This window comes from Mustela erminea, chromosome 8, assembly GCF_009829155.1.
Source record: "Mustela erminea isolate mMusErm1 chromosome 8, mMusErm1.Pri, whole genome shotgun sequence".
NCBI lineage: Eukaryota > Metazoa > Chordata > Mammalia > Carnivora > Mustelidae > Mustela > Mustela erminea.
In genome coordinates this window covers 91,223,321-91,367,499 of record NC_045621.1, presented here as the reverse complement: position 1 = coordinate 91,367,499, position 144,179 = coordinate 91,223,321, and the positions used below count along the sequence as shown (strand labels likewise).

The 144,179-nt window shown below is 39.4% G+C and overlaps 1 protein-coding gene and 1 pseudogene across 1 annotated transcript; both read right to left on the bottom strand.

The window, feature by feature from the left end:
* Positions 1-435: 435 nt before the first annotated feature.
* On the bottom strand, positions 436-7,172 carry LOC116597091 (annotated as a pseudogene).
* Positions 7,173-27,162: 19,990 nt separating this feature from the next.
* On the bottom strand, positions 27,163-141,576 carry NXPH2 (neurexophilin 2). Its single transcript, XM_032356235.1, has 2 exons — positions 140,738-141,576; positions 27,163-28,567 (listed from the first exon to the last, which is right to left on the bottom strand). The coding sequence occupies exons 1-2, from the start codon at positions 140,786-140,788 to the stop codon at positions 27,824-27,826; spliced, it is 795 nt and encodes a 264-aa protein (XP_032212126.1). The 5' UTR covers positions 140,789-141,576; the 3' UTR covers positions 27,163-27,823.
* Between the last annotated feature and the right edge of the window lie 2,603 nt (positions 141,577-144,179).

Below are 144,179 nucleotides of genomic sequence, written 5' to 3'. Positions count from 1 at the left end.
TTTATTGTTGTTTAGTTTTCTTTTCATAATCATAAATTTAACTCTGCAATCCAGCTGGAAGACTTGGAAGGGAATAAGGACAATATAGAAGCCATAGAATGGTAGCAAGAGCACAAAGATTATAGGTTGTTTTTTTTTTTTTTTAAAGATTTTATTTATTTATTTGACAGAGAGAAATCACAAGTAGACAGAGAGGCAGGCAGAGAGAGAGAGAGAGAGGGAAGCAGGCTCCCTGATGAGCAGAGAGCCCGATGTGGGACTCGATCCCAGGACCCTGAGATCATGACCCGAGCCGAAGGCAGCGGCTTAACCCACTGAGTCACCCAGGCACCCCAAAGATTATAGGTTGTTTTGAGCAGATGGGGCTAAAGACGTGCTTTCCTGAGCCGCAGAAGGAATGGTTTTGTAGTTAAGATAAAACACAAGTCAAATTTGTTAGATTTGTCCATAGTCAGCAATGGTGACCTTCTTGCTGATCTTCTTGCTATTCCTGGACCCAAACTGCTCCATGGCTTTGGTAATATCCATGTTGTCTTTCACTTTGCCAAAGACTACATGCTTTCCATTCAGCCACCCAGTCTTAGCAGGGCAGATGAAAAACTGGGAACTGTCTGTGTGGGGTTCAACATTTGCCACAGACAAGATGCCAGGGCCCATGTGCTTCAGGATGAAATTCTAATCATCAAACTTCTCCCCACTGACGGACTTGCCACCAGTGCCATGATGGCCTATGAAATCCCCATCCTGGCACAGAAATCCCAAAATAATCTTGTGAAAGTAGGAACCATTAAAACCAAATTCTCTTCCCAGTGCTCAGAGCATGAAAGTTCTCTGCTGTCTCTGGAACTTTATCCCAAGGGCTCACTGTCCACAATGATGTTGAAGAACATGGTAGGTTGACCGTGGCTAGGAGGTGCAGGTGACTCTGGTATGATGGTGTTTGCAAGGTCTGGAATTAGATGTTTAAAATATTGATGATGAGTTTGCTTTCACTAGAGTTAAATTGTAATAAATTATCTTCAGAACAAATAAAATACTTATGCTTAAAATATTATTCTGAGTTTTAATACATATGCTTTTCAATTTTTTCAAGATTTTTTTCCAACTACTCTAATATTCTAGGAAAAAAATGGCCATTAAAGATATATATAGAGGCACTTAGGTGGCTCAGTCAGTTAAGCGTCTGCCTTCGGCTCAGGTCATGATCCCAGGGTTCTGGGGTCGTGTCCCACATTGGGCTCTTTGCTCAGCAGGGAGCCTACTTCTCCCTCTGCCTACCTCTCTCTCTCTGACAAATAAATAAATAAAATATTTAAAAAAATATAAATCAAGGGAGAACATTTTTCCTTTTACCTGAAGCTCCAATAGAGCTCAATATATTATCTTCATTTAAAATTTTGATATTTTGTCCTAAGTTATTTTAATTAATTTTTATTTTTAAAATGTAAATTCAAATTATAGTCTATCTTTATTTCTGAATCTTTTTGGCACATCCTCAAATTTTGCAAACTGGTGTAGCCACTGTGGAAAATGTCTGGAATTTCCTCAAAAACCTAAAAATAGAACTATCTTATGATCCAGTAATCACACTACTGGACATTTACCCAAAAGATACAAAACACTATTCAAAGGGATACATGCACCCCTATGTTTATTGCAGCATTATTTACAATAGCCAAATTATGAAAGCAGCCCAAGTGTCTGTCGATAAATGAATATATAAGAAGATATGAAAAAAAGAATAAAACCTTGTACCCCTGGGGCTAATAATACATTATATGTTAATAAAAAAATAAAACAAAATAAAAGAATGAAACCTTGCCATTGCAACAACACGGAGTGAGTTAAGAAATACGCTAAGTGAAATAAGTCAATTAGAGAAAGACAAATACCCTATGACTTCACTCACATACAGAATTTTAGAAACAAAACAAAATAAGCAAAGGGAAAAAAACAAGACAGAAAGAGCAAACTAAGAAATAGACTCTTAATTATAGAGAATCGACTGGTGGTTACCAGTGGGAAAGTGGGAGGGGGGATGAGAGAAATAGGTGATGGGGATTATGAGTACACTTACTGTGATGAGCACTGAGTAATGTATAAAAATTTTGAATCATATATTGTACACCTGAAATGAACAAAACACTATATGCTAGGAGATTAAAAGATTAATATAAATTAAATTAAAATAAATAAATAGGTGCTCCCTTCTTATGACCACTTCAAGAGAATCACCACATCTCTCCGATGGCATGATCTGTCCAGTGGTTGAACTTGCTGGTAATTTGGCCACATGGTTAGCCGCCCAGTACTCTGCTGATGGGGGCTGCTGTACCCTACCTGTAAGACGCTTGCTCATAGCCCCCTCCATACTATCCAGGCACTCACAACTTGAGTATATTTGGGAGCAGGGATCTCTTCAATTCAGGATGGTAGCTGAAGCAGTTCTCACTGAGCAGCTTATTTCAGCAAAAAGATTTCAACCTAGGGCTCCCTTCTCTTGAGTTGTAGAATTCTCTACATGAGGCCAGAATTTCTCAAATTGTTTCATCCCCTCAAGACCCCACTGCCCATCTTCTTCCTGTCTTTGAACTTAGTGCGTAACCCAGGGCTCCTCAGAAAACTCTACACTGGTTCTTTAAGAGGGATACTAACTGACACTTTGCATTAAGTTGATCTCTCCAGTGGAAGTAACCATCTCTTACCCATGGGATCACTTCTTACACATCCAGGGCCATCAGGCACCCCACTCTCCTGAGCACAGGAAGAAGACTATCAGTTACCTAGGGCTCTCCATAACAAGTCGTACTGACCATCTCCTTTCTCAAGGACTACTGCATTTCCTAGAATCTAACACCTTTTCAGAACTCTGTTTAGTTTTCTTAGACACATGGTGAGTGAGAATATTTGAAAAAAAAATTAATTGTATTTTTATATCCTAGTAGCCAACAGTCAAATTAAATTTAAGAAAATAATGCCATTTACAAAGAAGAATACGAAATCCTTAGGGATGACTCTGACAAAAGCTGGACAAGACCAATACCCTAAAATCTAAACATTACTGAGACAAAGTAAAGACCTAAAAGCATGGAGATGCAGAGCGCACTATGGATCAGAAGACTCACTGTTGAGGAGTCCATTCTCATATCTATAGATTCAACACAGTCCTTTTCAAAACTCCAACAGAGGTTTCTTTCAGAAATTTAAAAGCTAATTCTAGGGTATCTGGGTGGCTCAGTTGGTTAAGTGTCTACCTTCAGCTCAGGTCATGATCCCAGGGTCCTGGGATCAAGTCCTACATCAGGCTTTCTGCTCAGCTGGGAGTCTGCTTCTCCATTAGCCTTTCCCCCTGCTTGTTCTTGCTCTTACTCTCTCTCAAATAAATAAATAAAATCTAAAACAACAAAAAAGAAATTTAAAAGCCCATTCTAAAATTCTTACTGAAATGCAAATGACCTTAAATGGCCGAAAGAAACTTGCACAAGAGAACCAAGTTAGAGAACTCAAACTTTTTGACTGCGAGTTATTATAAAGCTGCAGTAATGGGCGCAGTGTGTGGCATTAGCTTCCTGATAGGCAAATTGATCAATAGAACAAAACAGAGGGTAAAGAAATAGACCTACACACAACAATCGATTGTTAGTGAAAGTGCAAAGACAATTCAGCAGAAAAATGATACTCTAACAAATGGTGCTGGGACAATTAGATATCCATATGCAAAAAAATAAAACACGAATTTCCATCCATGCTTCACACTGTAAGAATTAACTTAAAATGAATCATAGGCCAAAATGTAAGATCCAAAACTATAAAATTTATAGATCCATAAAGTGAAAAATAAGCTGGTCTTCATAAAAATTAAAAACATCTAGTCTTTGGAAGATATCATTAAAAGAATGAAAAGCCACACCTTTGTGGGAGAAAATATTTGCATTTGAAAGGCATACATCTAATAAAGGACTTGTATTTATATACATATATGAATTATTATATATAATACATTAAATATAATAACATGGATAAACCTCAACATACTATGAAAAGTAAAAGTAGTCAGATTAAAAAAGGTATATACTTTTGATTCCAGTTCTATACATTTCTAAAAAATGAATGCTGACATATATTATTGAAAGCAGAGCCATGGTTATCTGGGGTTGGGGGATGGGGTAGAGGGAAAGGAATGGGGGTCAGGAGGGAGGGATCAAAGTGGCATGAGGAAACTTTGGAGGTGATGGGGATGTTCATGTCAAAAGTTACTTTAAACTGGGCACTAAACATGTGCGGTTTAGGGGTGTTTGGATGGCTCAGTCAGATAAGCCGCCAACTCTTGATTTCAGCTCAGGTCATGATCTTAGGGTTATGAGACTGAGCCCCAGCTGGGGCTCCCCGCTCAGTGGGGATTCTGCTGGAAGATTATCTCTCTCCCTCTCCATCTTCCTTGTCTCCCACGTGTTCTCACTTTCTTGATCTGTCTGAAGTAAATAAATAAGACTTTAGAAGAAAATAAACATGGGGCACCTGGGTGGCTCAGTCGGTTAAGCATCTCATTTCAGCTCAGGTCATGATCTCAGGGTCCCGAGCAGGGAGCCTGCTTCTCCTTTGCCCTCTGCCCCACCCCACCCCCCTGCCAAACTTGCTCTCTCTGTCTCTCTTTCAAATAAATAAATGAAATCTTAAAAAAAAAAAATAGGTATGGGCAGTTGATTTTCTGCCAGTTTAACTACAACAAAACTGTTTAAAACAAAACACACACATAGCACCCATCTTAGGATATTATAAAGCAGACCCCTCTCTGCTTTTCCAAGGTTTTGATATAACATACGTACCATTAGCATCCCAGTTTTTCCAGTTAGTTTATTCCCCTTCTGTTTACAGCAGAACTCAATGTAAAGTAAGTGTGTTATTCTTGAACATGTCACCCAGGAAGGCTTAAGGGTGGCTGACTCAAGAACAGGGAAGACTGTTGTTTCTCACTTAAATCCTAAGAAAAGCCACAGTCTCCTCTCTATTTGTGTTCCTCCTCTCAGAAGTAGCCTCTTATAGTCTGAGTGCTTTTCACTTTTTCTTCCTATTGTTTTAAAACCTCTTTAATTCCTTAATTCTTCCTAAGAGGAGTCTAAAGCAGTATCCCTCAAGTACGGTCCACAAGTGATCACTGATCCACAACAGGTAAGTACACAGATTGAAGAATATAAGAATGATTATACAATTTCAAAGAATAACTATACATCTACTAGGCCTAATAATTAAAAATTGGGGCTTTATTTTATATGTCTTTTTATTGTTTTTTTCTATTCTTTTAAAAATTATAAGTTATTTTAATGAAGAATATATGACTTTCCATTTGCAAAATAATTGAACCAAATATTAGCATGGAAAAATATTTATAACTACAAAATAAAAAGAGCCTTTTTAAAAAAACACATTGACCAGGAGGCCTAGGTGGCTGAGTCGGTTAAGCATCTGCCTTCGGCTCAGGTCATGATCCTGGAGTCTTAGAACAGGGTCCCATGTCAGGCTCCCTGCCCAGAACAGTGTTGGGAATATAATATCTTCTGGTTTTGTTTTGTTTTGTTTTGTTTCGTTTTTTTAAGATTTTATTTATTTATTTGTCAGAGAGAAAGCGAGCGAGAGAGCACAAGCGGGGGGAGAGGCACGCAGAGGGAAAGGAACAAGCAGACTCCCAGCTGAGAAGGGAGCCCAGTGAGGGACCCCATCCCAGGATCCTGGGCTCATGACCTGAGCTAAAGGCAGACACTCAACAGACTGTGCCACCCAGCCCTCCCTTCTGTTCATTTTTTAAAAAATTGTATTTTAAGGATGTATCCATTCACAAGCACTTGAAAATTAGAAAAACAAAAAGTGTAAGACAAAAAACTGGACATTTACCACAGATAGTTTGAGGGACACTGACTTAATGGGTCTTGTTTATCATTTACACACATGTATTGACTGAGCCATAGGAAAGTTCAGGGACTTGCTCAAAAGCTAAGAAGTGGCTAGATCATAGGACTGGCAGATCCCTGGATGCCCTCCTTGTGTTCTCAGTCCCCTTCTGCTGTTCAATCTCTTGCTGTTAGCTTGATAATACATTGAGCTTAGGTCGTTCAAGTGTGTGAGGTGTTAAGTTCTGGCTCGCGGGGGACCAACAGCATGCCCTTACTCTGAATGTTTCCCCAGACCACTGTGACAGATGACACCCCAGAAGTTGTGCAGCGGGGTTCTCGCCCTGACTGGCTGGCAAGCAAGGCCTGGAGTTTCATTAGTACTGGATTCGCCTTGCTAAGTAAACATGCTTATTTGGTTTTAATATATTAGGCTTTGCTATTCGGAGCTAGATTAAACTGTCAATCATCTCCCCCATATTTCATATTGTTTCCTCTGGGCAGGGGCATGCGTGATGTTACACATGTCTCGCCAATAAAACAGCCCTCTGGATTGAAATCTGTTCGGGACTTAGAGCAAGATGTCAAATTAATTGTACCGAAATAATGAGTTAGCACCAAATGCTAATTAAATATTGATGAAAGTCATACTTTCAATTATCTTCATTATGGCCCCATGTTTTATGTAGGCATTAAATGCTTGCAGAACGGCTACGTCTGGTAATTAGCTCGGCACTATTAAAAAAAAAAAAGAAGAAGAAGAAGCCTGTGTTATTGCCCTCCATATTAAAAGCACTTAGAAACCACTTGGAAAATGGAAACTCAGAAAAGAGGCAGTACTTTTTTTCTGAAAATGTTTGAAATTCTATGAATTCTGTACTTCCTGTTCATAGTAATGGATACTCTCTCTCTCTCTTTTTCATTTTTTCAGCTGGGCGGATTAGAAGTCAGAAGGCCCCTCGAAGTCCCTGCTGAGCTCTGCTGAATCATGGCTTTTTCCACTCTGGTTAACTTCCGGCAGCCTCTCCTTTTAAACACCTACCTGGCCTTTTACCCTTTTCCTGCCTGGAGGTACAATGGCTGCTTATGGCAAATATAATTCCATTTATGGAATAGTGTTCAGATGTTCCTCAGAGCACAGTCCTGGCGCTATGGGCTTCAGAATCACCTGGGTTATTATTTACCGTGTAGACTCTCCAGCCCCCCACAGGTGACCCGGCATAGGAGGAGGAGGCCAGGCCTGTGGATGGTGCAGTCTGACAGCTGATCCGTCACGGCATTTTCCATCCTGGCTGCATAGTAGGACAGACCTGGGATTTTTTAATAGAGACTTCCCCGATCTTACTAAGGGCCACGGTAAACACGGGTATGTGTGAACATACAAGCACATGCACAAACACGTATTATGTGATTCTAATGTGTCATTAGGGCGGGGAACCAGTATAATGGGACCTTAAACAGTATGTATGCTTTGCCGTCCTTTCTGATTGGAAAGTTCTTCCCACTTCTATGCTTGAAGATTTCCCTTTCCATTCATTGTTAATGATGCACCTTCTTTGGAACTGTGAACATACTCTGTGCTGGTTGGTCATTTGTCTGTCTGTTTTCAGATCCACTCCTTTCAATATAAAACACCCTCAAGGGAAGAATTAAGTGCCACAGCCACATCTTATCACGGAGCCATGGAAGCAAGCCTTGGGCACATGTGGGGCATCCTGGCTCTACCATTTATTGTCTTTGTGACTTTACATAAGATATTTAACTTCTCTGAACCTCAGTTTCCTTATCTGGGAAAGGGAGGTAATAAAATCCACTTCCTTGGTTGACATGAACAGCAAATGAGATACTGTTAAAGCAGGTGAGCCCAGTGTTTGATCTCCAGGCGAAGGTGTAACACAGAGACTGCTATCTGAACTGCTTGACATGTGGGAAAGGACCTGGAAGAGATTCATAGTAAATACTCCATAAATGCCATTTTAAAAAAATTAATTGGATTCTACAGCTGCTCTCTATATTCATTCACTGAGTTGGGGTAGAAATGGGAAAAAGAAGAAGGAACATTAGGGAGAGCTGGTTCTGTTGATGAAGGTTCTTGCTTCGGGCACAGGCTAAAACATTCTGTCCTATAGAACGTGGCTCTTTTCATCCCCAGCTCACAATCCTCCAGTAGCTTCCATGTGAAAGTTGAAGTCTTTACCTTGTATGGTCCCGTCCTGGCCACTTGTTTAAATCAGCTCCACCAGGATCCCCTCGCTCACTGGTTTCAAGCCACACAGGTCTTTGTGCTACTCCTAGAACAAGCCAAGCAATGGCCTCTGAGGGTCTTCATGATTTCCGGCCCCTTCTGCTTGGACCCCATCCACCGTCATTGCACTCATGGCGTCCTCATTTCACTCCAGTCTATGCTTAACTGTCACTGCCCCAGAGAGACTTCCTTGGCATCTCTCCTCCTCACCCTGCCTTGGTCATCTTCGCAGCATTTCCCCAGAGTACTGTCTGCTTATATCATCATCAGTCTGTCTTTCTAGAAAGTAAGCCCCATAACAACAGGGACGTTATGGATCTGGAAGACTGCTTGACGGGGATAGAATGAATTAATGACCGAAGGCTGGAAGTGAGAAGGGAAAGAGAAATACTGTTGCTGAGCATTCGCAGGCTTTCTAGTCACTCTTCAGGAGAGTCATGTTCTCACTATGCCACACTCGGGCTCAATACTCACAGGCGGGAAGCGGCTGCCGCTGCAAAGTCACAACGTCCAAAATCACAATTATGATCTTTCCCCTCCGTAGGCCCCGCTCACTTCGAGTGGTGGACCTGCTGGCATTAGAACTTGGCTTTGAACCTAAGGCTGTCCAACTCTTAACTACAGCCATTTCCTTCAACCAAGGGGCCAGAGAGGAGTAGAGGATAGAGAGTTCAGCTGGAAGCAAGAACCGGGAAGCATCTCCTGCAGGGGCCTGTCTTGGCCCAAGTGCTTGGAGGATGCTGTGTTCCCGTTCGTCCCCGTAAGACTTCCAGACCCCTTAGATTCTTGCTCTTAGAGTTTACCTTTGTTCTTTTGCTTCTCTCAACTTTTAAAGCCATGACAGTATATCACCTTTCAGGAGGCACGCTGCCTCATTTAGAGCTGTTAAGATAAGGGAAGCGAAAGCTTAATTGTTGGAGAGTGAGGAGGTAGGTGCTGCTTTGGATCTGAAAATGAGGTGTGCGAGCCGAAATTGGATGTGTGGGCATAGTCGCAGCTGAAGCAGGGCCACGCTGCTAAAGGGCAGCTGAAATTCACTCATTCACTCACTCATTCATTCATTCATTCATTCTCTCTTTCAGGTAGTGATAGAGCAATAGAGCTCCTATTACATGTGAGGCACTGATCTAGCATGAAATATAGAACCACAAAAAAAAAAAAAAAAGAGAGAAAAAAGTGGCTGGCACTGTCCTCACATATCTGATATTGTAGAGTAAGAGGGACAACAAACATATAAAAATTAAATATCTAACAATATTAGGTGATGATAAGCATTTTGAAAAAAATTAGTTTAAGGTAAGGAGCTAATAGGGAAATGGGACTAGGTTAATTTATGTTTTGTTTGTTTGTTTGTTTGTTTTAGGTTAGTTTAAATGAGTAGTCAGAGAAGACCTTTTGGATGAGGTGACATTTAAACAAAGAGCTAATGAAATAGGCCACATGGATACAAAAAGAAATTTCCGAGCAAAGGAAGTAAGTAACACAGGAAGAAGTTTGGTTCACTGTTCAGTCAGCGGAAGCTAAATGTTTCAACAAACGTTGGAGGAGGTCACTGAGCATATATGAACACTAGGTAACCTTGGAACGGGACCCCAACAGTCAGAGACTCCTCACTCCCTTCCCTGTCCTTGAAATGTGCATTCTGTTTGCCCTCTCCAGTCCCAGAAACTGTCCAAGGACACAGCCTTAAGACAGCGATGTGGTGCTGCGACTACCTGGATGGTATACATGAGTAAACCCAGTTAAGACTGCTATCTCAACTTCCAAGATTTGATAAGTGGAGGCAGAGATCTACTTGCGATGTGGGCACCCACGACAAAACTCGTAAGTAAGTTCCCTTGCTTATTAAACCCACTACCTACCAATCTGGAGTGGCCTGCCTCTCTCTTTGGCCTCTCCCTGTCCTACATATGAGCTAGTTTTAGATTATAACAGGGAAGTTCCTGAGGTGACTGGGAACCCATACCCATTCCACTTGTGCTCATCATGGAAACTCAGTGGTTTCACATAAAAGATGCTTATACTTGCTCACTACAGAGGTCAGTGTGGGTCTAGTGGATGTGTTTTCCCATACTGTTTCCAGGACCCAGGACCCTTCCCCTGGTGGCTCTACCGCCCTCCAGCATCCTAGCTCTCTCTATCCTAATGGCAAGTGATGGGAATGTGTCATATGGGAAGTTTTTATTGGCCAGGTCTGAAAATGGCACATATCACTCATTTTCTTGTTTCGTCAGCAAGAATCCAGTCACATGCCCACCCTACCCGCACAGGAGGCTGGAAAATGCAACTTAGCTGTGTGTTTGGGAAGAAGAGAATCCAGGTTTGGGAAGCAGCTTAAAGAACATAGAGGAGGAGCCAGAGTGACTGTTCCTGAGGGAAGGTGACATTTGAGAGGTGAGCATGTGCCAGGGCAGGTAAGGCTTCAGGTCATAGAACAGACTTTGTGTTATTTTCCTGAGTATATTGGCATGTTACCAGAAGATTTTAAACAAGGGAATGATATGCTTGGATTTCAATTTTCAAAAAGAACTTGAAAGCTCTTTGGAGACTATAAAGTAGGGACAAGAAAGGCTATGATAATAATTCATGGGAGAGGTGATGAGAGCAGGGACTAAGTCGTGGCTATGGTAAAGTGCTGAAAAGTGGTCTGACTGAACACAGTTTTGAAGGAAAAGCAAAGAGGAGTTACTGTTACAATGGATGTGGAGCTTGACAGAAAGAGAGTAATCAATGATATTTGCTCAATGTTTTGTCTGAGAAACTAGGTAAATGGTTTTGCCCTTTACTGAGATGGCAGAGACCAGAGAGGGGCAATGGGTTAGAAATGGAGACTTCTCTTCCAGACATTGTGTTTATAATGCATGTTGAACAGTCAAGTGAAGCTATCAACCAGGCAATTGTAGATAGGAAGCTCATGGTGGGAGGGAAGGAAGGAGGGATAGGGACTGGAGGTATAAAATTTGGGGTTATCAGGGAGTTGGTATATGAAATCAGGAGATTTTCAGGAAGTCACTGATGTCAGTAAAGAAGAAAGAATTTTTAGGACCACGCTCAGGAGCATTTAAATATCTAAAGTTCTAATCACAGACGCATGGACTAAGAAATAGAAAAGCTGTAAGAAGTTATTAGGTCAAACCTCTCATTTTTCAGGGAAGACACTAAGCTTGAATGATTCCATTGTTTACCTAAGATCACATCATTTGTGTTCACTGAATTCAGCTACAATCCAGATGCTAAAGGTGATTCACCCACAACTTCCTCGTCTATCTTATAATCAAAATACTAATTCCTGTGGTGAAAGATAAGAGAAGGGACTCAGTGAGAATCAAGAAAAAAGGAGGGAAATAACCTGCGCTGGAGAATATGTTTGCCACCCCCCCATCCTGCTCTTCGTTGTTCTCATCACTGCAGAACACATTCTATGAAAGGGATAAAGTATTAGGTCACTTTCATATTCTTTCAATTCTGAAGAGACTGAACAGTAGCCAATCCTGAAACACATTTCAGATGAAAGGGGGAAAAATATGATGAACTACTGGTAGGAAAAAAAAAAGCGGGGGGAACTGCTTCCATTATCTTTTTATCAGTAAGCAGAAGTTAATCAGTTTTGTCTTTTTTCTGGGAGCTCTGGATTTGGGCTGTGGCTGGGGATTTGGGCTGAAGGAAGGGAAAGGAGGCCAGACACATGGTGGAAGTAATGGGGGAGCCCAAAGGAGTAGCACAGTCTCAAGGGGCAGGCCCCATTCAACCATACTGGGAAGGAGTCAAATTGGGGGACTGAAAAATAATACAATGGTGAAAGTATAGATGGTCTGAGAAGACGATATCCAGAATGATAAAGAAACTACATATAGTGAAGAAAAAGATGAACCTTGCCAAGAGAGTGTCCCTTTACCTTAGTGGTTGAAACACACGATGTTGAATGGTGGTTTTCTGACTCCATCATCTCTTTAGACTTACTAATTGGCAATCTACTGTAAGGTAAACTTTCCCTTCTTCCTTTGTTTATTCATTTTTATCAGCATATACTCATGGCCTTCTATTTTACTTAAGGGGTTGCAGTATGTTAAAATGATTATTTTAATATTCAAACTGTCCTGAGTTATGCCAATGGGAGCCCCTTTAAACTGATTTGGGTGGCCTTCTGATATCTCCTCTCCATCATTCTTGAGTGTTTCAGTACTTTCTGGCACAAAAAAAAATTTAGCTTTATTTTGTGTTTTTCTTGTCTTAGTCCTGGAGAAAGCCACTTCTTCAAGAACCCTGATTCCTTTTAATGGAGAATGATAATAAGAAATCAAGATCTAGCCTTCAGAGTGTTCTTGCCTCTAGAGCCTCTCATAGGACCTCACGAGGAAATCTATGTACATATGTAGACATATACATTTGCTTCTCTTTATCTCTTTGTCTATCTGTCTATCACAAGATAGTTCAGTCCAGCACTATTAACATTTATTAGCATTCCCCTCTTCTTAATTGTAACTCCCCTATCTGGCAATAAAATACCTGGCTTCCATTATTCTTAATGTATTTATTTTTATGCTCAATTTCCTGACCATATCGGATGAAAATTTGACCCTGGACACATTGGTTCCTCCTATTATATCTCAAGCCCCACTGAGAACTCTAGCCCAAAACTTGGACTCAAAGAAGGGGAAGAAGGAAGTCCTCTGTGTCTTCCAGGAAAGGAGTCATTGAAGGGGTTTCTCAGATTTGTTGTCAGCTATAGTGACAACGAATAGTGAAATATGCCCTAGTTACCATCTGTGGTTCCTCCTCTATTGTTTACTTTTGTCGCCTACAGAGCCACTTGCCAAGGCCTCACTGTATACAGTGACCACAAGGTGCATAAGAGCTTGTCTGTCAGCAGCCAGTGTTGCTCAGTGAGCCCCCTGCAGCCAGGGGCACAATGCCCACCAGCACTTCTCTGCCTTTGTCCACCACTTAACCCCAAGGCCACTCAGCTTAAGCTCAGAGGTGCAGGGTTCCCTCAGTTTCTGGTTATCACCAATGCCCTGATGATTTTTCAAAACTCTCATTAAATAACAAACACTAACAAAGACAGTTCTGTCTTTCCTGCCATTACATTTTTATCATAGAGATGTAAGTATAGTTTATTGGCTAAATGGGGAATGATGTCTTTCTGCTCCTTGTTTTCTGACTTCCCCCTCAGGTTTCCCCATCTACTCCCCACTTTTATAACGTTCAAAGTCTCCTGTTTTTCTGAATAACAAGATATGTGCCAACTGTATTGACGAATGTGAACAGGTCCTGAAAGAAAGAGGTTGGAATGACATCAGGTCTAGAGCTCGATCAATCCCCACACAGTTCCCCATCTCCTTAATCTGATGATCTCTTTTACCACTTTTTTTAAAAGATTTTATTTATTTATTTGTCAGAAAGAGAGAGAGAGAAAGGGCACAAGCAGGGGTTGCTGCAAGCAGAGGGAGAACCAGGCTCCTCGCTGAGCAGGGAGCCCAATTCAAGACTCAATCCCAGGATCATGACCTGAGCCAAAGGCAGACGCTTAACTGACTGAGCCACCCAGATGTCCTTGATCTCGTTTACTTGTAATACTCAAAGAACAGGCTAACAACAGCTTCTAAAGAATGGGCTGGGCAGCTTCTTATAACTGGCTGGGCTCTGAGGAACTCTCAAGAGAAATGTTTTTCTCCAGAGCTGTGCCAGCCATATGGGATTCATACTAGAACCAGGCTAAGTGGTACAATAGCAAGTGTGGGGATTGACAGATCATCCTTGGATTATACAACAGTGGTGGTCAGCTTCCATATCTTTTTGATTTAAAGCATAGCTCTGTGTATGTCCTACATTTCAGATAGTGCTAAGTAGTGAGGTTACAGAGTTGAATACTTTTACTACCACTATTAATAAATCATCCTTTTCCTCAATAATAATTCACTGCCTAGTTTAAGAGACAAGGAAGTGAACAAATGATTGCAATGCATTATGCTTGGTCAGGTGCCAGGAGAATGATAGAAATGTAGAACAAATAGGAACTGGCAGAGATGGGTGAGGAAGACGAGGTCATGAGTATTAGGAGGACAGCAGAGTTAGCCAGCATACAAAAGAAATAAATAGAATGCATAAATACAATATAATAGAATATAAAGAATACAATAGAATATTATAATATAAAGAATATAAAGGAAAAGAATATAAAGAATATAATAGAAATAAAGTCATTGAGGTGATAGAGAACTTAACACCTGGAGGCGGGGGTGTTAATTAGCAAGAATGTCAAGAAATAGCACCGTCATACACCAAGGTTCTGTTGTACAGTATAAATTGGTACACTTTTCCTGGAGGGCTAGTCATATTTCAACACCCTTGGCCTGTGACCCATCAATTCTACCATTATGAATATATCCTAGGAAAATAATCAGAGAGGTAAAAAAAATATGCACAAGATGTTTATCTCATTATTATTTTCAATAACTATTTATAATAGATAAATAAAGTGCATAAATTGAAGAGAGTTGTTGGGGTATTTCTTTCCCTGTTTCCTTCTGCTCCAGGCTAAGTCTCTCGTGTGTCTTCATCCCAGTAGGGCTCCAGCTCTTATTCAACATCTCTTCTTCTGTAGTTCCAACTCACTGGGTTTGCGTGACACTGTTCCCTTTCCTTCCCCTTCAGGATGAGAAATGGTAGGAATTTCCCTGGGTGCCTCAATATGCCTTGGTAGCTCCTCTGTCCTTGCAACACCTCCCAAAACAGCCCGCTTATTAAATTTTCTTCAAAATACCTCTTTAGGGTATCTTCTGTTTCCTGCTAGAATACTGACTAATAGATACATCTCTTTAGCTCTTAAAGAGCCATTTGAAAGCTAGAGTTTTAATAGTTCTACAACTATGGCCCTAAATGGATGGCAGTTGACTATAACACAAGTAAGTGAGCACACCAGGGTTTGGGAGCTTTGCTAAGTGATAGGGAAGAGCAATGAACAAGAGCAACTAAGAAGAGGTCCGTTGTCCAAACAAGCTGACAGTCTAGTCACAAGGACAGTGCTTTCCTTATACAAATTATTTATCTCTTCTTTATCATTGCATCCATATTGTACCCTGGCCAGATATCATGTAACTACGGTTGCATCTCAAGACAACATCTATTAACAAGCACATGGTCTCTAGACACAGCTATTGTGCTATAGACTATTATATTCATTATCACCTCATAGAAAATCAAGTAAAAATAATATTTGATGATTTGTAGTTTCATGGGCCTATCCTTGGACTAAGGTGCTCATATTCAGCATAGGGTTTTCTATGTTGATATTCAGACAGGATCTATGTATGAGTCAGTTGAGAAGGTCTGGGGATGAGAGAGTTAAAAATTTTCTGTTGGATAACACCAGGATGTTTTGAAGTGTTTTCTCCTTCACTTGTTTATTAAACACATATTACTTGTGAGTGAGTTAATTGCATTTTGCCTGTTTTCTCCCCAACTCTCACTGCAATGAACAGAAAGGTGACCATTCTTTTTTTTTTTTTTTTTAAGATTTCTTTATTTGAGAGAGTGGGGGGAGGGGGAGAAAATCCTATTGTATAGATGTGCCTCATTTTTCTTAACCAGTCTCCTATCTGAAAATCTCAGTTGTTTTAGTATTTCATATTAGTAATGACGCTTCAGTGAATATCCTTGTTGCTCAGTGTTCACTCTTATCTGTGACTTGCTCCTAAGCAGTCCACTAGCAGGGCCAAAGAATAAGCAAAACAATAAAGCTTTGAAGACATTGTCAAATTGCCTTCAAGAAGGGCAGACTATGCATACTTTTCTTTCTTGTATACCTTTTAATTTGAATATCAAAATATTTTTTAAATTTCCAATTTGCTTTGTGAAAAAATAACTTAGTTTGTATTAACTTGATTGATGATGAGAAAGTTAACTGTTTCACATAGTTACATGTCATTTTTCTTCCTGAGCTTCCTCCTGCCATCCCCCTTGAACTAAGTTTTGTGTTTTTTTTTCCTCCTTCTTCCATCCATCACTTCCTTCCCTCCTATAATTTGCTGGTCCTCGTTGGCAAGGTTACATCATGATGCTTCCATAGTAGCCCCAGATCACTTACCTTTACATTTGTAAATGTAAATGTACATGAGAAAAATAAAACCTCTATTTCCTTAAGCTATTATAAGTTGGGTTTTCCATTAGGTATAGGTGATAATATTCTCTGTCCATATTTAATTGTAAAGACCATAAATTGGTTATTGATTTAGAAGAGGTCTTTAGACTTAAAAGGTATGAATGCCTGTTTACTAAGTATTGTCAATCAATGATACTATAATAGAGCTGTAATGGGACAGATGGTGCCCCTGTTTGTGGTGAACATAGCATGATGTATAAACTTGTCAAGTCACTAAGGTGTGTACACTTGAAACTAAGGTAACATTGTGTGTCAACTACACTCACATTTAAAAAAAGGTATTGTCAAATATTTTCCAGTTTCTAACTTACTTTTATCTTTTATTTTGGGTGGTCTGTTTCAATATTATATTATCAATATTAGCAGTCTTTTTTTTAATGGTTTCTGTCTTGGGATCTTTAGCACCTGATCATTTATTTACATTTTCATTTGAAGCTTGACTTCATTTTTCTGCATTAAAAAAACTAGAATGGCATATCCATATTTTCCCCTCCCACACTCATGGCAGAAATTGCTAACTGAATGTGCCACTCATTCTTTATTAGCCATTTTATTAGCCATTAGATCCATCTGGGCCTCTTCTATCAAACAATAAAGTTTCACGTAGCATAAAACTCATTTGTTATTCTTGATTTAAAGTAGTTTATATTTTAAAAAAAATCCATTCCTATAAGCCACCTTACATAGTGTCTTGGACAAAATGGCGCATTAGTAAATTGAGAGATAGACTGATCTATTAGTATATTAACAACACTGGTCAGGCACCGCAAAGAGCAGATGATTGCTGTGAATATTACATAGACCAGAAAAGAAATTGAAAGGAACACTTTTCCCCCCTTGGGTAGCTTCCAGTTTAATAGGAAAGTCAGTACAATTCAAATGACAATATCCCTGAAATGACAAAATCACCCTTCCATCTAAAGGAATCGAAAGCAATTATTTAGACAGATAATATTTTCTTTTGGCTTCTTGCTTCTACTAGCCTACTACTATACGTTAGTATTTGGGTATTCTAAGTGTTTGTGGAGGAGTCTGAACACCTGGGTATTCAGAACTATGCCAAACTCACGGGAGGCTCTAAAGGGGAGATGAGTCTCTCTACATTATAGTTCAGAAAGAGGAAGCAGTGATTCATGAATCTGTACAGTAAGTATAAATCTTCAGGAAGCAAAATGTTCTTCAGCAGAATTTGAGAAATTAATGTAAAGGGAACGTGGTCCATGGACCCTAGAAGTAAATTATCAGGATTATGGCCTTTGTGAGTTACAGAGGTTTTTCTTCGACCTTCAGTCTTGATCATTCTCTTTCTTCCTCTTGTAACCTACCAGCCTCCTGTGTAACATACAATATGCTGATGATGCCTATTACGATCTTCCTTCTTACTTTTCTTAGAATGGCAAACAAAGAGGCAAGGCAGATGTAGACAGACATAAAATGTAAAGGAAGTACTTTTTAAAAATATACATTCTGTAGTTATTTTTAAGATTTAATTTATATTATTGGGCCCTGAAAGGCAATGCCTAGACAACCGCTGAAAGCTTCTCTCTAGCTAGTATCTGCCACTGTGCTGCTCCCCAAAGATGAGTGGCTGGCTGCGCTGATGTTATCGATGGTGATACCACAGCATAAAGTAGGAAGAAATAAATGGGACGGGGCCTCATTGGTTTAACCTCTAGAAGAATCATGGAGCTAAGAAGAAAGGTTGTGGGAGGGGATCAATAGTTGACAAATGGAAAGAGTCTCGGTCAGTTGGAAAGGACATTTATTTTCCCATGACGTAGCGGAATAAATCACTAGTAGAATTCCACATCTCAGGATTGTCTTTTGCAAAAGAACGCTCTCTGTTTTTCTTTACCTAAAATCTTTGAGTACTACTGTACAAAGTTTTTTCTGGGTTGAGTAATCGGGGAAAATAGAAAGACACCTCCTGAACTGATGCTGGAAGAGAAGCACATCTGTCATCGAAGTCATTGTCCTGATCAAGTACTTACGTAACATATAGAGTAAGTGGAGCAATGGTAGCTATCATGGAATCTGCTTAATACAATGTGATTATGTTCCCATCAAGTTGCTTTCCCCCCATAAGGTAGCTGACAGCTCAGTAGGAACCTGTGGCCTCTATGTTCTTTTTTATTGAGAGATTTATCTGAAATCATTGTTTCTCTCCCTCTTTTCTCTCACTTACTCTTTATCTTTCACGTTAAGAAGGCTCTTGGTTGCATATAGAATAATCTATTTGAGCTATTTCTTGATTTATTCTACACTTGCCATTCCCACTCACTCAATCCAAAATCATTTTGGTTAGTGGCTGTTGTCTGCTACTGTGTTGCTCTATGCTCTGGGATGCTGAGCCCTGGGGACTCATTCTCTTGGACTATCTTGTCGATTGACTTCTGGTTGGGTTTGGCAATGGGAGGCACTGTCAGATATGAATGAGGGCAAGAAGAGAGTGAGAGCTGGCTGTCCATTTATTCACTCTGTTTTTGAGTGGTGGCTGCATTCTTTTGACCACTGCTCCCACCAGGCTACACAGCCCTTTCTTTACTATTCCAGCTTCCCCTGGCTGTCAGCATACTCTTCCTTTCCTTATTTCTTTAGCCTAATGATGGTGATGGCTTCTAGCTGTTGGGCATCTATGGGTGCATCACATTCTTTGTCAGCTTAATGTGGCAACAGACAGCTGCAAAATCTCAGCAGCTTAATAGACTTCTGCTTTTTGCTCATGTAACATGAGGGCTCTAGGTCAGCTGTGGCTTAGATGCTGGGTATTTTTGCATTCTAAATCCTTGGCTTGAAAGAATATGATCTTTTCATGATAGAGGGGAGAAACTCAAGGAAAAGCCCAACCCAAACTCCAGAATTACATGTAAAGCTTCTGCTTGGATAGGGCAAATGTCAAGTCCATTCACATCTGAGTGGTCAAAGCATATAACTTGACCATGCCTAAAATCAAACAAGTCACACTTTTCCCACAGGATTCTTGCACTGAGTGATTTCTGTTTTCTGCTGGGACTGACTAATACAGTTATCTCTAGTGGGGGGAAAAAAAAGACATTTATTACAATGATATATAGAGTAGACTTACTGAACCCAAAGGCAGAGATTGCAGCCTTCCCTGGTAATAAACCAGAATGAGACCTAAATATTCTCAGGACTTGCCTTTTCTCTTCTCTGTTCCCTTGTGTTTGCTTTTCTCTTTCTCTTTCTGTAGGATAGTTTCATTTGCTTCTTTCCTGTATGTTGGAAAACGTCATGGCCAACAGTCTTTAAACGTAGTATTACACAATGAACTGTCCCTTTGTCCTAATTCTAAACGCCTAGAGGAGTTTTCTGAATGGCCCAATGTGCAAGAGATGCTCATTCCCAGTGCTACTGAAACAATCCAATGGGCAAGGTCATATTGTACAAAATAGTTGCTGAGATCCAGTGATGTCACTAGGTAGATTATGCCAAAATAAGATTATTAGGAAAAGAAGGTATTGGTAAGATCACCCACCAGGTGCCCACAACATCTGGACATCATTTCAGTTAACATTTTTCTTTTGTGATGATAATTTTGTTAAATAGCTTTTATTCCTTAAGTAAAATTACTTCTGTTAAGGGCAATATCGATTCCCTACTTAAAAGAAATCTGGGCTTTATATTATGAATATTGTGAAGACAATTATCTCCAGTTCTTAAAATCTTTGGTTTTCTTTATGCAAGACACTATGTCCACATTTAATTTTTTTGCTCAGATACAGAAAGAAAGAATACACCTTTAGTAGACATTGCTCTGAAGACACCTGAGAAGTACAGCTACCAGTCTACCTGCATATACAGTTTCAAGCCTCAAAGTAAGGAGGTTCTCACTGATATGCCAGGTAAGTTTGCAAATAGATCTTGAAAAAAAAAAAGAGAACAGTGAAGTTTAATTATTTGCACTGACTTTGATATATCCACAATGTATAAAAGTATTGTTAGCAAATAAAAAAAATCATAAAAAGTGTTGTTCTTTCTTGTCATCCCTTACTGTTCACAATCTACGAGATATTTACATTCACCTCAACACCACTATGAGCCAGGCATGTAACTTCATTTTGCATATAAAAACCCCGAAGCTCAGAGAGGTAGAGTAATTGGTTCAATTTACACAGCCATGTGTGAATTTGCTAGTGGCAAATTCAAGTCATAAATCCAGGTTACACTAACTCAAAACTCTGTGCTTATTTGTAAATTATGTCAGATGGTACTGGACCCATAGTAGACATTGGTGGACGTTAACTCTAGTTCTCCGTAAAGACTCTTTCACTTCCTTAATACTATGATTTGCAGGGTTCTTTCAGAAAGGGAGTGGGGTGGAACTATGCTAATAATAGGCTCCACTTGCCACATTAGATGCCACAGGGGCTCTGAGAGTGAGTTGGCTTCCTAGATTCTACTGTGAGTGGGATCCTCTTAATTAAGTTTTGTAATATAATCTTTGACATAGCAAGTTCTACAAAACTGTTCTATGGTTCAGGGACTAGAATCATTCTATGCTCTATTTGTCATAGGGTAGATGACAAAAAGAGAGAAGGTGGAGGGCATCCCTTTACTCACATAGTCCCAGGGTATCCTATTTTTGAGTTCATATCAAGCCATATGCTAAATCCTAGATGGTTTGCTCAGGAAATGTTCTAGGTGTCTTTTTATTCCAGCCAAGAGTTATGATTATACATAAGATATAATGCTTTATTTATTGGTTAATATGGTAGACATAATTACAACTACATAAAAGCTATTCTTATATATACACACATACTCATATATGTGGATAAAGATGAGAAGGAAAATAGAAGAATAAATAGATATATCAGTGATGGAATTATGGATAGCATTTTTAATTTTAAAAATTTGGGTATTTGAAAGTGAGTTATTAAATTAAAAGAGGAAACAATAACAAAGAAATGTATCATAATGCTTTAGCTAATCAAAATACACACCAAAGGGAGCATCATGAAAAATTGAAGAAAACATTTGTAATCTCTTAAAACACTCTAACACATATTAATATATCTCTGCCAGGATACACGAGAAGATTATATTATGATTTTCCTTTTGAGATGGGAAAGCCTGGGTATAGAAAAGGGGTAGGAGAGAGATCCTGCTCTGTCTACTGTGTCGGTAGATTAGGAATTATAAATTCATGTAAGTGGATTACTAACAAAAAAATAAAATAGAAAAGAATACCGATAGACTTCTTCCGTGTCTTGGTAGGTTAAATAGAATTAGCATGACTCTTAAATTGTTGTTTCATTCTATTTTAAGACTTTTCCATCACTATTTTATATGGGTCATTCTTAAAACCAATTTTTCAAGTAAATAACTTCCTATGTTATCTTCGAATGCAACTTATCGTGTGTATACCATTTAAAAGGCAATGGCTTTATCTGGGCATTGTGGGACATTCAAATTAAGTATAAAATGTAATCTCTGGCTTTCCCAGAAACATTTTCTTTCTAGGACACATGAAGAAGTATAAATAATAAGACACTCTAAAAATGTATGTATGGAATTATTACTGAAATGCCTAGCATAGACTAAAGACACAATTTAAACAGACGGAGATCAGAGTGGGCTCAAATCCACAGAGAAGATTTTATGCAACATTTGTATTCGTTAGGTCAAGCAATAGTAAATCATTAATCATTCAGTAATCACTAAGAATTCAGTTACTTCAAGAGGGATATATTGGTTTCTTTCTTTTTTTTCTTTGAATATTTTATTTATTTATTTATTTGAGAGAGGGAGAACGTGTGAGAGAGAGAGCGAGTGAGCACACAAGAGGGAGAGAGGGGCAGAGGGAGAGGAAGAAGCAGGTTTCCCGCTGAGCAGGGAGCTGACATAGGGCCGGATGCCAGGGCCCTGGGGTCATGCCTTGAGCCTAAGACAGGCACTTAACTGACTGAGCCACCTAGGCACCCTTATGTTGGTTTATTTCTTATGTAGCCCTCCAGGGTGGGCTTTCTGTGGGCAGGGTGGCTCTGCTCTGTGGTCGGAAAGGCACTCAGACTGGCAGGTGCTTTGTCTCCTTCATTGTCCAGTATCTCAGCACCCTCAGGTCGTCTCTCTGAGACAGCCAAGGGGCAGAGAACACAGAGATGCCCGAGTGCACTTTTATTTGCGTCTACTCCTGGAATGAACACATTCCTTCCTCCCTTCCTCCCGTATTTCATTAACCGTAGCTCACTGCATGAGAGGCAGGGTCATGCAATCTAGTTGGCCAGCCACTTATTGATCTTCTAGTGCAATGGGAGAGGAAGAAGGTCCATTCTGGTGGGCAGCTGACAGTCTCTGTAACAGACGTGGGTAGCATCAACGATTGGGAAGAATAAAAGAGAATGAATGCCTTTGCCCAGGCAGGAAGGACAATAACACCCATGTTGTTAAACTTCATCAGGCCTCCATTTCTTTATCTAAGAAACAAAACTTATTCCAGATGATTTCTAAAATTGTTTCTAGCTTTTATGTTTCTGTGGTTCTGGGAGCTAGCATTCAGTGGGCTGGAGCAATGTGTTCATGTTGGAAATGGTGCATGATAACTCTTGGGTTATGTCGGTAGAGTGGGTCTAGACAAATCCTTGGATTGTGCTTGAAATTTGTTAAAAAATCAAATGACAGATATTGATCAAGTAACCCCTCCATTCCAGACACTTTGAGCCGGGTACTGTGGGGTACACAAAGGAGTTGATTCATTCTTTTTGAGAATAGATTACATCCTATTATGAAGGAGCTGAGCTAGATGAAGAAAGGGGAAGATTAAAAATGAAGTGGAAGAGGTTACATGCCTAGGATTCCAGACCTCACAGTATGGAGTAGGAGATGAAGGCAAATATGAAATGACCCTTTATCTTCTATAATATTTTTGTGAAGAAAAACATCTCCAGTGACACTTTGTTTCCCTAGATTTGTCTCTGACAATCGGACGCATTACATTTCCATTCACTGAAAGTTTTGATTAATTAAGCTGGGGTTAACTATAGCTTTACTGCAAGTAAAAATGCATGACTTCATTCTCTATTTTATAGACCAATTAATTTAAGATTCTTTGTAAGGTAAAATTGGACCTCCAGGCAATTAAAGTATTTCACACAATTTACCTAGTTCTATGAAAATATATTTTCAGGTGTTATAATCACTGGAAAATTCTGCCAAATGTGGTGTTTTACCGCTGTTAATTCTTAGTCCGTCATACCTCTAATATATCCCAGGGCTCTTATCTTTGGATATAATGACTCTATCTTGATTTTATTTTTCTATAGTGGTTAGTTTTTAAAAATTTTATGTTCGTAGGGAAATTATAACCTCGAAGGTTTTGGAGGGAGAGCATTTCATGTTTAGTTTGCCTTCTGCATCATGTCTTGTTATACAACCACTGCAGTTTTTTTTTTTTTTTTAAGATTTTATTTATTTATTTGACAGACAGAGATCACAAGTAAGCAGAGAGGCAGGCAGAGAGAGAGGAAGGGAAGCAGGCTCCCTGCTGAGCAGAGAGTCTGATGCTAGGCTCCCAGGACCCTGGGATCATTACCTGAGCCAAAGGCAGAGGCTTTAACCCACTGAGCCACCCAGGCGCCCTGACTGCAGTTATTTTTGTTTCGTCTTGAAAATCTGTCCCGATTTACTTTTCTTATGTAACACAAAGCCTGAGATTAGGAATCAGGTGACATGCATTTCAGTTGGGTCTGCCGCTTGCTACTGGGCATATTCTTTTCTATGATGGTGCCTTGGTCTCCTTGTCTGTCCAATGAGGGAGCTGAACTAGAAGATAGGTTGCACTCTCTTTGAAGTTCTACTACTCTTCTATATCTTAATATTAGGCTATCACTTTTTATTTGATTATCAACCTATTACTTTAATTTTTGTTATTAAAAGGGCCTGTTCCTTTATTTATTTATTTATTTGTTTTGGAAAGTATTTTCAGAAGCTTACTTGAACCAGCATAACCTAGGATGCTTATTAAGATGTAGATTCGTCTAGTCAATGATACCGTAATAACATTGTACGATGACAGATGGTAGCTACAGTCATAGTGAGCATAACATAATGCATAGAGAAGTTGAATCACTATGTTGTACATCTGAAACTAATTTAGCACTGTGTGGCAACTATACTTAAATTAAAAAAAATTAAAGGTTAACAAAATGTAAATTTCCTATAAAAAGTATATGATCCCTGTAGCACATTCACTAAATCGGGCTTCCTAGGTAAATAGTTCTCTTAGTCGTTAAATGTGTATACGGGCCACATGGGGATCTTGTTAAAAAGGAAAACACAGTGCGTCTGGGGGTAGGACGTGGGATTCTGTATTTCTAACAAACTTAGAGGTAACACTGCTGATCTGTCCACCACACTCTGAAAGGCAGGGCTCTCAGAGCTGGGGCTGCCCCTCCAAACTGGCAGAACCATGTCTTCAGAGAAGACAGAATTAGCCAGATTGTGGAATATTTAAAATGTAGCACTCATGCCTAAAATGTAGCATGTAGCATCCAAGTCATATAAAGTAAAGAAGAAAGGTGTTGCGAATAAAGATGAAAGACTATAATGCAATATGCATCAGGTGCTCTTATGGGCGGTCATATCAGAGAACTATACCCTTTGTTGCTGTTATTGTAATCATGAGAATGCACTGAAATTCCAAGTACCCAGCACTAAGAAGGAAATTGTTCCCGTTTTACTGATTGCGGCTTTGCTGGATGCTGTCCATAGGCTCTTTCTCTCATTGCCCTTCCACAGAGCTTACAGAGTCTGTGGCTGATGTGATCACATTGTTCTTAGTCATGGAAATACGGTTTCTTTCCTGATTCAGTGTGATGAGTAAAAAGATTGGTCATGCTGAGGGGGAAAAGGTCTTCAAACTACTTTGCTTTCTAGTAAGCAGCAAGCCTGCAGAGCCCCTGGAAAGACGCCTAACATCTCCCTGAAGATTAAATTTCTGCTAAGTTTTTTTTTTTTTTTAACTTAAAACATGTTTATTGAATTATAATTGACATATAACATTATAGTAGTTTCAGGTATACAATGATTACATTTTCGTTTTTAAAAGTGTCTATTCTTTAACTTTTGAAGAATTTGTAATTGTGTGTAAAGTTAGCTTACATGAATGTCCTTTCCCTCAACTGCAATATTCAAAGGCAAAAATGGTTTTGTAGAAATGTATGCATTTGCATGTTTAAATGGGATCTGATTTATATTGTGCCAAGTACCATTACTGGCAATTATGTAGTCTTTGAAATGAAATTATGACTTAAAAATGTATGTGGCATATGTTCTACTCCAATTAAAAAAATATGCCTAGGGAAACTTTCTTTCCTTTTTTTTTTTTTTTAATTCCACAAACCCTGCTAAAATCTAAGAATTGTGTAAACCGATCTCCATTTTTACCCTTTGCATAGATATGTTTATATTACTCAACATTTGAACATCAGAGAGTTCTTAACCATATTTCATGTTGTAATAATAATAATGATAATAATAATTAATATCAATCATAATAGAACCTCACACTCGTAGAGGTCTCATCAGGTTTCAGGCTACATGCCAAGTGCTTTATATGAATTATCCTTTTATTCTACATTAATGTCTTCATAGTCAAGGTGCTTTGTTTAATATATACATAAGGAAAATCATAAGGCTCACTTGGGGATCTGCGCGCGTGCGCAGGCACACACACACACACACACACACACACAAAACCCTTGTGAGAACAAAACCAAGAAGAGTCTTAAAAAAAAATAACCCTGAAGTCATGTGACAGATTTAACAAATTCTTTTTATTTACATAGAAATGTGTACACATACTTTCTCTGTACACAGAAAATTCTAAGTATATATACATATATGGTTCCCACGTATTTTACAATAAATAGTATTTTAATCCTGTCTATAGATGAAAATAAAAGGATGCCTCAAAATATTTCACACCAACCACAAAATTACGAAAGCACCTGATGAACTCAGAGCAAAAATTTCAAGCCTGTACTACCACACACTAAGCCTAGTACATTTTTTTTTTTTTTACAAAAGACAAAATCAAACACTGTACAGAGATCACCAGTAAACAGAAAGGAATGGAGATGCAAAATAGAGAACAGAGCTGTTGGCTCTTCAAACAATGTAGAAAGAGCATTTTTGTTGGTTAGACTTGTCTTCTTTAAGTTTAATGTTTTACTTCAACTGGTATTTTACAGATAAGGGGGCAAAAGTGAACACCTACTGTAAAAAGAGTAACCTTTCCATGAGTCTTAAGAGTTCTAGAAACCTTATTGCTGGCCAGCCAGACCCTCTTTCTGTGTTGATGCAAAGATCATTCACATCTATGTTGCAGGACACCTGTCCACACCCCCCGCCCCGCTCCCCCCCAGAGAAGATGGCAATGACTCCAACTGTGAAGCCGCTTTAATTTGGAAGTGATTTCAAAAGCCTGGTGAGTCAGGTTGTTGACACTTAATAATAATCAGTCATGTTTCAATATACTCTTTATCTCCAGGTAGTGTTTGATCCCCCACTCAAATAATTAATGAAACGCAAAGAGGACTTAATCTGGGAGGCTAGAAATAATGAATCCATAATCCTGGAATTTTGTCAATCCACTTCCAATTATTTTCTCTGTTCTTGCCTAGGGAACAAAATCGCTTTCTCTCAGTTTCAGAGTTGTTCTATGTGTGTATATAAACTCACACTATCAAATGAATAGCATGACGTTATAGGTTATAGGGCAGATTTTATGGTACTTTTGGCAATCTCATGGCATTGAATTTGGCAAAAGAATCTAAAAACATCATGAGCTTCATGATTGTGGGACTGACTTAAAATATACTCGGGTTCGCTTTCCCAATGCCCCATATTACTACTCAGATGAGAATCCTAAAGATAGTGGCCAACCCAGGACTAAGTGTTTAAGTCTCATCCCAGCCTAGCTCAGATAATCATGTGTTTAGTTCCACTGTGGCACGGTAACCTCACACATGGGTTTTGAAACAAATTTTACCCCTTCATCTCTCATATCAATAACAGCACTGATGTGGGGGAAGGACAGAGATAAAAAAAGAATTCAATGTCAGAAATGTGATTCATCTATCAAATGCTATCTTTTCAGTTACTTTACTGAATCTGCTAATTTTAAGGTAACCTTCCAAAACAAATTTCAAAGGCAGGCTCATTTCAAGAGCAATGTGTATCACATGCATAATTCGGTTCTTTTTCGTTACATGTTTCTACCATTGATGTTGATTTTAGAGAAACAACAATATTTCTAGGACTTAGCCATCCTACATGAAAGCGATGGCTTCATACACAGTTTGACTTTTCAGATTAAGGTACGAGCGAAACAAACACATGTCACATTTAAAGAAGTTTCTTTTTCTTTTTTTTAATTTGAAAACCTAATAGGGAACTAAGGTTCACTGCCAGAAACAAAAGGGATCCTTTACCACGAAGAGTTGGCCTTGGTTCTTGGTCATTCTAATGAAATATGTATTCACCCCTCATTTATATCACTGTTGGAAAGATTCAGCCAGAAGATAAATATGGAGTCTCACTATGGTAATTGTAGTCAGGACAGACTTTTTGCACAAGTTTATAATCAACACTGTAAAAGGCAATGTAAATGCAAATGACCTTGAAGGGTTTGGAACACAACCAAGACACATGGCTCTGAGTCTGCTCCTGGTAGCAGATCTTCGATGGGTCAAAGTTGCACAGGGCAGTCTTCTTTGCCCGGTCTGTTTTTTCATATTCAATGCGACAATTGAAAGATTTGGATTCCTTGGTCTCCAAGGTAGACTGCGGGGAAACTTCAAATTCCACCACTTTGGAGGGGGGTACCAAACTCACTGAAACATTGCCTAAGCCTGTGGAATTATGTCGGAAATAAACACTGAAGGTTCCATTTCCATGGTCAACAATTTTTCCTGTGATGAGGAGATTGAGTTTAACAGTTTTAATGTTGGAATGGAAGTCGCCCCACCCAAACATCTTCTTAAATTTTCCCGTCTTTACTATTGGCCTCCGTTTAGTTCTTGCCAGTGGCTCCTGAACCTCCGTGACATTGGCCAGCCAATCCCAAAAGTTTTCCATGCTGTCCGCATACGCCAAGTGTCCAGGCTTTGGGACAGGAGACTGTTTAACAAACAGGCGCAGAGGATTGATGATCCTTGAGTGCACCACGTTTCCAACCAAGGTCCCGGGAGCATCTTTGTCTTCCCAGTCCAGCCCCTCTGTGGCATGCACCGCCTTCTCACTGTCACAGAATAGCTGTTTGAAAAGAAGAAAGAGAAATAAACTTGAGGTTAGGCTTTGAGCACACACACTAAAGCCAAAGCAAAGGGGAAGTACTTGCAGTATTATTTCAATTCTTGACAAATAGCATTTCACTCACACAGCTGGGCTCAACAGTGTAACAAGATGAGCATCTATTCAAGCAATGTAAAATCGTGAGCACAAAATTCAAATTAGGAAGAAAGTATTTCATTTTAATGGGTTAATGTGGTTTTCGTCCCTGCTTCCTCATATTTATAATACTATCTTTTGAGATTGGAGGAAGTAATATATTTTGGCATCTCATTTCATAAAAACATTCCATTTGTGTGGTCTTCTCTTTCAGGTAGAAGACGACTCCCCAATGCTGAAGGCTACCAAGAAGGTAGAAGCCATCTGAATGCAAAATATTGTATTCTTTTAAGTCTTTTAAGTATACTTAAGTCTTTTTTAAAAGTATACTTAAGTATACTTAAGTCTTTTAAGTATATTTGGAAATATTAAGGATATTATTACATTCAAAGGCTTATGTCAAATAATTTCATAGCTTTTGATATAATTCCATCTCAACCTCTGTAATAAGAAAAAAAGGAGTATGAATAGTAAGAGAAAGTACTACAAAAGTTTTAGTTGAAAAAAAATTTCAAATTTTGTGGTCCCAGCAGAAACAGAAACAAATTGGAAATGTCTATTTTGAATTAATAACAGACCATAGATTATCCAATAAATTTTATTATAACTGAATTCTATACCCTGAAAGGATTGCTAAGAAAGAATGCAAATTAGTTTTATGGATTCCATAGAATGTGGTTCCGATCACACCCACTGAAACATAGTACTTTATCTGGATCTGATGTTTCTTCTTATTCTTTTTGTAGTGCAAGAGTCCCCATAATTTCTAAAAATCAATTAGTTAAGCCAATATTGATTTTGAGGGATGGAGTCATAATATATGAAACTGTTGCCTGGAGTGAATATTTATGGATGAGTTATAAAGTCCGGAAAATAGAGGTTTCTAGTGGAAACACAGATAGCCTCTTATCTCTAATGGCACAAACCACTCTGGTAATGATTCTCCAGAAAACTGTCAGCATGATGAAAAGGATGAGAGAGAAGTGAAGCTGTATTTATGAACTGTTTCCCCAACCCTTTCAAACTTGGCAAAGCACCTGGTAAAAGTAGTCTCAGATTATTACAGAAATTATTGCTTTCAATCCAATTTTTGAGAAAAAAAAAAAAAAAGAAGACGACACAGCTTGGATTATAAATATTGTACTCCACCATATGGTAGAACTTAATAATAACATGAGGTTATCTTCTATAGATTCATGAGAGCTTAGAAGTTTAAGTTCTAATAGAGTTTTGTGAAAAGTGTTTTCAGCTATACCCCAACCCCCTAAGATCACGTTAGAGTCTGAAAGCAAGGACTTCAATGCATGGGTTTTTTCTTTTTGTGTACTTTGGGTGAGGAGGTGGGGTAGGGTGCATAATATATTTGCCTCTGATTAATTTCCTGATGGCTTTTCTTCTTTATGTCTAGTATTTTTAAAAATTCTTTTCCCTTAAATTACTAAGGTTTGGCAGAAGGGCAAACTGAAACAATGCACAGTCTTACTATTTTGAGAACCTAAATCTGTGCAACCTTCTTAGGGGTTTATGTATCCTGAGTTGATACTTCTTTCCTCTGCTGATGTTGAAAGGTGAGTATATTCACCAGGAAAAGAAGAATCCTTACTCTGGATTTCTGGCTCAAAATATTCTGGGTATCTCTGACAGTGAGACTAGCTTTCTGATTTTGAATATATATATATATATTTTTTATGTTTTTATTTTTTATTTTTTTTAAAAGATTTTATTTATTTTGACACAGAGAGATACAGTGAGAGAAGGAACACAAGCAGGGGGAGTGGGAGAGGGAGAAGCAGGCCTCCCACAGAGCAGGGAGTCTGATGAGGGGCTTGATCCCTAGACCTTGGAATCATGACCTGAGCTGAAGGAAGACACTTACAACTGAGCCACCCACGTCCCTTATTTATTTATTTGAGAGAGAGAGAGAGAGAGAGCAGGCGTAGAGGAGGGGGAGGATAGAAGGAGAAGGAGAAGCAGACTCCCTGATGAGGTGGGGCTCAATCCCAGGACCCTGGGATTATGACCTAAACCGAAGACAGAGGCTTAACCAATTGAGCCACCCAGGTACCCCCTATTCTGAATACTCTTACTACGATGTGTAAATCTCATTCAGATCCTTTGGTACTTGCCCATGGGGTTCAGTGGAGGCTTCAGTTATGACTTAAGTTCCCTGAGAGCTGACTGAAGAAGCCTGGTCCAACTGACATGCCACCCTCTCCCCAGCAAGACGTCCAAGGACACATGGGCAGGTAAGAAACCCCTTCCTGATCAAGGTCCAGTTTCTCTTTTCTGTGGTTGTGATTCTTGTTGCCCAGAGTCTACTATCTGTTTTTCATCCATTTCCAGTATTTCATGAGATGTGCTTTGCTTGGTCCATGCTGACAGACCAAGACATACATTTCACTTACTGAGAATCTTGTCTGTAAGAGCTTTACTTCCTGATCTCTACTCTCAGACTTGGTACAATTTACAAACTTCTTTTCTCACTCCTGCCTTCCTTCCTCTCTTTGATAGAGTAAATCCTTTCCAACATTTTCCCCTTCTAAATTTTTTTTTTTTTTTAAACTCAGATCTTACCTTTATACACCATGCTGTCAATCAATGTTTTATTAGCAGGACTAAGGCTGATTTTCCATTCAAAATTTTTTTTTGCTCATAAGTATGAGAACATTCTTTGCTCCCAGGGGCAACATGATCGTTTTTTAGCTCCCTAAGAATGTTTGTTTTACATTATACATTTTCCTGAATTTTCTACCTGGATCATTTTTTCTCACTTACTGCTTGGCCTGATTTTCTCCTTACTTTTCCATTATTGAAAACTTATAAACATAAATGATGAAAACCTCATTCAATGACAAGTAAGTTTGCAAGTTGACTGGTATTGGCCTTTTACTCATCATAGATGCCATTATGAGACAGATGTTAAGAAATCCTCTTACCTCTAGGACTTCTGCTGTGCTGTTTCTGAGATTATTCAATGGTAATAAGAAAAACAATAATAATAATACTAAAAATTCATTTACTGAGTGTCAAAAAAATATGAAAACTTTCTTTTTAGTAATTTATGTTATACAATTGACCCAAACATATGTGACTAACCCTAAGAAATTAAAGTGTAAAAACAAAAACAAAAACTAAGTTTATCAAACAGATAACTTATACGCAATTATTTGGTTTTAGAAAGGCTCTTCAACCCTTCAGAAAATATTTTTCCTATAAGAATTTAAAATGTAATTTGACTTTAAAAAAGTATATTCTAACACAATACTCTACAGATTCAAACCCATTCAAGGAGCTCATGATTTTAAGGTAGGCTTATATAAAAACATAATAAAATTTAACTAATAGCACAGGCCTGTAATTGGTCCCTGCTCTTGGGAAAATACTAACAGTATTTTAGATAAAAGACATTTTTATATAAAAAGTAGATATACATATATTTTAATTTTTTTGCTTTGTCCTAGACCATCACTTTACTTTGACAACAACGTTAAACAAGTTGAGAAAAGCTGTGTATAACTTCATTTCTTTATTACTTAATTTTTTTTAAAGATTTCATTTATTTATTTAAGAGAGAGAGACAAAGAGTATAAGTAGGGGAGGAGGCAGAAGAACAAGCAGGCTCACCATTGAGCAAGAAGCTCAATGCTGGGCTCCATCCCAGGACCCTGAGATCATGACCTGAACCAAAGTCAGACACTTAACCAAGTGAGCTGCCCAGGCAGCCATTTTTTACTTCAAAATACATGACAGTTATCAAAAATACTGATTTCCAAATCTAAATCCAAATCTCAAAAAGTTATCAAATAATGAGAACAGTGTAATTAAATGGGTAAATATATTGCTAATTGTCCTACAAAGCTGACAACTGTACCTCCTCTCCCAACTTACTGTCCCATGTTCAGCATTCCCCCTGGAATATTTTGTTAAGATGAATGCATCACTGCTGAGAGGGTACCCCCTTCTAGACCAGGTCTGCAAAGATAGGTTGTATGATCTAAGTCTCCAAGGCTCATGCTTAACATCAAAGATCTAAAGAAGGATGACTAGGGGTTGGATGAACTATAACCCTGCCCCACACTCATTCATACACTCCCAGTATGGAAGCAGAACGGTGGAAAAGGCACAGGCATCCGGTGCCTGATGACCTCACACCCCTTACTTGAGTGTTTGATGTGAGCCCATTTCCTCACCTATCTCTCTCTTGCTGATTGATTGTAAGGACCAAATTTTAAAAATGGATGGAAATTACCGAGCCCAATTTCTGGCAAAAGGCATTCAATGACTGATGGCTCTTGCACGGTCCAATGGATAGTACCATGTTTCCTATTCAAGAACTGTCTTCAAAGGGTTGTATGAATTCTTGGGCCTTCAGGAAGCTGATTAATGGTTAATCAAGCAACTTGTTCAGTGCCATATAATAAATTAGTGACTGAGTAGAAAACACCTTTCTCAACCCCAGAACATCAATCATTTCCTCATGTTTCCACTCTCACTGGCATCTGAGTCACAGCCAGATCATAGGCACAGGTGAGCTCTCTTTGCCAACAGAACCTGTTTGTGGATCTTTGATTCCAACCTACCGAATGAGTCAGCGAAAGGACATGCTGGGAGAGTCTGGAGGTGGTTCTGAATCTGTTGGCTAACACTCTGTCCAAGTCAATGTTGTTAGATGTTATCTGCAAAACACATGGCTGTATCCCTTTGCTTACTTTTCTATTTGCTGTGGCTTTCTATGGCTATCACTGCTTCCTTTGGTCCCATCGTATTACAGTAATAATGCAAAAACATTTAAGCGCAAGCAAGCCCAAAATGGAGTTTCAAAAAGGGAGAAAAAAAGAGGAATTGCTGTGCTTTATCTGTTTGAACATTCCCTGATTTCCACACATTTATCAAAGTTTAAGTAATTTATGTCTTGGCAGGGTGTATCAATTTCACAAAGCACACACATTAGCGAGATACAATGATATCATATTAGCTTTTTCTGCATCTTACAGAGGAGCTCAGAAAGATTAATAAAAGCTCAAACCTTCATCAATTAAATGAAGCAGGTGGAAGGGAGGGAGTAGAGAAAGAAGACTGTATTTCATCTCAGTTCTTTGTTTTTGGGGGGGGGAAGGCTGACAGGTTCAAATCATTCATCATAACAAGCAGGAGTTGAATTTCGCTGATAATTAAATGCATTTTTTCCCAAGAGACAAAGAAGCTGCAATGAATTTTATAGTAGCAGATGTGAGAACTGTCACGAATTATGGAAATAATTTATAAACTAAAAAAGCATTTTCCTCTGCAAATACTGTATCAGAAGATCCTTTTAAAAACTATATCTGTCATATACTTTTCAATAAATGGTTTATTTTATAGTAATTTTAGGTTTTTTTTTTATTTATTTTTATTTTTTTATTTCCAGCATAACAGTATTCATTATTTTTGCACCACACCCCATGCTCCATGCAATCCGTGCCCTCTATAATACCCACCACCTGGTACCCCAACCTCCCACCCCCCGTCCCTTCAAAATCCTCAGATTGTTTTTCAGAGTCCATAGTCTCTTACATTATAGTGTGCTTGTAACAACTAATGAACCAACACTGACACATGATTATGAAATGAAGTCTATACTTGACTCAGATTTCCTTTGTTTTTCCTTAGTGTCCTTTATCTACTCGAGGATCCTGTCTAGAACCCTGCATTATGGCCATCATGAATCCTTAGGTTTGTCTTGGCTGTGACAGCTTCTTAGTCTTTCCTTTTTTTTTTTTTTTTTTTAAAGATTTATTTATTTATTTGAGAGATAGCAGAGGGAAGGGAGGGACAAAGAACCTCAAGCAGACTCCAGACTGAGCATGTAGCCTGACACAGGGCCACATCCCATGACCCTGAGATCAGGACTTAAGCTGAAACCAAGAGTCAGACACAACTGACTGAGCCACCCAGGCACCCCAGTCTTTTCTTGTTTTTGATGAAATGGTATGTTTTGAAGAGTACCGGTTAGGCATTTTGTAGAATGTTCTTCAATTTGAGTTTGTCTGATTTTTGTTCCATGATTACACTGGGGTTATAGGTGGGGGAGGAAGTGCCATTTTCATCACTTTATCTCAGGGGCACATGTTAGCAACATACTTCATTACTGTTGAAGTTATTCTTTGTATTCTGGGAGAAAAGTTCCTTTTTTCAAAGTTTTCCTTTCAGAATTTTCGTAAAACTTGTTCATATTTGTTATCATAAACTTAGTTTAATTCACATCTAATTCAGTGGCACTTGGTTTAAGATTATTATTATTTTTTAAACCAGGTATTCTCAAGCCTTTCAATTTATAACTATTGAATCACTGAATTAAATAAATAACCTCAGAGTTGTTTAGGAAGTCATATGCTCCTTATAAAGTATTTCAGCAATACTGCATGCTATACATTTGCCTGTCCTCATGATTAGTTATTTTGTTTTTATTTAATATTAATTTCTTGAAAACTTGGGTCCATTTCAGTAACTGAGAGCTCAGTCAGAAGAGCTTATTCTATCAATATCTTTCATAGAATTAGATGTTGACTGTAACAGGGTCAACTGTCCCTTCTCTCAAGTTTGGAGCCGGCCCACCATACTTGTCTCTAGACACCCCCAGTGAGTCTTATCAACTCTGAGATGAGGCTCTCTTGGTGCCTGTTTATCAAGGGGGCATGGAGCTAATGAAAGAAAGCCTCACAAAAGAGCATTCTATATTCATAGTACTCCGGGTGCTAAAGGATCATGAATGCTGTGTGCTCTCACTTGGGATCTGGGGATAGTGAGACCTTTGGCATAATTATGAGATAACCCTTTTCTCTACATCTATCATTGTGACAGCTTTGCTTTTTCTCTGTAGCTGACGCTATAGGGCTGAGGAGAGGAGATTTCTTTTTTTTTTTTTTTTAAAGATTTTATTTATTTATTTGTCAGAGAGAGAGAGAGCGAGAGCGAGCACAGGCAGACAGAGTGGAAGGCAGAGTCAGAGGGAGAAGCAGGCTCCCCGCGGAGCAAGGAGCCCGATGTGGGACTCGATCCCAGGACGCTGGGATCATGACCTGAGCCGAAGGCAGCTGCTTAACCAACTGAGCCACCCAGGCGTCCCGAGAGGAGATTTCTTTACACACAGTGCATAACAGAAAGGAAGTGAAGGGCATTTAAAGCTTTGAGCTTCTCGGGTTCAAATTCCATTCAATCTATACCATGCCACTATCTGTCCAGGTAGTTCTATCTTACAGCACTTTGAACAGATGGTGTTTTCATTTGAAGAAATGCCAGCAGAAGAGATCTCTCCACCAGCCCTGCGGTCCTGGTCCAGTGTTTAACGGTTACAGCTGACACATTTATTTTGTTCCCACTAACTCTTCACTGACATGACACCAGGGGAGTAGGAAAGGCTTGAATTTCTTAAGTAACTGAAGCTTAGCACTTGAAGCTCGCTGCTTCTATATATAGTTCTCCTGACTTAGCAAGGCCAGACTGGATGACATTAACATACCTTTCTTAAGAAAGTAGGAAGCCTGAAACAGCTTGGAAATGTTTCCACAAAAATTATTTTACTTTTGGAGGAGTAAATTAATTGCCTCACTGGCTTTTGCCTATACCTGCAGCCAGATGAATGCGACTGGACTCCTTCCCACATTGCATTTACAAATGACTGGACTGGGAGACAAAATGGAAAGTCCCAAACAAGTCCGTCTATTGTCGAGAAGAATCTGTCGGCATATCCTCCAGCAGCTGAATTTGCCCAAACAGAAAAACTGTCCCAAGAGTGATGGAATGAATGAAAGAAGCAGACACAAGGAATTCGATCAGAATATGTTTAACACTACAGCAGGGAAGAATGAGGCATGGAAATAGCAGTGCTTTGATTTGCTGGAAGGAGTTGGGGTCAGAGCACTGGGTTGGTAATCTGGCATCATCACTTATGATCCCATCATCCTGGGCCAGTCATGACTGTTTTTTCAATGGTAAAAGAGTAGAGGCAGGGAGGGTTGGAGTTGAACTTTTGAGAGAAGGAGGTCCTGAGGGTAGCAAGTGAATCAGGGTGAGGCCGCTCTGTGGGCAGGACACTTATAATGACGTGAGTTCTATAGTCCAGAGGATTGAGGAGACACAGAACCGTGGCCAGAGATGTAAGCGTTCATGTTTAATCACTGACTGAACACCTATTTATGGAGTGCCTTCCAGATGTAGCATTTATGCTCTAGGTATTGAGAGAACGTTGCTCAAGGGGCAGATAAAGTTTCTGCCTTCATAGGATTTGTAGAAGAGCAGGAAAAAGAAGAATAAATCATACATAAATCTCACTTATTTATGCTTGTCATAAGGGCCAGGAAATTTATCTGTATATCTATACCTGTATCTATATCTACATATATCAGCACAGCAGGAAGTCAAGAGCCCTAGTCCTCAACAGGGAGAGAAACAGCACAGGGAGTAAATAGAACCGTGTAATTAGTACCTTTATTCTGATGAGAGAAATGAAATCCAAGATTTACCAGTTGATGATTGATAATGAATGAATCAGTGACAAGGAAACATATTGATCTTGGTATTTATACTCCTTTTTTCCTACTCTAAATTATGTATTGATTTGTTTATAATTACTAATGAGAGTATGATAACATTATAAGACAATAGTTATATTTCTTCTAGTGAAAGGTTAATTTTTTTTCTTTTTCTTTTTCTTCTGCCCCCCCAACTTTATTGAGGTATAAATGATGAACAAAATTGTAATATGTTTAAAGCATTCCATGTGAGGATTTGATACATGTTGACAGTGTGAAAGGATCCCCAGCACCCAGTTAATTAACACATCCCTCACCCCAGAGTTACCTTTTTAGGGGGAAGGTGAGTGAACCCTTAAGAAAGGGTTCTTGGCAAATTTCAATTGTACAACACAGTACTATATATTACAGTCACCAAGCCGTACATTAGAACTAAAGAACTTACTTGTCTTATAACTAAAAGTACATGACCACCTCTGTTAACCATAAGTGGACTCCAACGTTCTCAGCACTGAATTCCTGATTAGGAAGTCTAGTAGCACTCTTAGGTAGCAACCCTAGCCAGCCTGGGCTTTCACCCTTAAACCTCCTACGAGAGCTGAAGGTTTATAATATCGTTGACCCTGGAACAACATGGGTTTGAACTCTGCAGGTCCATTTATATGCAGATATTTTTCAATAAATACCATAGGGTATAGTAAATTAACTTTCTCCTCCTTATGATTTTCTTAATAACATTTTATTTCCTCTAGCTTCCTTATTTTAAGAAAGTAGTACACAAGAATATATAACAGTATATAACATACAAAAATAGGTGTTAATCAATTGTTTAGATTATGGGTGGTAAGTCTTCCAGTCAATAGGTTACTAGTAGTTCAGTTTTAGGGGAGTTAAATGTTATATGTGGATTTTTGATTGTGTGGAGGTCAGCACCCCTAACTTACTGTGTTGTTCAAGGGTAACTGTATACATTCTTGGGTTCTGGGAGAGTCAGGCCTTTGCCATGATTATGTTATAGCTCTTTCCTATAATACTATATAACTAATACAATATATATTAATGCTGATTGATAATGAACTAAGTATGTTCTGGATAAGTATTCTGAAATAAGGTAGGTTTGTCTTTATGTTTCTAGGTGTGTGAAAAGATGCTAGTAGACAATAAATTTGAATGATATCTATGATTTTCACAAGAAATACTGATTGTTCTAAATAAAAGGAAGAACAAAACAAATATTTTTTTTCACAATCATAGCACTGAAAGACATCTATACCTCAAGAGGATGTTTTTAGTTTTCTGTGTTTACGCTGAATATATAGTATTTACAGCTCATACTGCTTTACCATGAAACACTTGCCATAATATATATAACACACAATGCACAGATTATATATATTACCTACCATTAACAAGGAATGCCATACCCTTAACTGTTTCATATTGCACTAAAAATATGTAGTCCTCTGGGGGCACCTGGGTGGCTCAGTGGGTTAAGCCTCTGCCTTCGGCTCGGGTCATGATCTCAGGGTCCTGGAATTGAGTCCCACGTCGGACTCTCTGCTCGGCAGGGAGCCTATTCCCCCCCCCCCCCCCCCCCCGCCTTCCTCTCTGCCTACTTGTGATCTCTCTCTGTCAAACAAATAAATAAAATCTTTAAAAAAAGAATGTACTCCTCTGTCCATTAAAAGAAAAAAAAAAATCCAAATTTCCAGGATGAGGCAGAGTGAACCAAATGCTCCAAACTTGTGGATTTGTACCAAGCTGGGAGAGTTGGCTTTTCCTTAATAACAGAAGTGGCATATGCTACAAGAGATAAATTGATACCAATCTGTACAAATATTTTTTAAAGGCAGCTGGCTTGCCCTCCCTTGGATATCCTGGAATCATTCATTAATGTTCTTTTCGAGTGACAATCACTGCTAAGTGCCAGTTTGGAAGGAGAACTGGTTTGTTTAATAGCTCTGTTTATAATGTTGTTCATGATGGAATCCATGTAGCTGGCCATTAATTATTTTACTGAGGGTATGAGTCTACGCCAAGAACCCCCAAAGTGACCCCTGCTATACAACCTACAAGTGGCCCACAGATGCCATTATAGAGCTGTATATTATAGATCCAATAATGAAGGTGGTCTAAAGCCTTATCTTTGTTGCATATATATAGCTTATATAATTGCACTGCTTTAACAATTCTGTCCTGTATCTTGTGGTTAAAACTAAAATGACAACCAGCTCAGCAGAAAGAAAAAAAAAAAAAAATCCCTGTCATGATCAAACTCAGCATCCCATTAAATTTTTTATTTGTAAAGGAATCTTGGAAAGCATTTTTTTCTGAGTAGAAATTTTACAGATTATCGTCATTGCCGACAAAATAGAAGCACGTACCTGATGGACAACACACAATGCTATATTGATGATTAGTAGTGTGGCTGGCCCTAAAGTCATATTTCTGGGGCTCTATTACTGAACTGTCACAGCAGATTAAAAGAAGAATGACATAAAGGGAATGAAGGATGGTAGAATCAAACCTGTATCAATATATTAATTGTGCCTATTAATTTTTTTTGGCAATAAAGTGACATTGTTTCAAAATTCATTTTGCATGTTGAAAAACAAATGTTTGCTTAGGAGAAGAAAGCTAAACAGTGGACATCCTTCCTTTCTGCTGAGTGTAGCAAATTCATTTTACCTTCCAGATATCTTTTAATAGCTACCCTTTACATTTTTCTAAATTGATACAGGAACTAACAGGAAACATAAATGTGAAGACAGAAATCTTAGCAATAAGAGCCAAAAAGCTAGATTGCAATGCTTGGCAGTAGTTTTATTGCTAAGGTTAAATATGGCAATTCCTATTTTATCCTGATGACAGTAATCTGGAAAATCAATGACATAACTTCTACAAAAAAAATGCACACACACACACACACACACACAGATACACAGAAATATCATGTGTATAAACACATGCGTACATGCACGTACCATAATTTCTGAAAACATTTAGGGGAAATGGTGTGAAAGGAAACTTAGATTTCATTTTGTATTAGCAAGCTAAATAAAAGGGGCTCTTAAACAAGCATGAACAGGTTAGAAACAAATGTTGAGGATGTCCTGTGGGAGGGGGCTAAGTGTCATGACAAGACCATGCTTCCAGAGTGAAATGGGGTCAGACTGTAGTCTCCATTACTGCAAGTTTTGCAAAGTCAAACAAGGTATTTATTTATTTTTATTTTTTTATAATCTAAGAGAAGAAAAATAGTCCATTTGCAGTTTAAGGAATCAATGCATCAGCACGTGAAGCGGTATTGTTTTCATCCATGTGTCTTTATGAACTGCACCCAAGTTTTTTTTTTTTTTTTTAAAGATTTTATTTATTTATTTGAGAGAGAGACAGTGAGAGAGAGCATGAGCGAGGAGGTCAGAGAGAGATGCAGACTCCCTGTGGAGCTGAGAGCCCGATGCGGGACTTGATCCCAGGACTCCGGGATCATGACCTGAGCCGAAGGCAGTCGTCCAACCAACTGAGCCACCCAGGCGTCCCCCCACCCAAGTTTTTAATGAGAGAGAAAAGCTTCACGTGATAGGAACACATAAATACTTCTCAAATATAATGCCTGGGAAACATGAATCTGTGTGTGTGTATGTGGGGGGGTGTTAAGATTTTATTTATTTATTTGACAGAGAGAGAGAATACAAGCAAGGGGAGCAGGGGGCAGAGGAAGAGGGAGAACAGGTTCCTCGCTGAGCAGGGAGCCGGATTTGGGACTCAATCCCAGGACTCTGGGATCATGACCTGAACCTAAGGCAGACAGTTAACCAACTGAGCCACCCAGATGCCCCGTGAATCTGTGTGTTCACCTGTAAATGTTGGCATTTGAAAGGGAAATTTACCACAAAGGGAAAAACAGTCAAAGGAGGAGTGGAAATGCCAGATATCGCTATTTCTATCCCTTTAGGCAGAGTTTAGATGAGGGATGAGGAAGCACATTGTGGGGGGTGGGTACAGAGAGAGACAGGAGATGGGGGTTAGAAGTGCACATGTGCAGGGCTGTGTACTTCACCATCAAATCCTTTTGGTATTTCAGTCTTGAGGTACAATTAGTCTGGCAATTAGCATGCACTGTCTATGATGGTTAGTTTTAAAATTTCTTCTTTTTTTTTTAAAGGAATCTTTACACCGGTGTGGGGCTCCGACTCACAGCCTCAAAATTAAGAGTCATATCCTCCACGGTCTGAGCCAGCCAGGCACCCAGTGATGGTTAGTTTTAAGTGTCAGCTCCGCGAGGTGACAGTGTTCAGTTATTCAAACACTAACCTAGGTGTTGCTGTGAAGGTATATTGTCAATGTGGTTGACATTCACAATTAGTTGACCTTCTCTTTTTCGTTCAAAATGTTCAGTGTTTATTGGTTTGTTCTTTCAACAAACACATGACATTTATTCATTTAAAATAAATCTTCAAATGCTTTTAGATATATAGTTTGGTATTTCACTTAAACGCAAACATTTGCAGTGTACTGGGGATTTTTACATGATCCTACATAAATGTGCTGCTTTATTATGACACAATATAAATGTTTTAGAAAATCAGTGATAGTTTCCATATGATAAAGTATCTATTTCACAAAGAACACAACTGCATTATTACTCATGTAAATGAAACTGATAACAGTGTTAAAATTATTTTTTGCAATAATCATTCCTAATATTTATACTGAGAATTATGGTCTTCATAAATAATCTCATTTGATTCTTATACCTACTTTGTGAGGTGTGGTGGGCAGAAGATAGCCTTGGAGAGTTTATGAGGGGTTGTCTAAGGTCCAAATGTTGAAAGGCAGCAATAAATACAGAAATCAGTTTTTTATCAAGTCACTGTTTTTTTCACACTAATACTCTAATGGGTCTGATACCAAAAAAACAACTTGATCAACATAATACAAATAATATGATATAATATAAACTATTTACCTTACAAATAAAAAATTTCTTTTCACTACAAAATGTTTATTCTAGAAAATAAAACTAAGAAAACTAAAAATTAAAGTCAGGTAAATGAATATTTTAGTATTTATATTTTCTTCCTATGTAATACAAATGATACATCAATATGGAGGCCGAGAAAAATTAAGGCCATCCCACCTCAGGTTTAGCCTTAGCATAAGTACAGCCATCTTAGCTCCAGAAGCCATCTCAGACCCCTGTGCCCAAGGGCTGAACTTTTCCCTACTTTACTTTAGTTCTAAGGACCCCCACCCTGCTTTAGTTCCAGAGACGCCCCCCACCCTGCTTCAGTAACAGGAAGCCCCACCCTGCTTTAGTAACAGGAAGCCCCACCCTGCTTTGGTTCCAGAGACCCCCACCCTGCTTTAGTAACAGGAATCCCCACCCTGCTTTAGTAACAGGAAAGCATAAATACCCTTGCCTTAACTAAGCTGGGGTCCAAGTTCTTACTCCTCTGTGTCAGGTATACTTGGGCCCAAGCTTAAGCTTGTCGAATAAACCCTCATGTGATTGCATCAGTGTTGGCTCCTTGATGGTCTCTTGGATGCGAAAACGGGTACAACAATCTTTTGTATAATATATTTAATTACTTTTAAGAAAATACATTGTATTCAGTTGCATACAGCTTAAATGCTTCAGAAGAAAAAAATCTCACTATTGCTAAGAGTAAAAATCTGGGCCCATTTTCTCTAGACCTCCTCCTTAAACCTTCCACACTTTGTTGTTCCATCATTTGTCATCCAAGTCCAAGTCAATTATTTGGATCATTTTGGGCAGAACTTGTTCTCTGGGATGGCTACATCCTTGAAGCCCAAGGAGGTCTTGTGGGCTCTAGTCTTTGTATCCATGGCTTTGCCTTCCTTCTTCATCTTGACCCTTCCCTCTAAAGTGCCTTAGTCCAAGCTGGTGACATTTCTGGTGCTATGAATTTCTTAAAAACACATCAGTTTCCTGTGTCATTCACTGGGGTCCAAACCATTAACAAGAATGTCCTCCACACATCTTTTCTGGATAACTGTATCTATTCCTGGTTTCTGCTGATGTAGTTGATTGGATCCATGAGTCATAGACCTAAAGTCTTTAGCAAAAGCACTCACACCTTTGGTGTTCTCCCCAGAGCCCATCATTTGACTCTAAGTAAAGGAGATTATTCTTCTTGTTGTGGGTGGGCACTATCCAATCAGTCGAAATGTCTTGAAAACAAAATTGTGGTTTGACTGAGGAAGAAGAAATTCTGCCTCAAAATTGCAGCATTAACTCTTACCTGAAAGTTTCTGGGGCCTGCCCTACAAATGTCAGACTTGGCACCCCCACAATTGCAAGAAGCAATCCCTTGAAAGGTGGCTTTTTAGGTTTCCATTTATCTACTCATCCACCTGTCTTTTCTTTATCATCTCTCTAGCCTGTAGATTCTGTATCTCTGGCTAACTCCAATACACTACCTTTTAATTTCAATAATTATGTTCACGTGTAAATATCTTATTTCATGACTCATTTATGCCTCTTGCTTTCTTATATTGTCCACAGAACCCAGCAGAGGGGATACTTGATCGTGATTTCATCACAAGTTCAGATTTAAAGTCAAGTGTCTCCATGGTCTCCCAAGAGTAACCTGTGCAAGTTCAAATCACTTCACCTGCCATGTTGTTTGTTATGATCATTATTATTTATTTTTTACTTGACTCTTCCTCTTGTAGACTCCTTGAAGGCAGCTGCTCTGTTTTGCTTGCCTTTATGTTTCCAGCGCTTATCTCAGTGTTTGATTCACAATAAGCGTCCAATGAAAGCTGAGTACATAAATCTGACCAGCAGTGTGTAACATCCTGGACCTTTCACTACTTTTTATTTCCTTAGGCTTTACTCTTAGGCCACTTTGGAAAATGTTCTAAATCCTAAATAAAATGGAGTCGATAAAGTAGTCAAGTAGAAAAAGTAGGGAAGACAGGGAAAGAAGAGTTACACGTTGGCAGAATGGAACTGAATAAGCAGAAATGATAATGTGGTAGAGGAAGAATGATAATTAAATACAAAAAATTCAAAATAATATTTGAAAGTTTTGGCAGGAATTAATGAAAAACTTAATTTAGAGAGTATTATTAAAAAAAAAAAAAAGACTGAATTCTATTACTCTCAAGGGGTACTTATTCCCGTGACTGTCTTCTCCCTAGAAGTTGAGATTTACTCACAAATCTCTACTGTTAGTCCCAACTTAACCTGGAGTTCAAGATTTATGGATCTAGCTTTCTAACAGACAGGTTCACTTTAAAGAAGCATAGTCAGGAGAAAAGCAGGCAGAGACAGGGGCCCTGTCCTAAAAGTAAAACTACCCTTAAAAGGAAAAAGATCGCATCCTGTTGTTCTAGGCTTTACTCAGTGCTACAGCCTTAAGTCTTCCTGCTAGGAGGCCTTACAACATGTATTTAAAATAGTGGAAGCGAATGGTTTTGGGTGTTTTTACCCAGGCCCAGGGGCCTGCTGAATAGCCAGTCTAATATTTAAACAAAGTGCTTGATTTGGTGGCCTGTGGCTGGAAGGTGCACCTTAGGGCAGTGGGGCCACCACCCCCTTGATCCCAGAGGCTACAGAAACACCACCTTGGAAGGAGCCCTCCACCTCTCTCACTTGAACAACCACCTGGTAAGAAGATGACAGGGACGTGGAGGGTTAATCAGATTAAAATAGCCCACATCAAAGAGCCCATAAAACATCCTAGATTTAAATATCAAATTGTCAATGTTTCAAGTCCCCTCCCTCTTCTGGAACTTTGTACTCTCAGTAAAGTCTGCTTTGCTCCCCACCATTCTCCCTCTGCTCTACCTCTTCGTTCTTCTAAAGGGCACAACCAAGAACCACGGGCACTAAAGGAAAAGAAATCTTGCAACAAGTTTAGCCATGGAAAGTACATACCAGTTTATAAAACTCTGTAAAACATAGTATGATTCCTTTGTGATAGTGTAAGTAGCAGTTAAAGATAATGCAGAGAGAAGGTTTTTTCAATGGGGGGCGGTCAAGGGAGCTCTTTGTTACAACTCAAATGATTGCAACATTGCTTCAGATAGTCTCTACTAGGCTGAAGTTGTGCTCACAGCGCCCTGAGGGCTTTCGTATAATTGCAAACAGACAACTTTCAGTCATCTGATACTGGCTAAGATCACTCATGCCTTCTTTCTTCTCTGTGTCTGAAATCCTTTGCAAATAAGATCAAATCAAAGTCTTTTCTGTCTCTCTGGAAAATGCTTGAGTAGACTTCCCTCTGTTCTCTCCACCTCCTTCTCCCAACATGTGGTTCAGAAGTCCTGGGGAAGGTCCAACAGGATTGTCCTGGGATCAGGAGCTGGTTCAGGCCCACAGACAGCGGCCCTGGCTCTCTCTTGAAACACTTTCGGTCAAGCCACACCCATCAAGTATCCAGTCTGGTGCATTTTCTAAGATCTACTAGGATTGGATTGTGAGCCTTTAAAAAGCTCCCTGTTACCTAAATTGATGCCTTCACAATTAAAAGCAGTGGAATGTGTTTTTGTTTTTGTTTTTGTTTTGCCTCAAAGTAAGCTTTGGTAGAATTTTAATACATACAAGAGACACCAGTGTTATTTACTAATGCAATTATATGTGAGTTCAAATGTGTAACAAGTCTTACAAACTTCATGAATGAGAGTAATAAGGACCTTACACATATTACTTGAAATCAGGGGAAGTAGAGGAGTACTACAGTCATATGAGCCTCAGAAGAGCTCATGGCAACATCTCCACCGTAGAGTGTCTTCGACAATCAGTGGACTTGGTCATTCCCCACCCCAATTAAGAATAAAAATTGAGAACTAAGTTATCTTCATTCTTTGTTGAGAGCCTTTTCTAGTATCCTTACAGACTATTAAGTGAAGACCCAGAAGTAGTGTGGAGATGGGACTTGGTGGGCCCACCATTCTACTCCTATAATAGTGCCTGAGTTGGTTGGTGTCCCTTCGTTAGGCTGAATTATCTTAAGATACAGACATTTTCTTATCCTTCATTCTATTCTCAAAGCCCCGCATTTATTTTATGTCTAAAGTGCACATGTAGTAAGCATACATTGCTGAAAAAGTGTAATCCTTCATATAAAGTGCCAATATAATTTCAATAGTAACAGAATGACTTCGTTAAGTTTTCCCAGGAGGCTTTGTATATTGTAAAATCATTCCTGGGCTGTACCCAAATAACCATATAACATTTTTAGATAATCGGGGATCAAATTCAAAAAGTTTAACTGTCTGTGGTTTTTGTAGGGAACCTGGAGAGAAAAGCCACACTTACAGAAGGAAGAGAATGGGATGCTACAAACAATGTTTGATGGGATCCTGGCCACTCTGGCCCTTGGAGACTCCAGCATAATCCCAGCCTCTGGGATCCAGCAGAAGACAAGCGTTGACAAGCGTTGTTAGGCTTAGCTGAGGAGCACTGTCAGATTAGGAAGGGATCTGGAAAGGGGATGTTGTGGCTTCCTCCATTTGATTAGGGAAAGGGAAAAAGACTTCTGTGAAGAGTGTCCTTTAGTGACAAGGGGAGAATTGGCGCAGCATCCACTGAATTGCTAAGGAGAGAGTATACTTTTCTAGAAGTGTGCCCGTCAAATAAAGGACTAGAGAAAAAGATACTTAGGTAAGTTACAGTGTTGTGGAGAGATCTGATTTTTTCAGACTAAAAGTGTTTTGGACCTGAACCACATAGATAAATGTTCCATTTCTCACTGTACTGCCCTTGGCTTTTGTAGACACCTTTAACAATCTATTAAGTAAGTCAGAATACTTAATAACCAGTGGACACCTTCCTGATGCGTTATTGGGAAAGAGGAACAACCAGTGATTCACTAGGTCTTTACATACAAGTATTAAGAACTAATCAACCTGTTAATTAAACTTGGTTCAGATTGGTGCTTATTGAACAACTATGATGTAAAGACCACTTGGGGAACATTCCCTCATTAAGAACTTGCAGTGAAATGGATGGGTAGCCTGAGGTGGTAGCAGAGGAAGTGGTTAGAAAGCAAATATCCAGAGACTGACAAACTTGAAATGTGAACCTATCCTCAACAGTGCCCATCCCTTATTCAATAACTGGATCGTTGTGCTCATTTCCTTTCTGAGTTCCTTCTTCAAACATATTCTCCTCCCTTTGCTGCCTTATCTTTCCCACCTGGTGCATCTCCCTCCCTCCAAAATTCAACCCAGATCCTTTTGTTATGCTTGAAGCCTTCCCCTGTCTTCACCTTTCTCCATCTAATTCATCACTAATTCCTGTATTCTGTTCTCAAATCTATTTTATTTTATTTTATTTTGAGAGAGAGAGAGACAGAGACAGAGAAAGCAAGTGCACAGTTGGGGAAGCAGAGAGAGAGAATCTCAAGCAGACTCCCCGCAGAGGGTGGAGCCTGACTCAGGGCTCGATTTCACAACCCTGAAATCATGACCTGAGCGACATCATGATTTGGGACATTTAACTAACAGAGCTACCCGGTGCCGCTCAAATCTATTTTAAATATGTATCCCTCCCTTCACTTCTGCTGTCTCCTCCATCAACAAGGTGATCTCTCTCCTGGACACCTTCAGAATCACCGGTGTCCAATCTTGACCTTTCACTCATTCTCTGCATAGTGACAATTATACAACCAGGCATGTTCCTCCACAGTACAAACTTGTCAGCATATTCCACTGCATTAAGAATAAAATTCAGACTTCTCAAATGGTGAGCAAAGTCCTCTGGTTATGGCTCCTTTTGCCTTTCCAGTGTACATTCCACTTTCTCCTGGGCAGACGTCTTCTGTCTACTCCTCTTGAAAACCAACAAAGAACTTTGCTCACGGTCCTTATCGTAAGACATATTAATATTCTGACTCATGTTGCCTTTTCTCACTAGACTGTAAGTTTACTTTGGGTTTCCTCTTACATGTATTCCACACACATTTCAGGAACATCTGCACTGCAGCCACTCGGTTGGGCAATGAGGTGTAGTGGTGAGTAAGACAGTCACAGCTCCTACTTTCCGGAGTGTGGTGTCCAGTGGGGGAAGACCGAGATGAAATTTGTAAGCAAATGCATTTACAAAATAAATGCAAGCTGGGAGGGGTGGCAGGCAGTGAAGAGAAGAAAACCAACAGAAGATGCATCAGAGAATAGGATTAAGTGTCTTTAGAGGGGGTGGCATTTAAGCTCACGTGGACAGAATTACAAGGACAGTGCAGAAGGAGTGCTGTGGGCAGAGGGTCCAGAGTCCAGCTTGTGAAAGGCCTTATGCCAAGATAAAGCTCAGAGAATTCCAGGAATTATATGGAGGCAGCTAGCGCCAGGAGAAAGGGCATGAGGTGATTTTGGAGAACCAGGCAAGAGAAGAGTCAAGTCATTTGGCATCAAGTTGAGCATCTTGCTTGTAGGAAGTGTTTAGTAAATATTTGTTGAGTTTTTGTGAAGTAACTATACACCAACTACAAAATTCTACAGGTTTAAGAAACTGAGATCCTTAAAATTAATAAAAAAATAGAGAACTAAGTTCTCTTCATTCTTTGTTAAGAGCCTTTTCTAGTATCCTTATAGACTATTACGTATAAATGAAGACCCAGAAATAGTGTGGAGATGGGACTACTTAGCATCTGCAGAGGACAATGCCAGCTTCTATCAGGCACACACTGAGTGACTGACATGCATGAATCAACAGTCTTTTTTCAGAATGTGTGACAGCTAGTGACAGTTTCCCAGAATCTATCCACACTCTTAACGCAAATGCTGTTCTCTGCCTGAAAGCTCCCTCGTCCCTTGATTCCTCTGGGCTCTTTATGCCCTGTGTTTTCTCTATCAGGGAAACCTTTCCCCACTATTGGGCCCAAATTATAACTCTCTAATATATGCACTCTTAGAACAGGCAGGTATCAAGTCGAACTACTCTATTTGAGAGACTGGGTGTAGACATTCTGAAATTACATGGTGAGGGCAAAGAGCCCATTGAGGCCAAACTTCCAAGGCCCTTTCATGTGAGTAAAGCGATCCTGAGCTCTTCAGAGCTGTTCAAGTGCTACGGGGTACCTCCAAGGGATCCCAGTAATTGCCACTCAAAGCAAAAGACTCCATCAACTAAGCCCTGTCCAAATCTTGGATCCATGATATCATGATATATAATAAAATGGCTGTTGCCTTAAGATTTCCACAAATTTTAAGGCTTTTTAAAAAAATTTAGTCATTTATTTGACAGAGATCACAAGTAGGCAGAGAGGCAGACATAGAGAGAGAGGGGGAAGCAGTCTCCCCGTTGAGCAGAGAGCCTGATGCGGGACTTGATCCCAGGACCCTGAGATCATGACCTGAGCTAAAGGCAGAGGCTTAACCCACTGAGCCATCCGGGAGCCCAGGATAGTTTTTTTAGTGCAGTTAATAAGGGAAACGTGGAGGGCATGTCTAAGTCTGTGAGCGGAAGGAGTAGGAGCCACAGGTGCAAGAGCTCAAAAGATAATCGGAGCTTTGTCCTGCAGATGAGGTTGTGTGTGTGTGTAGCAAACTGCAGCCTTAGCCTGGGTGATTCAGCCGGAATCAGTCTGATTTACGGATCCCACACTGAGCCTGAGGGCTTTCCTAAACTCTGCTTCCAGGATTTCACAGTCATCATTGGGACGGTTCCAGAAAAGTCCAGATTCAACCCGAAGCTCACCTAAATATGACCACCTGAGTCCAGAATGCTGGTATGACTTCTATAAGACATGTGCCTACCACCAAGGAACCAATGCCAGCTCCCGCCAGCCAGTACAGTTTTGGTCAATTTACTTATTTCAAGGATATTCAAGAAACATGTAAGACAAACTCCAATGTTAAGTAACCATCCCTCTGTTTTTTTGCTTATGAATTCCTAGGTAGCTTGGGTCTTAATCAGTCACCTTTTTGCCCTGAAGAGGATTCATAAAGGTTAATTCTGCATGGATATCTAAAAAGAAGAAAATGATCGAGTATATATTGCTAAGCCAGGTCAGCAGAAACCAGGTAAAATTCAGGATCGTTGGTTTTTATTTATTTAATATATACTAACAACAGACATCATTTTTTACAGGGCTTATTTGATCTTTAATAGATCTCACTCCTCATCTTGTTATGACCTAATTCTGAAGAGTGGGTGCTTCATTATATTTGGAGATTTGCAATATTTATAAAGGAATCATATTTATAGAGGGTGCTAGCAGAGGAAAAAACAATTGGAAGAGGACTGGTTTCTTAAGTCAGTTGTCAGAGTCCCAAGAAAGTCTTTTTCAAATAAGCTCAAGTTTTCCCCCTCTTAACAAAATGAATGTAGGTTGCATTTCCATTTCAGGTATTTCTTAAAAGGCGATTCAAGCAAGGAATTAATGATTAATAACATTTAAAAACCTTCCTGTTTCTTTTCCATTGTATCTCCTTTTTTACTATCTTTGCTTGATTTGGTTTCATGAATGTACTTATGCTTCTCATACTTTGTCTCTCAACATAGCTCACACATATACAGGTAGTTAACAGGTAGTTACCTGCTCTGTCACCATGGTCAGCAAAAAGGGGGCTAAAGAAAAATAGAAATCACCCACTTCTTCACCACCTAGGCATCTGAAGGAGAGCACTCACTATTACAAAAGTGTGAGTGGTTCTCTATTACTGGCTTTTGGTCAAGTTAAAAATTTAAGGTAAGGGCTACGCTTGCAAGTACACTGGGTCAAGAATGCTGAAGATTAATTCAGATGCTCAAAGAGCATGCAAATCAGCAGAATTTGAGATTATGCTCTGAGATACCTGGTGAGGATCAGGAAAAGCATATTCAAAACTTACAAGTCCTATGACCTAGCTTATTATGTGCACCTCTGAAGTTTCTTTTACCAACTAGTGAGAAGGTGTTTCCATATACTGTATACATTCTTGATTGTGGCCAATTCTCTCTCTCTCTCTCTCTCTTTTGCATCAAAGGTGTGACTATCTCTAAACAGTAAGCTATGTATGAGGTTTTGGTATATCTGAAGGGCTGTCCAACAGAAGCCAGGTGAGATTTATAGTGGTTTGCCCTAGGTCTATGTATGGAGACAAGAGGTAGGCAGATCATGGTTTGGTAAAAGGAAGGCATTTTTAACTAGAGGACTGCCCACCAATAGAACAGCTCCTATGAGAGTGTTATGGGTTGGACTGTGTCCATGGGTTATGGGTTATGGGTTCAGCATGTCCAGTCCATGCTTAAGTCCTAACTTCTGGTACCTGTGAATGGGATTTTATTGCAAATAGCGTCTTTGCCGATATAATCAAGTTAAAATGAGGTCATTAGGGTGCACCCTAACCCAGTAAGACTGGAGTCTTTATGAGAAAAGAAAAAACACACAGGTAAAACTTGGGCAGACAGAAACACACAGATGCAATCTCTCAAGCTGGAGGCAGAACTGGAGTTCGGATGCCACTGGCCAAGGAACACCTGAAGCTACCAGAAGCTGAAGCAGGCAAGGAAGCATCCTCCCCCAGAGGCTTCCAAGGTGTTGCTCTTGCCAACACCCTGATTTCAGACCTGGAGGCTGCAAAGCCCTACAGAGTCCATTTCTGTTGTTCTAAGCCACCCAGTTTGTAGCACTTTTTTAATGGCAGCCCTAGAAAACCAATGCAGACAGTGGATTCTTCTGTCCTCATCACTCCAGATATTAAAGCAGAATATCTGAGGTTGTAAGGGAAATCCGTAAATTAACTAAGCAAACAAACAAACGTTATGATCTTTCTAGTCTCCAATTACCTTCATTTTTAATATGCTTTCCTATGGTCTGTCAATGATACTGGAGGCTCTCAGATTATAAGGCTATATTACCGTTATTATTTAAAATGGTTGCCGAAGTTCTGACCAATTCAATAAGGGAGGTAACTGGAAAAAATCCTGGTAATGAAATGACTACATTATCACTAGTTGCTGAAAACAATAAGTTGCATAAGTAAGGGATCCAAGGGAATCAAATGAAAAGGATTCAAAACTGATACTAGTCCAACAAAGTAGCTAGATAAACGATTAATAACAAAAATAAATAATTTTCTATATTTTAGTATTAAAAGTACTAGAATGTAATTTGAAAAAGATGCTGATCATGGTAGCAACATCAAGTTTGACACATGTAGAAATGGCTTTAACAGGAAATATCTAGGACTTCTATGGGTAAATTTACAGAACTTTACCAAGAGAAACGAGTTCTCTTGTTTCTCTATGTGTCCAAACAAGTGGACACATAACATGTGCTTGACTGGGAAGAATGGATTGTGTGAGAACATCACTTCTGGCCAAGTAAATGTATACATTTTATGCCATTTGATCTACAAATCCTAATGAGATTTTTTGGAGAACATGAAAAAATGATTTTAAAGTCCACTCAGAAAAAAGTATTAAACACCTCTTGATTTGTATAAAAAGTACAGATTAATGAAGCTAAAATACAAACACAAACTAATAAATTGCTTTGAATAAATATGGTAGAAGAGAGATTCATATCTTACCATATGAAAAGATTTTAGATATCATTAAGAAAAGAGCTAAGAATTATGATGGAAACACAAAAGATACATAAATTTCACAAGAAAAGATATACAAGTAGCCAATGAATATTAGGATAAACAGGTAAATACCTACTTAAAAGTAATGACAATATTTTCCAAAAGTTAAGTTGGCATGGAGTTTTTAAGGTGACACAATCACCGAAGGTTGGGAACATGCCTGGAAAAATAAATAAGATGTCATCTTTCTAGAGAGAAATTTGGGCACATAAACTAATAGCCTTAAAACCTGTGATACCTTCAAGCCCACTATTTCATGTTTAGGAATTCAGTCCAAGGCAAAATAATGCCCAAAACAATGGGCCAAAATAGAGAGCTCTGAAATAAACCCATATATATATTTGATTTATAACAGAAGTGCCAGAGTAATCGAATCAGAAAAGAGTAGTCTTTTCAACAAAAGGTGCTGAAATACCTGGATATCCACATGGGGAAAATGAATCTCTTACACCAAACACAATAATTAGATAAATCCAATAATTATTGGATCTAATGGATCTTAGATGTAAATGTAAGAGTTAAAACTATAAGACCTCAAAAAAGGGGAAGTAATCTTCAGCCAAGGTTTCGTAGGATATAAAAGCCAAGGTTTCTTAGGATATAAAAAACAAAAAGTATAAAAGAAAAAAAATTTAAATTATATGTCACCAAAATTCATATGATCTGTTCTTTGGAAGATGCTGTTAAGAAAGTGAAAGACAAGCCACAGACTAGGAAAACATATTCACAATACATTTAACTTACTAAGGGTTCATATCTAGAATGTAGTAAAGAATCCATTCAACCCAATAGTAAGACCAACATTCCATTTTTTTTACAAAAGGAAATGGTTGAGCAAAAGAAGATGTATTTCACTACAGAGACACAAATGGACAATATGCTCTTTTCAAAATGTTCCACCTCCTTAGTCTTCAGGGAAATTAAAATGAAATCTACAAGAGATAGCACTACATACCCACAAGAATGACCAAAATGAAAAAGACTGACAGTATCAGATGGTAGCATTAGTATCAGATGTGGACTCACTAAAATTCCTGTACATTGCTGTCAGGCAAGTAAAATGTAAAATGCAACTTTGGAAGGCAATCTGACAGTTTCATATAAAGTTAAGGACATACCTACACTAAGAATCAGCAATTTTACTCCTAGCTATTTATCCAAGAGAAATGAGTATGCAGGCATACCTCGAATATATCGTGGGTCTGGTTCCAGACCACTGCAATAAAGCAAATACCGCAATAAAACAAGTCAAATGAGTTTTTTGGTTTTCTAGTGCATATAAAAGTTATGTTTGAAAAAAAGTAATTTTTATACTCTACTGTAATCTATCAAGTGTGCAAAAGCATTATGTCCAAAAAAGGTATATACCTTAATTTAAAAACACTTTATGGGTAAAAAATGCTAACCATCATGTGAACTTTCAGCGAGTTGTAATCTTTTTGCTGGTGGAGGGAGGGTCTTGCCTCAATATTGAGAGCTGCTAACTGATCAGGTTGTGGTTGCTGAAGGTGGGGTTGTCTGTGGCCATATCTTAAATTAAGACCACAGTGAAGTTGGCCATATTGATTGATTATTCCATGAGCAATTTCTGCATAGCATGCAAGCTGTTTGATGGTATTTTACCCACTGTAGAATTTCTTTCAAAATCGGAGTTGATCCTCTTAACCTCTGCCACTCCTTTAGGAACTAAGTTTACGTAGTATTCTAAATCCTTTGTTGTCATCTCAGCAACTGTCACAGCATCTTCCCCAGGAGTAGATTCCATCTCAAGAAACCACTGTTTTTTCACATCCATAAGAAGCAATTCCTTACCTGTTAAAGGTTTATCATGAGATTGCAGCAATTAAAATATAATAATAATGAAAAGGTTTGAAATACTGCAAGAATTACCAAAATGTGACACAGAGACACAAAATGATCAAATACTGTCGGAAAAATGGTGCTGAGAGATTCGCTCAACACAGGGTTGTTGTAAGCCTTCGATTTGTTAAAAAATAAATAAAATAAATAAATTAAATAAATGCAATTATCTGTAAAGTGCAATAAACTGAAGTACAATAAAACGTGGTATGCCTGTGTATATCCAGATTAAACACAAATATTTATAGCAACTTTACTCATAATAGCCCCAAAGTGAAAACAATCCAAATATCCAAATAATGGACAAATATGAATGATTAAGTAATGGATAATCAAATGAAAAATAAAAAAATAAAACCATTAGATAAAAAAGTAATTCTCCAAGGAGGAATATAAATGGATAATTTCATGCAATGAAATGCTACTTAGTACAAAAAAAACAAACTACTGACTCAGAAAATATGAGTCCATATACACTGCATGGTTCCATTGATAAGAAATTCTAGAACAGGCAAAACTAAGCTATAGGCAGGTCAAAGGTTGCATTTGACCAAGGGGTTGGTGGTGGTGTTGATTTCAAAGGGACTTGAGAGAAGTTTTCCAAGTGATGGAAAAGTTCTATACCTTGATTATGGTGGTAGTTACACATGTGTACATATCTGTCAAAACTCTCAGAACTGTTCTCTAAAAATAGTTAAGTCTATGGTGTGTAAATCATATCTCCTATAAGTTGATTAAAAATTTAAAAGAAATGATGCACACAATTTATGTACAAGCCTATCAATTATAGCATTATTCATAATGGCAATAATATACTGTGTATACATTTAATGGAAGTAATAAAATGTAACTGATATGAGGATCCATTAGAGTAATGTAAACAAAGAACATTTAATAACAAGAAAAATGAAATGTTAGTAAGTGGGAAAAAATGATCCATTTTTGGAAGAAACCAATTTATATACACATTAAAAAATTATTGGCAGGACCAAACAAGACATACAGATGGCCAACAGACACATGAAAAGACACTCAACATCACTAATCATCAGGGAAATGCAAATCAAAATCACAAAGAGATCTTACTTCACACCTGAATGGCTAGTATCAAAAAGTCAAGAAGGAACAAAAGCTAGCATGGATGTAGAGAAAAGGGAACCTTCATGTACCATTGGTGGGAATGTAAATTGGTGCTGATGCTGTGGAAAACAGTATGGAGGTTCCTCAAAAAATTAAAAATAGAAATACGATATGATCCAGTGATTGCACTGCTGGATATTTACCAAAAGAAAACAAAACCAGTAATTTGAAAAGACATAATGTGCCTCTCTGCTTATTGCGGCATTATTTACAATAGCCAAGGTATGAAAGCAACAGAAATGCCCACTGATAGATGAATAGATAAAGAAGATGTGGTATATATGTGCCATAGACTATTACTCAGCCATATAAAAAAGAATGAAATCTGTCCATTCACGACAACATGGATGGACCTAGAGTGTATCATGCTCAGTGACGTAAGTCAGAGAAGGTCAAATACCATATAATATCACTTACATTTGGTATCTAAAAAACAGAACAAATGAACAAATAAAAAAAGAGAAATAGATTCATAAATACAGTGAACAAGGGGGCAGGGGATGGGTGAAATAGGTGTAGAGGATTAAGAGGCACAAACATCTAGTGATAAATAAGTCATGAGGATAAAATGTGCAGCATAGGGAATATAGTCAATATATTGACATAAGAACTGTATGGTGACAGATGGTAAGGACACTTAGCACAGTAAGCACTGAAGAATCTACAGAATTGTCAATTCACTATATTGTACGCATTGTACACATATAACATTATATGTCAACTATACTTCAATTTAAAAAATTGGCAAGAGTAGAAAAAAATATTGGCAGGACAAGTCGCTAATTGGTTGTCTCGGGTAATGAATTCTTGGTGCTTTTCTATGTAGTTGCACTATGTTTCATTTTCTACATTAAATCTGTACTACTTTTCTAATTCAGAAAGAATTAAAAATGCAAGTATTGAAGAAAAACAAAATAAAAATTATAAACTGACAAAATAATTCTCTTTGGATTAAGTATAAATGGATAATATTAACAATTTAATAAAACATTCAACCTTATTACTAACCAATCAAGTACAAATTAAAGAACAGATGCTTTTATGACTAATGAGTCAGCAAATATAAAATGTATGAAAACAGATTATGTTTTTAGAATGAGAATATCTACTGCTGGAAAGGATATTTTCCCTACTTTGTTATGGCAATATAAATTGACAGAGTATTTCTGGAAAGTGATTTACAATATGAACAAAAAGCCTTAAAATTCCTCATTCCTTTTGATGTAATAATTGCACTTCTGAAGTATTAGCCTTAGAAAATTCTTTCAAAATACAGCTGTGATGTATGTACAATGATGTTCACTACAGTGTTATTTATACTATGATAAACTAAACACAACCAAAATCTCTAAAAATTTATGAAAATTGCTAAGTGATTTTGATATATTTATTTAAAAGCTTATTAACTGATATTTAAAAATGATATGGATTTTAATAATGTGGGGGAATGCTTACTTCTATAATGTTAAGTTAAAATGGCTACAAAATTGTCTATAAGGTATTATTTCAACTATATTATATTAAAAATAAAGGGACAGAGGTAAGAATAAATATCATAAAATACTTATAGGTTACAACTAGGCAGAAAGGTCACTGATGATTTTCCCCCTATTTTTTAAAAAAAGATTTTATTTATTTATATTTGTGCACGTGGGCACAAGAGAGAGCACGAGTGGGGCCAGGGGGGTGGGTAAAGGGAGAAGCAGAAGTCTGGCTGTGCAGAGAGCCCAATGTGGGATGGATCCCAGGACTCTGGGATCATGACCTAAGCCAAAGGCAAAAGCTTAACTGTCTGAGCCAACCAGGCACCCAATACTCCCCTTATTTTTAATGTATTTGTATATTTTTTAAAAATTCAACAATATAAATAGGTATAAATACAACTATTCCCAAATAAAATTCTGAAGTTAAAATATGTCCAGATCACGATTAACACATTCAGACAGTTTGCTATCAAATGTAGAATCCTTTAGTCTTCTAGTGTCTGGTGAAATGGAAAAGGGCAATAAATTTTGGGAATCAAACTACTTCAGTGTCTGGACAGAAAACAGTAAGGCATTAAATAAATTTAGATTTGTATCTATGATGCTTAGCATAATTTCTAGGACAAGATGGCTAAATAAGTGCAACTTACAATGAACAGAAATGAAAAAAATATTGAAGATGTATATGAATGTGTATGTACATAAATACACGCACGATATAAAGCAATCTCCCATATCACTCAACAATATGTAAAAGGTTTAAATCATATATGTAGAAAACATTGGAGTGAACATAATCCCCTTCTGCAGTTGTCAATGAAGTGCAAGTTCAATCTTTTGTGGGCAGAAGGATGAAGTGTCTACTGAAATGCCAGTGCTGCCACATAGCCCTGGGAAGAAGGGAGGAAAGTACTTTTCCTCATCCCATCAGCTGGCCCACCAGGGAGCTGTTGAAAGTAGAGGAAATCAAGGAACAATACAATCTGGGTTACCAGTTGACACCTTGTGAACAGTTCATTAGGAAGACTCATCCTTAACAGGGCAAATATCCCTCTCTTTGCTTTGTGCTTGATCTAATCTAGAAAGTACTCCCTGTTCCAGCAGCATCCAGTTCCTGGGATGAGAGCTGGCCTAGAAACATGGTGGGGAGAACAGATGAATAGGGTTCAAGATTGAAGTAGGCTAAAGGAGCTAGCCTATGGTGGGGTGAGAAAGAGGGCAGATATTGCTGTGTCCAGCTTCTGAGAAGGCAGATGACGGAAGATGGACGTCAGCACAAGGGGGCACTTTTCTGCAGGGATTAGACAGAGCTTTGGGGGAGCAAGTATCCAACTGATCCCAATCAGTCTCCTGCTGAGGTGCAGAGCAGGAGCTATGGAAATAAGTCCATGTATTTTCTCATTCATGGCAATCTTTAGTCCAAAATTCTACAGGAGGCCAAAATATATTCAAATGCAAACTGAAGCTTTTGTGGTAGGTCTTGCCAGTGCACACTCTGTGCAATAACCCAGACTGTTCCATGCATATGTGGGGGCGTCCTCATGCGGGCTGGTGCTGTTGGAGAGCATTACTGAATTCCATCTTCCCTGCTTCCCAGTAAGTCATGTAGGCAAATGGTAATAGCCTAATTTTTTTTTAAAAAAAATTTATTTAACTTTTTTCAGTATTCCAACATTTATTGCTTATGCACCACACCCAATGCTCCACACAACATGTGTCTTCCTTAATATCCACCATCAGCCTCACCCCACCCCCTCAGCCCCCCTCCAAAACCCTCAGTTTGTTTCTCAGAGTCCACCGTCTCTCCTGGTTTGTCTCCCCCTCTGATCTCCCCCAACTCACTTCTTTCCATCTCCCCATGTTTTCCATGTTATTCCTTATGCTCCACAAGTATGTGAAACCATATGATAATTGACTCTCTCTGCTTGACTTACTTCACTCAGCATAATCTCCTCCAGTCCCGTCCATGTTGATACATAGTTGGGTATTCATCCTTTCTGATAGAGGCATAATATTCTATTGTATATATGGACCACATCTTCTTTATCCATTCATCCACTGAAGGGCGTCTTGGTTCTTTCCACAGTTTGGCAGCTGTGGCCATTGCTGCTATGAACATTGGGGTACAGGTGGCCCTTCTTTTCACTACGTCTGTAATCTTTGGGGTAAATACCCAGGAGTGCAATTGCAGGGTCATTGCGTAGCTCTATTTTTAATTTCTTAAGGAATCTCCACACCGTTTTCCAAAGTGGGGTAACAGCCTCATTTTGAAGATGAGAGATCAAGGTGCATAGAGTTTAAGCAACTAATCCAAGTGCTGTAAGCAGGGAGCCCCCCAAAACAAACAGAACCCTGCTTCTCTTGCCCCTACAGGGATGCATCTACTAGTCCATTCCAATCCAGCATTCAAACCATTTTTTAACATGATTTATGCCTTTTCTTTTATTTGACTAGGTTGTATAACACACAAGCCCTTAGTAAAATACATATTCAGCACTATAGACATTTAAACCTTAACAGTCCGATGATCTGTTCACCTACCAACATCTGGTTTCTCATATTTCTATTTTGCTGAAATGGTTTATAATACTGCTAACAGTTACTGCTGGGTATCAGGCCACATACATATTTAATGATGTCATTAATTTCTGAATGAGACAAAGAGAACCTTGACATTAGGCTTAAATGAAGAAGGAATTTATTTCCCTAGATTTTGCACTGATATTTAATTTGAAGTTCTTGGACTGAGGCCTCAGATGTATGATTGATTTGACTTTGACACTGCTCCTTAGGTATTTCCACTCACCTTTAAACATGGGCTTTTCCCTGCCTTGTGCAGCACATAAAAACTGGAACGTTCAACACTCTATCAGACCAGCACCTGCTGACCATCCGTCTGTTGGACTTCTTAGTTAATGTCCTCCCTCCTGCTCGCTTCTTGAAAGCCTGGGAGATTTCACTTCACATTTGCTAAGACTGGTTCATTAAAATACTAATTTTAAACTGTAATTATCTGTTGGTTCATATCGGCGATTGAAACGCAGTGGTGCTATCTCCTAACTACAGGAGAATTTCACATCTGTTCTCATCCCCTGGAGCCTCGAGCAAGAGTTACCTTGGCTCTCAAAGAAGGAGGCAGTTTGAAAGAAATGTAGAGAACTGTGCTTTAAGAAAAGCAGCAAAGGCAGGCAGGAAGAATTGTAAATATGCTAAATAGGCTCAATTGTACAACTTTTCATGATCATCCCTTCTGGGGGAAAAAAAAACACAACAAAACAAAAGCAATCAAATAGGAAGCATAGCAGGTAATAGTCCTGTTGTCAAGTAGGGAGGATTTTAACTGTGCATCAGCTGATCTAATTCCTGAAGGATTTGCAATCTGCTGGCCCACATGGGTGGGAAGCGGGGTGGGGTGGGCTATTCCGCGTTTTGGATAGAGGTCGATGATATCTTTATCCTGGGATGGCATCAGCCAGCCTAGGAAATGCCCACTGCTTGGCAGAACTGAGTGCAATTCTCAGACTTAAGGTATAAAATACACAAGAAAGGACAAAAAAAAAAAAAAGGCAACCTAAGGAAAATGAAACAGGTTTAAGACAACAGACCAGGAACAAAAGATGGACAGCACAGGGGATGACTGTGAGGGGCAGGAGAAGCACGTCCCGAGGAGCTGCTAGTGTTTCTGAGCACCCACTACTTGCAACTCACTGCAGGAGACAGAGCAGTGAGAGGAGCAGTTCTTGAGCATTTATTGTGAGCTTGATTAGGGTCTTTAGGTTAGATAAGACTTGGCTGCATAGTGCTGATGAGGAAACTGAGATTTGGAGAGATGAGAATCTGCGTTCAAGACCTTGGTTGTCCAATGCCACACTTTGTGTTTTCCTTTACGTGAAACTAATTTTCATTATTTCAGAGAGAAAGAAATGAGTAAGACACAGATCCTTCCTTAAAGATGTCTCAGCCTCCAGTACACATCAATTTTTTTTCTTCTTCTAAGATTTATTTCTTTATTTTATGGGGTCGCCTGGGTGGCTCAGTCGGTTAAGTGGCTGCCTTCGGTTCAGATCATGATTTCTCAGAGGCAGTTTCTTTATCTTTTAATATATTCCAGACTCAGGTCCCGACTTAAGTAAAATTATAAATATGGCCTTGGCATCATATCGTCTCGTGGCTCCTACCCACAGCATCCACTCCCAGAAGAATTACAGATGATTCAAAATTTTTCTTGAGTTTCCGTTCTTCTCCACCCCCATGCACCCCCAAATAACCTGAATGAATGAATTAACTTGGGGAGTGAAAACTCATGATGGAAGTGCAGTAACAATGGGGCCAGAGGGATAGATTACTTTCCCAGAGAATATTCAAGGCTTCAGATACAGTATAAAATCCTGTTGCCTTTGTCCACATGTGAGAAGCAAGTTCCCAGGTGCCCAGAACAAGAAATGAGAAAGATCTTTGCACAGACAAATAGGAGCTTTAACAATGGCCAACGAAAGGTAGGACAGAAAAGACTAGGAGGGCAGAAGAACCTCTCCTCGGTAGTGAGCATAGAATGTAAAGCAAGTGAGAGCTAAATCAGGCTTAATGAGAGCTAAATCAAGGAATGTTCCTTTGACAAATTAATTTGGAAATCATTTAAGAAAAACTGTGCCTCAGCTCTTATTTATATCTGCCGGAGAGAATGGGCCATGTTCTCTCCCCTGTGTTAAATAACAAGTATTTAACCTAGGAACTAAAAGTCCATTTTTCTTTTATATCTCCAGGACCCAGGGACTTGGTTGTTAATAATTTAGCTAATTGAGTAAAACCTAATGCTTCAAATCTTGAAGCAGGGAAATAAAAATTCAAGATTTCCTGTAGATATGGGATGCATAATATTTAATGCTTCAGAGATCATTAGTAAAAGAAAATATTACAGCTATACACACCCTCTGAGAGTCTAACTAATGAACGTCTCCCAGCTGCTGTTGGAAAATCAGCAGCAGCATCGGTACCAATTTCAAGACAAAGCACAGCTGACAGATGTTGGGCGGGATAAATCAGGCTGTACAAGGATTAAAATAATAAGTCCCCGATGCCTTTTAAAGGCAGAGGTGTCACAGCAAGCTATTCCCGGCCACTTGAGTACAACAGAAAGTCGGATCCTGGGGGTCATTATCAGGCAGCCTGGTAGGTGTGTGAGCAGTATGTGACCAAAACCTAGCACAGGTTCTAACCACACCAAGTTTTCAGTGAGAGCAGCTTTTACTGTTACTCCTGTTTTAAGGGAGTCTCAAGGATTCTCCTTCAGTTACAGTGTTTGGGATCTGATGTGACAAATGTGAATAGGGCCAACAGGACAGAACACAGATGACAGCGACCCTTCATACGCATCATAATGGGTGCTTAGCAGGGTGAGGCAGCCGGTGTCCAAAGGGTGGCAGACAACCTCCTAGCTGAGAAACACGTGCTTACGGGGGATCTGTTATGTGCCTGTTCCTATTTATCATTTAACAAGGCAGGGTAGGGAGACATTTGAAAAAATATGCATGGTTAGGCTTCATTCTAAACATGCAGAAGCCTTGGGAGCTATGGGCCTCTCTTACCACACCACACTAGATAGGACTTCATTGCAACGAGTACTTCCTAGTGCTGCAATGGTGTGAAAGCATGCTAGCTATGTTCCCCTCGAGCACACCCCGTGAACTGACGGCGGGATCTGAGGCACCTGTGTCCCTCAGAGACTTAGACAATACCTGTGATGTAGCATATTTAACAAAGGGCTAGCATTTTCCTATGTGTCACAACTGATGCTTCATTTTATGGTTAACTTGACTGAGCCACAGGGAGCTTAGATATATGGTCAAACATTCTGGGCATTTCCGTAAGAGGTTTTGGGATAAGATTAGGATTTAAATTAGGAGACTGAGTAAAGCAGATGTCTCTCCCGAATGTGAGTGCACCTCATCCAGTCCACTGAAGAGCTGAATGAAACAAAAGGCTGACCCTCCCATGAGTAAGAGAGAATTCTTTCTGGCTGATACCTTTTGAACTGGAACACTGGCTTTTTTCCTGCCTTCGGACTTAGACTGGAATGTTGGCTCTTGCTGAGTCTCTCAGGTGCTGGCCTTTGGACTGGAAAGATATCTTTGGCTCTCCTGGGTCTCCAGCTTGCCGCCTCACCCTGCAGACCTTGGGGCTTGCCAGCATCCATAACGATGTGAGCCAATTCCTTCTAATAAATGGTCCTGACTAGAACATTTCTTTGGGCTATTGGAGTGTAAAATACAAGTAGATACGTAAGAAGTTATATGGAAGGCAATGGCCGGCCCGCAAGGCAGGCTCTCTAAAACCTGTAGTTCCCTACGCCAGCCTGGGTTAGAATCAGTGCTTCTTAAAGTAGGAGCCACAAACTGTTACCAGTCCAAGATAAACATTTCAGTGTTTAGAAACTTTCAGAGCCAAGATGTTGCAACAACATTCAGTCCTACGGTTTTTCATTTTACACAGCTATTGGAACTTAAAACAAGCAACAGCAAAAAATCACCACTGGCCATTTACAGAGATGGTCCGAGAAAACTGACCTAGAAAGCTTGTGTCACCTCAGACCAGCTAAATCAGAATGAGGGAGATGCGGAGCCAGAGCGTCACCTGGGTTTTACAACCCTCAGGGGACTCTCAGGTGGTGCTGCTAAATAGATCTAAGGACTGGTCCCACACCGTTCCTAACCGACCAGATCTGAAGCGCCCACCAATTAGAACCGAGCGGGCTGTACACAATCCTACTACCGTACCCATAGCAGCTGAGGGGCAGCCTTTCCTATTACAGGATACAAATGGGATGAATCACGTCATGAAGAGCTCTGAGTTAGTATGACAGGTGCAGCCACGTGTGATGGGAAGATACTTTTCCAGTCCATATAGATGGGCTTTAAAGGGGTTCAAAATTGGAAATTTATAGGTACACACTGGCCGTGAAGTTGAGTAAAAGTCCATTATAGAATGGAGCGAAGATATACTGAGGCTCAAATCGTATCCCTCAAAATGTGACAACCGTCCAGAGTTAGAGACTACCATAATGCTGCTGTTGTGTCTTGTCTCCTAATAACAAAATAAAGGGATGCCTATGCTTTTAAAATTCTATACTCTGGCAGCTGTAACTCTATCAAGTGGATTTTATCCAACAGAGTAGGACCCACCATAGTTTTCAAAGTAAGCATGATTAAGTCTTATTAGACTTTCATATGTCTTTTCAGATTTGTAAGTCATTTTAAATTCATACGACAAATTCACTTAATGTATCTTCATGTAGTGGAGATATAAGACTACCCTGTTCCAGGAAGCAATTATTGTTAATAATATTAAGAAGACCAATGTTTCTTTGTTTCTTTTGCTTTGATTTGAGATATGGAATTCTCATACTGGAAGAGAATATATACACACGTAGACTCATATTTATGTGTGTTTACATATAGGTGTGTATATTCTTAATTATGTTTCTGGCATCTTGACACAATAATCATTCTTTTGAAGAGAAGTTTATTTTTTAAAATTAAGCTGAAGCAAGAACAGTTAAGACTGCCCTTATTTTGGCAATGTAAAAGCTCAAGGAAAGTCTTCTGCTTAATCCTTTTTAGTAGATTGTCCTGAGTTATGACTTCCTGGCATTGCCATTATGATTTGAGAAGTTACCATCATCTAATTGAATTTCCCACACTATCCTGTATTTGTTCTGTATCACTGCTGCCAAGATGGTGATCCTGCCTGTGTTTGAACATGTCCAGTGACAGGTATCTCAAATACAGCCTGTGTCATCTTTAAACTCTCTATTAAAATTCATACCAGTATGAGCTTAAGTTTGTCTACCTATAATGTTATTTGGTGATTTGTGTTCATTCTTTCTTTCTTTCTCTCTCTCTATCACTCTCTCTCTGGAGTCCTAGAGAAGAATCCTCCATCTAATAAACATTCCAACAGCTGAAGACATCTGCGAATCAGCTCCTTTTCAATTTTATTTATTTATTAATTTGAGAGAGACAGAGACAGAGAGAGAGCGAGAAAGCTCAAACAGGGGGAGCAGCAAAAGGAGAGGAAGAAGTAGACTCCCCACTGAGTAGGGAGCCCGATGTGTGGGGCTTGATCTCAGGACCCTGAGATCATGACCTGAGCTGAAGGCAGAAGCTTAACCCACTGAACCACCCGGGCGCCCCATTCAGCCCCCTTTTAGACTAAATGCCTCCACTTGATCAATCATAAGCCACCCTTCGATTCCCATACCCATCCTGGAGACTTCCCTCTGATTACGGTCTTACTTCACAGCACACTGACTGCTCACCCCTTGTGGACCCTTCTCGGGTACCCACCCACTTCTCTTGAGTTGTAGGGGAGACAGCTATTTGTCTCCGTCTTGTTTATGTCAGTCATATTGGTCATTTTAATTATTTAATAAAATATTACATAAACCGATGAAATATGAGTGAGGAAAGAAAATTATGTAAAAATTAAGTCGACTGCTTGGAGAAACTTTTTGCAGATGAGTCTCTTAAAATATTGCTGCTAAAATAAGTGAAAGCAAGAGAACTGTAAGAGGAAGAAAGGTAAAAATTGCAGAACAATTTGAGTTGATTGAAAGATATCTTTAGGTATGTGCTCTACTAAAAAAAAAAAAGCAGGAGTTAGGAATCTTAGATAATTCATTAAGAAGGGGGTTTATTTATAATGAGAAAATAAAAACTCCAGTGACAGGACCCATGTTTAAGGGGATGATGTTGCAAATGTTGTTAAAACCAATGAGAACATACACCGAGCCCGTGAGGATAGGAGTCTGCCACCAACCACAGGCATGACCATAGCTGTGTGCACTGGCTAAAGGTACGAGCTACCCCTCAAAGGAAAAGGTTTGACCCTACACCTAAAAAATCTGTGGAAGAATGAACACTCATAGTGTCATTTAAAAAGTTTAATGCACATTTGACAATTTTATGAATCACTCCTGAAGAGCTTCTACTACACCATGAGCCGGAGATGGTATCTGAGAAAACTGTTGTCTGATCCCAAAGAGCATTTGCTTGACATCTGTGTATAGTGCCTGCAAATGCTTTATGCTATCGCTGTTCTCTTACTAAATACCAGAGTCTATTAATATAGTCTAGGATTGCATAAGCATTCTGGAAAGCTCATGCACATTTGAAAAGCATTCACCATATTGATGACTCACAACTTTAGTTTATTTCAGCTAAAACTTTTCCATACTTGCTCACTATACATCCTTCGTCCTCTGGTGGTTGTTCTTTCTATATCCAAGTATCCGACTTCAAAATGGTCCCTCTTAACTTTCTTCCTTGTGGATTTGGCCCATCATTCTAAGCTGCTGAGCTCCATTGGAATCCTGTCAGCCAACACATCCCCCCCTTTCTCTGAGCCTCATGTCATCAGCTAATTTAATAAGTAAGACTTGCGTCTCCTCTGCCCTTTTAAAATCTGAGCTTGTCTGAAGGCTCCCTGGGCAGTCAAGCTGATAACTATAGATACTTCCTCCATTTCTTCCTCACTGGAATAATTTGTGATTGCAGTCACCACGCTGGCTGTCCCAAGACACGTGGTGTCTCGAGCATGAGTGCATGTAGTCTAAACACAGGGCATTTAATAAGTCTGTTTAAAGCAGAGAATTTAACTCTTTTTCTGGCATAGGATGACAAGGAGGGCCTATATGGGAAAAAGACAAAAAAAAAAACAAAACAAAACAATAACAAAAACAGCTGCTAACTTCTCCAGCTGTCATCCACACAAACCACTTTGTGACAATCACCAAAGCCGTGAACCTGAACGCAGGAGAAGAATGAGCATAGACTAATTAACATGTCTTAACAAGTATCTGAGCATGCAATTCAGGCAGCGCTATTTCTTGCACCATGATTTGAATATTGGAGAAGACTGTATTGATTGCTTAAATCTAAAAATAATTTCATTAATGGAGGCAGATGTAATGTGATTTAATATGCAAATTAATGCTGCACTCACTGAAAAATACTAAATCACCCCATTTAGCAATTTGACTGAAATTAACTTATAAAATTCAAGACAACTTTGTTTTCCTTCATAATCTTACTGAAAACTCTTGAAAGACAATAAATGTCTTTGAATGCTGAATATTCGACACAGCAGTCTAGAAATAGGCCCAAACTAATGTGAGTTACAGTGCTCATTACTCTTTGAATGTTGTTCTAAATTAAGGAGACAAGTTGTAGAAAAGTTAACTGCTGTGAACTGGAAAACCTCCAATTAAGTGGTTGGGTTCCAACCTCTCCTTGACTCAAAGGCTGGAGGACATTTATCAAGGCGCCGGGAAATCAAGACTGAAAACAAGGGCTGGACTGGATAACAAAAACGCCTGATTCACTCTCTCCATGTTGACAAAATAGACTCTATGCCCACAAACCTAGGCTGTGTCCACGCACCCGCAAACCAATTTGAAACAAAAACAAGTGAGTATTTAAATTTAAACCAATTATGACAGCAAAAGCTGTGTTCTCTGGCATTCTACCAAACAAAAGCTGCGGAAACGGGCACTTACAATATTCCACTGGTCCCCATGTGTGTTCTAGCAGCAGGGACTGGCAGTGGAGCTAACTGCAATCAACGATGAAGCTATTGAGACCCCACAGGACTGACTCTGGGAGCCACTGGAGGGAAGCTGGAATGAGGGCTGTCCGTTCCCATTGTGGGTTATGGTGGGACAGAGGGAGCCTCCCATCCTCTCAGGCAATAGGGGCAACTGTGGGGTCCGGCATTCCTGAGGCAGGCCCCTCAGGAACAACAAGTTCAAACTGCATTTTCTCTCTCACTCTTCACCCTACAAGCAGCCTTTGCAGCTTCTCTTAAAAAAAAAAAAAAAAAAAAAAAAAAAGTTTTTAAATTGTGGTAAAATATACACAACATAAAGTTCACCATTTAATGATATTTAAGTGTATATAATTCAGTTGCATTAAGTACATTCATGTTGTTGGGCAGGCAAACATCACCAGTATGTCCAAAATCTCTTCATCACCCCACAGAGAAATGCTGTAATCATTAAGCAATAAATCTATGCATCTCAAGACCCTGGAAACCTACTTTCTGGTTCAAAGAATTTGCCTCTTCTAGATATTTTTTATAAGTGGACACGTACGATATTTGCCCTTTTGGGCCTGGCTTATCTTACTTAGCATAATGCTTTCAAGATTCATCCATGTGGTCGCATATATCAGAACTGTATTCATTTCTATGGCTGAAGAACATTCAATTGTACCGATGCACCATGTGTTGTTTATCCATTCATCTGGTGGCGGACACTTTAGTTATTTCCACCCTTGGCTACCATGAATAAATTTTTCAATGAACATTGGTGTACAAGTATCTGTTTGAGTTCCTGTTCTCAATTCTTTTCAATTTTCCTATTTTTCAGTATCTCGAAGTGGAATGCTGGGTCACATGGCAGTTCTATGTTTAGCTGTCTGAGGAACCGCCAAACTGTTTTCCACAGCGAATGCACCATTTCACATTCTCACTAGCAATGTATAAGAGTTCCAACTTGCTGCTGCTGATGAGACCCAAGCAGAGGGGTTAGTTCACCCGCGGGTTACTCTCAAGTTACCTGGCCTCTTTACTCCACCTCAGATTCTGTAAGATACATTTTTCTATAAATTATTGTCGTTCACCAGCCCCTCACCTACAGCTCTTCCCTGGAAGTCCACTCACTGAGACCTCCTTTTCTGTATCTCAGATGAATCACTGCGCCATGAACACAGCCTTTATTCCCTCACTCTCCCTTTGAAGTGTCTAATCCACCTCGAATGCATCTAAATGGCCGGGGGTTAACACTGATCCAACTTGGCACCCATCTTCCCCAACCCCTCCTCAGGCTTTCCCTGATCTCCCGTGGGCCACTCAGCACTTTTTGCTGAGATGCTCCCTGCTCCTTAATTCCATTCCTCCTGCTGCCCTCTCCCTAGAGCCAGCTTCTCACTTACTAAAATGAAGTGAGATGCTCCTTTGGACTCTGATATTGCACAATACTGTCTTATGACTGGCATGATTCTATTTAAAAATCTTAGCCAGAGAAAGGAGGCTGACTAATTAACGAGCCCTTCTAGAGGAATTTCCTCGGTTTCTTCTAGCATTTAGGCTTTCCTTTCAGTCATCCATCTGCCTCCATCCTACCTGAGGCCATAGTTACCTCAAGACAACAGCTTCCAAACTTGTCCCTTGACCTCTAAACTGCACCTCGGTCAGATACACATGACCTGCACTCAGGGAACAGGTGCATGTGTGTAGGTATATGTAGGTATGTGCACTGCAGAATGTCGTTACATGAGTTAATTCCGCTGAATCTATCTTGTCGACTGCAATCATAGCATATCTTTTACAGCACAAATTCTTTTACTCAAACTCTTTAATTGTTCCTTAGTTCTTACTCAGTATGATTCAAACACCTAGTTCTAGCGGTTCAGTCCTCCCACAGTGGCCCAACCCACCTTTCCCACACCAGCTCCCACCTTTCCCACACCAGCTCCCACTATTTCCTAGCAGCTCAGACCTGCACAGCCCATGCATGTCCCTCTGCATCTGGCTCATGACATGGCCTTTGGGTTCCCATTCACCAAAGCCCTTTGCTTAATGAACCTCTACATTTGTTCAAGGGTTCTGTGGTCATTCTAGTTAGAAGAGAAATGTGTATCATTTTCTAGTCTCGTGTCGTTTGTAGCATTTTGTGTATGTTTTAGCTTGATCTGAAGCCTGATCCAGTGAGCTTAGGGTGTCACTACAGGAAAGCAGATGGCTGTCTGTCAAACGGTTTCAATCAGGAGATCTTGGGGCATGCACCAATGTCAGGGTCTAATTGTTAGTATGGTAGGTGGGGAACCTGACATTGAGCAGTGCATGCTGGGCAGAACTGTTTCTTACAAATGGATGTACACTACCTGAGCTCACGGAACTGGTGTGTGTGTGCAGGTGTGTGTGCACTGCAGAATACTATTACATTATAACCTACATGGATAGAAGCATAAGTCACATAGGTAGGAAGATTCTTCCCCTGGTGGATAGAATTAAACTGGAAGCCAATTTATAATCAGAATATTAAGTGAGTACAGAATTATATCAAGGTGCTGGTTCACTGAAGGGATTCATTCCTCTGTCCCAGGGTCTGAACTGCTTATCTTCAGCTGGTGAACATTGGAATTGGGAGTTCTCTCCTCTCTGAGCTGACTGCCTTCTCTTGATTAAGTTTTACTCTCACCAGCCTAAATACAATTCACCACAGTATCACCCCACCTGTCCTCCTCTTGACCACTGTCCTCCATCTTGATATTCAGGCACCTGTGAGTCTGGTTTTACTTTCCCCAAATCCACAGCAACGTCCTATCTTTGGTTTATCCTCAAATCAAGTTCAACCCTGTAAATGTAGCTGAGTGTATCTTCTTTGGTTAACTCTGAGAAAGCAAAGCTTATTTCCCCCATTCTTTATGTTCTTAGGTATTAGTTTACTTTTCTGTTATACATTGACTACTCTGTGCCACCGAGCAGAAAATCCATTGCACTGTAAGTACTTGGGTTCAGCACTTATTTCCATGTATGAATGAAAAACTCCTTGAAGACAAGGTCAATGTCTCCTATATCTGTCTACACCCTACATGGCTTACTACACAGCAGGTATCAAGCCAGTACTACTGAATAAAGGAACAACCAGAGACCATCATAGTAAACACTGTGATAAATTCCCTCTAATTCTTCCTTCTCGCAGCTATGTCTACCGTTACTAACTGTTTGGAGACAGTTTTATACGCTGGTTGTTTAAAAAAAATGCTCTGAATGAAAAAAAAAATTAAATTAATTATCCAATGCTTCCAAGCCTTACATAGTTTTGATTACATACATTATCGCTGCTAATTCCAAAGCGGTTTCCTGCTGGGAAAAAACTGGATTGGGAGGACACTCAGGATTTGCCCCCACCCTCAAGGTGGCTCTTCCTGGGAGCTGCCCCTGACCTTGACTGCTGTCCTTCTTCTTCTTCTTTTTTTTAAAGATTTTATTTATTTATTTATTTGAGACAGAGAAGAGAGAGAGAGTGGGGAGGAACACAAGGAGAGGGATAAGGAGACTGTGTTAAGCCTGACGCCGGGTTTGATCCCATGACCCTGAGATAAGGACCTGAGCCGATATCAAGAGGTGGACATCCAACCCACTGAGCCACACAGACCCCCCAACTGCTGCCCTTCTTACTGAGGTCTAACCTGCCTCCATTCAAGTAGCAAGCCTCAGAACATGACAGGAGAGCTTGCTGAATGTTCTTGGCTCTGTGGAGGACCCAGTCTGAAGAGGAACACTTATCCACTGGGAGTAACAGATTAAGTTTGTATTTTTTTTCTTCCGCCATCTTTAGAAGCCTGCAAATGAAGGGAGACAAAATAAAAATGGAGCGAACTCTGGTTACAGCTTTGCTACCTAGTACTGGGTTATCCGGTGTGTTCAGTGCTCTTCTCCTGATTTCAGTGAGGGAAACGGAATGAATAAGAAATGAGAACATGAGAAATTTAAAAAACCCTTTCTAGAGGGTGGTTTAACTGCACTTAAAGTCAACTATAGAAGCCTTTTTTTTTTTAACTTGCAACATTAGTGCAAGCAAAATCTCCATTTGCCCAGGATCCCAAGAGATGTCGTCATAACGTGTGACGTGTTCTGCGATGAGGCTGTGGGTCTAGACAATAGACTGGGACAGGATGGTGGGCCCAAGGGATCCTTCCCGGCCTTTTGTTTCGCACGGACTCACAATGTACTCGCCAGGGGAATCCAATGTGTTTCTTATCAAGGCTTTCTGTTTTCAGTGTGAATTACCAAACAATCCTCCAGATACTGATTTTTATCTCCTCACAAGATAAATTTTAGTTCCTACTGGCACATTCCTAGTCAGTGCACCACTCTCAAATTATGTAAAATCAAAACAGAACAAAACAAAAAAGCTACAGTCAGTAGAACAAAATAGGCCAGGAAAATTAGTCAGAAGAGTTTCTTTCTTTTTCGTTGTTTTTATAAAAGTACAGGAGCTTAAATATATGTCTTAATGCAATAGGTCACTCATTTGGACTATAATAATTGGTTATTTCCAGTCTCAAAATTCACACTGGAATAAATTAAATTTATTTTCTATCCCTGCTTCTCTCTCTTGCTGTGTGTGTATGTAGGCATGTGGTGGGATGGGGTATACTGAATAAAAGATCAAATAAAATCTCACCATGAGATCCCTACTAGTAGGATAGTTTTGGATTATTGGTTCCCTATTTTAAAAGACTCATTCATTCATTTTTTTTCATTTGTTCATTCAACAAATAATAAATGTTAAGTGTCTGTCAGATACCCTACTCCATGCTGAATATACTCTCATTTAGTAAAATTCCTATCTTGAATTTCTTTGGCTTCCTAGAAATGGAGCAACCCTTCTCACATTAATACAAAACTCCCCTATTCCCAGCACCTTTGGAAGAAATTTCAAGTCTTTTTGAAGATCACGTGCTAGGAGAATGCCAGACTTTCCTAAATGCAGAGGCAGGAAGCAGGCTATGTTCGCTTCCCCACAAACTGGAAATGACACACTTTGGTGTTAATGGCCTGATAAAAAGCAAGAGGTGAGGTGCTGAAGAACTAGGTCCACCTCTGAAACAATGGTGTTAAGTCATTTGGATTACTTTACTTCTACCATGTGCAAAATAGCACAAAGACAAAGGTCTAGCACTTAGAAGAAATTAGACCATGTACTAAAAGAACCTGACTTCATGTCACATATTATAACATCTGAAGGCATACACATATACAATATAGACAGATACAAAGGTGAATGCTGATACTTCTCTCTTTTCAAATTGTTGATGTCCATTAGCATAACCTCTATGGTTTCTTTAACCAGAAAATCAGAGGAAGCATTACATATGTGCCATAAAGTTACTTGCCAAGTCAGTTGAAAGGCTTATTAGCACATTTTTGTCACAGTTTTTAATGAAAATCCATAAGACACTGTGGCCAAACAAATTAATTTAGGAATTAATTAGAGATGTTAGAAAAAGAAATGTTGGACTGATACAAAGACATCAGACAGAAAGTTATTTTCACTATATTAATATGATAACCAGCTGATTACAGTTTATCCTAATCACCAAAAACATTCTCCCTTGCTGTACTGATTTACTTTTGATACAATCATGCTTGGATCCCCAGAACAGTGCTGAAAATATTTCATCACAATAACTGCTTCCAGCATATGGTGGACCATAACTTTTGGGAGAGACCCTCCTACTATAGAAACGACCCTAGCTGGGGCATGCTTCTTGGTGGTCATAGAACCCCAAACCGCAAGCAATTTGGGAGTGGGAATGGCAGGGAGGGGCAGGGTTGCCCTGAGGTCTCATGCCATATATTAGATCTTAGGCCAACATCATAGACAAGCTGAGCCTGAGAATCCTGCTTTGAACTCTGACTCTCAGAGGCACCAAGTGGTCCCAGGTTGGTGCAGACCCTTAGTTCACAGTAGAATCAGATATGGATACTCTCTTGGCCCAAAGCATCCCCACGGGATCCCCACAGAGGAAGTGCAAACAAAAAGCTTAAAATCAAAGAGCTCCAAGCATAAGAGAAAGCAAGCTCTAAAAAAGAGTTAGAGCAAATGACTAGGAACAGAGGTGATCCTCCAGGACTGCAGAGACTGGAACTGTCAGATAAAGAATGTAGAACAGTTACATGTGAACAATTTAAAGAATTAATATGGGAATTAAAGAAAAAAAAAAAAAAAGCAAGAAAGAAGGAATTACCAGGAATGACTTGGTAGGCTTGTAAAGAATCAAACAGAACTCTAAAAATGGTAAGAATTTTTGGGAAGAAAAAAGCAAAAGTGCCATTTGGATAGAGCTAAAGAGAGAAACAGGAAGAGACATCTGAATAAAGTATCAGCATAGAGAGAAAAAAGGATAGAAATAAGAAAGAAAAGTTTAAAAATATGAAGTGAATAAAAAGTTCTACCCTAAGTTTAAGTAGAATTTCAGAAGGGGAGAACAGAAAGAATGGAAGAGAAGAAATATTTGAAGAGGTAATGACTGAGAATTTCCCAGGCCAAATGAAAGACACTAATTTACAGATAATAACTGAAAGGAAATGAGTAAAACAATTCCAGGAGTAGACCCATCATAGTGGAATTCCCAAATCAATGACAAGGACATAAAATCTGAAGCAACAAGACAGTTCTCTCAACTCTAGGTATGCTCATCTGAACACGCTAAAAATAATATTTCATTGTAGTCCACTACAGTCACTTTATTTTTAATTAGAGTCTCTGTATTTTGATTATAATTGACTATAAGCTAATAGCTCTCTGGACACAAAAACACTTACTTATTAAGTAGATTTAGGATTTGATTTTTCACTCTAAACTCAATTTCAAAACAGCAGAGATTATTTTATATTAAACACATACAACTATTCCATTCAGTTGTTTAGAGCAGGGTTTCTCAGTCCTGGATACTACTTAGAATCGCTCGGGGAGGGCGCCTGGGTGGCTCAGTGGGTTAAGCTGCTGCCTTCGGCTCAGGTCATGATCTCAGGGTCCTGGGATCGAGTCCCGCATCGGGCTTTCTGCTCAGCAGGGAGCCTGCTTCCTCCTCTCTCTCTCTGCCTGCCTCTCTGCCTACTTGTGATCTCTCTCTGTCAAATAAATAAATAAAATCTTAAAAAAAAAAAAAAAGAATCGCTCGGGGAGGTTTTATGAGGTAAACAATATTGCACAAATTCTTGTGTACAGCTGGATGAAGTGTAACAAAGCAACATAGTCCTGGTGCAGGCTGACTTAAGAAATACTTTTTGATCAAAGGGCAGAATGCACCTGTGACAGTGTTCAGGTTTCTGACAGGCTTCCCAGTAGGGCATGCTGGCTTGGATTAGGAAGGAGGCTGGGCATCCCACAACAGTCAAGGAAGAAAGTCCTTATTTGGATGGTTAGAGGGTTTTCTTGTTTTTCCCCTTTGCTCTCTGAAGTAGACAGACATGTAGGGTTGCCCGAATCTCCATTTCTGTTCTCTCTCAGGTCCAGTACATATATTAAGACCCTTTCCCAATCCATCAGCCACTTGTTCATTAGAGAATAGGGCTTCAGTCCCTGACCAAATCGCCCTGAACATACCCAATCTTGTCTGATACTGGAAGCTAAGCAAGGTTGAGTCTAGTTAGTACGTGGATAGTCTTCAATATTAAGGGCAAAACATCTCATGCCAGCTCTGGAAGAGCCTCTGTATATCGGAGTAGATTGAAAGCCAGCAAGGCAGCTAAATTGGCTCTTCTAAATTTAGTTCTTAATCTAAAAATCTTGGTGTTTTTCTGATGATCTACTCTTGCCATTGTCCTAATTATCTTAGACTTTCCTTGGAAGCTAACTTCCTTTTTTTTTTTCTTTTTTTGAAACATTTTGCAGCATTCTTTTTTTTAAAGATTTTATTTATTTGACAGAGAGAGAGAGAGAGATCAAAAGTAGGCAGAAAGGCAGTCAGAGAGAGAGGGAAGCAGGCTCCCTCCTGAGCAGAGAGCCCGAGGCAGGGTTCTATCCCAGGACCCTGAGACCATGACCTGAGCCGAAGGCTCAGACTTAACCCTCTGAGCCACCCAGGTGCCCCCCTTGGAAGCCATCTTGAGAAGAACTGCTTTCGTCTCTCGTGTTTCTGGCTATAGTTCTTCCTGTCCTGCTTCCTTACTCCAAAATTTCCTTAAACTTTCCAGTCCACTGTTAACTCCACTTTTATTTTGCTTCACTTTCTCTTCATATCATTTTGCCTTGTTGCATTGTCTTTATATGCATATATCTGTTTTATTATTTCTGTGAGGCTATGGGGAACGGGAGGCAGGTATTTAGTGCTTTTCCAGGCACTGATTCATGATATCTTGGCTAGCCCCTGATGATCAATCAGTTCCACCAAATTGCCTGACATAGCTATAGTCCCTGGTTATAGAACATAGTGAAGGAAGTGTTACACAGTGAAACAAATACTGGACCGAATGTCAGAGGTAATGGTTCTGTTCCCCACCCGAGCTTAAATTTGCTATATACCTACCTATTTTTAAGTCACCTCATCTTTCTGGGGAGGTTTTCTCATGTTTGTTAGTTTTTCAATTTTTTTTTTGAAGATTTATTTATTTATTTGAAAGAGAGAGCTTGCAGGGGAGAGGGATTAAGGGAAAGGGAGAGAGTCTTAAGCAGACTCCTCAGTGAATTGGAGCCCACTGTGGGGCTCAGTCTCAGGACCCTGAGATCACGACCTGAGCCAAAACCAAGAGTTGGAGGCTTAACTGACTGAGTCACCCAGGCGCCCCTGTTTCTTCATGTTTAAAACTGAAAGGCAATTTGTCAATACTTTCCAAAATTAAAAATATATTGTTTTAATGCAGATTCTGTCTTTAGAGGATTTATTTTGCAGGTATAACTGAACAGGTAAAAAAAAGTGACAGTTAGATATGATTACTCACTGCAGCATTAAGGAAAGATTTCCTTCCCCTAATATTTGAAAGAACTCAAGTGCTTCAGATCGATAGGGAAATAAATAACTATGGTACATCCACACAGTGGAATACCATGAAGCTCTCCAAAAGTAGGGATCTTTCTATACATTGATAAGGAAAAATCTGCAGGACATATTATTAGATGAAAGAAGACCAAGTGAAGCAACATGTACATCATCTTACACTTATTAACTGGCAGGAATACTCTTAGGTCTCTACCCCAGATGAGAATTGCCTAAAGAACTTCTGAATTACTCACCACACGGCACCTCAGGTCAACCTAAAAGATTCACAAATATAAGCAGATAGCAGAAGAGCAGCAGGAATGTGAGGAAAAAAAAGAGATCCAAAATGTCCTTAAAAATTCCAAATATTATCCTCAGAAAAATTAGGGAGGCTACTTGTACCTATAAAATAAGAACATTTGGAAATTATAGTTTGATGGCTGAAATTTAAAAATCAATGGACCACCGCATTCTAATGGTGTTAGAAACCATGTTATTGATTTGGAAGCACAAGCAAAGAGGTTTTCAACAACCTAAAACAACAAAAAAACAACAAAAAAAAGACAAGAAAAAAAGAGAAAGTTGACTAAAAGAAGTTCCAAGAGAAGACAGAAGAGAGAGGAGATAATGAAAGAAATAATGTAATAAAAATATTCCAGACGAAGAAGGATAAGACCTCTCACATTGAAAGTCTCACTGAGGTAAGGCAGATGGAAAAAAATCCATGCTTCAATATGCACTGTTGAAATCTCTGGAAAGAAAATTTTTAAAATTTCCAGAGGGAAAAACAAATGATGTTATTTATAAAGGAAGGAGAAGTAGATTAGTAGTAGATTTTTCTATTAGCCACACTGAACACTAAAGCTCACAGGAACAAAGACTGTCCAATCCTCATTGGGATAGTGACTATGAATTTAGAATTCCATATCTAAACGATTATTTATGTAACATTCTCAGTCATACAAATTCCCACAAAGTTTGTCACTCTAAAAAACGTTCCAAAAGCATTACTCAATAAAGCCCTCCAACAGATCAAGCAAAAGACAAATAATGAAGAAAGAGTATGCGATAAGCCGTAAGGGTAACAGTTGACATGACTTAGAAGAAGAGAAAAAACTCCAAAGAAATTAAAAGAAACCATTAGATCTTCAGGTTTGGGGCATCATGCTTTGCGTGGCTGGCGATTAGTATCTTAACATTATCTCTCTCTCTCTCTCTCTAAATCCAACAACATAATTTGTTCTGTAATAAATATCGATAGGCACAGGATCTCATTAATGTCTCTTAAATCTAGGTTAAAAGCTTTGCATTGACTGATAGACTAAACAAGTAATACATAATCATGGTCACAGAACAGCAGACATAAGGAAGTGGAGGAAGTTGGAGACTGAGCAGAGACTCACTAGATGGTGTAGTTTCTGTATCAGGAAGGCCATAGCTACTCTCCAAAGTCAAGACAATAACAATAAATACACAAACAAAAACAAAAAGCAAAGAAAGAAGAAAATGTCATTTAAGCTGCAATGGTAACCTCAGAACTATGACACAGACCCATTTTGTGTTTATCCCTGGGGAAGAATGTTAGAAATAGAGCCATAGGGAACTTGACTTTTCATTTTTGTTCCTTCTGTATGATATGACTTCTAACTATATTAAAGACATCCCTATCGATAAAGGGCTACTTAAATAAATTGAAGGTAGAATCATATAACGGAATACTGTGTGTAGCCTTTGGAAAGATTGAGACTTGTCAATATATATTTTCACAGAATGTCATCCACAATGATATATTTAATGTAAAAATATATATAATTTGCAAAATATCATGTCATGCCCTTTAAGGTAAAAAAAAAAAAATCCATTTGCATGTGTATAGGTAAATGCACATCAAAGTGTTAGGGAGGAGAAATTATAAACTGAAATTATAAACTTCAACTTCCATAAAGAGGAAGGAGTCTTTCAGTATTTACTTTTATGATCTCTGAATTGTTTTAATGTTAGGAACATGTAATATACAATATGCAGTATGTAAATACTACTTTTAAGATAAATTCTAATTCTTTTAAATTACAAAGGTAATATGTGTTGTAACAAGTCAAAAATATAAATTTATAAATGTAGAGTGCTATTCTTCCTTTCTTCAATTAAAATGAAATTATTAAGATTCAAACTATTTTTTTATTTTGATAACAAAATAATGCCAATATTATTTATTAAATCAACTCTCAATTTCCCCCGGAATGGAAATGCTCTCATTATCATATAGTAACATCCCACATTTACTTCTACACGTTTCTTGATTTGATCCTATTCCATTGCTCTATTTACTTTTTCTTGTGTAAATAGGATTTTTTTTTATTACATTAGCTTTAAAGTAAATTCCAATATCTGGTACTACCTGAACCATCTCATTATTCTCTCTCTCTCTTACATTCTTGAGAATTCTTGCATTTATTTTTCCATATGAACTTTCAAATCACCTAGTCCCACACACAAAAAATAAATCTGTTGAATTTTGGGAGAATCACATGAAACACACTATCAGTTATAAAAAAATTTAAACAAAAAAAGCAGTATGTTTAAATCAACAGAGGTCATTTGAAAGGACAATGCAAAGCAGGTGTGCTGTTGAGTGTATGAAGAACACCAGCAGTAAGTATTGAAAACCTATCTTCTTACCTAAAACTAAACCCTTAGTAACAGAAAAAGGTATGCCTGTGAACTTCCTCACACCAAGCCGGAGCAAGCATGAGTCTTTGTGGATGGCTGTGTTCATAGACCTGCGGTCATCATCAACCAAAGGAGCAAATTTCCTTGAGGTGTGTGCATTTGTTAGCCATGACTGTGTGGTGAGGGACAAGGCCACACAGTCAAGATGAGGGCTGACGGCCCCAAAGCTGTTGGTGTTCACACGTAATTCCTAGTCACGCTCTTTTTCACAGATAATTAATCCTATTTATGCAACTGCAAAATTGATGACCCGGGTCACCGAGGCACTGTAGCTACAAAGAGAACGAGTTGACTCTGCCAGAAGGGGCCTGCCATCTTAGCAGGAGATGGGATGACAGGCGCAGACGCATGGCACCCAGCACGGTAGAAAGTTGGCACGCACTGGGGTCGTGGCAAGAAAGCGGGGCTCGGATTCCTGTTCTCCCATTGCTTAGTCATGGGGACTTGGGCTCTCTGAGCTGCACCTCCTTTATCTGTAAAGTCTGGGTTCAACATGCTGTGAGCAGAGCTGTTGTGAGCAGGAAGCAATGTGTCTTACTTATGTTTATGGACAAACAGCACCTGACAGGTCGCAGGCTCTCCGTGGAGGCCGGTGTTAACGACAACAGACAGGAATCGGGCAGAGCAGGTCGTGGTTCAGAGTGTCCAGAATAGAAGAAAGTGTCTAAATGGGACATTGCATGATGTACGCAGGCCCTTATGGATACTTCTTTGTTGTAAAATTAAAAGTTGCCAGAGGGGGCAAGCCTGGGCAGAGGGCTATGAGGGATGCAGGATTTTAATTAGCAAGGGCCTCCTGTGCTAGTGTGCTAGGTCAAGGAATTGTAGATGACAGCGGGTTTTTGTTTTGTGTTTTTTTTTCCCAAAATGGAATAAAATAGTATGATTCATGTCTTATAAAGACCCTTTTGGCAACAGTACAAAGGATTTGCAGCAATATTGCAGGCAGAAGATTATTTTATTTCAAAAGAAGCATATAGACTTTTTTTTTTTATTGCAATGGGTGAGATATGATGTGTGCAGGAAATAAAGCTTACTAAGAAAAGAGTATGCTGAATAGCTAGATAGGTGACTGACACAGGCTCTGGGAACTAAGGAATCCTGTGTTGTGTTCAGTCATGTTCCTGATCCTTCTTTCCTCTCCTGCAAACCTAAGACTGACAAAAGCGTAAACCTCCCCAGGCTGAGTAACCTTTGTCAGCAAGTGGGTAATGCCAGGAGTCTGCAGGATGTAGATGCAGCAGGTAGATACATAAGTGTAGTGTGCTCTGAGCATCCTGTCTTTATTGCATGTGCAGACCCACAGGAGCGATGGATGAAGCGTGGCTATTTTTGCTTCAAACTCAGCATCTTCGCATAGCAGGGAGCACACGGGCTGCAGAGACTGCCAGACTGGACGCTGTGGTCTAGCTGCTCCATCCACACTATGGGTAAGCTCATGGCTCTCAAACGTAATCTCATTTGTTGAGATTAATCTCTTCCATGAAATTTACATACGCGTGAACGTGGATGGACGCAACAAATAAATATACACCAGAGAGGGCATGTGTTGTAAAGAGGAGCAAAGCAGCACGAGGGGCTAGAGGGTAACTGAGATCAGCTTTTTGCAGAAGGTGGTCAACGAAGGTGTCCTTCGCTAAGTTTCCACCTGAGCACACGCTTGCAGGAAGCGAAGAAGTAAGTGTTGAGGCTATTTGGAAAAAAAGACAATTCTGGGCCTAAAAAACAGCAACTGCAAAGGCCTTGGTGTGGAAGCAAGCTGGGCACAGGGGCAGGAATGCTGAGGGGGTGAGTGTGATCGGAGTACAAAACCGTGGACATGGAGCAAGCAGGTGGGATGTGTGGGCTGCGTGGACGGTCAGCCAGTCAGCACAGATAGGCGTTCAGCCAGCCCCCCTCAGAGTGGTTAGAGACAGGGGAAGCTGTCCTGAGCAGAGCAGGGGCATCAACTCACTTTGAGCATCACAAGGCTGCTGGGCTGAGTACTGACTCTAAGCGTGTCAGGAGGAGATACCATTCCAACCACCGGGAGATCTGAGATGGGCCACACACTGAAGATGAGACTAGGAGGGGAAGGGGTGGTAGAGTGGTTATATTCCACTTTTAGAAGTGGAATTTTCTAGAACCACTTTTAGTAGGTAGTTCTGGCAAGATTTGCTGACAGGTGGCTAAGGTGTGATCTTCGGCTCAAGAAATTTTGGCTGGTCTTATAAGAATAAAACGAAGTTAAAAAAAAATTCCTAAACTTCGATAGTTGCTCAAGAACTCGAGTTCACTTCCATCTTCCTTGGAAGTTCTTTAGCGTCTCCAGCTGTTCGTAGGCAGAACATAGTTAAGAGCGTCACAAGTCGGGGGGGAGGGAGAGGAAGAAAGAACACTGTGAAACCCCACATCAATTAGATTTGAGTTTGGATTTTTCACTAGAAGTTCTCTCCTCATCAGTAGATGTCCAAATTAAAAATGGCACAGAGAAAGAAAAATACAAGAAAGGGGGGGTTGCAGGGGAGCGCCGTACGGCCCTTCTTCTCTTCTTCAGCTCCTACCTACTGCCTCCTGTGTCTCTGACTCCTTGTTTTCTGGGTGAAGAAAAATGAAGACGTTAAACACCGCATTACTTAATATCTATCACTAGGGCAAGCAGAGACAAGAACTGCTCCACGCAAGATATTTTCCTTCTCAGAACAACACTGAGGAAATTCATTACAGACTTTCACATTAAAGCACAGCCAAGCCAACAGTGTTTCTCAAGGCTCAAAGCCTTAATCCAAGTAGCTTTAATGAAGCCTTGAATAGCAACAATTGACAGTGGTAGTGGACTTCGTTCCAGAAGGAACCGATGAAAAAAAGAAACTCATTGAACATTAGAAATACTGGAAAATGGATGGAAAAGCCATGGTTAAGTACTTGGCAGAATACCTGACATTCAAAAAGAAACCAAACCATTTGGCTCCAGCCTGTCCCTAAAATCTAGTTTTTAGCAATTACACCATAAGGCTTCTCTTCTCTGAGTGAGGTTTTCATGTTAATCCAAGTGATAGGGGCACAGCCTTGGTATTTCTTACCATCCTAGCTTTTCCTAGCTGCATCTCATTAGAAAACACTGAGCCTGGCCCTTTCCTAAGGCATCTAAAAGGCCCCTAGGTTTAATATCCAAACGAGAAACTTATATTTACTGGGCATCTGCCTCCTGTCAGGTCCCGGCACTGTGCTCAGCTCTCACAGTGCGGCTCTGGGCTGTCTTTCACTGTCCCCAGTTTTCAGAGGGGGCACTTGGGCCTCATTCCAAGCCTCGCAGCTCTTACCCCATGAAGCTGCACACGGCTGAGCCCACACGGACCCCACAGTCTCTCCTCTTTGGCCTCACATGTCCTTCTCTACCCATGGTTGGTACCTACACTTCCCGAGCCCCTGCACGCTTTCACCATCCCTCCTAAACCAGCATTTCCTGGTTTACTAATATTTTTATCAGGCACGACTTCAGGTACATAAGACATTTTATCAACTGTAGGGAGCATTGCCTCACATTTAGCAGGACCGTTTTCCCTCACGTATTCAGTTTGTGGTGTGTGACGCGGCTACAGCAAGTCACGCACTCAAGCTGGCCCTAACTTCACCAACCCCCCTCTGTCCGATGGGATGAGTGTAGGTGTGTGTCCTTCTGGACGTTGGATACGGCAGTGTGATGGCACGGTGGGACAGAGGTCAGCGGGTCATTGTCGGCTATTCCATACCTTTCCCTTCCATTCTGATTGTTTTTCCCCCAAAACTATTCAATGTTATTTCTACCTTTAAGAAAAGCATAACCTCCTCAGAGAAAATGGGGGATACCCTGAATTGCTCCTAATATATGACTGCTTCAATACTAAAGGGATCTGATGAAATGACAAAACGCCACTCCTGATACTTGTTTGGGGGGATGCGTGTCTGTTTCTTGTCTGAATGAGTCTGTTAGTGGCTCAAGAAGACCAAGATTGTAACTGATGAATTAAACAAACAGCAATGGAGAGCTTATTATGCAGCAGGCATTATGCTATGTGCTCTCTAGGGAACCAGGCGCTCATAACACAATAGGATTACACACAGCTGAAAATCAGTCTGAATGGAAGAAACTACACCAAGGACAGCCTGTTGCCTTGCTTGCTGTCACTACTACTGCCCCCTCCCTGCCGCGTCCCACATTGTGGAGGCTTCACTACTTTTTTGTGCTAACAAGTGGGAGCAGTGAAGATGAGCTAAGACATACTGTGGTTAAAATACAATTGGTATTTGCTTTGAAAATGCAGTCTGGAAGATAAACACGGATTAGGTCTATTCCATAACAAAAAAGTGGACAGGACAGTTAATTACTGAATATTTTATCCTACTGTTTTAAACCTCTGCAAGTTTTTTAAATGCGCAGGTATCTGAGGACACTCACTACAAATATTTACTTAGTGGTTGCTTTTTAAATTTTTAATCTGATGCTGTGTTAAATAGGCTCTGCCTCCCCAGAGGGAAGACTAACCCACGCATCTACCCATCTTCTACACGCAGATTTTACGGTAGTTTCCTAATGTTCCCATCTGGGAGAGAGAGGAGGTCTGTGAAAGGGGATAGAGAAAGGAGATGAACCCAAAAAGCTACAATTTCTCATCTGAGGGCCCGAGTCAGTAAATGTGTGTTGACCCGAAAGCAAATAATTATTAATAGATGTTAAATTGTGACTCTTTGTTTTAGATAAATTTCATGGAAGCAAGCTCTTTTACATAGATAGTTTTAATTTCAGATTGAGGCAAAAGGATATTCTAGGCTTATGTTACATAATATTTGGCATTGTAGATACATTGCTTTCTATTCTTAAATTTATCCCACATTTGTTCCACCAAGCTATGTATATAGTTGCTCTTTGTATTTCAAAATAGTCTTCTGACAATGAATTGTATTTTCCAGCTTCAGTGATCAGTGGCTTTCTCTGACAGTCTCTGTGCTTTTTTTTTTTTTTTATTCTCTTGCATTAAAAAACCCATTTACTGTGTGGAACCCATTCTCAAGTGCACAGGTAAGAAGTATTATCATTGTTGCAGTATGCCTGCTTCTAGTGTTTACTGCCATTCACATTATCTACATTTATATTCTTTCATGCATGTATGAGTTTGTCTCATCTGTGCCACAATTTCCTGACTATATCTTGATACTATAACTATTTGCATATTGACTCTCTCTCCAGGACCATTCATAACATCTCCCAAGGTACGGCCAACTGAGAGTTTAATTAACATAATGTTGATATATTTCCCTCTAGATTATTAACCTAGATATAGAAATTGTGTTACTGAAATGGACTATTATTATTACTGCTATACTTAGGATTTCTGGAGATTAAAAAAATTCAATCCATACTGAAGTAAGTTCCTTTTTTTGCATCAATTGGAAAAAAATAAAAAAGACACACACACACACACACACACACACACTATCTTCAACACAGAATGAAAGACCAACTTTATTGGTTGAGTACATGAAACATGCTTTAATGTTATTTGACCTAAATAAATTTCTGCTGATTACATTGCTTCTAATTTTTGTTTACCTGCCAAGGTTTCTGGAAGATAGAGTCAGAGGTTAATATATAAGGCAGAATGAGTGAACATGTCAAGTAGAGCTCTACAGTCAGACTGCCTGGGTTCTAAACCTGACTCCAATATTTGCTGGGTATGTGATCTTGGGTGAGTTTCTTAATATTTCCATATGGATTGTACTGGGTTCTTCAAAAAACTCATATGTTGAAGTCCTAACCCCTGATGTGATTATATTTGAAGATAGGGTTTTCAAAGAGGCAATTAAGATTAAATGAGGTCATAAGAATGGGGCTCTACTGGAGGGAACTGGTGTCCTTATAAGAGGAAGGGTCTCTAGAGTTCTCTCTATGCTCACCTTCTGAGGAAAGGCCACATGAGGACAGAGAGAGAAGACGGCTGTCTGCAAGGCCATCTGGAAGAGAGGTCTCACCAGAAACCAGCCCCACCTACCTTGATCTAGGACTTCCAGCCTCCAGAACTGTGAGAAGTTAATTTCTGTTGTTTAAACTACCCAGTCTGTTGTATTTCCTATAGCGGCCCCAGCACACTAACACAATCTCTAATATGGAGTTTTTAATCCTCTGGATACAAAAATAGCACATACCTGACACAAAGTACTTAGATGAAAAAGAAAGTCATTTCAGTTACTTAGCATAGTATCTGACGTACAGAAAGGTCTCAATAAACATTAGCTATTATTATTTTTAATGAGCAGTTGCTTAATCTAGCAGAAGTCGAACAGAAGTCTTTTAACAGAAATACATTTTTCGTTAAGACATAAAGAATGTTTATAAACATGAAGTATAAATAAAAACTCTTATGTGAAAATACGGCTGTAACAACCATGTGGGCACACTTAGTCCCTCATAAAAAATGTTTGCCATTATCTAGGCATCAAGCTGTGCATAGTGAACAAAACCAAAACTATAGATTAAAATTGGAAAAAAAAAACAGTAAAAATATTCAGATGTGGCTTTATAAAACATTTTAATTATTTCTGTTTACATTTTTCAGTCTAAGTGTAGGGATTCAGGTAGACACAAAGTTTCGCTAAAGGGTATAAGTCATTTCCTCATAGTTATTATTAAAGTATTTTATGACTCTGATTAGTTTTCTAAGGTTAAAAAGATCAGAATTTTATTTGTATTTCTTTTTTATATTTCCTTTAATGTATATTGGCCCAAATATTATACTAAATTACCTGCTTTCCAAAGAAAGCCATAGACTGTGTCTGAGTCCGTTCTTCTCCCAACGTTCAGAACTCTGTTTATGTTTTGCTAAACATTGCATCATGGAACAGGTGATACCTGTTGTTCTTAAGAAGAAAACATGTTACGGCGCCTGGGTGGCTCAGTGGGTTAAAGCCTTTGTCTTGGGCTCAGGTCATGATCCCAGGGTCCTGGGATCGAGCCCCGCATCGGACCCTCTGCTCAGCAGGGAGTCTGCTTCCTCTTCTCTCTCTGCCTGCCTCTCTGCCTATTTGTGATCTCTCCCCCTCTGTCAAAATAAATAAATTAAAAAAAGAAATCTTAAAATAAGAAGAAAACTTGTTATTTCCTCTTTAAAAAATGAGATCAGTACTGAATTCTGCTTAGAGTTTTATTCTTTTCTAGATGTATAGAGAGTTCTAATATATTCTGATTATTTTCCTGGACAAATTGGATTTACTTGTTTCTTAAAAAGTAGTATTCCTTCTTTTATAAAGTGAGACTGATATTTTTTTACAGGTCTAATCTTTTACTTTTTTTTTTTTTTAATTACAAGCACAGTTTTTAGTACATGCTTGCATACTTGGAGTCTACCTTCAGCTGGGGATGAGGGCAGGAAGGGGCGCTTGGAAGCTGGAGGTGACATTTGTCTTGGGTAGTTCCAGCTAATTTCTTTCCACTCTACTTTTGTTAAAAGAGAGAAACATGAGTAAAATTATGGGGGCTTTTTCATTTCTGGATTATTGTTTCTGGGAAGATTTGCTAAATTCCATTTGAAGAAGTTCAAAAGATGCTTTATGTATCCAAAATAAGCCTTTGATTTGCATTCATCTTCCCACCCGATTTGTCTCTCTCTTTTTTCTCATCCCAGAAAATAGCATCATTAGTTTCTCAAGCTGGAAATCTGGTAGTTACCTCTCATGTCTTCAGTTCCCTGCAAACTCACATTGAGTTCCTCATCAAATCTTGCCAGTTTTACCTTCAAATCCTATTTTGTACCTACCTGTCCCTCTCTATCTTCACCCCCAGTCCCTTCCTCCAAGTCAATGATTTTGTTCCTCTGAATCTCTCAGTCCATGTAATAATCAGTCACTCTGCTTCCAGTTGTCTTCTTCCTCACAGCTGTGTTAGTGCTTTTAAAAAATATAAATCAAAACATCATCTCCGGATTAACCTTCAAAAATCCTGCTGCATTTAGAGCACGGTTTGAATTCTTTGCCGGGATGAAAAAGTCCTCTAACAGTCAATCCCTCTGGTGTTTACTTCTTTCCGCATGACACCTTGCCCACCATGTCCAAGCCACACTGGCCTTTAGGTCCTCCAACTGCCAAGTTTTTTCCAACACATTGCAGTTTTAAAACTCTGCCCCCCATCTTTCGACACTTGTCATGAAGAAATCATGAGGTCCATGTCTCTCTTGTTTGAATCTGGGTGGCTTTGAGACTGCTCTTACCAAGAGAGTGACATAAGAAGTAATTGTAACGAAGACCAAAGACTGGGTGGCTTAATCAATGGAAATTGATTTCCTTGCAGTTCTGGAGGCAGGAAGGAAGTCCAAGATCAAGGTGCTGGCAGGGTTGGTTTCTTCTGAGGCTCCTCGCCTTGGCTTGTGGACAAACATCATTTCATTGTGTCCTCATATGGTTTGTCCCTTAGTTGATGTTGTCTGTGTCCTAATCTCCCCTCATAAGGACACCATTCATAGTGGAAGGGCCAATCACACGGTCTCATTTAACCTTAATTACGTCCTGAAAAGCTTTATCTACAAATACAGTTTCATCTGAGGTACTGGAGCCCAGGATTCAATATATGAAATTGGAGGGATGTAAGTCAGCCTGAAACACTTCTGAGGCTAGGTATAGAAGGCTAGACATCGTCTGTTGTTTTCTCTGAAGCCCTAAGCCTCTATGTAAGAAATATGACTTCCCTGGGGCATCATACTGTATAGAAGTCCAAGCTGATGGACAGGCCACCTGTAGATGCTCGGGTTCATGGCCCCAGCTCTGCCCAGTCTTCACGTTATGCCCACACAAGAGCAGGCATGGGAATAAAGTCCTAGTAACTCCAGCTGATTTCAGCCCCTAGTCATCCATGTCACCCAGATATTTTAGTCTTTCCAGATGAGACCCCATACTTTGTGGAGCAGGGAGAAGCTATCCTGGCTGCAGCCTCTCCAAATTCCTGACCCACAGGACCTATGAGCACAGTTAATTTTTTTTTTTTAAAGATTTTTATTTATTTATTTGACAGGGATCACAAGTAGGCAGAGAGGCAGAGGGAGAGGGGGAAGTAGGCTCCCTGCTGAGCAGAAAGCCCGATGTGGGACTCGATCCCAGGACCCTGGGATCATGACCTGAGCTGAAGGCAGTGGCTTAACCAACTTAGCCATCCAGATGCTCGTAAATTGGTTGTTTTATGTCATTAAATTTGGGGTAGGGTTGTTACCCAGCAATAGATAATAGTAACACCATCTCCAGCTTCATCTATGTTCTTTTTTCTCCCTGGAATGTTCTTCCCTCTGCTCTTGGTCATTCTCTCTCTCACTTTGAACTTCACCTCCTTAGAAAGGTCTCTTCTGATGGCCAGTATAAAGTGTTCCCCCCCTTTCATTGTCTTAGAGTTCCTTATTGTTCCCCTTCAGAGCATCCATAGACACTTAAATGGCATTTAATCATTTATATTTATCATTCAGTTTCTGCCTTCTCCATAATACCACTTGCTTTTTAAGAGCAAGAGCCACTTTGCATTTGTTTGCCTGGATCAGATATGCTGTATGTGCTCATAATGAGAGGCTGCACGGTACTTGTTGAATAGACAGATGACTATCGGGTCAGCATTACTCTGTTCTTGTTGGGAAAAAAATCATTGAAAGTGAACTGATGGGATTTCGGAAGAGGCTTGGTTAAATGTAAGCAGCGCACTTTGATTGAGTACCCGTTCTTGCTGGCTCTAATCTAGGAGCTGACAATGTGATGGTGACCAAGGAAACCCAAAAGCCAAATAAATCCACCTGTGGACAGCACTGTGGCAACTCACAAATGGTCTACTGTTTGGCACAGTGTCCCCAGAGTTTTGGCAACTTGAGATGGGAATCAAAGTGATACGAGTACTGGCTCAAAATGCCCATGACATTCTGTCATTGGTGGGCAAGGCTGTTTCCAAGTTCTTCGATAAATACTAGGCTGCGTCTTTAGAAGTCTATGCACACAGGGTTGAACGATTTAAGCAAGTCCGTGGTAGATCTGTTAGAAATCGCAGTGGTCAACCCAAGGAGAGGGGTGGAGTGTTAGGGCCAAGGTCAGCATTCTGGTCTTACAGTAAGCAGCGCCACTAAAACCATCACAAGGAGGAGGCAGGAGCATGGCCTTGACAAGCCCAGCTTCACAATTCTTAAAACTCACTTCTTTTTGTAATAGTACCTCTTTGTTGTTTTTGCTCAAAAGTTTTGCATTGTTTCTAGTTATGCTTCTCAGTTCTCATGATTTACACATTGCCTCAACCTCTGATCTGTGTGTATGCACCTCAGCCAAAATCTGAAAATGATATCTGTGTAGGCTGTGTTGAGTAGGCAGGTGTGGATGGATGTGTGGATAAAGAGGAAACAGAAATGAGAAAAATGTGACTAATGTGGCAAAGAAGGTTAAGGAACTAGCTGATTGTTCTCAGACATCTTGGTTTACATCCAAAGTATGTCAAATTAGAAATAAATCATTGCTTTCCAAGTCTGCTGATCTTGTACGTGCTGTGTCAGAAGGGGAAGCTCTGTGATTAGGGATACAATCATCTCAGGCAATCAAAAATGTTTCAAGAATCCTGTACAGAAATTTGGCCCATGAAAGTCCTAGAGAAGAGCAGGGGGTTGAGAAGCTTCTTAGGTGACCTGTTATACACATATGGGCCTGGAGGAGAGTCGGATGCATAATTGGACTTTTTAAAAGGCAGCCACATGGTTAGGTAATGAGAAAAAGTTGAACAAGTAACTCTGTTAAACTGTCAAGGTGGGAGTTCCTTTCAGGAGAAGGTCTCATCTAAAGTTCTGTCAGCATCAGACCTGAGGATGTGGACTTCTTTCTAATGAGGGGAGATCCTCAGGTCTGCTGGCCCAGCCTTTTGAGTCATGTACCTCAAAGCCTCACTAGAAGAGTCCTTCTCTTGCCTCGTCACGTTGGTTTTACGAGCCTGTGCTGTGATCTCTTTGACCTATCATTCTGAGCCTACGGTCTTCTCAGTGTTCCTTCTGCTGGCATTCTGCTTTTAGCTTGTGCCCTTAAACTTTTACGTGAAGTCCTAATAACTGGCTCTGCATAACTCTGAATAATATGGCTCTTCCTACTTCCATTGCTTATTCTTTCTATTCCACTTTTAAAAGTTTGCTCACTGTCATTGATTGTATGCCTCATGACATATCTGACATAAAGCCTCCAGATTAAATAGAAAAAAAAAAAAAACCTGAGGCAAATCACAAATATTTGGTATTGTGCAAAATAGACTTTCAAGCAATTGACTACATTTTCTCCTTTTCAAAATGCAGCTTCTGCGCTCTTAAATCATTTCTTGTCCTGTTTAACATGCACAAATGCTTCCAATACCTTACAGGACTTGTTTCTTTTCTTTCTTTCTTTTTTCTTTTTTTAAGAATTTGAGAAAAGTGAATTTATTGAAGTAAGTTGTGTTGTATCTTCTAAAAATTCTTTCTCATGCCATGTATCAACATGGCCTATAATGAAATAATTTAAAGGAGAAATTCCCTTAAAAAGATTTTTCTATTAACTGAAAAATTTCTATGAAATTGGTTAGTATGAGTGATCCAGTGATAAGTGTATTTAAAGAAATCAATATAAACAGAAGGCTATTTTGTTAACCGGGGGTACCTTAGAAAGACAGAATAGACAATTACAGAGATTTAGAGAGAATATCTGACTTAAAAAAGAGGTAAATATCTAGATATTTTATTTCTGTGTGAATCAAGGGGGAAACCACTTATCAAATCTGCAGTGACTCTAAACTGGGAAAGATTATTTGCCTGTCAGATTACAGAACCGAGAATCTGAAATATCTTGAAAGGCAAAAAGGAAAGAATATGAAATTAATGGAGAAAAATGGAAGTCTTTGCACTTAAACCTGGAAAAACTTTCTGTGGAAATTGTTGTTTCATGTGAAAAAAATATCTGTATGTTTAGTTGTCCTCCAGCTATACTTAAGCAAGAAGGGGATATAACACCTAAGAAAACTCTCCCAATTTTTGGTCGCATTATAGAAGGACGTTATATGGGGTGATCAAAGGAGGTCACTGCACTCATGGACTTCAGATCACGTCGTGATATTCACACTTGGTTCTGAAAGGAGCATTAAGTAATGAACTGTCTCCAGAAGATGGGTGGACCAGGATCTGGAAGTTTCCAGAACATAAAGACAGTGGTAATGGAAAGATTTGCAGTTCTACATCAGGAAGCAAGAAGATTTCAGAATCAATCAGAATGTTGTTTGTAAATATTAGATAAAATGTCAAATAAAAGGAGACATTTGGAGTAGTTGTCAAGAGTAGGTCTAAAAGAATGCATGGAAGTTACTGAGAAGCAGAACTCAGCTTGGGGAATTTGATTTAATAAAAACTTAACTACTTATTACAGTCTGAGCATCAGGAATACAAAGATCAATAGGGCTCCATCTTTGTTTAAAAGGGGAGTAAAGTTCTGAGCACCCAATCTCAATGTGTGGGGGGTTGTTTTCTCCCCACCAATAAGCAATGTTCTGGTACCAGCTGGGTGTCTTTTAATTTAACTCAAAATCTGACATTATTGTGGAATTAGATAAAATTTCAGGGCATGAGAGACTCTATTTAGAGAAAATCTCCATTTTCTTTTTAATGAACTCATTGTGAACTGGGCAAAAAGACCTTTGGACTGGGCCAGAAACAGCAAGCAAATATTTTACAAGCAATTGTTTATAAAGTCAACAGGACAATGGACATCTTCATCATAAGACAATGGGTTGTGAACTTTTTAAAGACATAATAGCTAAACTAATTAAGGTACCCAGGAGTAGTTTCATTTTTTAACATCAATAGAAGAGTTGATCAATGTGTAACCAAAAGCAGCTCTGCCTGTTAGTATCAATGAATACTTTTTTTGTCCTCATTTATTCGAGTCATTAATTGTTCCCCTTCTTTTTTGACTCATAAAACCCCCTGCATTCACCTTGTAGGCAGGACACTTTTCTGGTTACTGCTGGAATCTGCCCTCCCCGAATTACAATTCTGAGACCCCCAGATAAATGCCTTTGTTCTTTTTCAGTTTTGCCTCCTGTATAGGTTGACACTATCTATCCAGAGATAGCGTCACATCCCATAGGTTACGGAGTCAGTCCCATGAGACTGTTCCCATCCCCAATATGGGATGTCAACTGCAAGTCCGGGTCACTGCCTGTGCTTCTGAACAACCACCTACAGGTTGGAGGTTCCAATGACCTTTTGGGGTTCAATTAATTTGCTAAAGTGACTCACATAACTCAGAGACATTTTGCTTACTAATCACAGATTTATTATAAAAGAACATCACTCAGGATGGTCAGAAGTAAGAGATACATAGGGGAAGGTATGGTGAAGAGGTGCAGAGCTTCCATGCCCTCACCAAATGGGCCACTCTCCCCAAATCTCCATGTGTTCACCCAACCTGGAAGCTCTGTGAACCCCTTCCTTTTGGGTTTTTATGGAGGCTTCCTTACATAGGCAAGATTGATTAAATCACTGATGATTCATTAAATTATTGGTGATTGATTCAACCTCTAGTTCCTCCCTACTTCCTAGAGGTCAGGGGCATGGGACTGAAATTTCCAACCCTCTAATCACAGGGTTGATTCCCCTGGCAACCAGTCCCCATCCTTAGGTGCTACACAAAAGTCATCTCATTACCATAAACCCAGTTGTGGTGCAAAGGGGCTTGTTGTGAACATGAGATACCCATTACACCTGTATGGCTCTGAAGTGGTATTAGGAACTGAAGATGAGAAACCAAATATTACAACAAAAGATGCTTACTGTTCAGGAAATTCCAAGGATTTGGTGTGTTGTGAGTCAAGAACCCAAAAGACCAAATATGTAAGAGAAATATATTTTCTCTATATCTATCTGAATGACCAAATATATACGCCTTGTAACTCACAATATCACAGGGAGGCAATGAGATAAAGTATCTATTCAGTGTGATTGGTGGCAGAGAGGAAGAAATGTCCAAACTAGGGAAAGCTTTACAAACATGGTTGTGTTTGAGCTAAATCTTGAGAAGTGAATGTGTGCTTGTAGAAGAACGGAATATGGAATAGAGGGAGTGAGCACCAGTTAGACAGGTGACAATCAAAGCCAGAGGGAGACGCCAGGAGTGGGAGGAGATCTGGACAGGAGGACAGGAGAGAGTAAATATGACCTTGTGTTGGTGGGGGAGTCTAAGGGGGGTGAAGGAGAAATGCACTCAGGACGAATCTAGGGATTTGTGTTTGGATGCTTGGATGGATGATGGTACCATGGTGAACAGAGGCAATATGGTGAGCAGGGGATGTTCAGGGACAGAAACAGAAAATAGGTAATTCAATGAGCTTATAGTAGCTCAGAGGCATCTTGGTAAAAATGTAGAATCAAAAGATGAAAATAAGAAAAATGATCAAGGTCAGAGGTATAGATCTAGGAGCCATCAGTTTGTAAGTGGTAATTAGTCTTGATAGTGGGAGATATTAACTGGGGTGTGGTAGAGAAGATTTTACTAAGCAAGAAAGCCAAGAATAAAATCTTGAGGAAGTCAGTCTTTTGAGGTCAGGTGGGAAAGGAGTTTGTGGCAGGCAAAAAGCTGTGCTTGAACATAAATATGGTACTAGTCTGGAAACGATATTGGATGTCTGGACTTGGTTTTTATTGATCTAAAAGGTCATAAATCTCATAGGTACTATAAAAAATAGCTGATGGTTGAGACTGATTTTTGTGGGTTTTAGAGTTAGGATCCCATTATATGGTATTCTTCTTTCTTACTTTCCCCTATCACCAATCCCCACACATTTTACTACATATTTCAGAGCCAATCTGTCTCTGGAATGTCTCGGCCATCCGGGGATATTCTCTCTCAAGTCAAGAGCAATGTGTTGGGATTAGTCAGAACTGGATGCCCACCCCTGCCAAATTGCTGGTATCCTAATCAGTATCTATAAAATACACAACACACAACTTTCAGGCAACTAATAAGGAGAGTGCTTCTTTGAATCATTATGTGGTGTGTCATCCTTTCAAAGTCACTGCCAGTCTAATTTGTGGTTAATAATCCAGTGACCAACACAAAGGAGTTGTTCCATTGTCCAGTTAAGCTGTACATCTTCATTCTCATACATAGATGAAATCCAGTGTAGTAGAAAGAAAGCAGAGTTTGGATTAGGTTTTGGATTCCAAACCACTTTATTGCTTTCTAAAACTTAATTTCTTAAACTGGAAAATGGTAACAATGGTAACAATATGGGGCTTGTTTTTGTAATTAAATAAAATGATGAAGGAAAAAAATACTGGGAATAGCGCACAACAATTAATCGACTCACCTCCATATAGTAATCACTATTTGTAATTTTGTTTTGGAAAACACATTTTCATCTTCTCTCATTGTGTGCAAAAATCTTTATCTAACCTTTAGAGATATACCTATTACCTCAGACGACAAGGGATAAAAGACTTTAAAGAAAAAAAAAAACACTGGTTATTCAAAGGATTTTCATGGCACTGATAAATGGGTCTTTTGTCCAATATAGATTTCCTCGATCACTTCAATGCTCATTATAGAAGCACCTCTGTTCTATTCTCTCTTTTACAGTTTTGTTCCTACAACAAAAGAAATCAAAGCACCCAAGTTCAATGCAATGCAGTGCAACCCTAATCTAACTTCACTGAAACAAAGAGGCAGAACCGAGGGGACTGCCTGAATTTGCTTCCCTTGCTCTGCCTGGTTAGTGCTGCTTGTGGGAAACATGTTATCACACATGCCACATGTGCTGTAACATCAAAGGGGGCAGAAGCAGGTGAACTGGGATTTTGTCTCTCATCAGCTTCTTCGGTTATGGACACACCTGTGACACCATCCTCAGAGACCTTATCTGCCTGCAACCCACAGACTACCCAGTATGATGGGAGCCAGAAAAACCCTCAAAGCCTTCAAAGGCTTCAAAAATTAACAAACTCTTAGGAAACAGGGTCTTATTTTTTAAGAGGAAATACTTCTTAAGCAACAGATTAAAGTTGACACTGGATACAGGATGGTGAATAAGTTAGCAATGATTGCTTCCATAGGCGATGTTTTATTGCCCAAGGAGGAGCAGAAACTACAAAGCACTGTTTAGGCATAGCTCATTTTATTTGCCTTCAGTTTTTTGCATTTTGCAGATATTTCTTTTTTCTTTTATTTCGTTTTCTTTCTTTCTTTCTTTCTTTTTTAACAAACAGGAAGTTTGTGGCAACCTTCATTTTTCCAATAGCATTCTTCCGATAGCATTTGCTCATGTTTGTCTCTGTGTCACTCTGGTATTTCTCACAATATTTCAAACTTTTTTGTTATTACTGTATTTGTTATGGGGATCTGTCTTCAGTGATCCTGAGTGTTACTACTGTAACTCTTTTGGGGCACCATCAACCATGCCCATGTAAGACAACAAATAATATATAAATGTGTGTTCTGACTCTTCCACCAACCATCCAGTCCCTTTTATCTCTCTTTCTCTTTGGGCCTCCCTATTCCCTAAGACACAACAATATTGATGTTAGACCAGTCTGTAACCATACCATGGCCTCTAAGTGTTCAAGCAAAAGGAAGAGTCACAAACTTCCTGCTTTCAAGCAAAGACCAGAAATGCTTAAGCTCAGTGAGGGAGGTGTGTCGAAAGCCGTGACAGGCTGAAAGCAAGGCCTCCGGTACCAAACAGCCAGCCAAGTTGCAAATGCAAAAGAGAAGTTCCTGAAGGAAGTGAAAATTGCTACTCCAGTAAACACACGAATAAGAAAGGGGAATGGCCTTATTGCTAAAATGGAGGTTTCCTTGGTCTGGAGAGAAGATCAAACCAGCCACAACATTCCCTTAACCAAAGTCTGATCCAGGAAAAGGTCGTAACTCTCCTCATTTCGATGAAGGCTGAGAGAGGTTGGGAAGTTGCAGAAGAAAAGTTTGAAGCTAGCCAGGTTTGGATCATCAAGTTTAAGGAAAGAAGCCATTTCCGTAATTTAGAAGTAGAAGGTGAAGCAGGAAGTGCTGACAGATTAACATTATCCAGAAGTAACACATTATCCAGAAGATCTAGCTGAGATCTAGATCCAGAAGATCTCAGATCTGAATTCTGAGAATGAAGGTGGCTACACTCAACAACAGATTTTCAATTTAGTCAAAGCAGCCTTCTACTGGAAGATGTCATCTCAGACTTTCATAGCTAGAGAGGAGAAGTCAATGTCTGATTTGAAAGCTTCTAAGGACAGGCTGACTCTCTTGATGGGGCGAATGCAGCTGGGGACTTGAAGTCAAAGCCAATGTTTATTTACCATTCTGAATATCCTAGGGCCCTCATAAATTGTGCCGAATCTACTTGGCCTGTGCTCTATAAATGGAACAATAAAGCCTAGATGACAGCACATCTGTTTACAGCACTTCTTATTGCATATTGTAACCCTATTGTTGAGAGAACTTCTGTTCAGAAAAAAAAAGATTCCTTTCAAAATATTACTGCTTGGTGACAATGCACCTGGTCACCCAAGAGCTCTGATGGAGAGGGACAATGAGATTAAGGTTGTTTTCATGCCTGCTAATACAACATCCATTCTGCAGCCTATGGATCAGGGAGTAATTTTGACTTTCAAGCCTTATTATTAAAAAATATATATATTTGCAAAGCTGTGGCCGCCCTAAATAATGATTCCTTGGATGGATCTGGGCAGAGTCAATTGAAAACCTTCTGAAAAGGATTCACCTTCCCAGATATCATCCAGAACATTCATGATTCATGGGAAGAGGTCAAAACATTAGGCATCCACTGGATTTGGAAGAAGTTGATTCTAACCGTCCTGGATGACTTTGAGGGGTTCAAGACTTCAGTGGAAGAAATGACTGCAGATGGGGTGGAAACAGCAAGAGAACTAAAATTAGAGTGGAGCCGGAAAATGTGACTGAATTGCAATCTCATGATAAAGTTTTCACGGATGAGGGATTGCTTCTTATGGATGTGCAAAGAAAGTGGTTTCTTGAGATGGAATCTATTCCTGGTAAAGATGCTGTGAAGATTGTTGAAATGACAACAAAGGATTTAGAATATTACATAAACTTAGTTGATAAAACAGTGCCAGTGTTGGAGAAGACTAACTCCAACTTTTTTTTTTTTTTTAAAGATTTTATTTATTTATTTGACAGAGAGAAATCACAAGTAGATGGAGAGGCAGGCAGAGAGAGAGAGAGGGAAGCAGGCTCCCTGCTAAGCAGAGAGCCCGATGCGGGACTCGATCCCAGGACCCTGAGATCATGACCTGAGCCGAAGGCAGCGGCTTAACCCACTGAGCCACCCAGGCGCCCCCTAACTCCAACTTTAAAAGAAGTTCTATTGTGGGTAAAATGCTATCAAACAGTGTCACATGCTACAAAGAAATTGTTCATGAAAGGAAGAGTCAATTAATGTGGCAAACTTCTCTGTTGCCTTATTTTAAGAAATCGCCACAACCATTCCAACCTTCAGCAACCACCTTCCTAATTATTGAGTAGCCATTAACATCTTGCTAAAAGTTCAGATATGGTTAGCAATTTTTTACCAAAAAAGTTTTGCATAGTTAAGGTATGTACATTTTTTCAGACATAATACTAGTACACACTCAACAGACCACAGTAGACTGTAAACATAACATTTTTTCCCCAAGATTTTAGTTTTCAGTCATCTCTATACCCAGCATGGGGTCAAACTCACAACCTGGAGATCAAGAATTGCACACTCTACTGACTGAGCCAGACAGGCACCCTGAAACATAACTTTTATAGATCCTGGAAAACTAAAAAATCATTTGACTTGCTTTAATATGATATTTGCTTTATCGCAGTGGTCTGGAACCGAACCCGCAGGATCTCTGAGGTATGTCTGTATTAGTGATAAAAATAAAGTAACAACAATGATAGGCAACACCACAACCACAATCACAGTAATGTGCTTTCATTTATGCAACAAGTAATCATCGAATGCCACCTCAGGTTTCAGATCTGACTGCTGCACCAGGACGTGCGGGGGGGAGAGAAGATGGGCCACAGCCCTCGTGTAAACAAAACTAGGTAGACACAAACAAACATTCACAATATTTATCCCCTCAAATTTTACACACACACACACACACACACACACATTCAGAAGAGGAAGACGTAAGTATTGACCCCGACGATCAGAAAAGATTTCCTGTGGTAAACAGAAATGAAATGTGGTGAGGAGCTACTGTGGAAAGAGAATACGGAATGAGCCAAGGTATGCAGGACGAGAGTGGCAGGGAGGAAAGGGCAAGAAGTCCCAAGTTCCTGTCACCCTCAGTGGGGGTCACATTAGGCGAGGCCAGAGACTATGGTGGGAGCAGGTTACAGAGGGACATGAGCACCGGGTTGAAGAACTGTGATTTTCTTCCTCTGCAGTTTAGCTGATGAAAAGCCATCTGCTCTCAAGTAGGGAAATGACATATGATCAAAGATGCAGTGTAAGATTAACCCAGCAGTAGTGAATCTGCCTCAGGAATGAGGCAGAAGCTGTACATACGTATAAAGAAACAAAAAGATATATAATATATTGTCTATTGGCACTGTACGGAACACATTAGACTATGGGGGGGGGGGCACGAGCAGGGAGAACAGACCAGAAGCAGGTGAGAAGATACAGTTCTTGACTCTCTAGAATTATTTGGATATGCGCACTTTGAGTTGCTTTTGTAACAGCCATGGCAGTTTTTCCCTAATCCATCCATATCCCTAAAATCCTCTTTTGCTGAAATGGTACAATTTGCACACTGGTGTTCTCAGTCCACAGAAAAGAACCGTGCACACTGGCTCATACTGGGCTCAAGTTCATGCTCAGTTCTTCACCTTAGCGCCCAGGGGGCACAAAAGGCCTGCCCCACTGGAGATCATGACTGCAGTCTGCGGCAGAAAAAGGAAGGACAAGTCAGGAGTAGACTTTAGTAACTAGGTCCTGGTTAACTTAGGAAGAGAGGGTTCTAGGACCGCAGACGTCTTTGAGAAAATCTGTCCATTGGAAAAAAAAGAGTTAAGAGCTTGAGGTAAAGTATTATTTTTCATCTCTCTGGCAATAGGTACTCCGCTACTCTATTTTCCCCCTATTTTCTCTCTTAATCAACATACCACACGGGTATCCGATTGTTCTTGAACTTTGCTTGTTTGCCCACACACCTTTTCAGAAGATTATCAAAGTGTGATGAGGGGTTCTAGTCATCCTGAAATGAATCAGCTAATTAAATTAATTTTATCTCGAGTATATTGCTTTAGTCCAATTAAGTTACTAAGCCAATCACATCAGAATAAATCAACCATACTGTTACATAATTCTTTTTAATAAACAGAGTTATAATTATATGAAGGCAATTCTGAGGATACCATATGCTACAAAGCAGGGAACCTAATTTATTTCCCTGATTCGGAGAGACAAACTCACTCATGTGTAGTAACTTTTATCATCCAAATTTTAATTCTTATTGCATTATAAAGTTTAGAGTCTCTTGCTTCCTTTATAGATCACAGTAAGAATGTGTTCACGATGGGGCTTTTTCGGGGGGGTGGGGGAAGGAGGCCTCACCACAGATCTGAAAGGATAAGCATGAAGCCATACTGCAAATTCGCTAAGGCAGTGTCAGAAACCAGTGCTGGTGCCTCCTGTACTTTTGAACAGTCAGTGTAAGGAGAGATGTGAGTGGGGGTTGGGTGGGAAAAAAATACATTGTGAAACAGATCCTTAGAGAGAAGAGCCATGTTGGGACAATCCCCTTGCTTCCCACTCCCCCTCCGCATTTTCCTGGCAAGTCTGAGGCGTTGTATCAACTCCTGGTGAAAATGACTTATTTTAAAATACAACAAAACAGAAATCCACTTAACAGATCTGAGAACAGGAATGAAAACACCTTTGTCTGACAACTTGGCCTGATTCTCTGCGACGCGAACGCTGTTGATGGTTCGCCTTTGTTGTGGATGGAAATGAGGGAAATTGGTCCATGGTAGCATAATGTTCAAAGATAGCTACCGTCTCCAGCTGAGATGGTGTTGGCAGAGCTGCGGAGGCCACTGGCCCAAGGGATGGATGGCCTGCACAGCCATGCACACCCGCATTCGTGCAGCTACTCAGGGATGAGAGCTGGGGAGCTCAGAAATAATAAAGAAACGTTAGGTCAGGGTCTCTGAGAGCTACCTTTGCTTACCTTCTGTTTGAAGTGATTTTTAAGAATGTTAGAAAAACAGGAAATCATCCCCCATTTTTTGGTTCATATTTCTCACTATTGAAGTTCTGAAATTATATGATCCAAATCCCAGTTATTTCTGGAAGAGATAAACGAATTTCTCAACTGGGGATGGCACCTCTTGTCATCTAATTTCCCTATATGGGGAAGTTGTACCACTTGTAAATTACTCGGGGTCCTGAAATGAAATAACCTCGACACAAATATCTTAATTTCACAAGAAAAAAACCCAAGTTAATTGAACAAAAGTAGCAGAAATTGATGTGGAAGCAAGGTTTAGTGCATTATATACTTTCCATAGTGATTACATCTAATTCCATTCTGGATTGTTACTAGAACTGTTTGGATATTAACTACATTTGTTTCTGCTTCCCCAGCTCTGATATAATTACCTAGATGCAGAACAGAGAGAAGTAGAGGATCCCTGAAGTACAGAAAGCCCTGTATTGCACTCGATTTAGGCATTAATGGGTAGAATGTTACCATGGTAAAATGCACTATTGCTAATTCATGGTTACACGTTCTGCAGAAGCTAGCATATTGCTCTCTATTTATGAGCCTGAAAAGTCAATCCCATGCCATCATTAGCCCATAATTCCAGCCAACTGTCAGCATTCCAAATGAAAGGGAGAAACATAAAATTTGGCTCGAATTGAACCAGTTCATTACCAAGGTATTAATCCCAGGAATAATGAGTCTTGGGCTCAAAATTCAGATTGTTTTATTTATCCTCCACAACTTCTGAGTTAGGTGTCTCATGTATCAGAGACACGTGGGACGTCTCTGAGCTAACACTTGAATCTGTCTTCAGGTAATCCTCTTGGATGAGGGGCTGGAGCCCAAAGGAGCTGTGGATGTTTTTCTGGAACCTCCCTAGGTTAAAATACTGAGAAATCCTGGAAGAAAGTGAGTGATCTCCAATAGAGCACAGTGAGAAAAAACAAAAAACAAAAAGCAGTTTTTTTTTTAAATAATGAAGAGATGAATTTGGATCTTATGGGAAAGTATTGATGCACTTTTGACAGGACTTTTCTTACTAATATTTTTGCTGAATATTCATTTCAAAAACACTTTGGTATGGTATGGTAATAACAATGTAGAGTGACAAGTGGTAGCTATGCTTGTGGTGAGCTGTGCCTAGCATAACCTATAGAAATTCAAATCACGGAGTCAATCTCATTTACAATTGCACCCAAAACTATAAGATACCTAAGAATAAACCTAACCAAAGAGGCACAGAATCTATACTCAGAAAACTATAAAGTACTCATGAAAGAAATTGAGGAAGACACAAAGAAATGGAAAAATGTTCATTGCTCCTGGATTGGAAGAATGAATATTGTGAAAATGTCTATGCTACCTAAAGCAATCTACACATTTAATGCAATTCCTATCAAAACACCATCCATTTTTTTCAAAGAAATGGATCAAATAATCCTAAAATTTATATGGAACCAGAAAAGACCTCGAATAGCCAAAGGAATATTGAAAAAGAAAGCCAAAGTTGGTGGCATCACAATTCCGGACTTCAAGCTCTATTACAAAGCTGTCATCATCAAGACAGCATGGTACTGGCACAAAAACAGACACATAGATCAATGGAACAGAATAGAGAGCCCAGAAATAGACCCTCAACTCTATGGCCAACTAATCTTCGACAAAGCAGGAAAGAATGTCCAGTGGAATAAACACAATCTCTTCAACAAATGGTGTTGGGAAAATTGGACAGCCACATGCAGAAAAATGAAATTGGACCATTTCCTTACACCACACATGAAAAATAGACTTAAAACGGATGAAAGACCTCAATGTGAGAAAGAAATCCATCAAAATCCTTGAGGAGAACACAGGCAGCAACCTCTTCGACCTCAGCCGCTGCAACATCTTCCGAGGAACATCGCCAAAGGCAAGGGATGCAAGGGCAAAAATCAACTATTGGTATTTCATCAAGATCAAAAGCTTTTGCTTTTGAAACAGTTAACAAAACCAAAAGACAACTGACAGAATGAGAGAAGATATTTGCAAATGACATATCAGATAAATGGCTAGTGTCCAAAATCTATAAAGAACTTAGCAAACTCAACACCCAAAGAACAAATAATCCAATCAAGAAATGGGCAGAAGACATGAACAGACATTTCTGCAAAGAAGACATCCAGATGGCCAACAGACACATGAGAAAGTGCTCCACATCACTGGGCATCAGGGAAATACAAATCAAAACCACAATGAGATATCACCTCACACCAGTCAGAAAGGCTAAAATTAACAAGTCAAGAAATGACAGATGCTGGCGAGGATGCAGAGAAAGGGGAACCCTCCTACACTGTTGGTGGGAATGCAAACTGGTGCAACCACTCTGGAAAACAGCATGGAGGTTCCTCAAAATGTTGAAAATAGAACTACTCTATGACCCAGCAATTGCACTACTGGTTATTTACCCTAAAGATACAAACATAGTGATCAGAAGGGGCACGTGCACCCGAATGTTTATAGCAGCAATGTCCACAATAGCCAAACTATGGAAAGAACCTAGATGTCCATAAACAGATGAATGGATCAGGAAGATGTGGTATATATACACAATGGAATACTATGCAGCCATCAAAAGAAATGAAATCTTGCCATTTGCGACAACATGGATGGAACTAGAGGGTATCGTGCTTAGCAAAATAAGTCAATCGGAGAAAGACAACTATCATATGATCTCCCTGATATGAGGAAGTGGTGATGCAACATGGGGGCTTAAGTGGATAGGAGAAGAATAAATGAAACAAGATGGGTTTTGGAGGGAGACAAACCATAACTGACTCTTAATCTCACAAAACAAACTGAGGGTTGCTGGGGGGAGGGGGGTTGGGAGAAGGGGGGTGGGGTTATGGACACTGGGGAGGGTATGTGCTTTGGTGAGTGCTGTGAAGTGTGTAAACCTGGCGATTCACAGACCCGTACCCCTGGGGATAAAAATATATGTTTATAAAAAAAAAAAAAAAAGAAATTCAAATCACTATGTTATATACCTGAAACTAATGGAACATTATGTGTCACCTATATTTCAACTTAAAAAACATAAAACAAAAAACAAAAAACAAAAAACTCAGACATTAATATATAATCACATAAAATGAGATTAAAGATTTCTTCCCAAGATTCACAAAACATCATAATGTGGATGTCACAATGTATGAATGTGACAGGAGTGTGTGTAAAACAACAGCAGGACACACCAATGAGCAACGCAGATCCCTCACTTGGTTGACACTGTATTCACTTCCAGCAAGCTGGCACTGCCTCCCTTTCCCTCCAACCTTTCTGGGTCCAGAGCAAGCCAGCTTTATTTATTTATTTATTTATTCCATGAATTCAAAGAAAATGAAATAGTGACTTAATTTAAATCTCGACTCATGTTTTGCCATGTCCAAAGGTATCTGGGAGGCATATAGACTGACCTGGAACATTACAACATTACTACTACTATTATTATCAACATCATAATAGAGATTAGAGATATGGTAGTGATTAAATGTAACAAATACTGCTTGACCATGGATATGGCAAACACAAATAGCAACAATATTTTTTCATGACTTTTCACTTCTAATTCAACATGTATTGGTGTAAGTCCATGAGATCACTTCTTATTTGCAAGACTATTTCTTCTGGTTAATATAGGTAATTCACATTTCAAAGAGCTGGCCAAAAGAAAGAATTCTCAAATATATTTCAAGAAAGTTACCATTGCAGCCATGTAGTTGTTTTGAGTGCTTGTGACTAAGGCCGTGAGTCTGCACCCAACATAGGAAGAAATGGATTTACATATGCCATGGGGTATTACTTTGAGGTCATAGTTATCCAGACATGAACCACTTCTAGTTGAAAAAGACAAACTAATGTCCATCAACTGGTAAGTGGGTAAACAAATTGTGGTGTATCTTGATAATGGAATATTATTTGGTCATGCAAGGGGATGAGGTACTGATACCTGCTATAACACAGATGAACCTTGAAAACATTATGCTAAGTGAAAAAAGACAGTCATAAATGACCAGATAGTATGTGATTCCATTTGTATGAAATGCCCAGAATAGTCACTCCATAAAGAAATAACTTGAATTGTCTATGGCTGGAGGAAGTAGGAGATGAGGGTGACTGCTAATGGGTAAGATATCTTTTGGGGATAAAATGAAAATGTTCTAAAATTAGATAGTGACAATTGCACAACTCTGTGAATATACTAAAAACCACTGAACTGTACATTTTTGAAAGGGTCAAATTTATGGTCTGTGAATTACATATTAATGAAACTTATAAAAATGACTAAAGCTGGGAGTACATGAGTGGCTCAGTTTGTTGGGCCTCTGACCCTTGGTTTTGGCTCAGATCATGATCTCAGGATGGTGGGACTGAGCCCTGTGTCATCAGCTCCACGTTCAGCTCGGAGTCTGCTGGAGATTCTCTCCCTGCCTCTCCCTCCCCCCACCCACTCTGTCCTCTCATAGTAAGTAAGTAAATAAATAAATGAAATCTTTTTAACCCACTGAGCCACCCAGGTGCCCCTAATAAAATATTTTTTAAATGACTGAAGCTACCCTGTTTATTTTTAAATCCATAGCTTTAAACATCTTATTCTCTCTTTATGATCATTACTAGTAGAAGAGTGGCTTGGCCATTAAAAACAAAACAAAACAAAACAAACAAAAAACACTGTGTGTTTTCTGCAGGCATATAATGTGGTTTGGCTGTGACTATCAGAATATACTGTTCTAAGAATTTTGTCTCCACCTATACAATATATGAGAGCATTTTTCCCCTAACAAGTACAGACCAATAATATGTGAATTGATGACTGGCTTAAGAATGGATGTCTTTTCTGTCCAAAGAAAAGAAGGTGAAGAAAAGAAAAGGACAAACGAAAGGCTCTCAGAGGAAGGAGGACAGTTATTCACTGTCATCCTTGGCACTGGTCCTGCTATGTCCCGTCAGTCTTCAGAGCCCTGTATGAACATGTTATCCTATCAGTGTACACCACCACCTTAGACCAAGCTTTGCTTTGATGAGCTCAATGTTTTGACATTGGGTGGGTGTACCTGATCCCCCTGCAGTTACTGATTCCCTCAATCTGCTACCCCACCATCATCTTCCCTGTCTCCCTCCTTCTGGTGTCCAGACCTCCCTCCTCTTCATAAGCCTCCCTTCCTTTATGGACCACCTTGAATCTGCTTCTTGGTCACAACTCTGGTCCTTTCCGTCTGGCTTTTTCCACTGTTGTGAAGGGAGTAGTTCTTCCAGGCTCTAGTCCCACCGTGCAAGGACCTAGTCAGACTTATTCTCCCCAGGTTGGGTGGGCATCTCTGAGTTCAGACTGCTGCTTCCAGAGACTTCCTCCCATCTCCATGTCCATGTCCAGTGGACAAGTAAGTGGTCACCTGTTCCTCAAGAGTCCAGGACCTCAGCCATGCAACCTTTAGGGTGCAAATGCAGACATGTGCCTCGGGCTCTCACTTTTCCTTGTGTGGTTGGCAAAGCTACGGAAACAGCTGCATCTGCTTACTGTCTTCCTCTGTCCTGACTCAATTTTGCCTCCACACCCCTAGCCGTTATTGCTCTCACTTCCAGGCTCTCCTTGCTCTTCTCGCTGTTTCTAGGTGATGTTAACAGCTTCCTTCTGACACGGTATACTTGAGGTTAGGTGACTGGGTTTGGAATCAGAGGCCATGGATTCCTTTTGGCCTTGACACTGACCAGGACAAGTGACTTCATGAAGTCATTCATGCAATGTTGCAGGGATGTTGCTAGGTGCCTGCTCCCATGCCACGTACTAGTGACACTGCCGTGTGTCAGGAAGGATGAGGAATGACAAACAATTAGTTTGTTTAACCTCGCCAGTCTGTTTCCTCCTCTGTGACATGGGAACAAAAGAGTTATATCAATCTCAGAGGACTGCTGAGAGGAGGACTGCCGGGAAGTTCTGACTTAGCTGAGTGTTTCAGAGTGGTCGCTCATTAAAAACTAGCTCAGAGTCGTCATTTATAGCCTTTACAGGTCTGCATGGCATGAGTATCCGCTGGTCCAGCGGGGCCACTCCCCATCGTGGTCCAGTCCATAGCTGGGCAAGAATGACAGAACAAACAACACAAAGGTGTGCAAACGTTATGGTGTCCGCTAGAAAGATTTATTACTATAATGGATAGAAATGAGCTGGAAATGGAAAATGTCTGCCTTTGAGATGTATGGTCACATGCACGCACACACACTCGGTAATATACTGTGGAAAATGTATTAGGAGAGGAAGGAGAAATTGACATATCTAAATAGCGGAAATGAAACTTCTACTTACTATTAGATTTGCTTTTAGAAATCAAAGATGGCATGTTACTGCAACCCTAAGAAAAAGGGGAGGCAATACACAAAACAGAGCAGTTGGAGAAAGGAGTTTTTTTAGAAAAAAGTATGCATTGTGGTCAGCAAACTTCAGGATTCTTCTGTGATTATGTAATAAAATGGAATAACAGAAATGTGGGTTTGCATTCTTGCTCCTGCTTCTTCTCCTACCAAAAGGCTGAAATGCATGACTTCATTCATTCAGTCCTGAATCTTCAGATTTGATTTAGTAAAGTTATTATTAATGATAATACTTTATATGCTCCTTTATTTTTATCAAATTACTTTCAGATCTTTACCTTATGTTATTAATATGCTTTTGTATTTTCTAATGATGGATCCTGCAAAGAATAAACTTTTTATTCAGAAAACAGAAAATCTAAAACAAATTCAAGAATTCGATGTTTCTCTATACCTTACCTTTCACCTGCCTCTTTATCCCAAGCTGAATTCTTAATTTAAAAAGCAAAACAGCAAAAACATTCAAAGTTTTGAGGATAGTTGCTTGAACTACAGAGGTAAAAAATGATAATTTTAAATCACAAATAGTTAAGAGTACAGTTTATAATATCAGCATGCAATAATAAATTTTACTGACAGGAAAGGTTTCTCTTATGAAAACACTACATTTAAGTTTTGTTCCTCATAAGGATGAATTTAAATGAGCAAACATTCCTCTATCAATTTAATTTAAGACCAGTGCAAGCGTTTTCTGGTGTCTTAAATCAAACCAATAGCAGGGACTGTGTTGCTTCTACAAAAGACTTGTTTTGTTTTTTCATTTCAAAAGATGCTTACATGTCAGGCTGAAGCCAGAAACCTAGGGGGCAGGCGTCCATTCCTTTGAATCTCAGGGAAGATAGGGAAATGGTAGGCATTTTAGCTCCAACATTTTTTTCCTTGTGATCTTAACCAGAAAACACAAGTGATACACACACAGTGGGGTGATGTGAGGCTCCTATAGGATGAAAATAATAATGCAATCTTTTGTTTCATCCAAAATATAGGTCTTATTTTATTCTCCTCTATGGTGAGGACTGAAATGTTTCTTTTTATAGTTCACCATTTACTATTTTCAAAAGAAACATTTTGTGAATGTGAAAGTCATCCATGTATTCTGCTTTTAGTATCTCCCACGGAAAAAAGATTTTAAAAGCCCCAAACTTGGAATGTATGCAAATGATTTAATTCTAAACACTAATATACAGTCCAAATTCAGCCAATGACATAAGCAAACAAAGAATTAAATAATTCAGTGTAGGCATTAAAATAAAAGCAGCTCATGAAGTAAGGAGAAAATCTATTTGGAATATAGTCTAGATGTCACCAACATCATGGCTCCAGCCCAGCCAGCAGAGCTGTAGCTGGGTAGCGGCAGAGTGGAGACTCACCCTGGTGTCCGCTCATTCATTCACCAAACATTTACCGAGAACTGCTACAAGGATAGGAGCTATGCTTAGGTACTAGTGACACAAAGGTGAATAAGAACCAGTCTTTACCTTCCAGATAAGTGAATGAAGATACTGTCCTCAAAATCTACTGGGCAATAGTATGACTTCAAAAATGAAATTAAAAGTAGGGGCGCCTGGGTGACTCAGTGGGTTAAGCCTCTGCCTTCAGCTCAGGTCATGATCTCAGAGTCCTGGGGTAGAGCCCCATATCGGGCTGCCTGCTCAGTGGGGAGCCTGCTTCTCCCTCTCTCTCTGCCTGCCTCTCTGCCGACTTGTGATCTCTGTCTGTGTCAAATAATTAAAAAAAAATTTTTTTAAATGAAATTAAAAGGAAAAAGAGATGTATGCATAGCCTCAGCCATGTTAAGATAGCCAAAATTAAAAATCTAAATATTACAAGCTATAGTAAAATCAGAAATGTTGAGGCACTCATTCCAAGTTACAAATGATAGCTGTGGTTTCTAGTGCCAGAGGCTATTTTGTGACTTCTCACGTGGTGTGGTATGGACAGATCTTTCGGCTGAAGGATCTGGCAAGCCTGAATGCTCAATGAGAACATTCTGTAGCCAAATGCACTCCCCGAACATGATCATACATTTGTAGGTTATTTAAAAAGCATTCAGAAGAAACTAACCGAAAGTGAGCTGACTGTACTGAGTTAAACTAAACAAAGAATTTATTTTATTCAGTATTTTCTATCAAATAGTTTGTTACTTTAAAAAAGTATAAAATAAACCCCTATGGGAGGCCCTAAGCTTAATGCTTAGAATTGTAATAAGTTTGGGAATGTATTTACTTGGTGAATGTGTGTAACATACATAACCTTAAAGTAATGACATAAAGCTCTTTAGTTCCCGGAAATATGCTTCAAAATCCATAGTCCTAAGCTTCTCGTTAGATTAGGCAAGAAGACCTCGTTAAATACTTCTTTCTGCTAACACCTACACTCCTCTGTTGGCCACTGGCAGATTATTTTCCCCATTTTACCCTTTAGTTCAGAGATAATTCCCTGACATAAATTAAAATTATAATTAAAATGACCATACAGTTGGTGTTTACAATGGTAGGCCCATCAAGTTACTAGAGTCTTTCAATACTACATTTCAGTATTATTCCTAGTTTTAAAAAATTTATTTTTAATAAGCAGCAAATTTATGTCTCTTGATCCAGTATACTTTTTTTTTTTAATGAAGAAGCAAGTCTGTCCTCATTAAAATCTTCCTCATCTTATGGAAAAATATTCCAAGAAAAATTTAAGTCTATTTACATCTTTCAAGGACACAGTCTCCTGTTTTATTAAACTTTTTCAAAAGCTGCCTTGTGATACCACCACCATCATGGGAGGCAAAAGGCTTCCTGCTGAACCAGATAATGTGAAAGGTGAAATGCCAGAAGGAGTCTATGCATCCTTCATTTAACATTTATAATTTACTATTTAAACCTTGTTGTTATGTAAGCTATTAATGCCTACAATGGGCAAAAATGAGCCAAATAGGCATCACTGCATCTTCTGTTCCCTCTTTCTGGAAACAGATTCTCTTTCCTCAGGTATTCCATGTCTGGCTTATTTCCCCTCTGACCTCAGGTCTACTGTTGAGCCTAAGAAGCCTTGGCTTACTACCTTCTATAAAACTTTTCCACCTGCTCAACCCTTACATGCGTCCCCACCATCACCCCTCATCCCACCTCTGTCTCATTATGCTGTTTTTTTTCTTCCATAGCACCCCTTACTGTCTGTCCATCTCCTAATGGCTTATTTCCTTGTTCTCTTGGGTCTTTCTCACTAGAGCACATGCTCAGGAGACAGATGTCTGTTGTCAGATGAACCAGGATATCTTGGGACACAGAAGCTCCTCGGAAAGAAATATTTGTGCAAGAAATCAATGAACAGTACAGATCACGTACTAGAGAATATACCATGCTCTCTCTGAGACCCAGCTACTCCCAGAAACCCAGATGAGAAGGATAATATTTAGAGAAGGTCATTTTAGGAACAAGCTATGTATATACACTCTTACTTGTCTAACATATCCTCAAAGTGAATTAGAATTTGGAATTTCCTACAATATACATAGACTACATCACAATATCCTCTCAAATAACTATGAGCATTGAATTGCTTTTTATTGTTACAACTTCAACCTTTTAGTCAGTTTTTATGAGAAACAATTATATAAATATTATTTTCATAATGGCTGTGAAACTATTGTGAACAATTTTTTTGTTTTACCCCCTCGAAATACCCTAAATAATAAATTCTTTCAGAATCTGAACTAAGGGAAAGTTTTACTGAAAATCTGGTATGTTCCCTCTTCAAAGGAGAAATATAACTTAATATTTCCTTCTTTTTCTTGGCCACCAGATAAAACAGTGGCAGCTTTCATGAGGAATTTTAACAACTCTATTAGCTTTTATGGCTAAAGTATTGTTTATCTCTCTCATAACTCTGTTTAGATTTTTCTTAAATTAATCTTACTATATTCTTCTTTCTAGGGTAACTTCAATTCTTATTTTAAAGGTTGTGGGGAATGCTGAATTTGAATTGTAATGCTAAATATTAAATTTAATACTCAACACTAAATACTCCATACTAAATTGAGTAACAGACATCATTGAGATTATAGGGCGATAACTTCAGGAATATTTGAGATGCCTAAATTACTTTGTGTTTGGTCTCAAAGACACATTAATGAAATGGAGGCCTGAAGGGATTAAAAAATAAATTTTGAGAATAGAGCAATAGAGAATGATTTAATTCTAGCTAACAACATGGCTTTAAAAGCTTCCTATATCTAACAGTGTGAAAAAGGAAATGTAAAACGGAAAAGCCCACATATGAATTCTTTTCCACTCAAATCTTATTTGTTAGAAATAGAATTCTGACAAGCCCCCCATTTCCTCTCAGCATCAGGCTCCTTATTCAGAGATCTGAAGAAAAACATCATCCCCACAGTGTTGTGGTAGGGACTGAATAAAATAAACAAGAAAGGCATCCAGTGGAATTCCAGGTCCTGAATTAATGGCAGAGCTTTCTGGAGAATGCCTCTGATCTGATGAGATTAGGCCCGACCCTTGGGCCTTGGCCAGTTGAAAAGAGATGGACATGTACATTACACATCACACACACCTTACACGTGTTTTAAAGAAACTTCAGTTTATACGTTTTTAATTTACAGAAAATCATGAATATAGTAGTACAGCGCTCCCATTTACCCTATCCCTGATTTCCCCTATTATTAACATCTTCCATCAGTATGGCATACTCGTAATTAAGAAACCAATACTGGTACACTATTATTAATGAAAGCCCATACTTCACTCAGATTTCTCCACAAATTAGTTTTTCCCCTTTCCATACAGTACTACTTAGAAGGAAGTCACTATGCGCAGACAAAGCTTAAGGAGAAGAGCCACACTTCACTCCTCCTTGAAGGTGGCGTATCTATATAAAATCATTTGGAATCTTTCCGTGTGCAGATTTGCTTATTTGGTAATTTGTATCAATAAAGACTCACTTATTTTAAACCTTGGGTTACAATTCATCCCATAGTGATTTATCTTGCTGCTCACATTACCCAGCTTTGGCCACTGGAAGCTCTTTCAGTTGGCTCTTGTGTCATTTTGACATTTGTCATCATTTGAGGATTTCTTTCTTTTTCCCCCCCTCTTTTTGAACAATTTCTTATTCTCTGACACTGCAAGATGCTCCAGACATGAACTGTGTATCTCTTGCCTTAGTTCTAGAGTTGGTTGTTTTTCTAAGGAGCTCTGGTTCCTTTTATTGAAAAAATGGTGTTAGAAACTGAGATGTGGTTGATGGGTGTGCTCATTGCTACTGGGGTATTGTTGCTGCAAGGTCCTCTCAGCAGGCAGAGCAAGGAAATACATGGGTGTGTGCTAACTTGCATATATACACACATCTATAAATATTTTTAAGTACAACCATCTAGATTTATCCTAAACATGAGCTTGTATTGGTGACTCCAAGTCTAACCCATTACCACATGGATCATTATAGCCTTCTCCTTTCCTTATCTGTAGATTCCAGATCCAAAGTAAGAAGTCTAGCTCCAACATGCACCACACACTTACTTGATTGATTGATTCCAATGTACATGTATAGTGATGTAAGGACTAGTGACTTGGACCTCCAGGGGAAAATTTTTATCAACTCAAGTACGGTGCTTATGTACAGATTTTTGCCTTTAGTTTTGCAGACCCCACTCATTTATAGTTGCTTAGGTCAGCAACTCCCAGAACCCTATCTTCTTCAGTGAGGTCACTTCATACATTTGTAGTGCAGTTAGACTGTTTTGTCATACTCTGCATTCCAATCTAGAATCCCCTGCGCTCCTAAACTCTTTTTTTTTTTTAAACATGCATTAAGATTCGCTTTTTGTGCAACAAAATTCTATGCATTGTAACAAATCCCTGGTGTCATATATCCACCATTATGGTATCATGCAGAATAGCTTCACTGCCCTAAACTGTTTCCTATGCTTTGCCATTCATATCCTTCCCTGCCCCCTGAACCCTTAGCAATCATTAATCTGTTCAGTCTCTACAGTTCTGCCTTTTCCAGACTATCATGCAACCATGAAGTGTAGCTTGACCACTCATGGTTTTTTTGTTTTGTTTTGTTTTGTTTCGTTTATTTTTTTTTACCGAATAATATTCTATTATACATGTGTACCAATATCTGTTTATCTGTTCACCTATTAAAGGACATCTTGTGTGCTTCCAGTTTTTAGTGATTAAGAATAAAGGTGTCATAAATATTTGCATGCAGGGATTTGTGTATAAATATGTTTTTAATTCTATTGGATAAACATGTAAAAGCTCAATTGCTGAATCTTGTGATACAACTACGTTTAGATTTGTAAGAAACTACCAAACTGTCTTCCAAAGTGTTTGTACCATTTTATTTTCTCATCATCAATGGAGAGCTCTTGTTGCTCCACATCCTTGCCAGCAATTGGTATTGGAAGTTACTTGGCGTGTAGGTATTTTAACAGGTGTGTAGCCGTAGCTCATAATTGTTTTAATGCTCAATTTATCTATGACAAATGATACTGAGCATCTTTCCATATGCTTATTAGCCATTTATATATCTTCTATGATGAGATTCACATCTTTTGCCCATTTTAAAATTGTTTTTATTGTTATAAGAATTCCTTGTATATTCTGGATTCAATTCCCTTATCAGATACACACTCAGCATACATTTTCTTTCAGTCTGTGGTCTTTCTTTTCATCCTTTTACTACTGTTTTCACCAAGAATTTTTAAATTTTAACAAAGACCATTTAATCACTTTTTTCTTTCCTGGATTGTGCTTTTGGTTTTCATTTAAAAATTCATCAGTAGTCCCAAGATCACCCAGATTGTCTCCTATTTTCTTCTAGAAGTTCTAAGGTTTGTAATTTATATTTAGGTTTATAATTTTGAGTTAGTTCTTATGATAGCTGTAAAATTTGTGTCTAGTTATGTATTTTCCATATGTATAACAAATTGCTTCAGCATCATTTGTTGAAGACTGTCCTTTCTCTATTAAATTGCCTCTGCTCCTTTGTTAACGATCCGCTGACTAGATTTGTGCAGGTCTATTTCTAGTCCCTCTATTCTATTCTATTGATCAATCTTTTACCAACTCCACAATGTCTTGATTACTATGGCCTAATAGTAAGTCCCCAAATTAGGGTAGTTTTCCAACTTTGTTCTTCTTCTTCAGTGTTATACTGGTCTTCTGGGTCTTTGCTTTCCATATAAACTTTAGGACCAGTTTGTCAATATCTATAAAATGGCCTTCTGGTTTTTGTTTTTAATAGTATTGCATTAATCTATAGATCACGTTAGTAAAAAATGACATCATAACAGCACTGAGACTTCCAAACCATGAACACGGCCTATCTCTCCATTTATTCAGGTCCTCTTTGTTTTCTTTCATCAGTGTTGTGTAGTTTTTCACAGATAGATCCTGACATTTTTTTTTTTCAGATTTCTTACACAAGTACCTCATTAATTTGGGTGTTGTTCTAATGATATTATTTTTCAAATTTTCAAGTCCAGTTGTTCTTTGTTGGTATATAAGACAGAAATTGACTTTTGTATATTAACCTTGTATCCTGAGACTTTGCTAAGCCCACTTATTAGTTCCAGGATTTTTTGCTGTTACTGATTTTGGGGGGTTTTCTAGTTATACAATCAAATCACCCATTTTATTCATCCTTTTCTAATATGAACACTGCTTACTTTCCTTGTGTTAATGCGTTAGTAAGGACTTCTAATATAAACATTTTTTTATTTTGATCAAAATGTAAATATGTCCATTTTTGTAAGATCAAAAGCTTCTCTCTGAGAATGGGCCCATGATTGCAGTTACAATGTCATATTTCTTATGAAAACTATAATTTCTCTACGATTTACTGTATCAATTCCTTTAAGTACCTCCCAAATGAACATACTTGCAAAGTAATCTGGATACAGTATCTGCCCAGAGTTTTAGAAAAGTGTTTGTCTTTTTTCCAGTTGTCTTGCCCATGCCTAATTTTCCAGCAATTAGGAAAATAATTAGCCCTTATTTACTCTTTCAAAGACACCTAACTGAAGTTTTATACATGAAATTATCTTTCTCTTCAGAAATAATTTTTATCCATTCAAAATAATAACTATGTTACAGAATCACAATAACAATTGAAGGTGGCATGAATAAACTGCGTGAGAAAGAAAATGGGTTCAACAACAGAAACTCTGTCTCATCATCACTTTCTACTTCGAAAGTGCTCAGGAAGGTATCTAATGAATTCAAACTCTCACTGTTCCCTAGGATTTGTCAGTATGACAGAGAGAGTTAAAGCCACTAGTCTGGTTGGCAAACCACTTAAGTGGGTTAAAAGGTAATTTATTAAATTATAACCTTAATTTAGGATCAGTGGATAGTGAACAATGTGTGTGTTCACACACATACATGGCTAGATAGATATATATGTATGCATGCACGTATGTGTGTGTCCCTATCTATCTATCTATCCTCTCTCTATTCATCTATCTAATCTCTCACTGGTTCTGCTTGCCTACTTGAAGCCTGACTAAGGCACACACCAATGAACTTTCTCCCAGCACCATACTTCTGAGTGACAAGAGTGGTGGTCCAAGGAACACCACTGTTATGATGTAGTTTTCAACAAGATGTGTGATGAGAGAAGGGAGAGGCACAGGCTGAATCAGGGATGACTCTCAGACGCAACTTCTTAAGGAAATTTCTATCTCTTATATTCCACAGACTAGATCTCAGAAAAGAGGCCAAAGCTCTTTTAACACAGAGAACTCCAGAAGAATGAAAAATCATAGCTGAATAAGACTGCACTTCTTTTGAAAAAACTGATCACTGAATTTTTAATATTATCACCTGGGTATTTTGGCCAAGGAGCTACTCAGGTATGTAGGAGGCCTGTGCTTGAAATCTGCTCTGACACGAAGGACCTGTTCCCTCTATCTTTGTGAAATTACTGTAGAATCACAGAATTTTAAGCCTAAGCATAACTTTAAAGTGTATATAACATTTTTCAGGGAAAAATACCGAGGTTGAGTGATATGACTTACTCTGAGTCAAGCAGCTAGTTAACAAGAATTTAATTTTCAGGTTCAAATTCATGTCCCCAGTCCAGAGTTCCTTACACAATACTATTTTTGTGCTTGACTCATGTCTCCACTTGATTGAGCCCCATGAACTCCTACATAAGCCTTCTGGTTGAAACATGCCCCATCTCACTATGAAACATCTCAAGTTTGTTAAGTCACATGATAACCTTTCCACATTCCATTTCTCAAAATTGAAAGACTCATAATTAGAGATGTGGCCTTGCAGATCTAATTCTCTGACTGGTTTACCAAGTCTGGAGAATTCTTAAGTACTCAGGTTTTATTTACGCCAACTGTCCCCCACCAAGAAACCCAGCAAAAAGTTCACTGAAGAGCTGTACTGAAACATTCCATTTTCTGTCTCTGATTTTGAGGGGATGAGAGCTGGTCCAGTTCTTACACCGTAATATGCTTATGTTATGAAAGTGTTTTCCTCTGGCTACTTTATAAAATGCAGAACTCACCATCTCAGATCCTGAGATATTCTGTAGCGACTACCTCAAGTTACAAAGTAATTTGCCATCATGTATGCTGTTAAGAGGAAGAGGCTGTCATTCGAAACTCCTTGTAATTCTTTCTGAATCCCACCAGGCTCTAATAAATGATCTGTAAGACATTTTTCTTTCTTCCTTCCTTTTTTTTTTTTTTTAAGATTTTATTTATTTATTTATTTGACAGACAGAGATCACAAGTAGGCAGAGAGGCAGGCAGAGAGAGAGGAATGGAAGCAGGCTCCCTGCCGAGCAGAGAGCCCGATGCGGGACTCGATCCCAGGACCCTGAGATCATGAGCTGAGCCGAAGGCACAGGCTTGAAACCACTGAGCCACCCAGGCGCCCCATCTTTCTTCCTTTCTTTTTAACTAAGATATCCTGTTCATAATGGTTTGCAACTATGTTTGATAATGGGTATTTTAATTAAAAAAAATTTTTTAAAGATTTTATTTATTTAAGAGAGAGAGAGTGAGAGCATGCACGTGAGCTAGGGGCAGAAGCAGGGGGAATGGGGAGAGGCAGACTCCTACGCTGAGCATAGACAAGGGGCCCAAAGTGGGGCTCTATCCCAGGATCTCAAGATCATGACCTAAGCTGAAATAAGATGCTTAACTGACTGAGCCACCCAGGTGCCCCAATAATGGATATTTTTATTAAGGTGGAACATATCACAAAATGTTTTAGCATCCTGTATCAATTAGGACAATATGTGGCTTAAATAGTCAGGTACTCAAGAAACAAGAAGCCCTAAGACAGGCAGGCAACTGCTGACACAGATGTGCCACAAAGCTATAAAATACCCAGGTTTTGTCATCATTCCTCTCTGTTGTCCTCAAGATGTAGCTCTCTGCCTGCGTTTGCTGCCTCATGTTCACAGGATGGCTGCTGCACCCCCTAGCTACAATTCTACAATCCAAGTGGAAAGGAGGTAAAGTGCCAAAGGGCAAAAGGCATTCCAACCAAATATATCCTTATTTTAATCAAAAAAGCAAAAGGTTTCCTGGCAAATTTTTACTTGTATGCCACTGTCCCTAGTAATATCTTCTAAGAATTTTAAGAATTTTACAATTCTACTTGTGCCAGAATTTTACAAAGAACAAAGAGACTGTTGATGGTGATTATGACAGCCAGCCAGTAGTATCTGTCACAGACACTTATACCACTATTCTTCAATAAAGTATTTAAATTAACAATCATTCCGAAAAAGGCTTCAAAATCATAAGCCATTATGAACTTTTTTTTTTTTCCAAATTGAAAAGCTAAAATTTACCTGCAATTTGTTCATTCTGAAAGACAAGTGAGGAAATTAACAAAGCCAACCCTAAATTGGATAAATACCATATGTCTAAGATACACAACGGTAAAATAAATGGGCCTCCAGTTCCCCAATTACCAGTGAATAATAAATCTATCTGCAAGCCACTCTCCGATTTGCTCCGTTGCATATTCAGAGTCTGTCCACATACTCAATATCTGCTTAAGTTTTAAGATGACTCAACCTGACCCTTCAGAGCGAAAAAGACTGTGTGTTAGAAACACGCTTAGCAATGGTGAAATCCTGGGAAGGTGTAATGAGTAGGAACTACATTTCATCTGTTGCAGAGGGTCCCTGCTTTGGAGAACAAATTCAGTCAGGGTCCTTATAAATGCTCAGTCATTAATGGCCCTAGAGCAACATTTTTTCTAAAATAAAGTAGAACCAGCTCCCTTTAGGCTAGTATTTCTCCAATTATCTCTAAATCTTAAAAGCTTAGAAACCCTTTAAATGCTGCTTAAAATCCAGGCTCCTGGGCCTCACCTTACACACCTGGTATCTATCTCCTTAAGCAGCAGCTAAGAACCTGCAGTTTTAGGCAGCTTCCCAGGTGGTTGCAAATTAAAAGTTGAGGACCAGTCTCTTAGATTAATATGCTAGCCTCAGGGCAGAGTGGACAGGCTGGCAGAACTGTCAGTCAGACCAGACATGGACCTTCCTTCTGAAGCCAAATTCTGAAAGAACAATAATTTCACTTTTTTACAGGAGCAAGGCTAAGGATAAAGTCCTGAGCTCCCTTTGCTAAGCAAATATCAGGGCATGAGCAGCCACCAGATGAAACCAGCCTATGGCACATACAAGCCTCCAACTGAATAACACTGCCACCAAGTAGATGCCTGTCCTACAGAGATGTTCAGGGTGCCAGAGCTAACTCTACCTGAAACTTAGAGACCCATCATGGACCAAATCTTCTGTCTTTGTGCCTGACCTACTGCACACCTGCTGCCACCTGCCCCAACCCTTCCCTCAATTTGAACCTCTCCAGATCTTTCCAGTCTTCCCTGCCTATGCCCTGCCTAACCTCAGTCATTTTGCCAGTCTCGAAAACATTCTGTGGCTGCCCTTGGCTAACCCCCATGCCTCACATTTTTTCTGATCTGTAGTACCTGATCTCACCACTCACCTATGGCTGATTGTCCTAGCAATGGGACAACCTTAACACCCAGTTTCTCGGCCAGGTCCTCAACAGTCAGGGGCCACAATATACTCCCAGTCACATTTATGCAGCAGAGCTTTTCAGTGTCCTGTGGCTGTATATCTTCATAGTTTTGTAATTTCTGTGATTTACTAATACATCTGCTGTGCCTCCTGTTGGCTCTCAGCAAGAAGCCAAAGCATGTTCTGTGGCAACAGAAATGAGTGCTATTCTGAGACAGCATGCTGGAAATCTGATGGGGGTTTCCTGTGCCATTTGAAGCTGAGAAAGGAGGATCCTGGCTTGGGCTTTAGTACCCAAGTACATCTTCCTCTATCCCCTATATGTCACTAAAATAAAGTTGGGAAAGTGGTTTTCTGGCCACTTGCAGATACAAGAAAATTTAACTTTCAAAGATTCTGATTGAAGTACCTATCTAAAGCAAAATACGTTTCATCATGTGCATTCAAATGTATGGATTATCTGAAGATAAAAAGGAAGGTTGGCAGATTCAGCTAAAGAGAAACCTAGGGGCTCTGAGATTTAGAAAATTAAAAGCCAGGCATCTGAAGCTAACCATTTAAGATGCTTGTAGGTGTTCATGAGGGTGACATGGGAGTAGAGCTAACCATACAAAACGTCGTCCCATTTCACAGTACACGGTTACAAAGGCTGAAATCCTAGATTAGGCTTATTAAAATCCAGCGTAGTGTACAGGTTAGGCACAATTGATATTTAGAGAGCTTTTTTTCCTGTCTTAGAGAATTACGGTATATACAGAATTGGGAAATAGCCAGGACCACATGGGTCCCCAGAGAAAGAGCTTAGTAGAAGTTTCTGTTAGAAAGCATATTAAGTAGATTCAAAGCTGGGTGTATGTGAGGCGAGAAGAGGCAACAGATGTAAAGTGAAAAAGCATGACTTTTGCTTCTATTACAAGCACACCCTGTAACCTCTCTCTGACATGTCTGGAGACAAGAGCCTTGAACTACACTGTATTATGTCATCAACAAGGTCAGCTTGAGATAATGGGAGTCCGCAAGCTATGACATGTTATCACATCACTAAAGGAACCAGATTTCACACCAATGCTGGCACATCTCCCCCCATGATTCACACTTTACCCAGCAGTCCCTAGCACCCCAGAATTCTTAACAGAAACTTTTAAGTCTCTCATTAATAACATTCAAAGATGACAGCTTTTGCTCACTACAGGCACTCGTGAACTACTGTTCTTCGGCTGCAGGCGTGTCATTTCATAACCACTTGGATACATTTGATTTGGTTCTACCTCTCTCCAGTATAAACCCAAAGACAAACAAATCAAAACTAAATATTATAAAAGGAATTTGCTTAATGATCTGGTCATATGCCTTCGTTGAGTCAATTTTGATGTGCTAACTTAAGTGTGGTACAATGTATTAAAAGGGCTTCTTATACCATAATATTTTGTTGTTCAGAACCCAGAAGAAAAGCTGGTCCCGAATGAAAATGCAAAAACCTTCCCTGACAGTCTGTGTTGCTGTGGGTAAACAGAGGATGCCTTTATCGCCCGGAGCTGCTGAGCTGTGTCCTGCTTAAACCATAACTGTCTACACATAATAATCTTCAACTGAAAGTAGACCTGCTCCCTTATCTGCTAGAAATATGCTTGTTTAGTATAATGAGAAGAGGCACCATTCCCTACAGAGCCATGCTTGGCTCCTCGGGTCAGGCCATGCTTACTTACATGCGCCATTGTGTTGCATTACATCTACTGATACATAAGGTGGGAGAATTGGGGCCTAGCTCATTGTTACAAGGAGGTTACGGTGCTTACTCATAGGTAAGGTGATGATTGCTAAAACCACATGTGGCCTTTGAGATTTTTTAAAGATTCAACGAGGAAATAATCACCTTAATTAACGCTAAATAAAAACCCGATATATGATTACAATCTAAAAAGGGGGTAAATTAAGCGATACCAAGAAAGTGGCCTTAGTATATAAATATCAACAGATTAAACCTGCGGTCTCAGAAAATAATAAATAGCTGAAATAAGGAGATTTGTGTGGAAAAGCACTAAAATATCAAAATTTAAAACCAGATCAGAAAACTTGATCGTAAATTTAAAACTGTTGGATGTGTGTGCCTGGGTGGCTCAGTGGGTTAAGCCTCTCTCTGCCTTCGGTTCGGGTCGTGATCTCAGGGTCCTGAGATTGAGCCCCACATCGGGCTCTCTGCTCAGCGGGGAGCCTGCTTCCCCCTCTCTCTCCACCTAACTCTCCTACTTGTGATCTCCCTCTCTCTGTCAAATAAATAAATAAAATTTAAAAAAATAAATAAAACTGTTGGACATCTAAATCCTTATTTTCATGATTTTTTTCTATCAAATGATTGACTCTAACCTTTAGAAATACGTGAATTGTGTAAGACTGTTGATTCACAGACCTGCACCCTTGAAGCAAATAATGCATTATGTTAATAATTTTGTTTTAAATTTCCTATATTATCTATTTCTCTAATTATTTAAATATTAATATATTAAGAACCCCAGCAAAGCATATTTTACTAAAAACATGAGTCTATGATAATCATGGGAAGAGATTATAAAGCATTATAAGGTGCATATTTGCTAATGAACAACAAATTTTAATTGTGCTTATCTATATTGCCTTATAAAAGAGTAAACAATGGAATCAATCAGTTCCTTGACTATTGAGAATATCCTTTCTTCATTCTAGTAGAAGATAACAGACAGAACAAATAAATCTATTTTTGTATGATGGTGTAACCTAGGTGTAAAAGTTCTGTCCCAAAGGATCCTTGTAATACTGTTAAGAAAAGTTAAGAACCCTCTCCTACAGAAATCCAGAGCTCCAGAACAAAGGGGGTTCAGGTACGCTTTGAAGGAGGTCAGTGACGCTGACATCTAAAGGCTTAGATTTAATTTGCCACTGAAATTTCTTCCGTGTGATCTGTCACCCAGGTGGTTTTCCATTAGCTTTGAAGCACAGCTTAGTAGGGGGTTCCTGGTTGATTTCTCTCAAAAGCTCATTCATTCAGTCACCTGAGCATTTACTGGATGCCTACCGGTGGTTGGCTGTGGCATTAGAGATGGACAGCCACGCTCTCTGTTTGCGGACTGCACTTAAGTTCAGTGGGATATACAAAAGTGCACATCCGTAAATACCATCACATACACGCTCCAACGCAGGTGTGCCCTGTGTGCAGTAGCCCAGAGAGAAGAACTTCACGTGCCTCGGGAGGAAAGGTCTGCAAAAGCTGAGAAGAACACTGTTGTGTGACCTGAGGGTCTCCTTCCTGTAACAATGGCAGTGTAATCAGGAGAGTTAGGCTCCTTCCCTGGGGCTGGCTTATATTCCACCCACTGGGGGCCAGGGCTCTCAACAGCATTGTAAATTCCATAAACCCAAAGAACGTCTAGAAGACCATCTGGTCTAGGGGTTCCTAAACCTGGTTGGGCCCCAGCAACACCTGGTGCGTTGGCCCCAACCCAGAGACGCTGAGGTAACACACGCAAAGGCCCTGAACAAGCTTTCTCGCTGTGGCTGTCACGGGGGCCAGCATACAAGGACAGTGGAATCGAACCACCTCAGTTTTCACAAGGAAAACTTTTGAGGAAATTCATACCTACAGAAGTGAAAAGACCCCACCAAATTCAAGAACATCAGAACAGCAATGGAGAAACATCTGGCAAAGAAAATTTCAGCTCAAATACTTTCAAAAAGTATTTTCAAGGCACGTGACATAAGCTATACATAATAGGACTGTATGTAAAAGAATAGAAGGTCAAGAACTATATAGTGGGAGAGAAAAACTTGAAGAAAGTTGGGTTTAGTAAAGATACGTGTTGCAATGAGCTATAAATTAGCTCTGCTCTTCCTGGTAGGAAAAGTTAATAGGAAACACTGAGTTGAAAACTATTCATTCTTTAAGTAAGGATTCTTGACTTACCAGGAAAAATACTTTTGTCCCTAGGAAAATATTCTAAAGAAAAGTTTGGCAGAATACTACGCCTACAGTAGACCCTTAAACTGGCAAACAAAGCAGTGAATGAAAATATGAATATATGTGTTACCAAAAAAATGTTTTTCTATGGCTATTTCCTACGCTAACCTTTGAGGGAAGCTAAGAGTGTACCAGTAAATCCTGGCTTGTTTGGGCATTTGCAGAGAGTGACATTAGCACAATATAATCAGGTCTCTAACTGCCGAAGTAGAGACTAAATATCCTCCCTGCCAATCAAAAGACACCACTTTTGATGCGGTGGGAAAAGTTCAGTCGGAGAGTATATCTGTGTGCATGTGTGTGTGTATAAGGGCAGGAACAAGGATGTACTGGCCTGCCCCGGGGGTGAACAACACACTCACTCCAGAGGCTACGGGAGCCTATGCAGAGGCTTATCCACCATAGATAGAAAAGCATAGTGCATAGCCCACTGTGGTTCCCAGACTTTATCCCAATAAGGAAAGTCACCATTTATACATATCTGTAATTTCATGAAAATATACTATATTTCAAATTTTAACACCAGCCAGGGTCTATTTACTTGTTTATTACCATGTTTATCTCTAGGGGAGAAGATGCAACTTCTAGCATACCTTCATAGATACATTTTTTTTTTTTTTAAGAATTGCCTTAAGGAAGAAATGTAATTAAAAAAGCATTCCATTGTAGAAGAAAGTGATTCATACTATTTATAAAAATAGAGTACCTCAGCGTTTACATTTCAGCAAATTTGAAATCCCCCAATTTTTCAATAAAAAGGAAACATATTCTAGCTCCTAATAGTTGAATTTAATAGTTTTAAGCTACTTTTTAAAAATCTCAAAAACACTGAATCAAAATTTCCATTCAAAAGTGCTACTCTTAGGACGTCTGGGTGGCTCAGTCGGTTGGGCCACTGCCTTCAGCTCGGGTCACAATTCCAGAGTCCTGGGATCGAGTCCCACATTAGGCTCCTTGCTCGGCGGGGAGCCTGCTTCTCTCTCCGCCTCTGCCTGCCACTCTGCCTGCTTATGCGCATGTGCACTTGCTCTCTCTCTCTCAATCTGAGACAAATAAATACGTAAATAAAATCTTTAAAAAAAAGTGCTACTCTCAACACAGGCAGCAACCTCTTCGACCTCAGCCGCAGCAACATCTTCCTAGGAACAACGCCAAAGGCAAGGGAAGCAAGGGCAAAAATCAACTATTGGGATTTCATCAAGATCAAAAGCTTTTGCACAGCAAAGGAAACAGTGAACAAAATCAAAAGACAACTGACAGAATGGGAGAAGATATTTGCAAATGACATATCAGATAAAGGACTAGTGTCCAGAATCTATAAAGAACTTAGCAAACTCAACACCCAAAGAACAAATAATCCAATCAAGAAATGGGCAGAGGACATGAACAGACATTTCTGCAAAGAAGACATCCAGATGGCCAACAGACACATGAAAAAGTCTCCATATCACTCGGCATCAGGGAAATACAAATCAAAACCACAATGAGATATCACCTCACACCAGTCAGAATGGCTAAAATCAACAAGTCAGGAAATGACAGATGCTGGCGAGGATGCGGAGAAAGGGGAACCCTCCTACACTGTTGGTGGGAATGCAAGCTGGTGCAGCCACTCTGGAAAACAGCATGGAAGTTCCTCAAAATGTTGAAAATAGAACTGCCCTATGACCCAGCAATTGCACTATTGGGTATTTACCCTAAAGATACAAACGTAGTGATCCAAAGGGGCATGTGCACCCGAATGTTTATAGCAGCAATGTCCACAATAGCCAAACTATGGAAAGAACCTAGATGTCCATCAACAGATGAATGGATCAAGAAGATGTGGTATATATACACAATGGAATACTATGCAGCCATCAAAAGAAATGAAATCTTGCCATTTGCGACAACATGGATGGAACTAGAGCGTATCATGCTTAGCGAAATAAGTCAAGCAGAGAAAGACAACTATCATATGATCTCCCTGATATGAGGAAGTGGTAATGCAACATGGGGGCTTAAGTGGGTAGGAGAAGAATAAATGAAACAAGATGGGAATGGGAGGGAGACAAACCATAAGTGACTCTTAATCTCACAAAACAAACTGAGAGTTGCTGGGGGGAGGGGGTTTGGGAGAAGGGGGTGGGATTATGGACATTGGGGAGGGTATGTGCTTTGGTGAGTGCTGTGAAATGTGTAAACCTGGTGATTCACAGACCTGTACCCCTGGGGATAAAAATATATGTTTATAAAAAAAAATAAATAAAAAAAATAAAAAAATAAAAAAAATTTAAAAAGTGCTACTCTCTAGTTCTGATGTGCATAATGTAATCTAGGTTTGTGATAAACTCTTTTGAAGACTGTAATCCCACTACATTTTAATTGTAACAAATACATACATCAAGTGTGATTTAGTTCACATTTTTATTAGCCAACTATCATTGATGATCACCATTTTCATTTTTATTTGCTGTCTTTAAACTTATTACCACATTTTAAAATATGGAAATTCAAAGGCTTTACTAAAACTCTCTGAGCAGCCCTAACAACTGGTAAGAGCTGTACCTGAGGCAAAATGAAGCGTGTGAATTTCTACTAAGAGGGAAATCTTATCCAGGAGGGCAATATCAGAGGAATCACTCATCCATTTGCCTTAAAAATGAAAATTTGTTAAATAGAGGTGGGTACCCAGGGCAGAGTGTCTGACACAGCTGCACTCAAAAACACAGTTTGAATTGAACTGACCTGAAGAAAACTGAACTGAAGGAAGCTAAGATGGGGTTAAAAAAAAAAAAGTGTTAAGAAATTAGGTCTATGCAAAATGTCGATCCCTTCCCAATAGCGCAAAGATAGAGTATTTAATTGGCAGAGGCCAAAGAGGTCACCTGGCTCCGCTTCTCACAGCCAGGAATCTCCTACAGTGGTGGGCCTCAGTCCCGGAGTGTCTGTCCTCCAGGACGCATTGGTCAGTGTCTGGAGATATTCTTGGTTGTCACAACTGGGAGAGTGTGCTACTGGCATCTAGTGGGTAGAGGCTAGGGATGCTGCTGAACATCCTACAATGCCCAGAGCAGCCCCATTTTCACTACCCCAACCCTTCACTAAAGTAATTACTTGGCCCAAAATGTCAATAGTGCTGAGGTTGGGAAACCCTGCCCTATGGCAAGACCCAAGAGATGACCTCTGCTTACCCCTTTTTTCAAATCCTTTATTAAGGCATGGTGGACATACAAGAAGCTATACATTTATCACATATACACTTGGAGATAAGTATTCACTCATGAAAATATCACCACAATCTATGCCATTAACATACCCGTCACATCCCTGTGTAAGCACACATTACCTCACATGCATGTCTTTACAACTGCTCCCTTTACGAAGAAGACCTCCCTTATTTTGAAATTCATAGTGATAACATTTGTCAAGAACACTACACAAAAAGAAGTGCACTCATACAATCACATTTGAAGGTCACAATCCCATCTCCTGATGTTACTATTAAATTTAGTATTCTAATCTGTTTATATGACAGGAAAAAATAAAAGCGCACTGTAAATAAATTCACGTGAGCATTTTTGTTGGTTGTGTTATTTTTAATTCTTCTATTGTTTGGTAGCTTTTAACATTTGAATTCTATTTCTTAATTTTTTTTTAACATTAGACAGCTCCTCTTAACTGCTTCCTATGAAAGATAAGGAAACTGGCACGCTTGCTTATCTTCACCTGTGTCTTCCATTTACCTCCAAATTTTTAAAATATTCTGTTACTTAAGTTCATTAATATTCATTGCGGTTACATTCCATTCTTAGACTATATTTCAATCATTCATGCTTTGTGTGTAAATCCATTCTAAACACTAAAAAACAGCATTTAGAGAACTGAAACGGTTGAAATGGAAATCCCTGTAGAGCCACAGTGTAACTGAACTAGAAAAGGAAGCGGAACCCCATACCTTTCCAGGGTCAGAGGCTAACGGATCCTTTTCCAGTTTCCTTCACTTCTGACTCATATTCAGACACCACTATATCCCACATCATCCTCCCGTTCTATATTTCCACTTGCTTGGCTGAGGTATTTCTTTGAAAATTGTTCCATATGGAGTGAGTAGCAATTCCCCTGAGATCCTTGCATGCCCAAGTCATTTTTTATTTTCTCTGCTTTTTCTTTCTCCTTTTTCCTTCATACTTTATAGTTTTGCTATTGGTTCAATACCCCTTTCCTCTCAGAACGATGAAGGCATTATTGCTTTGCCTCCAACATCCAGTGTGGTTAATGAGATGTGTATGTGTGTGTGTGTGTGTGTCGGTAATCTCGTTTCTCTGAAAACTCTCAGGATTTTCTATTTTCTCCTTCAAGTTCAGAAATTTCACCAGATTTTTTTTTTCTTTTTAAATCAGCCCCTTCAACACTGTTTATTTTGTTGTTGTTTTGTTTTGTTTTGTTTGTCTGTTTGTTTTTCAATTTTTTACTATGTTCCCTCCCCTCACAGTGTCTGTTTCAGGAGCATCTTACTGGATTTTCTGAATTTGTCTTCTGTGTCTCTTCACTGTTAACTCCTATTTCCTATTTTGGTCTTTTGGTTCTGTTGTGGCTGGCTTCCTCTTAAGAGTTCACCAGCATGGGTGCCTGGGTGGCTCAGTCATTAGGCGTCTGCCTTCAGCTCAGGTCATGATCGCAGGGCCCTGGGATAGAGTCCTGCATCAGGCACCCTGCTCAGCAGGGAGTCTGCTTCTCCCACTCCTACTCTCCCTGCTTATGTTCCCTCTCTCTCTCCATCAAACAAATAAGTCAATAAACAAAATCTTAAAAAAAAAAAAGAAAAAGTAAAAAGAGTTCACCAGCATAAACTTTAGCCCTGTTCTTTTCAATCTTCTCCTCAACTTCTAAATTTCATCAGTTATACGTTTCATTTCCAGGAATTCTTTCTCATTGCGTAATTGATCTTTCTTCATAGCAGTCTATTCTTATTTTCAGGATGCAATAACCTCTTGAGTTTCTGAGAATACTAATTAGGAATCCTTCAAATTGAAATCTATCCCCTATATTATTTTTTTCCTGCAGGGTAGCTCCTCTTCTTCCTCCTCCTTTTTGTCAATGATTTCTCTTAAATGTCTGGTGATCTGTGGTTCTTTAAATCTATGAGTCAAAAAAATCACACTAATCAAGATGAAGAGCTGTAGGAGTTTGGGTCTCCTCCTCTGATAGAGTTCTTCCTTTAGCAGGAGTTCTGATCACAAGCTCTCTCTAATGGGAACACGGAGTGTTGATTCCTTAGGATGTGTAGAACTGTTGGTCTAAGCAGCCCAACTTTTTCAAGTCTACCAGACGCTCTTGACCTGAACATGACATCCTAAATGAAGCAAAAGAAGGACTGGAGGAAAAAAAAAAAAAAAGTTGGCATTTATTCATCCTCTTGTCTAAATGATACTTTCCTGATACCCAGATCCTTGATTCTGCTCTAGACATGCCTGGTTCTCCAAATTTTCCCGTGAGTTGCCCTGTTCTCATGAATTTCTTCTCTGCTTAAGTTTGTCAGAGTCAGCTTCCGTTGCTTGCATACCAAGAAGCTAAGATGTTGCCGATGGAAAGGAACGCTGATCTTTTTTAAGCTAATACTAGGTACTAGGCATTTTACATTTTTTAGACAATCATCACAACTTTATGAAATAGCTATAATTGACATTATTTTTTGAAGAAACTGACATTGAGTAGACGTATTGGCTTGTCCAAGATGCCAAAGAAAGCACTGAATCCAAATCATTCTGTCATCAAAACCTAGGCTTTCCCTCTACTCTAAAGGATCCATAGAGTATTAAGGATGCAGACCTGGCTGCAGTTTGTAGCATGTGATGAATATTGGACAAGAGATTAAAGGCTAGAAACCCAGGCCAAAAAAACTTAGATACCACATGTTAGGAAAATGGGAATCACAACCTCATTCTTAAAAGTAGAATGACAGGGACACCTGGGTGGGTCAGTTGGTTAAGTGTCTGCCTTTGGCTAGGATCATGATTCTAGGGTCCTGGGATCAAGCCCCAATGTTGGACCCCCTCTTCAGCAAGGAGTCTGCTTCTCCCTCTCCCTCTGGCCCCTGCTCATGTGCTCTCACTCACTCTGTCTCTCAAATAAATAAAATCTTAAAAAAAAAAAAAGTTGAGTGATACAGTAAATTCAAAGAGGATTTAAGAAAGCTGATTCTATGGCATGTGGAGTGAATTTAGAAGGCTTGTTTTGGAATAAAGTAGACCAGCTAGAAGCTGCTGTAGTGATGAAGTGGCACCAGGTGGAGAGGAAGAGACAGTTTACAGAAGGATTTGGAAGGAAATTTCGTAGGATTTTGTGACTGAATGGATATTGTAGGGGATGAAGAAAAATGAGCCAAAAATGACTAAAAGATTTCCAGTTGCAATGGGGAAAGCTGAGTGAATGTATTTACCTTGCCTCCCTCCCAGATTTCCCACAACATGAACTAGGAATGCAAAAACAAGAATGAATGCATAGTGATGCTAGAAAGAGGAAAGGAGGCCAAGAGTCCACAAGATGTGAGAGCCTCCAGAGGAAGGAAAGAAGAGTGGATCAGAATGATGCAAAAGCCAGATGTGCTGAATAGCCCGTAATCAAAGACAAAGGAGAACAACACCTGAGCAGTAAGCTGGGGTTTACTCCCAACCACCCCTCCCCAACGCTCCCACCCACGAATACCCTCTTCCCACCACCAAGCTCAGCCCAGGGGGAGCTGGGAGCTCACACAGGTACCAGGGCTGTTCCCAGAAGGCTGCAATGTCTGTCCAGTGAGCAGAAAGAGGGCTGAGGCTCTAGAGGCTCACCCTTTAACGTGAGGCTTCATTCATCTTGGGCAGCTTACAGAATTAACTCTGGAATCTGCCACAGAAAGTTTCTAGTTACAGCCATAGATCTACAAAAAGAATGAAGGCCGTCCCCCAGCAACGGCTGTTCCGAAACACACAAACTTGGTTGGGGCAAGAGGATCAGGGGGATTTGGTGTAAATTCACAGATATGAAGTTAATTTTTAAAAATTAAAGTAATAGCGTATATGATATTACACTAAGTAAATTTGAAGATGTGCAAAGATGCATACTTTTCTTTTAAAATAACAAAAGGGACTCAATAAAGTTTTTAAGAAAAAAAATCTGAGGGGATAAGTAGTCATAATGGCAATTAAATGTTTCCAATAGATCTCTCCTGAAACAAAAAGCCTCAAGTGGATTAAAATGATTCCCAACAACCTTCCAAAGCAGAAGCAATTCTCATCTTAATTTCTCCCAGAACTAAGGAAAAAAAATAGAAGTCTTTCTAATTATGATCTTAGAATAATCCTGATGTAAAACCACTTTTGTTGTATTTTACTTATGTATTATTATCAATGTTCCTAAATAAAATACTAAGAAGATAAAAACACATGTACCAGTATATTAAAATATAGATCATTTAACTTGGTTTAAACAGCTTAATATTGGGAAAATTTTAGGAAAAATATTGGGGAAATTATGTTATATAAATAAGAAATACATGGAGGTTAGCATTTTAAAAATATATGATCATTTTGAAGGATGCTAAAAACATATTTGAAATCGACCTCTGAGATCAACGATTTTTTTAATGTAAAATATAAAAGTATATTCTTAACTTGATAAATTACCAGAAGCTAAAAGTAAACATATTGAGTGAAGTGTTCACTGACGCTGGAAATACAAGAACTCTGTCTTTCCCAGTGTTAGTCAACAGTATTCTGAAGGTTTTACTCAATACACTAGGAGAATAGATTTTAACTCAAGAGGCATCAATGTTTACTAAAGAGACAAATGTAAGATTATTTATAGTAATAAAATTATCTATATGTAAAATCCAGGAGAATCGAATTAAAGGATTATTAAAAAGAATCTAGTTCAGAAATAGAACTCATACAAACATAAATACACTAAAATAAATATCTTTCCTTGTATGCCAGCAAAAAATAATTTTAAAATGTCAGGCATAGAAACAGTATCCACAACAACCCCATAATGTATAAAATATCCAAGGAATAATAAAATAAACAACAAGGGCGCCTGGGTAGCTCAGTCCTTAAGCGTCTCCCTTCAGCTCAGGTCATGACCCCCGAGCCCTGGGATCAGGTCCCACATTGGGCTCCCAGTTCAGTGAGAGCCCGCTTCTCCCTCTCCCCCTCCCCCTGCTTGTGTTCCCTCTCTCCATGTGTCTCTCTCTGTCAGATACATAAATAAAATCTTTAAAAATATATATATATAAATAAAATAAAATAAACAACAATTGTGCAAGAGCAATATAAAAGACATAGAAATTTAAAGCTGTAGGAAAAAAAAGAATGGAAAAATTAAGAAAATTAATAAGAATAAGAAATACAATGGTTAAATATGAAAACACACTTCACCTTCACTATAAACAATGAAGTTCTTTCCTCTAATAGATTGGAAAAGTTAAAAAAAAAAAAGAGAAAACACTATCCAGATAGGAACACACATGTGCCAATACACTGTGTGTGGTACTCTCTTTTGGTATTGTTAGGGGACAATTTATATTTATCAAAAATCATATTGTACATTCCCAGCATTGAACCAAAATTTTCAACTCTAGGAATTCATTTTACATATTTACAAGTGTATACAAAAACTTCAAAACAGTCAAAATATTAATAAGGGATTGATCAAATACATTAATGGTATGTCAATGCTATGAAATACTATGAATCCTCAAAAATATAAGCTGTTCTATATTACATAAAAATGGCCATAATATATATTCTATAACAAAAATGTTATAGCACATTATGTTGTATTGATATAATTATGATAAAAGCATACATATCCATAATTTCTGGAAAAATACACATTAAAGTATTCATAGTGATTATCTCTTACTGTGAGATGGCAGAAAGCAGAAAGGAATGAGAATACCTATTTTAAAAGTTTCTGAATATTTAAAAAAAAAATTTAAACAGAAATCTTAGGTCGGTTTCCCCAGAAGCAGACCCTGAGCCAGTGTTTGAATGCGAGTGATTTCTAATGAAGAGGTTCCAGGGAAGTCTGGTAAGAGCGTGGAGCTGCAGGTCAGAGAGTGGAAGGAAGCCTTGGAAATGTATGATGTCAGGCAAAATCCACCTGAGGTAGATTCAACCTGCTGCCTCAAAGGAAACTCTGGAATATTCCGCCAAGTCTCCAAGCAAGACAACCCTGGCACCTGTGAGTCATTTGTTAAAAGCTGGCTGAAGGGGGAGGGAAGAGAACAGAAGGACATTCTGACTCTGAGCACTTCCTGGCAAGGTGCATCCAACACCAGCACCTGGGGGTACTTCTTTGCAGGAGACTTACCGTTGCCCAGAGTTAGAATGGAAATCAAAAAGTGGAGGGGAGGGGGTTGTGCATAGAAATGTTAAAAAGAGATCCAAAGAGATCAGGATGGAGAGTCAATAATATACTACCTTTACAAATGTAAGAAAGGGAAGAGAGAACAAGAGGAAGTTTGCTACTGCTAAAGAACAATCACATACGGATGCTCCCAAGTTCTGCACAAGGGTAAGTACCTACTATGTAGCCCGGCCCCATCCCCCAGGCTCCTTCTCACATTGCGACCTTCTCCTTAGACACCTGGGATTAAGTGGCCCTTAACAGAAATTAAGACCGTTTGCTCTCTTCCTGTTCATCTTTTTCATCTCAAGTGGTGCAGGTTGAGATCTTGAGAAATTAGAGGAACTCTTAGATCCTCGGTTGATCCTAACTGGAGCTACATTTACTGGCCAAAGTACTTGGCAAACTGGACTCTGGGAGATTAAATTCTAAATGGAACTGCTGACCAAAGGACATGATCCAAGAACCTGTTTGTTGTGTTTACCTTCTTTGACTTTATGACAAACTTGTTTAAAACTTTCCTAAAATGAATGAGTTGAGGTTTCTACTTCAGCATGGACACTGAACAGAGTGAGGCGTTCTGGAGGTCAAAGTCAGATCTCATGACCTTCTGCTGTGAGTGGATACTGCCCTGACCTTTTAGCTGAACTATCTTTTTCTGGTCTACAGCCCATTTCTGAAACCTTCAACGCTTTTGTTTCTTCATCTGCAAAGTGGATGCACTAAAGTCATTACTGTTCTGCTTACCTTTCACAGCTGATGCGAAGATAAAACACAGGATCACATATGGGAAAAGAATCTAGTAAACCATGTAGCGCTTTATACCGAGTCACTTGTCTCCACAGTCTGAGCACAAAGATACCAGACATTAAAAAGGGGGAGGTTGTGACTTGAAGATCTGAACCCATGAATATTAGAAGACACTTGTTCAGGAAAGATGTGACTTCGAACATGGTGAGTGGTTGTGAGTTGGTAATAAAACATCCGAGTCAAAATGAACAGGGAGCTATGGAGATATGGTCTTGGAGTCTGAAGAGCAGGTCAGGGACCGAGGTGCAAATTTGGGAGTCATCGACATGGGATTAACAGGTGAATTCACAGTTATGGAAAACACACATTTGAAAACTTCACCTCCCTTTTTTTTTTTTTAAATCTCCATAGCAATTTTTTTTATACTGATCCCAATTGCCTTCTGTTTGGGTTATTGAAAGTAAGACTTTGTTAATAAAAATGATTGTTATCACTACTGCAAAAGGTTAAATAGTTCTTTAGAGTCCCTATTCTCTTATTGTATACATTATCCATTCAAAATGTCATGCGATTGTCATACTCAATCAAACACTTTCAGTGGTTAAGTCTGTACACATAAACGGGGGGTAGAATTCTGGAATGGGAAGCACATGGACTTTATATAAATTAAACATGCGGTCTCCCTCTGCAAATAATGTAGACTATTTCTTAAGTTACTATTGTGAATGAATAAATATACATCTATGTAACTTAAGGTAAAACTGATAAGGTTTTTATATTGTCAGTATTATACTACAATGCTTGAAAGTCATAATCTTGCATATTCTTGCATGAAGAGAATTAAACAAGTGTTTTTATGACCATAAACTTACCTTATCTGGCCCAAACAGTAATATCACAATGTCAGGGTTCTTTTTTTTTTTTTTTTTTTTTTTGACAGAGAGAGATCACAAGTAGGCAGAGAGGCAGGTAGAGAGAAAGGGGGAAGCAGGCTCCCTGCTGAGCAGAGAGCCCGATGCAGGGCTTAATCGATCCCAGAACCCCAGGGTCATGACCCTAGCCAAAGGCAGAGGCTTAACCCACTGAGCCACCCAGGTGCCCCCGTCAGGGTTCATTTTTAAAGACATTTACATTGTTTAATATGTAATTGGAGTGAACCCCAGGACTAGTAGGTCTGTTTCAGATGGCTCGATTCCTAATGTTAAGACTACTAACATTTTCTCCACCTTTGATAGGGTCTCACATGCCAGTTCTTTGTTGGTTTTCTTTTAAAATTTCCATACCATTTACATCTAAATTCCTGAAAACTTTTTAGTTAGTTAAAACTATTTCTGATTTAAATAGGCTGGATTCTACTGAGGTGTACAAAAGTCACATGATCATTTTCTGGTTGAAGTACAGTATTACAGCGTTACGTTGTTTATCTTAATTATTAGAATTTAACTCAGCATCAATTTACTTTTATTTAAATTAAAGCAATAACTAGATTTTCGTAGTTTACAATTTAAAAATAGTATAGAAGGGGAAAAAAGCCTGAATACACCATTTTAATTTAAATTTTATTGATTTTGTTGATTATATGGGTTAAATAAATGTTCATCAATTCCCTTTGCCTACTTTCACTAATTTTCTCTTCCCATAAACAGTGATAACATTAATCAATCTTGCAGTGTTTTAAATCTACTTCTAAATACACATATCATTTGTGATGTGGCTACACAGCATAAACTCCACGTAAAACTTATCTTTAAAACAATTATGTTTGTATTAAGACATACTTTAAATTTTACAGTAATTAAAGATGTAATTCATAAAAAGAAAAATCCAGAAACACTGTTACCATATGATAAAAAGGAAAGTGATGCAAGAAAGCACTTTTCATCCACTTTATCATTAATGACTTCATTTATAGATGAAGGGTTGAGCTTGTTAAGGGACTTGCACAAGACACATACACACAAATGTGTGGGCACACATCCACACACTCACACTCTCAGAGCAGTCCTACTCTGCTTACTGGTACATCCCCAGTGTCTCCTGTCATCTCGGTGTGGTTGTCTGGGTCAAAACAGCCAGTCAGTCAATATTTGTTGAATGTGCAATTTATTTAAAAATGGAACATTGTTCATTCCAATACACAAATGGAGACATTTAAAATACCCCTCTTGATCTTATAGTTTTATTGGGAGAACAGAACATGATAAACTGTATGGAAGAAACTTGAAAATAGTAAGTACGTGCACCTTTAAGACAGCATTATTATTCTAATTTAAGTATACAAAACTTCCCTTGTCCCTTACTGTACGTCCATAAATCAAGGACAGACAAAATTGATAAGAACGGCAAGTTTAAAGACATTATTTTAACTTCTTAAATGATCTGGCAAAGAAAAAAGGAAAATACGATTTGTAGCTTTTGGGTTTAGATAATGACATTTTAATTTTTAATGGTCATTCTACAAAGAAACAGAATCCCTTATTATATACTGATCTTATAGCACAATGAACCAAACAGTTGTTTGAAGGTTTTTATCTAGATTTTCATAAATTAAAAATAACCTAAAATGAACGTTTTCAATCATATCTTAGAATTCCTTCTATAATATGAAAATCTATGCTGTAAATTGTTTTAAATCCTTTTTTAATGGAACAGGGTTTTGAAATAAGGAATGGAGTTATATTAACACCACTGGTCATTTCAAAAATAATTTTTGAAAAATCAAGTAGATTGTTAGCAAGTAAAAACTCATAAAAATAATCATTAGGGCATCTGATTTTGGCACGGTAAAAAACACTTATGATGAAATAGTGTTTCAAAGTCTTACAACAGTGCAATAAATGGGTTAATTGGGAAAGGATTATTTAAAATAATTTAAACATTATAATGTCTATGCCAGATTAATACAGAAATTAGTTTGTTAAATCATGGTCTTCCGTACTGTACGAATACTACTAGAGTAACCTCACATGGATGAGTGCTCAAGATCATTTGGCCCAATTTTTTAAAGCAGCTTTAAAATAATTGACTCCCAGATCAAGATATTAAATGCCAACTTCTTACCAGCAATAATGCTTATGGCTAAGATAGAAATGAGATTCTCTACAGAAACGCTGACACAGCCCTAACTGTAGGCACTTGAGTGTGCAGCTGTAATTCTTTTTTCAAATCTTACCCAGCAATGCTTCAGGTAAAGGAGTCCGCAGAATATGTAAACAGTAAGAGACAGTCTTAGAGCTTTTACAAAATCACAAACCTGTGACACATTTATATTCACCTTTGATTGCTACTACCAAATGTCTAAATCATTCAAAGTGTATTGATTAGCTCTTTAACAGGTAAAAGGTGGACAACATATTATAAAATCAACATTTCTTAATTCATTCGATTTGCAAGAGCTACACATTTTAAGCTGACAATGTAAAACCTCTAAAAGGTTTTCCAAAAAGCCTTCTGCCTTATTGAGCATTTTGATCACTAATCAAAAACAATACAAAAAGAATCTTAAAGAAAAACAAACAACAACGAAGATTAAGAAAGCTTTTCTTTTCCATTTGGAAATCTATTAAGCTATAAAATAAGTTCCCAAGAGGAGTCAATTTCCTATGTGGAAGGCATTTAAAACTGAACCAGATAACATAAATCTCAGAATAGGCCAAGGGAACACAACATGCACGGAGAGGTGAATGGCGAGAATAGAGGACTTAGCTGTCTAATCCTAATTCTCATTTTTAAGAACGTCTAAGATAATGGTGTTTTTAATGAGGAATTAATTGTAATGCCCCGTCAACTCTTAAGTCGTAGCCATGATATTGCAGTATTTTTACGCCTGTGCGTTATCACATCTCGCCAAGAGACTATTGATCCTACACTAGAAAATACTGTTTTGATGTTTATTGATCAGAACTGTATGAGGGAAATTACGATTTTTGAATGGAAGACAGTCATGAGTTACCACTTTTTGTAAATACGGAGCTGAGAATAATATATGTTATGAATATCATAGTAAACAAATTCTAAAATTACTAATTTATTAAAAGATAAACAAAGGAAGTTCATGTGGGAAGATACTACACAATGAGGATAAACTTAAAATTGTAACACCTTTCCTCACAAGGGTTCTGATTTTATAGAATTCTAAAAATTCGCTACCTTACATCACTTCTAATTTATATTTTACTTTGTAACACAGAAAAACAAGTTGAAATGTATGACAAACTTATTTTAAAAATCATCACTGAATTTTAACTTAAACTCAAGCTAATAATCTATTTAAATTCAAATTTAATCTTTTACAATCTGCATTTTACTTAAAGGCAAAAATCACACTTATTATGAGTCCTAAATTATCATGTAAATCTGTAAGAAGTTGTCATCTGGAGAAGTCTTTACTTTGCATCATGTCAGGAAATAACACTCATTATATTATAATATTAATTTCAAATGCTAATTTTCTCATCATTAGATGGCAGAAAAGAAATAATGTGTTGTTAATACTATAATAAAGAATGGTTGCTGAATAAGGATTTCGGAGAAAGTAATACATTCAGGATTGATATTTAAATTTTGTAACTGCCTAGCAATCCTATTAATTAGGTGAGCAACCTATCTGTTAAAACACTGGACGCAGGAAGGAGACCTGGACAAGGGCAGCTAACATGCACGTACTTCATAGGCTACCTGCAATATTTACCAATTCATCCGACTGTTTTCTTACAAATTTTAAGTATTACAAAAACAGGTAAAAACATTCTAGTTATTGTACCAGTATCATGTGGTTATTTGGACCCACTGACTTATTTGGACCCAATTCCATGTGACTGTTTTCGATGAAACAGACCATTTTCTTAAAATTCAATTTCAAAATCCCCAAATGAATCCACTACTGGTTTAAAATACTTAGCGTGTTTTAAAAAGTACATTCTTCAGGTTGCCCAGGTGGTTGAAAAAATGAAATTTAATTCCAGCAATAATCCAACCTTGCCCCCACTTCTGCACTCCCCCCATGGCAGATCTACTAAATACAACTATGTCTAGGTCCTAGAAATTTTAAATTTCTTTTAAAGTCCAGTTTTCACATCTAGAAAACACTTTATCCACTTGCTGTTGGGACTGAGCAAGTAAGTCCAATATCAGCTTGGAAAAGGTAGAATAAAACTGTGAGTCATCCAAAGGATCCAGTTATGACCTGCCCTCCTTGATACCTGCCAGGGTGGGGTACATGGTGGGCCTGGGGAAGGTTTCATTTAGGTCTACCTTCCTCAGTCACTCTGTTTTCAGCTCACATCCTAACCCCCTTGTGTTGTGTGGCTGGAAACAGCTCTAAGAATGTGGAGAATGTAAACAGCCTTTTATTGTCCAAAAGGATGGCAGAGTAAGGAATGTGTGCTTATCACACAGCTGCAGCTCACACCTCACTTACCATGATAAAGTGCTCCAGGAAAAAAACATTACAACCCAAGCACAATCCAAAAACGGATTAGAATTTGACATAAGCTTCCTTAAAAATGAATCAATCAATCCATGCTGTAATATTAGAATCTAGCTCTTAAGGAGGGTATATAATCCCTTCAAGATGTATTTCCTATTTCTTATTGACTCTGGTGGTGTGAAAAAAAAAAGGAACATTTCCAATACGGTGGCTGATGGGAGAACTTTTTCCCATCATATGCCCAAATATATTTCCTCATCTTTAAGAGTCTTACACAGTGGAACAGATACACAGTTCATGATCACTGAATGCAAAATTAAATTAACTAAGAGATTCATGAAGATATCCTGGAAATCTTACTTAAGTACCTGATTTCTCTAGGCCTTTGGAGTTTTATTTATATACACCATACAAATGCTGCTGGTTAGACCATCTTTTATTGGGTTCCAGCTTAAACATTTTAAAAAAGCAAATGATACTAAAGTCTAATGTGGCATATATGTTGCATGCACAATGCCTTAGATGCAAAATTTATTTTAATATGCAATACTGTATATAGGCAGGATGTGATGGCTCCATGAAGGACATTTGGAAACATCACTGCATTTTCCTCTTGATGTCACTGAAGAATTTCTTACTCAATGCTGTGCAATTTTAAAGCTAATCTCTGTTGTAACCAGAATGGACAGACCTTTCCTTATCCTCTCCTCTTCACTAAGACCTTTTAGAATCCCTTCCATCCTCAAAATTTGCAAGTACTTCGGCATCTACAGTATTATACATCTCACAGAGAAACTTTCTTAAGTTAGTTATCTTTCCCTCTAAAAGGAAATAATAGAAGAGAAAGAGAAAAGAGAAAGAAAGAGAAAGAGAAGAGCAGAGAGGAGAAAAGGAGAGATGAATCATTCTCTGAGAGCTTGGTTTCATTAACCTTGTTTTAACAGCCCAGAGCTAACTGAGCAAAATCTTAAGTGTAAGGACCAAAGAAGCCGTGGAACCTGGAGAAAACCTTAACAGCACTGTATCAAGGTTAAGTGCCTAGAGAACAATTGAAATCCACAGGCGAAAGCAGTCCCTTTCTCTATTTTACTTTAAAAGTTGTCTTCTGGAAGGTTTTACTTGGGATCTTCCTTAAGTATAATTAACTAACAGTATATATATATTATGGAGGCATATTTCGGAAGGAGGAGAGCGCGGCGCCACGCGGGAAAACCAGGGAGAGAAGATAGTTAAAGGACTAACAGTCACCTAACACCAACAGTTCTCGCCGGAGAACCCTGAACCACCCTCTAACGGCCTTCATATTCCTCAGAGCCCCCTCAGACAGACGAGGTGGGAGAGGTCTTTGGCAGCAAACTGCTTAAGAGATTCCCGAGAGGGGGCTCCAGCGTGGAGTTGGGCGTGAAAGTTATATCCCGCAACCCCACCGGCGCAAAACCCCATCCCAGTCCCCTGCGCCAGACGGAAAACGAAGACAAATCCAATCTCCCCCCGATTCCCAAATCTGTCTTTTGCCTAAGTTTCCCCTAGGAAGGAGCTAGCTACTAACTGACACTGAGAACAAGGATGCACGATGCCCGGTTTGAAAGGAGTGTCTGCAGGCATCCGGGCAAAATACCATGTGAAACACAAAAACCACCAAGCCCCTCAAACTCTGGCCTGGAGGCAAATCTTGCGGGTCATCCTCATCGTACCCCTCTACTCTCATCCCCTCTCGCATATTCTTCCCCGGCCACTTTCTGCCTACTTTACCCCAGCCCTCAAGTCCCAATCCTTGCTAAACCCTCCAACCGCTTCAAGGTCCCCCTGTTAAATTCCGCGATTCTTCCCCTCCAACCCCTAAAGCAACCCCAAACTCCTTCCACCCCGCGTGCTCCCAGACCCGAGGTCCCGTGCAACCTCAGTCTCCGCTTCTGAGTCGGCCACGGACGCGGTTTTCCCGCCGAAACGCGTCCCCCGCGCGCTAGGCGCGCGGCGGGCCGGACACTCACCAGCTGCAGCAAGCCGGGGACCACGACGAAGGGCAGCGGCCGCAGGCGCATGGTGCCGGCTGGCGCGGCGTCTCACGAGCTGCGCGCCCTCGCCTGCCTCTCGCGCATCTCCACTTCGAGGGGCAGGACTGAGGACGCCAGGGACACCGCGCGGCGCTTTCCTCCCGGAATCCGAGCGCAGCGCCGCGCCGCGCGGACCCGTTGCGCGGGCGGGGAAGGGGGAGGGCGGGCTGGCGGGAGGTGCTTCTGGGGCCCCCCGCGCGCCCCTCCTTGTTGGGGGCCTGGAAAAAAGCGCGCTGTGCCGCTCGAGACCCGCACGCTGAGCGGGGCTTCAGGGGCGCCCGAGGCTCCGGCGTTCCGGAGTCGGGGTGAGCGCGGGGGACGCCCGCGGGCTGGAGGCAGCGGCTCGGGCGCTTTGGTGCCGGGTTCCCGCTCCAGGCTGCTCTGGTGATCCGGACCCGCGGTGCGGCTGCCCGACAGAGCTCAGCGCTCCCTGGAGTCGGAGGAAGGCCCGGAGCCTTCTCTGTCCCCGTCCCCTCCCAGCGGAGAGCCGGTCCGGTGACTCGGCTGGGCCAGCCGCCCTACCCACTGACCCGCTCCCGTTTTACTGGGGAGGTAAGGGCGGGGAGGAGTCTCCCTACATGGATGCAAGGAAAAGGGCTCCGGGAGAACACCCAAGGAGTTTGGAGGGAAGGCAGCAGGGGTCTGGGCGGGGCGTGGGGGGCAGCGAACAAGAAAGGCTGATGTGGGGAGGTGGAGGTGGAGCTGGAGCCCGGGACGCCCCGGGAGAGCGCCCCACTTCACCTCCGTGCCTAGCTCCAGAGCCTCAAGCGAGGAGTGCAAAGTGTGGCTGGTGTGGCTGAAGGGATTTCTGGAAGTGGGAAATAGTGGGAACCGAGAGGCACCTGGAGGAGAGGGGTAGTGGCAGAACCGTGAGAAACCGAGCTAGGTGTGCGGTGCGGGCTCGACTGGGTTTAAAGATGGTATAGACAGCTGGGTGGCCGGGAGACCGACAGAGCTGGGCCACACAAACCTTCCGCCAGGACGCGGGAAAGAATGGAGAAGACCCGGCAGCAGCTTCACCCTCGAGAATCTTGGAGAGGGGTGTCTTTGAGCCACGGAGAGGCTGCAAACTTGCAGCCAGTGAGCCTCACCCCCATGTTAACCACATGGCATTGGAGAGATCCTTAACCTTCAGCTACCTCTGTGCTGGACCTTCCAGGAGAAAAGTCAAAGGGCAGTGGGCCTCAGACTCCTCCACTGTTTATGGTGGATGAGAATTTAACCATCCCTCATCAACCCTTGTATTGAGCAGGTGGGAAATTTAAGATCCAGAGAGAATAAAACTACTTTTCCAGGGATGAGTCTCGAAGCAGCTGCTTCAAAAAGAATGAGCAAAATAAGGTTATTTCCTGCTTCCAGAAACGCAAAACTCTTACTTATGGAAGAAAAACATGTTGAGGCAAGGGAGAAGAATTGCAATTGGTTTCCAGTCTTCAAAAAATAAAACAACAAAAATGAAGTTTGGGCTGAAATGTTAGGGGAAATTCCTAGGGGAATTTTAGGAAAACCTTTCTTCTCCGCTTACAACGCACCTCCCATCCTAAAATAGAAATGAAAACGGAGTCTAAAAGCCTTTGAATGGTCCAGGACCGCGTTTGAAGCAGGGGGGTCTTGCAGGTAGGTCCCAAGAATAGTAGGATTACCTTGGGTGCGGCAAGATCCCACCTTTTCACTGGGTGTGCCAAGATTATACAGACGAAGAGAGAGAGTATTCTGGGATCCCAGAGTGACTTTAAAAGCATGTTGTTTCTGAGGCTACAGGTGGGGTATCTCTCTAACATAACTCCATTCTGTGTATGGAGAGAGGAAGGTAAAGGAGGGCCATGTGTTCTTCCTAACCCCTTGCCAAGCCTGACTGGGAGTTCCAGAACCCAGTAGCAAAGGATGCACCAGCTCTGTCCCACTTCTGCCTGTCCTCAGACTCTTACTATTCCATGCAACTGCCTCTTAGACACAATCATTATTTACATATCTAAATCTATAACTCACCTCTTATAGCTAGCCCTCAGGTCCATAAAAATTCTCTCTTCACCAAGGCTTAGAGGCTGCTTCTAGAAAGCTTTTCTATCCTAGAAGCATAAATAAGATCATTTCAAAAATTGGAAGAGATCTCTATGGGTTGATCCTTTTGTCCAACTTTAGGTCCCTGTGTAAGGCTGCATGCTATTTATAGACAGTCTTTGGGAAACAAAAAGGACTAAATGGGGAAGGGTTTGGCAGACATAGAGGAACCCCTTTTTAGAGACATGCTGCTAGAAGAGGAAGGGGAGGCAAAGGACTTTGCAAGATTTAGATTCATTTAGACTTGCTGTCTGAGCCTCAGCTGACTCATCTATAAAACCAGAAGGTGGGCTCCCTTCCTGACTTAGTAGTTTCTAATTCTGTTATCCTTAACTCTCTAAATGATGAGTGGTTGACTTAACACTCAACTGAAAGAAATAATTAAGCGATTTAATTACTGTAATACTTAACTTTTTAAGGTGGTTCATATTTCTTGGGACATTTCTATACCTTTGTGGACACACAATTTTAAAGGGACCTAAACTTGGAATGTGTCTGAGTAGTACAAAGTATACTCACAAAGGAATACGCTGAAAGGTGTCAAATTCCATGCTAAAAGCTAAGGGACATGAGTGAACTTTTGTATTCCATTGATTGATTAAGGTCTGGTATTACTATGTTGTTTCTTTTTTTAATAAGGTGACTACTGATAATTTATTCTATTCTGCTGTGCATACTATGGGAAAGTAGGAGAAAAGAAGGAAGGAAAAGAAGGTAGAAAGGACAGAAGAAAGGAGAAGAAACAGGCAGAAAGTAGCATTTAATGTGTTGCTTTGTCCTTCAGAATATACAATCTAATCAGCAAACACATAATAAACAACACAGTAGACATTACAGGAAAGTGTAAGCTTAAGTGCTGCCTCGTACAATTTGAGGGGAGAAAGATCATTCTAAACCAACACAAAAGCTTCATGGCAGAGATGAAATGGGAGCTGGCTCAGTTGCCAAGAATGCCCGAGATGAGTCTCTGTGGGAGAAAATGGGAAGAGCCATTCCACGTGGGAGGAAGAGCTTGAGCAAGGCAAAGTGCAGGGACTTCGTATGCCATCACTGATAGATGGACAATAAGTAGAGCAAAGTGGCTGGAGGAAATATGTTGAAGAAAAGTGAGAGGAAAGTTAGGTTATGGGCTAGACAGTGGAGATCTGAGAATGCCAAGCTGAACAGTTTAGCTTGATCTGCAGGAAATAAGGAGTCTTACAACAGTTTGGAGGAGGAAGGTCACATCAAGTGGCAAAGATGTACATGAAGGGCGGTCTTGAGAAGGAGGTCACATGATGAGATGGCCGTGGTCATTGGAAAGACAAGAATGCAGAGA

Coding starts and splice junctions, on each gene's coding strand:
- NXPH2 (XM_032356235.1), bottom strand. CDS start 140,788: ATGCGCCTGCGGCCGCTGCCCTTCGTCGTGGTCCCCGGCTTGCTGCAG. Junction 28,568..140,737: donor TCCCCGGCTTGCTGCAGCTG/GTGAGTGTCCGG, acceptor CTTTTCAAACAG/CTATTCTGTGACAGTGAGAA.